The 144,179-nt window shown below is 37.2% G+C and overlaps 1 protein-coding gene across 2 annotated transcripts; it reads left to right on the top strand.

Moving 5' to 3' along the window:
* Nucleotides 1–47,842: 47,842 nt before the first annotated feature.
* LOC125869194 (uncharacterized) lies at nt 47,843–126,215 on the top strand. 2 transcript variants are annotated; one of them, XM_049549757.1, is made up of 27 exons: nt 47,843–47,986; nt 48,127–48,360; nt 50,026–50,085; nt 50,168–50,260; nt 50,890–51,118; nt 52,143–52,249; nt 57,085–57,147; nt 61,228–61,328; nt 69,865–69,959; nt 74,898–74,918; nt 74,993–75,088; nt 75,196–75,316; nt 75,418–75,597; nt 75,715–75,911; nt 92,651–92,922; nt 93,934–94,035; nt 104,636–104,812; nt 104,923–105,111; nt 110,495–110,736; nt 110,817–110,963; nt 113,860–114,073; nt 114,479–114,607; nt 114,687–114,818; nt 122,586–122,657; nt 122,733–122,912; nt 123,138–123,197; nt 125,542–126,215. In XM_049549757.1, the coding sequence occupies exons 1-27, from the start codon at nt 47,981–47,983 to the stop codon at nt 125,614–125,616; spliced, it is 3,594 nt and encodes a 1,197-aa protein (XP_049405714.1). In that variant the 5' UTR covers nt 47,843–47,980; the 3' UTR covers nt 125,617–126,215. The 2 variants fall into 2 exon arrangements, with proteins under 2 accessions (XP_049405714.1, XP_049405715.1); XM_049549758.1 differs by lacking the exon at nt 47,843–47,986 and having other exon boundaries at nt 48,121–48,360.
* Nucleotides 126,216–144,179: the final 17,964 nt, after the last annotated feature.

Genomic DNA, 144,179 nt, shown 5'->3' with positions numbered 1-144,179 from the left:
ACGGTCCGTAAGTGGACCGATGGATCGTACATGGGTTTCATCTTTTGAAGGTCCAAATTCAAGTCCCTGAACCCCACCTACGATCGACTATGATGGTCCGTAGTCAAACCTACGAACCATAAATTTGATTCGTCTGTGAGGGCTCGACAATTATTTTTAAGGGCTTTTTGGTCTTTTTTCTAATTGATTAGTCTCTAAACTATATCATTTTAATCCTAATCCTAGACCCTATATAAGTATTTTAAGTTTAAAATCTAACTAATTTAAATAATTCTTCAAACTTCCCCAAATCCCTCCAAGTTATTCCCCAATAATTCTCTCTCTAAAGCTTGAAGAAGAAAAAGGCAAGGGTTTCAAAATCAAGTCTCCAAATTCACCATTAATTGTAAGCTTTTGGCATCAAGGTATAATAGTATTCACCTATGGAGTCCTTTCCTCCGTAGGGTTCCTAAATTCTCCAATTTTACAAGTTAGAATCTCCCATTAAAATTAGGGTTTTGTTCAATCTCATGGTTCCTTCCAATTATGATCTAATTGATTGTTTTATGTCTAACATACATGAATTGAGATAATTACATGTTTTTAAGTTGAATTAGACTTTAACCCATGTATAATCCATGATTTCTAGACTTTGATCATATGATGAAGTTTTTGATTTATGAAAGATGAATTTATGAAGATATGTTTGTTTCTTTGTGAAGATGAAGTAAATGACTTAAGGTTGCTTGAGAGTAAAGCATCAATGTTGTTGTTGTTGTTAAAGGATTTTCTCACATAAAGGATTCATAAAGGCTTTCTCACGTATGTTGAATCAAGATTAAGGAGCTATTCTAATGAACTCTATCTTGGATTGGCTACTTGATGTGCCCTTCTATGGAGGATAACACAAGCGATGATTACCCATGTCTCATAATGATAAGATAAGTTAAGATTAATGACTATTCCGTGGAATTTATGCTTCACACCGAGTGGACAAATGGTGATTACCCATACCCCATAACTATGTACCACCATAGGTTTGTCTAGATAGACATTAGCTAGTGGATCCACCTAAGCTAGAATTATATGGTTCTTACCTTGGCAGGTAAGGGCATCTCTTTTCGGTGTGGATAGACATTAAATTCCATGTTATAGCTCACATGGTTTATATGTCAGTTAAAGGTAAATCTCCCACAATAATGAACTAAGGTTACTTTCTAAAAAGTATCTCGAACATGTTTTAAAGATGATTAGCTTGCATTGACCATGGTTATGACTTATGTTTTCAAACATGTTATTTTATGATTTAGCTTGGTCATTGCATGTCATACAAAGTCTTTTTTTGCATGATTTCATAACTTTGATACCATACTTGGTACATTCCATATACTAACGCATATTTTTTCCTGAATTGTTTCACTAATGTAGAGTCCAACACTCCTACTTCTCATACTTATGGCTAATGATCTCATATAGACATTGAAGATTGGTGAGTCCTCATGTTCTGAGGACCGAGACTCATCTTATTGCTTTCATGTCTTTTCTTTTCAGATGGTGTATGTGATGTATGAGTTACGTCCCAATCACTCCTTTGATGTAATAGATGGCTTTGAGACTTATGTTAGACTTCCGCTATTTTTGTCATCTTTTTGATATAAAATTATATTTTTAAACTCTTTTGGTTTTCTATTATATTGTACGATGTATGCTAAGTGGCTTGTGTAAGGCCTCTCAGGGTCTTATACGTCATGCCAGGTCTAGGGTGTATTTGGGGTCTTGACAGTATATTTAATTTAAATAGCATGAATATTAGCAATTTGATTTTAAAAATAGAGGTTTCCGAATTTTGACAAAGTTAATAATTGAGATCAAATTCAATATTTCTAAGATTTATTAGTTTTTACACATGCTTATATTACTCTAATATGTTTGAACAATATTGATATTAACTTATGACATTAAGAACACAAGTAGCATATATCAATTCTATTAATTACTTCCATCACATGATAACAATATATGATTTAATCTAGCATGCTAACACCATACTAAGGACTAATTATTATCACAAGATAAGTAGACTCGACATAAATAAAGTAATTAACACATAAGTTCCCTCCTCCTATAGAAAATCCCAAATTATTTCAATCTATATAGAGGACAGATAGAGCTTACAAATTCTTACAGAATCCAAATAATACGAAAAGAGTACAAAAATACAAGACTAAATAAGACTAGGATCTATCTGATAACCCCTCCCATGGCAGATTCTCCATGTCTTGAACCTATGTACAAAATCCTGTTAAACAAAAGGAGACAATGTAACATGATGTATAATACTAAGAATAAATAACAATATTTATTATTTTATATATAGGTAGAATAGGTACACATGCAGATTAATTCAGGCATTAAACATTCAAAACTTGAACAAATAATGAGAAACAATGAACATAACATCACAGAGAGGGAGAAAGAGAGCTAACTCAAACGTTTTCTTTAAACTTTAAAGATTATATTAAATTAAATGACACATTAATGCAAGACAGAAAATAACTTAAGAAGGAACACTAACCAATTAAGCAGAAAATTTGATCAGCAAAATAACTTGATCCAATATCCAAACAGCAAATAAAACTAAGAAAAATTTCGAAAATAGTTAGAAAAAATTCTTCTTTTCTTTTGAGAGTAGAGAGTACTTTTATGTTTTTTGAAGCGTAGAGAATATTTTTCTTGCTTGTTAAGGTGTATCCGTAATAATGAGTTAAGAACCTTATTTATATAGAGAGAAAAAGTGCACAACCGAAAAGGGAATAGAATTAATTTAAGAGCAAAGTCTGAGATTATTTCTGTAAACAGAGGAGAGCCAAATCACTAAAATTCTTTTTACCTTAACTGAATAAAGTTTTACCAAAATAAACATGTAAGAATATGCCTAGATTAAAGTAAAAGTAATCAATTAAGGGTAACAATAAATCTCTCTCTCTCTCTCTCTCTATATATATATATATAAAGGAGGAACATAGACAAGGTGATATGACACCTCTCTATGGCCTCCATTCATATTTATCTTTTTTCTCCTTTTTTTTTTGACCATTTTTCTTCATTTAATTATTTCTTTTATGTCTCACAAAGTCTTTATATTCAAGTACTCAATTTTTCACCTCCCACTATAATATATCTTCTTTATTAGATATAATGTCCATATATTCATAACTCTCACAATTTTTAACTTTTCATATTCATAACCTTTAAATATTAAATATGAAATCTTATGATATTCCTCCATTATTTTCTATATAAATTCATCTTTTTTGTTTCAGTATATTTTATCTAAAGTTATCCTTTATTTTCACCATTGTATTATATTCATGCTTTTATTTGACTTGAAAAAAGAAGAAGAAGAAGAAGAAGAAGAAGAAGAAGAAGGAGGAGGCTCTTGAATAGTGATAGGCTTGTGAATGGATATTGACAAGAGCTTAGATAATTATGTATTGATTTTTTTTCCTTCTATCTTTTTGATGATATGTGTATTGTACTATTTCTTTTTTTCTCTCTTTTTGTTCTTATATATCTCTATGATGCCTCTTGAATTTAATTTTTACACGAAGAAAACTTTTGAATAGTGATAGATTTGTGAAGTATTAAATATCAACAAGAATGATGCCTCTCTACCTTTATTTGACTTGAAAAAGAATAAGAAAGCTTTGAATATTGATAGGCTTGTGAAGTGGTATGACAAGATCTTAGACAATTATGCGTTGATTTTGTTTCTCCTTCTACTTTTAATTTTAATGACTAAAGTCGCAATAATATGTGTATTGTATTATTATTTTTCTTTCTTTAATTCTTTCTTTTTTTATGTATTTTATGATGCCTCTTAAGTATATTTTGTATACGAACTTAAAATTTAATTTGAAGCACGAGTAATTGAATTTTAGAAGTATGAGAGTTATTTGTTGTATAATTTCTATTTATATAATTTGGTCTCTTATTTTCCTCATAAAAATGTCAATAAAAAAGTAATAAAATAAAAGATATAATAATATTATACCAAACAACACGAAATAACCTTTATATATATATATATATATATATATATATATATAATTAAATTATAATTACTAATATAGATATATGCACACCGTTTAAATAAGCACAAAAGGCTGAAAGGCTTATGCTACTCTTATTTTCTTGGAAATAAATATTAACTTTTGTTCTTCAATTGACAAATTTTACAACATGTTGTTGTAATAAATCTATAAAAAGGTATATGATTCTTTTCATATTTAATTTTTTATAGTTGTTCTTTATATCGAAATAATGGTATTATAATATTTTTATTTCTTTATCCTTACTATAGTATTTTTATTATATATAATCATGAAATTGCAACTGTAACTAAAACATATTTATGAGTCTTAATATGAGGAAGAGATTAGTTTTTATTGAGCAATAAACCTCAATACTTAGCATTTAAATCAGTAACGAGTTTCTTTCATTTCTTCAATTGTTAAAAGAAATTATTAGGAAACTTCAATTTAATGAAGTTGAATCACTACTACTTTGTAGTTTGTATACAATTCTTTTACCTTTTTTGTTTTTATATGTCACGATCCAAAAATGAATGTGATGACACTCGTCTTATCTCACCAAGAGTCCAAGACAAGTCATCCTAAAATCCAACTAATACGATAAATGCGGAAGTAAAATGAGAATACAAGTTTATACTATAAAATAGAGCGAAAATTTATAATCAACTTAAATATACCCCAAAACCTGGTTGTCACGTGTACAAGCCACTAAAGTATTACCGTTGATTCAAAATAAAAACACAAGTCTCAAATGACATTGTTTCTAGAATAAAACAAGATCATAAATAGGAGTTAGAAGGTTCGTTGAGATGACAAACAACTACCTCACAAATCTCCAGAAAGCCTCGGAAAAGAAGAGCATAAAAAGTATCACGAAAATCCGGGCTCATAATCTACAAAAATGTAGAAGCAATGGGTGAGTACCAAACCACACGATACTCAGCAAATAAACTTCTAAACACAAGCTAAGAGAATAGAAAACGGGTACTCCTTACACCCCATCCGAACCTCCACAACTACAACTTGCATAAAAATCAGCCCAACATAACAGTTCACAGTTTACATAGAACACAATTCAACAACAACACTAACAATTACATATCCTCAACAACAAACTCAATATTCATAAATCACAACTTCCACAGAAAGGCACTCACAAGATCAACAACACACAAGATCAAGTTCATCAATAATAAAGATGTGCAATGCAATGAAATGAAATGTACAGTATAGTGATACATGTATGACCTAATGATACACACCCGATGTCTCTCAGTTCGGGACCCATGGGGGATATATTTGTCCATGCATATGTCGCTGCGTGCGACACTGTCACGACCCGAGCCTACCACCCGAACGTAACACGGCGTACAAGACTTCGAAGAGCCTCATACAAGCCTCATAGCATTCATAACATAAGACATAAGAAAATGGTGTGGCATTAAAACATTTTACAACTGAAGTCTTTTCATAAAACCAAAGGAAGTCTAGACATTGTCTCAATAAAACCATCTAATACTGTCGAATATCAGTAAGGGTCACAACCCTTTTTAACATAGTCTCATAAGAAAAAGTAGGAGAAACTAGAAATGAACAACTTCCGTCCTCGAACCATGAGAACTCACCAAAAGCGTGGAGAGAATCAACCAAAGCTTTACTCAAAGGGAGAAGTACACCTTAATGACCGGAACCTACACTTATAGAAAATGTATAAAATATGGGTTAGCACAAAAAGTACTAAGTATGGTAGCTATGCACAAAAATCCTTAAAGCATGTTCAAAAGGGACATTTAGTTGAAACCATTTATTTATCAAGTTTAAAAGTCATCATGCCCATTTGTGAAGAACATAAGTCAAACCATCTCATAAGCATATGATACAAGCATAATTATCATGTAAGCCATTATAACACATTAGAACCATCATATTAAGTAACTCTAAGTTATACTTGTGCAATGTAGGAATGACATCTCATAATATCATTCATACTAAGTACCACTTTGAGGCCACCATAGACATACTTACCATTCTTCATTCTCATCTTTAGTCAATACTTATAGATAAGGTTCCTTCACATTTAATAAGTCATGACAAGAAAAGTAACTCATAATAACATTTCAAGTTAAGCATTCACCTTTACATTAAGCCTTTAAGTCAACATTCTCATTAGCATCATTATGAGCACATTCATTTCATTAGACATTATGACATTAGAGAAATACTCCATAGACCTCTCAAAGCCTACTCGTGCAATGCATGAATGGCATCACATACCACCACCCACACTTCATAGAACTTCTTGAGTAACCATAGCACATAACTCACATGATGGGAATAAGCCCTAATCGACATAGACCATGTGAGCTTACCATGGAATCCGGTGTCATGTCCCACACCAAAAAGAGTTGATCTACTTGCCTAAGGTAGAACCGGTAACATTTTAGCTTAGGTGGATCCATTAGCTATAACCTATGAGGGCACATAGTTATGGGATAAGGAAGGTGTTCATAGAAACCTGGCCTAACATGGGGAGAGCTTCCACCTTACAATATCCACTCGGTGCTAAGCTTTAAATTCCCATAGAGTAGTTCATTCTCTTTTAACATTATTACACATGAGAGGAATGCCATAGTCCTATAGACCCAAGGTACATTATTACATATATGAAAGGAATGTCATTGGCCTATCTATTCATGGTACATTATTACACACATGAAAGGAATGCCAATGGCCTATCGATTCATGGTGCATTATTAGGATAACTCATTGAATCCTTATGAAAGGAATGTCATTGGCCTATCGATTCAAGATTCATCAGTACAATAGTTCATTGACTCATTTGAAAGGAATGTCATTGGCCTATCGATTCAAGACAAAGCCTTAGAATACTTCATTAGTCATTTATGAAAGGAATGCCATTGGCCTATCGATTCAAGACAAAGACTTAGAATACTTCATTAGTCATTTAAGGAATGTCATTGGCCTATCGATTCATGATTCATTATTAAATACATGAAAGGGCTACCACTATTAGGTCTACCGATTCAATGTTCATTAAGTCAAGATACTTTAGTTACACAAGAAGAGGATGCCCTATGCCTACCAATTCAAGGTATATCATTATATTCGAGAAACCTTTCACTACATGTTATCATCATTCACAAGTGTATAATTGAGAATAATCTTTCAACAATATCATAATTGCATTATAGTCATAGTCACATTACTTTCATTGAAATCATAAAGCATGTACATAGGCATCATGATTATACAACAATCTTAACAATTTGCCCTTCAAGGATCATGAATCATAATTCACCAACACACCTAGAATTACTACAATTTAGGCATGAATAATGACATAATTCAATTAATCTAAACAAAACCCATTTACATGGCCTTTCAATCAACACAACAAGATCATCATAGTCATTATTAATTCATGCATAATAATGTGTAAGGATATAGGAGAGAATGACCTTTCAATCAATACCACAATTACACCATAGTTATGAAATCTTCATTCTAAACATAAACCTTGAAGCACATGCATAATTCTCATATTCATGTACAATTCTCATAATTTACCCATCAGGAATCATCAATCACATTCAACCCACCATCTAGAATTTCTACAATAGATATGGGTAATAACACAATTAAATAAATTCCAATTAATTCATACAAGACCCATTTACATGCTTCTAAAATCAATTAACCCACATTATAATAAAAATTTAGCAATAGAGGGGATCCATGGGTTCTTGGGAGAATTTCACCAAAATTCAACCACAAATCATCAATTCAATCATAACCCAACATAATTAAACCATTGAAATCATTTTTAAAGAGAACCCATGAATTTCGAACAAATCTCTTGAAATTGGGAAAAATTGGAAGTTTAGAAATCAAGTTTTGAAGGGGCTCTTTGGGTAGAATCTACCCAAAGATGAAAACTAACATACCTTGATGATGAATCCTTGAAGAATTTGATGAAAAACCCTTGATTTCTTGCAGCCCAAGCTTCAATTTTACTCTTCTTCTTCTTGGGTTTTTAGAGAGAGAAATATTGAGAGGAAGATGAACTTTTAATTTTGTTTTGGGTCTTTGTGAAAATGATTTTTATTGGGTGTTTAATGACTAAAAATACCTTATATATTTATTTAAAACTAATATAAAATATACTCATTTTATTTGGACTTAAAAATAATATAATTACAAAATTGCCCCCTGCCCACATGGACTTGCCAAAAAAAACTAAGGCAAAGTCCAAGGGAGCTTCTAAGGGCCTTGGAGTGGTCTACCAGCCATGGACCCTCCCTTGGGCTTGTGACTTAATCTTTTTAAGGCTAAGGCAAGTCCACGAGGGTCTACACGGGCAGTGGACTTGTCCACGTGTCGTGGACCCTCACTTGAAGACACCTACTGCCCATGCGCCTAAGGCAGCCCCCACATGAGGCGCTCCACGTGCAGCGGGGTCCTCCAATTTCCTTGGACCCTCGCGTGGACTAACCTTTTGCCAAAATTTGGCTAAGGCAAAGTCTAAGACGGACTTGTACGGGCAATGGAGGCTTTTCACGGGCCTTAAAGCCTCACGTGAACTTCCCTCCTTGCATATATGACTAAGGCATTGGTTCAAGGAGGCTTCTAAGGGTAGTGAAGGCTTTCACCTTCCTTGAAGCCTCTCTTGAACAATGTCTTTTCCCTACACGGCTAAGGCAAAGTTAAAGAGTGCTTTTAAGTGTAGTGAAGCCTTTCGCCTTCCTTGAACCCTCTCTTGAACTTATACTTGGTCAAATTTTTGGACTATTTTATAACTCCAAACTATGCATAAAATTTTAAGACTCAAACGTTAGGCTCTAGTTTCACCTATTAATTTTTCGGGTGTTACAAATACGACCCTCGATATATAGTATCTGTCGTGGGGAGAACACGTCCCTCGATATATAGTATCTGTCGTAGCGTGCGACACATCTCTCGAAATATAGTATCTATCGTGGCACACGACACGTCCTTCGAAATGGTACATCATCTTTAATTCCTTACTCTTCCTCAATTCACATAACACCTATCACAACCATGTCTCAAAATCAATGCAAATGACATGCTCACACAAATAATGAGGAGATGACTATTTTCATAACAATGCACATTTCACAACCACACATTCGTGATACAACATCAACAATTAATCAATAAGTCTTTCAAACCATTCTCAACACATCATACACCAATAATTAATCACATTGTCTTTCATTACCCATTTTTCATCATTAGAATTATTCAAAATGGCCAAGTCAACCCATCACCAAGTCTCATTACTCCCCAACACATACCACAAGTAAATACATGATTCTATACGCTTAACAAGGGTTTAGAAATCCACTTGTCTTAAATAATGGAACGATCACTTCGGGACTTGAGTCTTCCCCTTTCATTGGGCTTCCAAATCAATACAATCTATTCAAATAAATAGTCACAATAAGGATTTCAAAACTAACAACATCTATACTACTATATATCTAGCTTAGACCCAAAAACTCACTCAAATTTATAATCAATTTCCTTATCTTGCTAACATGTCAACTCTCATATTTTTCAAATTTCAAGTCTAGGACTTAGTCTCAGTATCTCCAAATAACATAATTTTAATGATCCTTAGAAATCAAAATACACTCACTATTTAATTACGTATCTCAATATATCAAAACTTGAATTATAATGTGATAATTAAATGAAAATAATTAAAGTTGAAACTAACTGCTCAGCACACCAGTGGCGCACTACAAAGCTACCTGCGGAAACAACCTATTTTCAATGTTTCAATCCATATTCCTTGTCCCACTACTAATAATCCTAATCATGGTCCAATGAATAGGAGTAATCATTATCCAATGATTGGACCATGAATACTTATACACATATTTACCACCCCAAGTTCAGAACGTCAAACCGATATACCAGTTTTCAATTTTTTTATTTTTTCGCTATTTAATTTCGATTTCTTTTCTTTTACCACCAACATAGTAGTAGTAATAATAATAATATAACCAATACAAATATACACTATACCAGATTTTAGTGTGATTAGACTATTTACCTGATGAAGAAGGACGCCTTTTGTTATCGCCACACCGTAGTCTTCTTTTTCGAAATTTACTTTTGTTCCTCACTAATTTATGATTTAAAAATATTTAAAAAAAAATTACTTAAATTCAGTTTTTACACAATATCCAAGTGGTATAGCGTATTAAATAAATTATGGACTTAGCCCATTAGTCACGAACTAAAATTAATTACTTAAAATCACCCGTCAACTAAAATAATTAAATTAATTAATAAATACCCGTTAATTAAATAAATATAGTTATTGAATAGTTAAAAAATTTCAAACCAACTTCACCGAATGATCAGAAATAACTCGGGGCACACTATCGCGAGAGGTAAAACGGTAATTTTATAAAAATTTCCAAACTGACCTTCCGAGTCATTACATTATCCACTACTAAAAATCATGTTCATCCTCAAACATAAGGAAGTTATAGAAAGAATAATCATCATTACCAGAAGCCTGAAGTATGATCTTTCCGAGCGGTGTTCATCTCTCCAAGTGAGCTCTTCCGTAAAACCATTTTATCAAGATCAATTATTAAGAACTCAACTTTCTAATCAAAATTTGACAGATCTACTAATCAGGAGTGATTATCAAGCCACGGACTAACTCATGAACCCAATCTAAACTGAAATCCACTGGACATTAACATAACCATCATGACGAATCTTTTCTCACATAACCAAGATAATATTTTGAATCGATACCCACTACAACCAGAAGCGAACTTGAACCAACCACCACACACTCATAATGCATAAACCATCACAGATCTTATCAAGATTTTCTTTTCAGAACACAATCTTTTCACGATTAAAGTAATAAAAATCTGATCTTTAGACATCGGGTACTCATCAAAGTAGAATTAAACTTATCTAACTCAAAGATGAAAATGATCAAGTAAACACCAATAAGCGATACATTGCAAAATAAAAAACCTATAACAACACTCTTAGACAATTGTAAATCTTCATATATAGTAGTGGTAACACCCCGACTTTTTAAAACGTCTAAATTAACTCGTATCTTCATAGAAAGACAAGGAGGGTGGGTAATAAATTAAGAATGATGTGGTATGTCATATTTTAAGTGTTCAAGGGTTGTATCTCAAGTTTTGAAGTTAGGTAAGTGGCAAAATAAAAGTTGGTGAAAGTTATCGTAAGTTCCTTTTTAAAGATTTCTCTGAAATTTGGGTCAAATGTCTTGGAAGTTTTCTCCCAATATATGAAGAGTTAGAAGGCCTATTACCCATTAAATAGAAGGCCTACGAGTGTAGACGCACAAAACTCCATATCCAACCGACATCGGAGTAAAACGTTATGAGGGTTTTACTACGAACTATCGGGGCAGAATCCGAGTCGGGTAAAAAATGTGGTATGTTGGCTTACTCAACGTTTTAAGTCATGAAAACATTTATTTTCACTTCCAAACTAGAAAGAAAACTTAAGAGAGGGTTGCTATGGAGTTCTTGCATGATGAAGGTTAGTTTTTGACGATTTCTACCATTAAAGGTTGCCCCCGTGCCTAGAAACGTGATCTCTACAGGTGGCAATCATTTTTCCCTTCTATTAGCTGTGTTTGGAGCTGGTTTTTGAAGATATAAATTTGTAGTTATTGTCGTTTCTTCAAGGTTAAAACTTGGTTAACTAAGGTAATCATCTCGTAAAACTTTTATGATTGTTTTTATGAATTTCTATGGACATTTCGACAAGTTGGGGCAATATGACAAATCTGCCAATTTAAGACTAATTATAAACTGTTTATAGGTGCATACCAGTTGTGTATATATAGTGTTTGTGAAGCTTAGGACATAAGGAACAACTTTTGTGAAGGAACTACGGTCTTTCGAGCGTTCATTGAAAAAGTACGTTAAGGCTATTCCCTTCGTTAGACATGTTTCCTTAGAGCTTGGGAGTGATATAATAGGATAGTTAATGTTGGTGATCTTGTAGATGTAATTATGAGTGGTTGGTTGATTGAGTGGTTATAAACCCTCATTTTAGGGACTCATAATCTGTTAAGAAAGACCCTAACTTAGGAACGACTTGGATATTATTCATATATATTGTTTATGGCTAAATAGCTCGCCTTTAGCCTATTCAATTGTTTGTTGTCGCCCTTGGGGATATTATGGTTAGTTGTTGAGCTATGAACTGCCTATGGGGCTATGATGTTGTCTAATAGGACTATGTTATTTCCAAAGAGGGATAAGTGTTGCCCACGGAGATATATTGATACCAAAGAGTGTTATGTGTTGCCTACGGGGATATTTTGACACCAAAGAGAGTTATGTGTTGCCTACAGGAATATGTTGATGCAAAAGAGGGCTATGTTTAGCCCACAGAGCTATAATGTTGCTTAAGAGGGCTATATGCTGCCTACGAGGCTATATCGTTGCCAAAAAGGGAAATGTGACTTCTGACAAAGACAAGGGGATACCGATAGTGGTATGTAGATTGATTTGACACCTTCTGGGCTTATGGGGACCTAAGTAGGTGATGCTTATTGTGACCAACGACACTAACCTACGGTACAAGTGTCTACGATCGTCGATAATATAATAACTCAACTAAAGGTTGGGGTTGTGTCCCAAGGGAGTGGTTTTGAGAATTAATAGTAATATAATTTTGTTCTAATTAGTCATAACTAAAGACATTAACGAACAAAAACAATGTAAAAATAAAAGGGGAGACACAAAAGTGTCAAATATCAATTGGGGGTTTTGTCACAAGTAGTAAAGACAACAAAAATTAACAAGACAATTAAGTGTGGGAGAAAGTTCTTGGGGTGTGACCGCAATACAAGTTGAGATAAATCGTTGGATACATGCTTTTGATAGGAAATTTACAAGACAATAGTGACTAGGCTAAGCTTTAGATCGAAATAAGTTCCCTCTCGGGCAACTTACCCCGTTTCAAATGGGTTTCTCTCGGACACCCACTTGCCGCATGAAGACTAGCCTACGCCTTAACCCACTCACTCTCTCGAGCTGAGTGTTAGGATATGGGACTAGGAGTCACCCTCTCGGGCTGAACCTCATGTCGATCCACTTCTCAGGCCATCAGTCCAGTGGTCTTAGTTTCGCAACCTCCCTCTTGAGCAAGCCAAAAACACATGGGTGGTTTTGTATTTGCAACTACAAATCGATTCAATTAAACCACAACCACTAGGTGAATTCACCATTAAAATACATCTAACCTATCAGCAAGCAAGACCCAACAACAATATCAACTCATATTTGCTAAATCACACCCTAGGAATGGGGTTTTTTGCCACACATCAAGAAATAACAAAATACACCTAAAATGATACAAAAATCAAATGGGTATAAGAAATTAAAGTTTGATTTAAGAAAAGGAAGAAGAATGGAGAAGACCCACTTCCAACTTGGGGAAGATGAAATCCTTCTCTCTTCAAGTCTCCCACAAAACTCTTTCCAAACTTGAGAGAAAATATCACAAAAAGTACTATTCTATTACGGAAAGTAAAATAAATGTTCGACTCTCTAAAAATTAATAAAAAGTTTAGTATTTATAGACTTTAGAAAATAGTGCTGGCAGATCTTTCGGTGAGGTTAGTCGATGTGACTCGGTGACTCACCCTTCTTCTGTTTTATCGCAATTTCGGACTTGCCTTCAGCATCTTTACATTCTGGACCATTAGGCGGTATAGTACTGCTTTGCAGAAATATTCAGCGAAGCGTCGACTGCTCCTTTATCACCTTTTGATCCTTCTTCTTCAGGGCTTCGCGTACTGGAACAAAGGGCGGAGTGCGTCCCTACGACGAGTCGCCAAGTGTGCTTGGTGATGCTCAGGCTTCAGCTTCTTCGTTCCTTTCAGCCTTTTTGGTCCTTTTTGCGCCTAAGTATCCATGCTTCCACCAAAACTTCAAATACCTAAAACTTAAGAGTTTTCATCAGATATTGAGACAAAATAAGCATTTGAGCACACTATTTCTATCAAAATAAACCCCTAAATTAGTCCAATTTGTGGACTCATCAACACTTCCAACTTAAACTTTTGCTTATCCTCAAGCAAATTCAAGTTCAATCGTTCAAAAAGGGTGTCTCAAACAGTGCTACACAAGACTCAATCATGAATGCACACAACAAGACTCAATTTACTTATGCAAGGATCAATTGTGTACTCAAAGATTCAGGCTGTGACACACCATTACCAAAGACTCTCATGGTCACAATACTTGCTACTTGTGCAAGCTCAAGCTCAACAAAAAGTATCTAAATGCCCTCACATGAAGAATGATTTCATATTCACACGAAGAGGTTCATTAATTCTAGATCAGGAATTAGAAGCAACGCTCACACTCAAAAAGAGGAACACAATGCATGCTTTCACCCAGAGGTTTGCCCTTATTTTCCAATCAATTTTCGATTCAGCTTACTCAAGATCAAAAAGGTCTTTCTAAGGCTTGTAATGGGGCTGAGTGCAAAGGTACGGTCATTTAGGCTCAATGACTTCTTCCTTGTGAGGTGTGGTGTTCTCAAGGCATTCCCTTCTTTCCCTTTTTCAATTCTTTTTCTAGTGCTTCTAAGTCATCTTTTTATTCACCTCCATGGATTGCTTGGAAACCCGATTCCTGATGCACTTTTATTCCACAAAATCTAAATTTTTTATTTTTTTTATTTTTTTTATTTCCATTCTGTTCTGCAACACCATGGGTTAAGGGGGACTTTTCTTGCACTTCTTAACCTTTATTTTTCCTTTTCACCACACCCCAAACTTAGGTTTTTGGCCTAAGTTGGCTATTCACTAAACTATAAATTAAGAGGATTATAGGTAGTGGTTCAAGTAATGTCTAGGATTCATCAAGGTTCTTCCAAAGAAAGGTAAGGATTAAGGAGTGTTCAAAAGAGTTTCACACACTCACGGATTGGCCACAAAAGAGGTATATGTCAAATTTGGCTCACACTTTTTTAAATTGCCTAAGTTCATATCAAGGGTACACATTTCTAAATCAATCAGACTAACAGGGCAAATTCTAGGTTTATTCATGCATGGTTCAAAGCAAGCTAATCACACAAGGCATCGACACTTAAGTCAAACAAGACTCCACATTTTTGCTAGTGTGCAATGGTCATTACAAGAGAATCAATTTGATAAATGGCTAATCACAACGAGATGCAAAGAGTTCACTTATTGTCTATGCAACTTCATTTGGCCTCATCGTAGTCTTACATTCATGTTCGTTCAATTAAGAGCACTATTCAAGTCATCGGTATTGATCGAAACCGAGACTGAAACTTTTGCTAAAGAACAGCCACATTCAACTCACGAAGGGTGGCAAAAATGTGCGAAAAACTCAAAAAAAATCGGAAGAGTCAAAGTTATTTTGCAATTAACCCCAAAAGAGAGCCATAAGCTCAAGCAATCGCAAAACAGTTTTAAGAACACAAATTAAAAACAGATAACCCAAATGTACACCAAAATACAACTATCAGAAACAAGAAAAACAAGCTGGGTCTCACCCCACCACAAATAAAAGTGTTTGTCCTCAAATGCAGGTAATGACAGCACCAGAGTTGAAGAAAGATAAGACAGACAAAGAGGTAAAAATGAGTCATGTCTAGGTAGTCTCTCTATCTGTCGGGGTATTCGATGTATCTCCCTAAAGTAAAACCATGGTCCCTAGAGTATTATTGTTTTAGTCCTCATTGTTTGCCTTTGTCGTGGCCACTGCAGCAAGATTAGTTGCAATCATCTGATCTATCTCCTAAGCTGCTCCGAAGGCCCATATTGCATTAACAAAATCTCGAGCCCATGAAGGCACATTAGGGTCGATGGGAATTCTTCTCTTTGCTCTGGCTTCATTGGTATATTTCCTTTGTCTGGCTAGCTCCGCTTTCTTTTCATCGTTTTTAAACTCCCGTGCTTTTATGTGCCTGGGTGGATCATTTCTCCCTGCGACTTTTGGTCTAGCCATTCCTACAAGGACTTCAAGGATAAGTAAGATAGTAATTCAAACAGGGGTAAACGGGTGTTTCGGGGTGTGGAATTGCTCAGCCAACCTAGTCGGCGAAGCGCTTATCTTGTTAGGCTAAACGCTGAAAATGATGTACAAATAATACATGGGAGCAGACAAAGGGCGAACAAGGGATATTCCGGCTTATCACCGAGTGCATTTTTCGAATTAAACTGAACGCCAAAAGTCACAGATTAATCAATGCATAAACTATTCAGTCAATGGCGAAATAGTGATATTACGCGAACCGCTGAGCAGTTCGGCGGAATTCGTTTATCTCACCGAGCAGCTCAAGTGTTTATTTTCGACCCAGCCTTTCAAATTTCACCCCACAACCCCAGATAATGCAACTTATGCTTATATAACTCAATTTCAACGAAAACTCAAAGAAACTTCTATTCCCACCGCGCAACAGTTCAACTCAAAGCAAAGTTAAATTGTAGTCCCTCAAATCATGCAGAAAATACCATGTATTAATCGATAATATAGGCAATCCAAGTAACTCAGAGACTTAACAGAGATTTTATAATGTCAGTAATTATGCAAATGAGTAAAAATTCTGATCAAATAACTGGAGGGTTTGATTACCAACCTTTGATGCCGAATTAGATAATGCTGACTTGCTAGGCAGCAATGTGATCCTAATCCGAGCACAATTCAACACTTTAAATACGCTAAAAGGGTAAGAAATATAATTACTAAAGTGCGAGTGTGAGTTTGTGAAAAGGGAAAGGGTGAAGGAAAGTGAATGAGATGAACTTTTAAATCTGTGGCTTGTGACCGTCCAGTTTCTGCTCATTCGGCGATGTTAGTCGATATAGCTCAATCATTCGGCGAAACACCAAATATCTAATGATCTCGCCGAATATAACAAAGTTTTCAGTTCGGGTGAGCAGTGCATTGGCGGTCTTTATCGAGATCGCCAATTAAATTGGCAATACGCCGACAAAATTTATACTCCGCCGAGTTTTACAGACTCAACCTTTAAGATGTATTGCGTCAAATGGTGGGAATGATCGGGTACGCTGAACTTGTCGGCGATCCACAAAACTGAACTGTTGCTCGCCTCCATACATTTTTTCAAGCATTTTCCTTACTCAATTTGTACAAACAGCACACTATTATTTTAGCAAGATAACAAAAGGCGAGTAAATGGTTTTGGGTTTCCTCCCAAACAGCATCTTAGTTAATGTCGCGGCACGACGCAAGTTAACCTTTAGACCTCACTCTTGGGGTTAGCCATAGTATCACTAGGCAAACCCCCTTGTTGTCTCGGATTGAGATGAGACGAGATATGACCCATTTGGGTTTCTAATTGTTTGATTGAGACTGAATGAGAGGTGACAGTCTGGCTGAGGGTAGACATGTCTTCTTTCATACCTTTTAGCATTTTGTCTGACCCTTCAACTCTGTTTAGGATACGCGAGAGCATATCCTCATACCTACCACCGTCTGAATCCTTGGACTTCTGACGCTCGTGGAGAGGCACATATTTATCCTTCTCCCCATCATTCCAATTTGGATTACGGTCCCGCCATTCACGATCTCGATCCTTCCAACCTTCGTCTCTAACCCATCCTTGATTACCACACTGCCTTGCGTCATGATCTTGGCCATGTTTTGGTCTCTCTCATTATCTTTTTCAATCTTCTCCTTGGATAGCTGAAATGTGACCGGTGAGACCTGGTATTCGCGAGTGTACCACCCCATGTTAATGGTTGTTATACCATCGAGAAATTGAGTTGTTACTGCATATGCTTGTTGCATTAAGCCTCCAGGTGAGAGTCTGTCAGCTACACCTTTGTTCACCGAGTCAGGTAGACCATGGGTCGGGCATTGTAGCACCAATTTCTTAAACTGGAGCCAAGTTTTGAGAAGAGTCTCTCCATTCAGACGCTTGAAGCTTTGGATGTTATTTCGAATAGTCATCATCTTCAAGGGAGGGAAAAATCGCACATTAAATGCGGTGACCAACTCCTCCCATGAAGTGATTGAATTTCGTGGTAATTCAACTAGCCACTTCAAAGCTTGCCCCATCAATGAGAAAGGGAAAAGTCTTAATCGAACTGATTCCTGAGAGATGTTCTTGAACGAGAAAGGTCCACACACAACCATGAAGTTTCAAAGATGCTCATGTGGTTTCTCATGAGCCAGTCCACTGAAAAGCTCCTTTAGTTGCAAAAGTTGCAACACGGTGCTTGTTATGTGGGACACTGCATTTCCCTCTACTGGAGATAGACGGATAGCTCCGACACCTCCCATGAGATGTGGATCATTGATGTCTTGGACATAGTTGAAGTTACCAATGTCGTCATGATGACCCGCTTGGCTCCCATTTCTACCGTTAACACTCATGCTTTCTGAAATGTTTAAACAATCAACAGAACAAAATTAAAAATTAAATTAGTAAACTACAACTAAGAAGAACAAGAAAATCAACTAATCTAAAAATTCTCAAGCAACACCACTCCCCGGCAGTGGCGCCATTTTGATGCTTATCGTGACCAACCACACTAACCTACGGTAAGAGTGTCTACAATCGTCGATAATATAGTAACCCAACTAAAGGTTGGGGTCGTGACCCAAGGGATTGATTTTTAGAATTAATAGAAAAATAAAATTTAGTTCTAATTAGTCGTAGCTAAAGACATTAACGAACAAAAACATTGTAAATTAAAGGGGGTGACACAAAAGTGTCAAATATCAATTGGGGGTTTTGTCACAAGTAGTAAAGACAGCAAAAATTAACAAGAAAATCAAGTATGGGAGAAGGTTCTTGTGGTGTAACCGCAATACAATTTGAGATAAATCACTGGGTACATGCTTTTGATAGGAAATTTACAAGATAATAGTGACTAGGCTAAGCTTTAGATGGAAATAAGTTCCCTCTCGAGCAACTTACCCCGTTTCAAATGGGTTTCTCTCGGACACCCACTTGCCGCATGAAGACTAGCCTACGCCTTACCCCACTCACTCTCTCGAGCTGAGTGTTAGGATATGGGACTAGGGGTCACCCTCTCGGGCTGAACCTCATGTTGACCCACTTCTTAGGCCATCAGTCCAGTGGTCTTGGTTTCGCAACCTCCCTCTTGAACAAGCCGAAAACACATGGGTGATTTTGTATTTGCAACTACAAACCCATTAAATTAAACCACAACCACTAGGTGAAATCACCATTAAAATACATCTAACCTATTAGCAAGCAAGACCCAACAACAATATCAACACATATTTGCAAAATCACACCCCAAAAATGGGGGTTTTAGCCACACATAAAGAAATAAAAAAATACACCTAAAATGATACTAAATTCAAATGGGTATAAGATATTAAACCTTGATTTAAGCAAAGGAAGAAGAATGGAGAAGACCCACTTCCAACTTGGGGAAGATGAAATCTTTCTCCTTTCAAGTCTCCCACAAAACCCTCTCCAAACTTGAGAGAAAATATCCCAAAAAGTACTATTTTATTATGGAAAATAAAATAAATGTTCAACTCTCTAAAAATTAATAACAAGTTTAGTATTTATAGACTTCAAAAAATAGTGATGGCGGATCTTTTGGCGACTCGCCCTTCTTCTGTTTCATCGTCGTTTCGTGCTTGCCTTCAGCAACTTCACGCTCTGGACCGTTGGGCGGTACAGTACTGCTTTGCTGAAATATTCGGTGAAGCACCGACTGCTCTTTCATCGCCTTTTGATCCTTCTTCTTCAGGGCTTCGCGTACTGGAACAAAGGGCGGAATGTGCCCTTCGGTGAGTCGCCAAGTGTGCTTGTCGATGCTCAGGCTTCAGCTTCTTCGTTCCTTTCAGCCTTTTTGTTCCTTTTTGCGCCTAAGTGTCCATGCTTCCACCAAAACTTCAAATACCTGAAACTTAAGAGTTTTCATCAGATATTGAGACAAAATAAGCATTTGAGCACACTATTTCTATCAAAATAAACCCCTAAATGAGTCCAATTTGGGGACTCATCAACACCTCCAACTTAAACTTTTGCTTGTCCACAAGCAAACTCAAGCTCAGACGTTCAAAAAGGGTGTCTCAAACAGTGCTACACAAGACTCAATCATGAATGCACACAACAAGACTCAATTTACTTATGCAAGGATCAATTGTGTACTCAAAGATTCAGGTTGTGACACACCATTACCAAAGATTCTCATGGTCGCAATACTTGCTACTTGTGCAAGCTCAAGCTCAAGCTCAACAAAAAGTATCTAAATGCCCTCACATGAAGAATGATTTCATATTCACACGCAGAGGTTCATTAATTCAAGATCAGGAATCAGATGCAACGCTCACACTCAAAAAGAGGAATACAATGCATGCTTTCACCCATAGGTTTGCCCTTATTTTCCAATCGACTTTCGATTCGGCTTACTCAAGATCAAAAAGGTCCTTCTAAGACTTGTAATGGGGCTGAGTGCAAACGTATGGTCATTTAGGCTCAGTGACTTCTTCCTCATGAGGTGTGGTGTTCTCAAGTCATTCTCTTCTTTCCCTTTTTCAATTTTTTTCTAGTGCTTCTAAGTCATCTTTTTATTCACCTCCATAGATTGCTTGGAAACCCGATTCCTGATGCACTTTTATACCACAAAATCTAAATAAAAAAATTATTCTTCAGGCTTCATCTTCTTCGTTCTTTTCAGCCTTTTTGTNTTCAAGATCAGGAATCAGATGCAACACTCACACTCAAAAAGAGGAATACAATGCATGCTTTCACCCATAGGTTTGCCCTTATTTTCCAATCGACTTTCGATTCGGCTTACTCAAGATCAAAAAGGTCCTTCTAAGGCTTGTAATGGGGCTGAGTGCAAACGTATGGTCATTTAGGCTCAATGACTTCTTCCTCATGAGTTGTGGTGTTCTCAAGTCATTCTCTTCTTTCCCTTTTTCAATTTTTTTCTAGTGCTTCTAAGTCATCTTTTTATTCACCTCCATGGATTGCTTGGAAACCCGATTCCTGATGCACTTTTATACCACAAAATCTAAATAAAAAAATTATTCTTCAGGCTTCATCTTCTTCGTTCTTTTCAGCCTTTTTGTTCATTTTGCGCCTAAGTGTCCATTCTTCCACCAAAATTTCAAATACTTGAAACTTAAGAGTTTTCACCAGATATTGAGACAAAATAAGTATTTGAGGACATTATTTCTATCAAAATAAATCCCTAAATGAGTCCAATTTGTAGACTCAATAGTAGGTGGTGTGTTATTTGTACATGTTGAGCTTATAGGGGTTTCGTTAGGTTGATGTTTGATCATTTTTGTAGTTTTAGATTCAGTAGTGGGTTAGCATGCTTATCTAAAATTTTGATTTCCTTAAGTGATTGCTTTTGGTATATTATGATACATGCTCATTTAGTCTATAGCCTTTCACACTCTGTACATTATTGTATATTGACTCCTCATTGCCTTGGGGGCGCTGCATTCATGCATGTAGGTCCCGACACACAACCCAGTAGACCTCTTCAGCAGCAGGATTGACCTCTATCCGATTGGCTAGCCCTTTTTCTCCAGACCTGCCAGAGTTGGGAGGTTTGTTCGCTTTTATTGTATATATCTTTATGGGTAGGCTGGGACCCTGCCCCGCCAATCTTTACTACTCTTGGAGGCGTGCAAACTAGTGTGTGGGATGTATAGCTACGTTATGGACATACTAGCCTAGTTTGTTGGTTTGTTGAAGCTCGTGAGTTGTTTCATGTATTATCTTGATATATACCTGCTTTAAGTTTTGGTATAGATATCATGGTGTCTTCGACGGCCCAATCAACACTTATGTGCTAGTTGGCTATTTATTTATATGAACTCTTTGGAGTAGCTGTTTCTTTTATAGATCAGTTGGCAGGAGCCTTGCCGGCCGAGGGCTTAGTTTTAAGCTGAGATATACTTGTTTGTTTTCTTGATTGTGTGTGGCTGCCATGTACTAGTAGCAAATGGTTTAGCAGGGTTGGCTCGGGCCTGTGTTTTGGCATTAGGAGCCAGTTGCGCCCTTTGAGTTTGGGGCGTGACAAACTTGGTATTAGAGCAACATCGTATCCTAGGGAGTCTGCAAGTCATGTCTAGTAGAGTCTAGTTTACAAATGTATATTGCAGCACATTCGATAAGCAAAAAGCTACCAGACATGTTAGAATGAATATCCTTCTTTTGCTCACTTCGTGCTATAGAGCGGTGTCCTAAGGGTTGAGGTTTCTGACTTATAATTGATACTTGTATGCAGATAGAGATGGCTGACACCAGACAAGTTACCACAAGTAGAGGTAGCCCATTGTAAGACCTAGGGGGAGACATCTTCTCAGCCCCCTATTGCTTCTCCACCGCTTCAGGAGCCTCTGAGAGCTACAGGTCTTTCGGCTCCACCAGCAGTACCACCTCTAGTTCCTCTTATTCCATCTAATCAGGATTTCAAGAGTGTACTATGTATGTTAGCACAGTTAGTAGTTGCACAGCACCAACCAGTTGCGCCAGATGTTGCCGGACCTTCTGAAGGGCCCAGAAGTTTGAGAGTTTATGAATTTCTTGCCTTGAATCCTCCACAGTTTACACGTACTGATCGCAGAGATGACCCTCAGCACTATGTTGATCAGCTTCATAGGATCTTTAGAGTCATGCATGCCTCAGCAACTAAGTCAGTTGAGTTAGCAACATTTCGATTGCGCAATATTGTAGTATTGTGGTACGAGAGTTGGGAGAGATCTAGGAGAAAAGATGAATCTCTACCCACTTGGGATAGCTTTATAGAAGCTTTCATAGATCACTAATTTCCTCGAGAGATTAGGGATGGCCGGGTGGACCAGTTTTTGAACCTCTGAAAGGCAGCATGAGTGTTCGAGAGTACATGCTGAGATTTGATTCATTCGCTAGATATGCACCGGCATTGGTTGATACGATGCATGATAGGGTGCGTAGATTTGTGGGAGTGCTCGACTAAGACTATATCAATGTTTGGTCTACCGCTGTACTAAATGATAATATGGATATCTCACGAATTCAATCCTTTGCACTAGGCATAAAGGATCGCCGACATTTACAGTATATATGAGTGAGAAGGTCGATAGACAGAGAGACAAAAGAGAGCTAGGCCCGCTGGTTCATGGGGTGATTTTCAAGGTGGTCCCAGACCTCGATATTCTCTTAGGTCACCTAGACCTCCACCACAGCTGTTCCAGGGTAGTATATTTGATCGTCAGGCCCAAGTAAGGGTTCATGAGCATCAGGCTCTCAGCAGTAGAGGGGTTCAAGCCAAGCTAGGACAGCCCCGCCGCGTTGCGCTACTTATGGTAGGATGCATTTCAGGAGGTGCAGAAATGCCTCCAGATGTTGTTATTCTTGTGGACAGGAGGGGCATGGGTGGAGAAACTGCCCGACCATAGGTCAGGGTGGTATAGGTCAGTCGACCGGGTCAGTAGTAGGTTCCTCCTAATCAGCATAGTCTATAGGGCATGGACCCTAAACTTCAGCAGATAGAGGTAGAGGCGGAGGCGGAGAGGGAGCATCTAATTATGGTAGTGGACAGAACCGTACATATTCACTAGTCAGTCGACAGGACTCAGAGTCATCACCAGATGTTGTGACAAGTACATTGATTGTTTACTCCGATTGTGTTTATGCTTTGATAGATCCTGGATCTACATTGTCTTATGTTACTCCATTTATTGCGGGGAAGTTATGTACAGTATCAGAGTCATTAGATCGACCCTTTATTGTATCTACAACAGTTGGTGAGTCTATTAGTGCCAGGAGAGTCTATCGAGGTTGCATAGTAGAAATTATCGACCGTCAGACATCTGTAGACCTCGTAGAGTTAGAGATGGTCGATTTTGACGTCATTATGGGTATGGGCTGGTTAGCATCTCGTTATGCTAATGTAGAGTGTCAGACAAAGATTGTTAGATTCCACTTTCCAGGAGATGCAGTTCGGGAATGGAAAGGCGATACAACAACGCCGAAAGGTAGGTTTATTTCTTATCTTAAGGAGAGGAGGATGATTATTAAGGGTTGTATTTATCATCTTCTTCACGTTCATGATATAAATGCAGAACCACTGACTCTTCCGTCATTTCGGTAGTTAATGTGTTTCTAGATGTATTTCCAGATGAGCTCCCTAGTACCCCTCCAGAATGGGAAATTGATTGTGCTACCGATATGCTATCAGGTACACAACCCATATTTATCCCTACTTATAAAATGACTCCTGTTGAGCTAAAGAAGTTGAAGGATCAGCTGAAAGACTTGTTGGATAAAAGCTTTATTAGGCCTAGTGCTTCACCATGGGGTGCGCCAGTGTTATTCGTAAGGAAGAAAGGTGGCTCACTAAGAATGTGTATCGATTACCGATAGCTGAATAAGGTGCCTATAAAGAATAAGTATCCCCTTCTGAGGATCGATGACTTGTTTGATCAGTTACAAGGTGCTAAGTGCTTCTCAAAGATTGATTTAAGTTCAGGGTACCACCATATACAAGTTAGGGAGAAAGACGTTCCAAAGACAGCTTTAAGAACAAGATATGGACACTTTGAGTTCATGGTAATGTCTTTTGGATTAACTAATGCCCGAGCAGTATTCATGGACCTAATGAATAGTATATTCAGGTCGTATCTAGACATGTTTGTGATTGTATTTTGGTGTATTCACATTCAAAAGCTGAGCATGGAAATCATCTGCAAGCAGTCCTTCAGGTTCATCGAGACCAAGAACTTTATACAAAGTTTTCTAAGTGTGAGTTCTGGTTGGACTCTGTATCTTTCTTAGGCCATATTGTATCAGATGCAGGCATTGCAGTTGATACACAAAAGATTGAGGTTGTAAAGACTTGGCCCAGACCCATGACTCCGATTGAGGTTTGTAGTTTCTTAGGGTTAGATGGGTAATACAGAAGGTTTGTAGAGGGGTTTTCTTCACTTCCATCCCCATTAACGAAGCTGACTCAAAAAACAGCTAAGTTCTAGTGGACTGAGGCTTGCAAGCATAGTTTCCAGGAGTTGAAGGACACGTTGACATCAGCACCAATTCTAGCATTGCTAGAGGGTTCAGAAGGCTATGCGGTGTATTGTGATGCTTCTAGTATTGGGTTGGGATGTGTTCTAATGCAACACGGTAAGGTTATCACATATGTTTCAAGGCAGTTGAGAAAGCATGAGAAGAACTATCCGACCCACGATTTAGAGTTGGTTGCAGTTGTGCATGCATTAAAGATCTGGAGACATTATTTGTATAGAGTTCATGTTGACATCTTCACTGATCATAAAATCCTTCATTATATCTTTAGACAGAAGGATTTAAATTTGCGACAACGTCGATGGCTTGAGTTACTGAAAGACTACGACGTGGATATTTTATATCATCTAGGAAATGAGAATGTGGTAGTCGATGCCCTTAGTCGAAGATCTATGGGTAGTTTATCCTATTTAGGTGTTGCGAAGCGTGACCTGGAGCGAGAGTTTCATCAATTAGCTAGCTTGGGAGTCAGATTGTTAGAGGCAGAAGATAGTGGGGTAACAATTCAGGACACAACCGTATCATCTCTAGTTGTAGAAGTAAAATCACGGCAACAAGAGGATCCTAGCTTAGAGCCAAGGCTCAGGATCAACAGTTTTTAGCATTTGATATAGCAGAAGATAGAGTCCTTAGATATAGCGGTTGATTGTGTGTTTCGAATGTTACAGGGCTTCAACATCGGATTATGGAAGAGGCACATCATTCCCGTTATTCTATTCACCTGGTTCGACGAAGATGTACCATGATATTAAGGATATGTATTGGTGGCACAGAATGAAGAAGGACGTTGCTGAGTTTGTGGCACAGTGTCCTAACTGTCAACAGGTGAAGGTTAAGCCCCAAAAGCCCGTTGGGCTAGTTTAAGAGATAGTCGTTCCTTTGTGGAAGTAGGAAGCAATTAATATGGATTTTATTATAGGGTTACCTCGATCGCATCGCAAGTTTGACTCTATTTGGGTAATTGTTGATAGACTAACAAAATCAACGCACTTCTTACCAGTCATGGATACTTTTACGGCCGAAGACTATGCAGGGCTCTATATTAGAGAGATTGTTAGGCTACACAGTGTCCTAGTATCTATTATATCTGATAGAGGAGCACAATTTGCCGCCAACTTCTTAAAGTCCTTCCAGAAAGGACTGGGGACATAGGTTAATCTTAGTATAGCCTTTCACCCTCAGACAGATGGCCAGGCTGAGCGCACAATTTTGACACTCGAGGATATGCTATGGGCGAGTGCACTAGACTTCAAGGGAAGTTGGGATGACCACTTCCCTCTTATTGAGTTCGTATACAATAATAGTTATCATTCCAGCATCGGGATGGCACCTTATGAGGCTTTGTATGGGAGAAAATATAGGTCCCCCATCAGATGGTTCGAGGTAGGTGAGAGAGGGTTGATTGGACCCAACTTAGTACAGTAGACAATGGAGCAGGTTAAGCTCATTCAGGAGAGGTTGCTAACAGCTCAAAGCTGACATAAGTCATACTCAGATATGCGACAAAGGTACTTAGAGTTTTGTGTCGATGACTGGGTATTCTTAAAAGTCTCGCCTATGAAGGGTGTTATGAGATTTGGCAAAAAAGGTAAGCTTAGTCCAAGATTCATTGGGCTATACCGGATCCTTCGAAGGGTAGGACGAGTGGCTTATGAGTTAGAATTACCTTCGAGGCTAGAATATGTTCATCCAATTTCCATGTATCGACGCTACGAAAGTTTGTAGGAGACCCTTCTCGGGTTGTCCCAGTTGAGGATGTTCATATCACAGAGGAGTTGTCCTACGAGAAAACTCTAATTACCATATTAGATCGCCAGGTCCATAAATTGAGGACCAAAGAGGTGGCTTTGGTTAAAGTATTGTGGAGAAACAAGAATAGAGAAGAGGTGACCTGGGAAGCTGAGGATGGCATGAGGTCCAAATATCCTCGCTTGCTTCATACCTATGGTGATGGCATATCAGTTTATATTAGTGCAGTGAGGTTAGATACCAATCTAATTTTTTTTTATATTGTTGCTTATTATTATTGTTGTTGTCGTTGTATATTTGCTCGCACTGTTATGTTGAGTTATAGTGCTTAGCTATTTATGTCATCCTGTGAGACGCCTAGGTTAGAATTTATGTGTTTCATGTTCCTGGATAGTGACATTTACAAAGGATATTCTGCCTAAATTTTTGAAACTCCTAAGGACTTAACCGCGTGACTCGGATTTTTTCATTCGAGAACGAATGTTTCTAAAGGGGGAAGGATGTAACACCACGACTTTTCAAAACGTCTAAATTAACTTGTATCTTCGTGGAAAGACAAGGAGGGTGGGTAATAAATTAAGAATGATGTGGTATATCATATTTTAAGTTTTCAAGGGTTGTATCTCAGGTTTTGAAGTTAGGTAAGTGGCAAAATAAAAGTTGGCGAAAGTTATCGTAATTTCCTTTTTAAAGATTTCTCTGAAATTTGGGTCAAATGTCTTGGATGTTTTCTCCCAATATATAAAGAGTTCGAAGGCCTATCACCCATTAAATCGAAGGCCTACGAATCTAGTTTGCAACGCACAAAACCCCGTATCCAACCGACATCGGAGTAAAAAGTTATGAGGGTTTTACTAGGGCAGAATCCGGGTCGAATCTGGGTCGGATTAAAAATGTGGTATGTTGGCTTACTCAATGTTTTAAGCCATGAAAACATTTCTTTTCACTTCCAAACCAGAAAGAAAGCTTAAGAGATGGTTCCTATGGAGTTCTTGCATGATGAAAGTTAGTTTTTGAAGATTTCTACCATTAAAGGTTTCCCCCGTGCCTAGAAACGTGATCTCTACACGTGGCAATCATTTTTCCCTTCTATTAGCTACATTTGGAGATGGTTTTTGAAGATATAAATTTGTAGTTATTGGTGTTTCTTCAAGGTTTAAAGTTGGTTAACTAAGGTAATCATCTCAGGACTCTTTTATGATTGTTTTTATGAATTTCTACGGACGTTTCGACAAGTTGGGGCAATATGGCAAATCTACCAATTTAAGACTAATTATAAACTATTTATAGGTGCCTACCAACTATGTATATATAGTGTTTGTGAAGCTTAGGACATAAGGAACAATTTCCGTGAAGAAACTACGGTCTTTAGAGCATTCATTGGAAAGGTATGTTAAGGCTATTCCCTTCGTTCGACATGTTTCCTTAGAGCTTGGGAGTGATATAATAGGGTAGTTAATGTTGGTGATTTTGTAGATGTAATTGTGAGTGGTTGGCTGATTGAGTAGTTATAAACCCTTATTTTAAGGACTCATAATCTGTTAAGAACGACCCTAAGTTAGGAACGACTTGGAGATTATTCATATATATTGTTTATAGCTAAATTGCTCGCTTTAGCCTATTCAATTGTTTGTTGTCACCCTTGGGGCTATTGTGGTTAGTTATTGAGTTATGAACTGCCTATAGGGCTATGATGTTGTCTAATAGGACTATGTTATTTTCAAAGAGGGTTATGTGTTGCCCACGGGGCTATATTGATGTCAAAGAGTGTTATGTGTTGCCTACGGGGATATTTTGACACCAAAGAGGGCTATGTGTTGCCTACAAGGCTATGTTGATGCAAAAGAGGGTTATGTGCAGCCCACAGAGCTATGATGTTGCCTAAGAGGGCTATGTGCTGCCTACGGGGCTATGTGACTTCTTACAAAGACAAGGGGCTACCGATAGGGGTATGTAGATTGATTTGGCATCTTCTGGGCTTATGGGGCCCTAGGTATATGGTATGTTGTTTGTACCTGTCAAGCTTATGGGGGATTCGTTAGGTTGATGTTTGATCATTTTTGTATTTTTAGATTCAGTAGTGGGCTAGCATGCTTATCTAAAATTTTGATTTCCTTACGTGATTGCTTTTGGTATATTATGATACTTGCTCATTTAGTATATAGCCTTTCATGCTCTGTACAAAATTTTGTACTGACGCCCCATTGCCTTGGGGGCGCTGCATTCATGCATGTAGGTCCCGACAGACAACCCAGTAGACCTCCTCAGCAGCAGGATTGACTTCTATCTTATTGGCTAGCCCCTTTCCTCCGGAGCTGCCAGAGTTGAGAGTTGGGAGGTTTGTTAGCTTTTGTTGTATATATCTTTATGGGTAGGCTGGGGCCCTATCCCGCCAATCTTTACTACTCTTAGAAGCTTGCAGACTAGTGTGTGGGGTGTATAGCTACGTTATGGCCATACTGGCCTAGTTTGTTGGTTTGCTTAAGCTTGTGAGTTGTTTGATATATTGTCTTGATATATGCTTGTTTTCAGTTTTGGTATAGATATCATGGTGTCCTCGACGGCCCAATCAGGACTTTTTGTGCTAGTTGACTATTTATTGATATGAACTCTTGGGAGTAGCTGTTTCTTTTATAGATCAATTGACAGGGGCCTTGCCGCCAAAGGCTTAGTTTTAAGCCAAGATATACTTTTTTTTTATTGCGTGTGGCTGCCATGCACTAGTAGCAAATGGTTCAGCAGGGTCGGCCCGGGCCTGTGTTTTGGCAGTAGGAGCTAGTTGTGCCCTTGAGTTTGGGGCGTGACAGTAACTCTTATATAACTTCTCATAAGCAAAGTTGTGCGTGTAGAACTACTTGTATACTTCCACTATCCCTAACAACACTAAAATTTTCATAACTAAAATGACCAAGTCTTTGCACGGATCATACCCTATCAAGAGGACATAAGAGGATCGGTACATGATCCACCACTAGGGATTCAATCATAGAAGTAGAAGCAATGGGTGAGTACCAAACCACATGGTATTCGGTAAGTAAACTTCTAAACACAAGCTAAGGAAATAGTTAAAAAATCTCAAACCAACTTCACCGGCTGATCAGAAATGGTAATTTTATAAAAAAGATTAAAAAATGATCTTTCGGGTCATTACATTATATGTGTTCTTTTACTTGTACAACATATAGGGAGAAAAAAGAACACAACAATTGTAGAGACATTAGTGAAGGATAAACGATAGGGAAATAGTATATGCCAGACAAAAATGTAACTCAATGGTTGTTTTAGTTTCTTTTTAATTTTCATTTCATTTTTATTTTATTTAATAACAACTAGTCTACGTGCCCACACGTTGCACGGTGTGTGTGTGTGTGTATATATATTATGTTGAAATTTTTTAAGGATAATCAAACATCAAATACTTCGAATAAATTTACGTGTCTGTACTTTATTCTTTTTATGTCATTTGATTAAATAACTATGTTAATAATTTATTAATTCTAACATTCCATATAAAATATTTGATATGGATTAAGTAACATGTTGATACATTTTATATATGTTTTATTCAAAATTAAAAGATCCAAAATATTATTTATTATATTAATTTTGTGTAAAAATATAATTAAAAAATTGACATAAATGTAAAAACAATCATAATTAATACAACCACTATATTAGATTTACTCAATATTTGTATTAGATATATTAAATTTCAAATTTAATTGTATCATAAAACATATAGATGAAAATGAGAGGTTGTTGATTTGAACTTTATCCACTAAAATATATTATGTATCATTATAGTTATATCGCAAATTTCAACTTAATTTAACGTTGTTATATAATATTGTGAATAGTCTTAAATTTGTTAAATTACTTATAATTGTGATATTTTAGACAATATTATGATAAACATAATTTATCTCCTTCTATGTTTATGATAGTGATAGGTATTATCAAATTTATAATAAACATAATTTAATGTCTTCTATGTTTATGATAAGGATAGGTATTATCAGTTTATAAATTTTGGTATGACAATTTCTCATTTATCTTGTGCTAAGGTTGAAAATCTGTAAAAAAAATAAAAAAAAAATAAGAGATATGAATTAATATAATGAATAAATTTATTAAATTCTAAGAAAATATTATACAGTAAAACCTCTATAAATTAATATAGTTGGGGCCATGAAATTTTATTATTTTATAGAGATATTATTTAATTGATAAATTAATATTTATTAATTTAAAGAATAGTTTGAGATTTAATGAAGGTTAATTTTTATTATATCAAAATCTTGTATCTTATTAATTTATGTATCATATTTATTGATTACACATAAAAAAAAATATACATAAAGTACAACGAATACATCAAAATCATTATATCTTACTAATTTCAACCTTGTGATGCTGGGATAATAAGAGTTTTCAAGATGTATTATCGAACAGATTTTATCGTAGGATATTAGAAGGCTATGAAATGGGATAAATTGATCCAACAAAGATTAATGTTTTGGATGCTATCATTTTGCAATCCCTATTTGGACAACAAATGTTCAGTAAGAGACAATAGCAAATTATTTTCAACAATGTAAAATTCGTTTGGGGGATGCAATCTCAGAGAATTTGAATGAATCTACTTGTGAAAACATCATTCATGAACTTGAGGTCATGATTAATGATCTCGGTTACCACAATAAAATGGATGTCAATAACATGTTGGGTTATCGGCTGAAAGTGATACATATTTAGAGGTCCAAAGCTTAGAAGAAATTGTGGATACCATCGGAAAAAGCAATGTTGATGATGAAGTTGAAGATAATATTATACCTTTGGAACCAGTTACACGTAAGGAAACACTTATCGCATCTAGAACTCTTCACAATTTTATGGTGCAGTTCAAAAAACAACATCAGAACTCTTGGATGTAATAAGAAATGTTAGAAATGAGTTTCAACTAGATTTAAATTTTAAGAAAAAACAGAACACAATATAATCATATTTCACTAAATTGTCTTAGATATATTTGTACTTTTAAAGAATTATTATTAATTTATGATATTAATGGGACCATATATTTATATAGGGTCTTCTGGAAATATATTATCTTATTATCTTATCTAAATTGGTGATTTTTTCATTGGCCCAAGTCGGGACCGGAGGAAAATATTATTTTAGAGAGATTAATAATTTGTTGAGTATTAATTTATAGAGGTTTTATTGTAGAAACAAACCTCTAGCAATTACTTTGAAGTAATTTTGGTGTTGACTTTCTACTTCAAAGATCTTCGAAACATTAAAATCTTACCTTTTGAATTCGACAACATAAACCCGAAAGAGAAAATAGAAATTAGCACTTGAATTCAAGAATTTATTAACAAAAATAAAACATAACAACTACAGATAAAATAAAATAAAAAGGGAAATACAAAAAAGTTGATAGAACAACTTGTAAACAATGATTTTATTTATCAGTAGTGTATATATAAAGCGTTTGAATTTGACAATATAAACACGAAAGAAATATAAAGATTAGCACGTGAATTCAAAAATATTAAGCACAATAATTATATATATATATATATATATATATATTCTAGAACTCATCATTCTAGTCAAAGCATAATATGATGATAAACAACTTAATGTCTTCTGTGCTTATGATAGTGATGATAGTGATAGTATTATCAGTTTATACATTTTGCTATGACAATTTCTCATTTATCTTGTGCTAAGGTTGAGAATCTGAAGAAAAAAAAAACAAATAATGAACAAATTTATCAAATATTAAAAAAAATATTATAGAAACAAACCTCTGGCAATTACTTTGAAGTACTTTTGGTATTGCAATAATAATAATAATAATAATAATAATTATTATTATAATAATAATTATTATTGTTATTATTATTATAATTATTATTATTATTATTATTATTATTATTATTATTTTTATTTTTATCAATAAATATAGTACATGTAGATTATAGGTTGTATTATATTAAAATATAATTATTTAAAATGCAAATAAGAAAAAAGATCTGATATAAAACTTAAAACATTAAATGATAGTTAAATGATAAATTTAAAAGAAACTTCCCTACAATGCGTTTTATAAAAATAAACAATTTAAAAAATAATTTTAGTTTAAAAGTTTTTCAATTTGCTTAGAAGTAGGAGTGTTGTAATAGGAAGTTTTAAAACTCCATATTTAGTGGGATCATAATTTGTTTTTTTTTTTTCAAAATAAAGATTAAAACGTCATATTTAGTTGAATTTTTTTAAATAATAATAATTATTATTATTATTATTTAATAATAGTACTAATAATACTAATACTAATAATAATCTGATATATAACTTAAAATATTAAATAATATTTAAATGATAAATTTTCTTAAAAACTTCCATATTTGCGTTTTTTAAAAGTAAATAAGTTAAATAGTTTTAATTTAAAAGTTTTTAAATTTGCTTAGAAGTAGGAGTGTAATAGGAAGTTTTAAAACTTCCTATTTAGTTGGATAATTTTTTTTCAAAATCTTCTATATCTATATAATAGGAGAGGTGATAGCGCTTACGTGTTAGCGCCAAAATTAATCTCTACTTTTTATTTTTTAAATATCAGTTAATTAATTATTAATTGAAAATATAAAAAAATTGAAAGTAAGAAACTGTTTTTTCTTAAAAGTAAACGAATTTAGAGGAAAAAACGTATGTGGACGTGATCAGTTTTTATTAAATTTGAATTTTAAATAAATTAAAACAAAACCCCATATATATATATATATATCACGTTTTACTCCTTTTTAATAGCAACAAAATATCAATTTTTAAAAATATTTATCGTTAAAGCAGTTTAAAAATTCTCCTTTCATAATTAAAAATAATGTTTAAAATTAATGTTCCTAAATCATCTCTCAACTAAAAAAAACAATTAAAAAAACTCTACTAACTCATAAACACAACCTACACACGTTTAAAAAAAAGCCTACTCACGTTTTTTTTTAAATTATTAAAGGATTAAGATTTAAAATTTAAATTAAATAATAAACTGTTTTAGAGATAATAGTTACAGTTCTGGAAATAGTTTTAACTTCCTCACTTTTTTGTAGGAGTTTAAACTTCAAAGTTATCTATAAAGAGTTTTTCTAATCAAATATAATTTCCTTTATATCTCATATGGCATGCTAATATTCAAAATTTTCAAAATGCAGTAAAGAGATGAATAGTGAAACTCCATGAATTTTACTTGATTATGTTCCAGATGGGTAGCAAATAATTATGGTCAGTTATTTTTTATAATTATATTTGTAATTCAGGTTAGTTCTTCTATCGATTGGTAAATATTTTTCTTCCTTATCGTTTTTTTAATTTATAAATTATAAAAGTTTATAAAGTAAACCATTGTGATCAAACTTCGCATAATGTTTGAAATTAGATTTCAAAATTCATTATATCAACAAAAAATTATCACTACACACTTTCCTTAATTGTTCTATTAAATCTTCTGGCTTCATATTTCAATTTTGCAGATTTAAAGTAATTAAAAAACTTGTTTTAGAATGACTAAAGACTTATTAGAGATTCGACATATTTGATACATCTCACGTGGACTCTTATTTTCAGATATGCCATTTGACATCCATGTTGTTGTTGATATATCTGGCTCCTTCTTGGAACATTTAATTTTGCACAATTAATTTCTTTAAACTATTTTATTTCATTTCAAATTTGATTATGCTGAAAATTCCGTGTTGATAGGTTAACAAAATTCATTATATCGACAAAAAATTATCACTACATATTTTCCTTAATTGTTCTATTAAATCTTCTGACTTTATATTTCAATTTTGCAGGTTTAAAGTAACTGAAAAACTTGCTTTAGAATGACTAAAAGCTTAATAGAGATTTACACGCATATTTGGTACGATCTCACTTGAACTCTTATTTTTAGATATGTCATTTGACATCCATGTTGTTGTTGATATATCTTGCTCCTTCTTGGAACGTTTAGTTTTGCACAATTAATTCCTTTAAGTTATTTTCTTTCATTTCAACTTGATTATGTTGAAAATTCTGTGTTGATAGGTTAACAAAATTCATTATATCAACACAAAATTATCACTACATATTTTATTGAATTGTTCTATTTAATCTTCTGACTTCAGATTTCAATTATGCAGGTTTAACTTTATTAGAATTTGGATTTGCAATGAAGCTATGAGTATCGCCATCGGTTTCAGCTGCATTCGATTTTAGAAATTATTATACTATTTAATTGATAGTTTAATTATGTGTATCTTTTTTTTTTTTACACTTTTATAATTGAATTAGCAAAAATAATTTACATTCTGAAAATGAATTAACAAAAGTAAAAAAAAAGAATGAAAAAGTAAATAATTCCAACAAAAAAACATAGAGATAAGACTATTTGAATTTAAAACTAAAAACATTTTAAACTCTGTTAAAGCAAGAAATTTATAACGTATACCTATATAATTGAAGTCTTGAATCATATTTAAAATATTCACCCACTAAAAACAAAAATAAAAATAAATTAATTTTTTTAATCACAATTAGAATTTATACAAGCAATTTTAAAACTTTCGATTACATTCCAATTTTGCACAAACTCTAAAAACTAAGGAGAGAGGTGATAGCGACACGTGTCAGTGCCACAAAACGATAATTCTTATTAATTAAAATTAATTATTTGTGATTTGCAATTATATTAAATTTTTCAAATTGTTAACTAAAAATTTAAAATTTAAATTTTATTGAATAATAAATAATATTAAAAATATTGAATGATTTATAATTTTAAAAACTCTAAATTCTTTATTTAAATAAACGAGAAGCAACACAATTAAATAATTTTTATTTATTTAAAAATTTTGAATTCTTTATATATAGTGTCACATGTCAGCATACCAAAAAATTCTTGAATTTTCATTTCAAGAAACAAAATGACTAAATATTAGGAATCTGTATTTTGAAGAGGAAAGGAAAGGTCATATGTCAGCATCAAAATAGGGGCATTTTCTTTCTGATATTTATCTTCAAATAAATAACCTCATGTAGAAATCAGTCAATTTTTAAATTTTGTGCTAAAGATAATTGTTTGCAACTGTCATCGCTAGCTGAAGTAGTTTATCCATATATTACTTTACTCTTCCTAGAAATTTGCTTAAGCACACACTAGTGCATGACTAAGAAAACAAAAAATTACAACTCATTATGTTATTATCTCAAATAATTATAAAAACAAAGATGAATTTTTTTTAATTGTGAAACGTGCAATACATAAGTACAACTATTTGATTATGAACAACACACATTTTTTAAATAAATATATTTATATTAATTATGACTTAATATATAAACTTACATAAATAAAATAGTGAATAATAAATAAAAATCTCTCTTTCTATATAGATAATGACCCCTTTTTAAAAGTGCAGTTATAACTTGATGTAACAATTTATAAGTTTTGAAACGTACTAGATTACAAATATTTACACATCTTACTCTTTATTGATTGATTCTCCAATAACTTTAAAAAAAAATTATTTTGTCAACGCTATTCTTTGATGCGTATTAATTTGTTGAGTTTTAACAAATACAACACAAGGAGCATAAGTTAATTTCACAAAATCTTACAAAATTGTTCCACAAAAAAATACTCATTATTTTAGTCATATCCTTAATATAGTATATACAAAATTTTAGAGTTCTTTCATTTCATATACCAGTACATATTATTTTTCATAAAAATATTACTTCTGACCTTAAATATTATTTTTCATAAAAATATTGCTTCTGACTTTAAATAAATAATTATTATTATATATATAACAGATTTAAAATTGTATATTTTTGTCATTCAATTTTTAAAATTTAAAAGTAACTTCTTGTATTTGAACTTTGAAGTATCCCACACCTTTGCTCAAGTTCCCCACAACTATTTATTTTCCTATTGTATTTTAAAAAATTTATGATGAATTGAAAAGTATGGTATATAAATCCTAATGAAATGGAGAAATGTGTAACTGTTAAAACAAATTTATATTCAAAGAATATATTTTTATACCAAAAAGGACAATTTTATGAGAATATTTTTTTCTTTGATCTAAAACAATTAGATGACGAATTATTATATTTCTTTAAACATGATAATAGGTGGACTTTTTCTCTTAATTTGATAAGTAATGCAAATTTTATGAATACATATCTATAACTTCTCTACTTTATCCTATTAATTTAAAATAATATATTAATTATTTTTATAGAATTAGTTTAAATTTTTTAAAATCAAATCCTAAATATAATCTGTCACTATTAAATTATATGTTCTTTTCATCTCTCGAATTTTCAATTTGTATAATTATATTTGATTAAATGAAAATTATTTTATTTTGCAGGATTGAATTAGAAAGGAGTGTGCTAAAGAGGTTGCGATATGCTTGACAATAATTAAAATTTTACCTAATCGTAGAGTTATTATTTTTAATAGTAGGTTCAAATCTAATCTATGAATTTAAAATGTAATTAATTAGTATAAATATTAAGCAAGCACACAACATATATGCTATAAATCTTCGTTTCGTTTTACTTAGAAAAGGAAAAATGTTTGAATAATATTTGGTGTCTTTGAGAAACATATCTTTATATATTAGGATAATAATTTATTAGTATCAAGTGTTTATTATTTAAACAAAACATAATATATGATTACACATGTACTTATGTTACTCAAGAATAATAATATATTAATTATTTTTAAATTAAAAAATTATTATATTTTAAAATATCCGTGCAACGCGCGGGTACTTATACTAGTAAAGATTAAAACCCCATGACAAACTACCAATACAAATCTATTGTTTTTTTCAAATATAATTTTGTAATTTTTATTTTTTTTAAATACTGTTATTTTGTGGCGTTGACACGTAGGCGCTATCACCTCTCCTATATATATATATATATATATATATACTAGACATCGGAGCCTGTGCTAGCACAGGGCCAATATGTATCATTTTTTGTTTCAATTTATGTGACAAAGACAAAATTAAAGAGTTAATCAAACTTTAATATTAATTTAATATAGTTTAAATTTTTAATTATTGTTAACTATGGTAAAAAAAAATATATGTCTTTTAACATTCTAAATTGCTAATTATTGTTGTATGATTTGTAATATCTTTTACGCAATTTTGAAATAATAAAGGTTATTTCTTCTTTCTTAATTTATGTGGTACTAATAAAATTTCGAGATTCAATCAAATTTTTTTGTCTTTAAAATATTTTATTGTTAATTACTGTAAATTATTGTACTTTCTAAGTAATTTTCAAATAATATATATTATTTTACTTGTCCAATTTATGTGTCACCGATAAAATTTGAAGAGTTAATCAGATCTTTTACATATTTTTATATCTTTTGAATATTTAAGTAAATAATTATTGTGATTTATAATATTTTATACAATTATTTTAAAAAAATTAAACAACAAACAAAATGAATTCATCATAGAAAAATTATCAAAGCATCCTTGAATACATCAATAATGGGTCCCACTTTTTGTTTAAAAAAATATGCATATTGGGAGGATATTTTTGTCCAAAGTGGAAATAGAATAAGTATAAAGCATTAAAGTCTTTTAAAATTTTAAATTGTTAATTGTTATTGTATGATTTGTAATACTTTTACGCCATTTTAAAATAATAGAGGTCATTTCTTCTTTCTCAATTTATGTAGTACTAAAAAGATATTGTGAATTATGACTAAAATATATAATTATTTGGACCAAATTGATTAAAATTTTAAACCCGTAAAAAAAGAAATGTTTTAAAATGCATATTTAATCAAATAACAATTTAAAAAGGGTAATAGGTTGGCAAAAATTGGGTGTTAACACTTGTCCACATCTCTTGGGTCTTCCTACGGACCATAGACCGTAGAAACCAACTTGACCCCTTAAAATCTCACTAAGTCTGAAACACACCTAGGAGACCTATCTACGACTCGTACAATGAACGACATGCCTTTCTAGTGAACCATAAAGGATGTACTGGGACTTAGTTTTAAAAAATTGTTTTCCACTTCCTACGGTTGCCATTTACGGCCCGTATAAGCTTCTACAGTCCGTAGATGAGACTCGTAGAATCAGACTGCAGCCCAAAAGTCATTTTCTTTCTTTTCCAAAATTCGAGGTGTTACACAAAGAATATCATCGAGTGAATTATTTCATTTGGTCAGTTGCCCACAATAGAACCAAGGCATACAGATCAACAAAATTATCATTTTAACCTTAGTTGTTTAGCAAGATCACATCATCAATTTACATTGCATAATTCCTATATGAATCTCTTCACCAATCCTCATTACTCTCAGTCATACTATGGCATACGAGGTCTCGTAGAACCAGACTGCAGCCTAAAAGTCCTTTTCTTTCTTTTCCAAAATTCGAGTTGTTACACAAAGAATATCATCGAGTGAATTATTTCATTTGGCTAGTTGCCCACAATAGAACCACGTCATACAGATCAACGAAATTCTCATTTAACCTTAGTTGTTTAGCAAGATCACATCATCAATTTACAATGCATAATTCTTATATGAATCTCTTCACCAATTCTCATTACTCTCAATCATACTATGGCATACGATGTCTCGTAGAACCAGACTGCAGCCCAAAAGTCCTTTTCTTTCTTTTCCAAAATTCGAGTTGTTACACAAAGAATATCATCGAGTGAATTATTTCATTTGGCTAGTTGCCCACAATAGAACCAAGTCATACAGATCAACGAAATTCTCATTTTAACCTTAGTTGTTTAGCAAGATCACATCATCAATTTACAATGCATAATTCTTATATGAATCCCTTCACCAATTTTCATTATTCCCAATCATACTATGGCATACGAGGTTTAGAGCCTGTTTAGCATTGTTGCTAAAAACTGCTTATTTCTAGAAGTGTTTTTTTTTTTAAATAGCTTTTCTAGAAAGTGCTTTTCAAAAAAAGCAATCTGTGTTTGGCAAATTCATTTGAAAAAGTATTTTTGATAAGCAATTTGTGTTTGGCTATTTTTAAAAAAAATGCTTTTGAGAGTCAAATTACGAAAAAGGGCAAGTATCAATATGCTTTTAAGATTATTTAAACTACGAAAAGGAATTTTTTTTTTATTACCTTTTTAGGGGAGTTGAATATCTTTAATTATTATTTTTAAAAATCTAGCAAAAGTATTGTTGAAAAATATTGAGAAGAATCTTTTTGTTATTTGTTACCTAACTTTTTGGATTCAATCTTTAGCTGTTATTTTTTTTGTCATAATCCTCTAAAGTTAATATATATATATATATATAATTAAAACAAAACAATAAGTAAATTAAGAAAATATTTTTTTAATTTTTGGGAGGACTGAAATCTTTAATTATTACTTTTTTCTCTTTTTTAATCCTAAAAAGTATTATTATTACCTATTTCTAATAATACGTTAAATAATAAATAAAATATAAATAATAATATATAAACATAAATAAAATAAAAAGTTTATCATATAAAAATAAAAAATAAAATTCTCGAAGGAAACTTAACAAATCTTATGAAATATGTTAATTAATTAATAAGAGATATATTGATAAATATGTAAATATGTAAGGGATATTTTAATCTTCAAAAAAATAATTTTCTGCTTCTGCTTTTTTTAAGAAGCATAAATTTTTAGCTTCTTCCTAACAACAGAAAAATTGATTCTGCTTCTATTTAAAAGCACTCTTGAGGGTTTGCCAAACACTAGCTTTTTTTTTTTAAAAAAAAGCACTTATTGCTAAAAAAAAATGCACTTTTGGGCTCCCAACAATAATGCCTAACATGCTCTAATAATTAACTCAATAAAAAGTCAAAAAGTCCACTTGTCATGACCTAATTTCTCAGGTCATGATGACACCTACCACACCTCACCAGTAGGTAAGCCTAACCCTTATCCCAGAGCCATAAGCAACGGACTACCAAGTGAAAGACAACAACATGAAGTAAGAGCTTAGAACAAAGCAGATAAATGATAATCAACAAAAACAATGTAGGAATCATCCCAAGACCTAACATTAGTCAATAGTTGAGAATCTAATCCAAAATAGGAGTACAAGACTTTCATAAATACAAGACAAGTATAGGCTATATCTGAATACAATATGAGGACTAAGCCTAGCAAAAATAGACGGAAACTAGTAGCTCCAAACATCAGAACCTCACCCTAATCTCCAAAATTCCAAGTTGCTCTGCACGACTCCAAATCAACAACAATAACTCAACTGTAATCTATAGGGAACAGAAGTGTAGTATGAGTACCAAAATCAGTATACAGTAGACAACAAACAACTGAGCTCAAAAGTAACACAAACATAAATAACAAGTAATGAGGAAAGCATCGCACAAGTAACTAAACAATAGAAACGAACATAGATAAGGAAAAAGGAATAGAAACAGGAAACAATGGGTAAGAATCTGAGTCAAGCCAACAACCTAATCAGAAGCAACTAAGATACCAAGTCAACTACCCAGGATCAAGAGGACCCACAACCACAATTTTACAGTCCAAGACTATCAGCTAACAGTGAAACAATAACAGAGAACATAATATAGTAAAACAATAACCTAACCAAAACCCAAAAGTCCAGAAGTGAAATGACCCCAAAAATGCCCGAAAATGTGCTTCGGAAACACCTATAATTGTAATTTCCATATATCTCAAAATCCGTGCATGTTTTCAGAAATTCAACTTCATATTCTTATTCAGGGGGTCAAATTGAGTGGGAAATGGGTCTAACCCGAATTTTAGAGCAACCGTATCAAAATTCGAAAATCGCAAAAAATGCGATTTGGAGGGTCAACTTTAAAGAGGCATATCTCTTAGCACACAAGGAATTGGAAGGGACACTACCTATTAAATTAAAGCCCTTCGAGTTATCTTTCCAATGCAATTGGTTTCACCTCATTTCGAGTTAGGATGAAGGAGTTATGACCATTTTCGTAAAACCTGTTCAGGCAGAATTGCAAATTCCAGTGAGCTACGTTACTGTAGCGGGCTGGAGACGTTTTTCTTTTATAAAAGAGGATATGTCCCATACTTAGTTATATTTCTTTCTAGCTTCAAAACACTCAAAAACACTCACTAATCCCTCTCCAAAATTCCACCAAGATCTTCAACCAAATTCAAACATCTCAAGTTCTAATTCCGGATTCAAGACTCAATCTCAAGCATCAATTCTCCATTCCAATCTTCATCAAGGATTCTCCAAAGTTGAGGTATGTGGGTTGATTGTGGAAACCTTCCTTTCCACAAGTCCAACCATTTATCCTCTATTTTACTTCAAGTTTATGGGTCCTTATGATCATTTATGAACTCTTGAATTATGGAATTACTACTACACATTCTATTATGGTCTATTTTTGCATATTATCATGAAATGGAATTATTATGTGATGTTTATGGTTTTCATGCTTCCATGATCAAATTATGAAGGTTGATATATATATGTATGTTGTTGGTGGGCTGATTTATATGTATTTCGGAATTGGTTGGACTTAGTACTCTTGAAAGACATGATTTTATCTACATGAACAATAGCCCACCATGTGTTTGATAAAATGTCATTTATAGAATTCATAGGAAATGGAAGGTCCAATGTACATCCTATGAGTCGGATGATTATATAATTATTGAAATGATGATGAAAGGGATACATGTATATGATTTTCTCTATATAGTGTTGTGAGTCGACCAAGCCTAGTACGGGGGGTAGTAGGCCCGTATAACCGTATCGAGGGGTTGGTACCTTGGTTGCCTAGTACGGGGGGTAGTAGGCCCGTATAACCATATCGAGGGGTTTGTACCTTGGTCCCTAGCTCGGGGGGTGGTAGGCCCGGGTAACCACATTGAGGGGTTTGTACCTCTTTCGCCTCTCCAAGGGGGTGGTAGGCCTTGGAAATACTATATTGATGGTCACTCACCACACATGTACTACGTCCCACTAAATATGATTTTTATGTAAGCATCATTATACATATCATTTCTCTAATGTGCTATCTATCGGGTATGATTATGCATTTTTCCTATGATGTCCATCTATTGTAGCATTGCATTGCATCCCATATACTTAGTACATTCAAACGTACTAATGCATACTCTATGCCTACATGATGTCACCATGTAGGGACCGGAGCACCGCTTGACCATCCTCCTCCGCGTGGCTAATACGATTTCCTATCAAGGTTATTGGTGAGTCCTCCATTCCGGGGATGTTGCTCATGATCTTTTGCTATGTTTAAGACTTTTTCCTTTTTTTGTTATGTATTAACTATGAGGGTGAGCCCGGTAGTTTGTCTTGGCCCCCGCTAAGTACCCATGTTTAGAGGTGGTGTTGGACAAGTTGTGTATTATGCTTGAGCTTGACTCATCTATGGTATTTATGTATCACTCCCTTTTTTTTTGTGTCTTGCTCCCTTAGTCCCGATTTCCCCTTGATTATGCTTATCGCTTATGGTCATTTTAATTGCTTCCGCGACCAAGGATGTGTAATGATACGCTATGAGGCTTGTTTGGGGTTCCTTCGGGTTCCCCATTCGCCAGTCACGTCTAGGCCCTAGGCTTGGGTCGTGACAAGAAGTTACAAACAACAAACATAACCCAAATGGACCCCATAAATCGGAGGGTGAAATCAACAAACAAGTATACTGGTGATAGACAAGGCATATGAATGCAGGGTGAGCAGAACCATCAGTAACCATCCTAACCTTTAACCAGAGGTAACAATCTCAAACCGTAAGCATCAGCCTCGAATCGAAAGTAACAACCTCGAACCGTGAGCATCAGCCTCAAACCAGAAGTAATAGCCTCGCCATGAGTAACCACTAATGGGGCTGCCTATCAAGCCAATAAACTTCCCAGGGCGCCAGCAACACCAAAAGCATGCAAGAAAGGGCGTCGACGCGCCGACTAGTCAAGTAAAAACTGAGCACATCCCAAATGCCTCTAATATCTCAAGTAGAAAAAGGAGCATGTCCCTAATGCCTCGTAATCTAAAAAATTAGTAAGTCAGGTGACCCAGGTGGTACGAATCCCTTTAAAACAATTTAGAATAAAATCGAGTAAAATAGTATCTCATCATGAATGATAAATATGTCAATGCATGGTCGGGATCATACCACAAAATCTGTGAGAATAAGAAAACAATGCAATATATTCCATCACCAGCATTCAAGTAAGACACTCAAAATCAAATAATTATACAGGAACCACACTACCAAAGTGGAGAGTACTAACTTGGGATCCAACTGGTCCTTGCATACAACCTCAGGCCCAACAATATAACCAAGATCAATAAGAGTATAACATGTCTATCGCTAAATGACAAGCGAAGAAACCAAAGAAGCGGTCTCAAATCAATAAAACTGAAACCAACCCACGGTTACGACGAGCCACCAAGGTCACAAGTACCAACACCAAGAGAACAACCTAATACAAGCCCTATAAGGAGCAAATAATAACTATGAGAGCGGTAAAATATAATCTAAAGCATTTAAGATCCAACCCACTCTAAGGCAATAAAGTACCATGGGTAAACAAGATCATCTACACCACAAGTGAAGTTGCAGGCCTAAACTAAGGATCCCAATACCCACAATGAACCCAAGGCTCATATGGAATCAAGAAAAGATGGAATAATAAGGGGAAATGTAAATACCCAACAATAACAATCCAAAAATACATGAAATCTATACTAGGCATTATCTGAGAAACTAAATCAAGAAAGTAGATCGAAGTCTACCTCAAAGTCGACGAGTATTCCAAATCCATCACACATGAGCTATCCACTCCCGAAACGCCTCTAAACACTGCCAAACTATCAAATTATCAATCATGACGTCATTATAGACGTTTAGGCACTAAATTCATAATAATCGGAAATGGACCCAAAAATAAGGTCAAAACGGAAATATGTGACCCATGCCAGAAATCCTAAAATTGTCTGTCTAAAGGTCCTAATCGACTAACCGAACTTGTGTCCCGAAACAAGGCTCAATTCCATGCCCGAATAAATAGCCTAAACCACAATATGCAATAAAACACAAATTGAAAAAACCAAAAATGAGTTACCAACCCTTTTGGGGTAGAATATACCTTGAATGGAGAGCCCTCGACACCTCCCAAAAACTCCAATGCATAGCCACAATAAACATGGACCTCCATAAATTTGACTCTCCTCAATCAGAGCTCTCGAGCTCAAGAAATCGCATTTTAAAGAATGAGGGCTAAAGCTGAATTTTGGGGATTTTAATACCCAAAACTAGTCGCTAAAAGTCAATTCTGGTCGCTAAAGGCCTAAATTCTAGTTGCTAAAAGCTTGCACTAGATATCAGTATTTCAGGTGATTTGCTCAAACTCTGAATTCTCTAACCGAGTGTCCAAGATTCGTTTGGAACCTCATGAGTGCAAACAAAATATTCTACCCCATCGAATTCAACATTCTAGACTTAACGAAACCATTGAAACTTCCATTGGAGGTTGTTTCGATGGAAAGTGGGTCCCACACCCAAGTTTCGTCTTAATCTAAAAACCACAAAAAGGCTCAAAATGAGATCGGATGCTTAGGAAACCACATGAAAGGTCGTTCTAGACAAAACTCGATATTCTAGAGCTAACCGCGTTGGCATAGTTCTCATTTGAGCACGTTTACCAAGAATATTGACCAAAGCCAACCCTTGGCTTAATTTTCAAAGTGAAAACGCCTAATGACACAAACTCAAACCAGAAGTCTCGGAGCCCAAACCAACCTTTCCCCTACCCTAAAATGGCCCTTCCAGCGTTGATGAAACCGTTAAAATTGCATTCTGAGGTCGACTTCTTACAATTTTTACTGAAGTCAACTGTTAAGTTTCAAAGGCTCCAAAATACGGAAACTTGCACATAATCTAAACGAATGACCTAGCAACCGAACTGTCTATCCCAGCAAGTGATAAATGACTTGGGTCACTATAGAAAAGCTCTAAACGCTAAAAAGATTGGAAAACAAAGAAAATGACTTGGAGGGTCATTACAATATCCACTACTAAAAGGACTTTGGTTCGCGAAAGTAGAAGGATAGACACAACCTAAAGGCACAAAAGACGAGGATACTGAGTCTATATGCTCCGCTAGACCCTTAGACACCCCTTTAGATTGAACAACGTCATCACATAACTCAAGCTAAGCAGAAAATCCTCAAATTCAATTGAAAACTCTAAAACTCCTCCAAATCCATTTTGGGCTCCAACTCTAACCTAACTGAAAGCACCTGATTCATCTGAGTAGACCAGCATCACACCAAAACCACATAATAGAGCAATCATAGGACCATGGCAGGTGCAACCCAACTCCCAAATAAAAATAACTAACCTTATGGTCCACATCTAACACTTTCTAATCATCAAGAGCTTTCTATTGGTCCTTAGTCGTTCTAAACATCATCTGCACCTCCTGAATCCCCTCTACAAACCCACACAACTCAACCCTCGGAAGGAAAATAAGCTCCATAAGAACATCGAGAAAACAACCGTCAAAACAAGGAACTCAGCCCAAAATCCACCTTTGGCTCTCAAAGACCAACAAATCCAGCTGAAACACAACTTTCTGAAGCCAACTACGCCGATTCAAAGGATACCCATCCTGCGAACGGAAATTTTGCACTGAGCCTAGCTCTAAGGACCTACTCCAAGCAAATGAACTTTTGAAATATCGACACCACTAGTCCACAAGTTACTCTGCCATAAAGGATCTCAACCGACCATCCTAATCTAAGGAAAACCAGGCCATTAGGCGGCATATCAACTGGATAGTAGTGGCCCAAGGATACCAACTCGTGTCACGAACCACACAAGCTACAAAGCATGATAAAAGTCAATCACACATCCTGAACTATAACCAACTCATAGATCGCACGAATTACTTTGACCCCGTCCTGAAGATGAGCCTTCAAAGAAAATTTTCATTTTCCAACAAAGCTTAGGCCTGAAGCCACCGACGAACACCACATTTCTAACTCTAAATCATACACTGCCTTGAGAGTTATCAACACAACATCAAATAACCAATAACAAGGAACAACCAGGGATCACACCACTAGATTTTGGCTAGCCATAACCAAACTCTCGAACCCAAGAAGTTGACAAGTCCAAAAAGATCGAACGAGCAAAAACACAACTCTGCAATCGAGGAAAGACTAAGGAAAAGGGAGAAAGCAACCAAAAAGGACTACCGCAATATTGCCTTGAAACGTTAGTCTACTCGCAAGCCTGTGGACGAGCATCACAATTAACTCTTTCATAAAATGTACATAACTTTTTCTATAAAGCTCAGATTGACAATGGTATGATGCTATGAAAATTAAGATGGAAGAACTTCAATTGTGTATATAATTTACCACTACATACTTTATAATTCCAGACTGGTGTTTGTTTGAAGTTTACCCTAGTATGCACTTATACAAAAACTTAATTGGAAGAAGCTTTTATCTTAACTTTATGCTATACTTTCCTTGTGAACTTATTTTACATCAATTACACTTTCCACACTGAAATTTGACCTTTACATTTAGCACAATAAAGTTCATTAGTTTTAGATCTAATTTCATATGTGAAACGATTCAAATTATAGTCCAAAAATTTGAAGTGTTATACTATCTCCCCCCTAAAAATCATTCGTGCTTGAATAACAATAATAAACCAAAAAAGAAAAAGAAAATAGAATTTGACTTTTGGGATTTATCAATTAAAAATGGATTTTTGCAATACTCTAGATGAAAACAAAGCTTTACCTTTGTTCTAATTATTATTAATCTTTTTTTTTTAAAAAAATAAAGCATCTAAGAGGTATTTGGGTGTATTTTCCAATTAAAGAGCTTGGCGAGTGACCTTCTCCAAAGTACAAGAAAGAATTTAGAGAGTTTTCTCTTCTTCATCAAATCAACGTGCATCTTCATAATTTTTAGTGTCTGCGTCTGCTTCATTCACTTCAATCAAAACCCAGTCATGGCAGTACTGATCTCACTCTTCGATTTCACATTTCATCTTCTCCCATCCAAAGCTGATCACAAATTTTTTCATGTATGATATATATGTGCTCTTTCCAACTCTAAATTTTGCTTCTCTTTTTTCTCGTTTTGTAAATGATGCAGGATTCGTCGGGGACGACACTAATGGATCTGATAACATCAGACCCATCATCCACCTCAACTTCATCACAGTCGACGACTGCTCCACCGCCGATAATGCCTCAACAGACGCCGCCGCCGCCTTCCGCATCCACAGATCGGAAGAAGAAGGGAACATTGATGCAGATCCAAAGTGATACTATTTCTGCTGCTAAGGCTGTTCGTGCCAACATTATGCCTCAGAAGCAAAAGAAAAAGGTGAATTTTTACATATTGTTTTATGGCTCTAAATGCTATACTATTATTTCGAATCACAAAATTGTCTGTCTCTGACACTGGCTAATTTGAAATCAAGCTATGAACTTTTGTTGTCAATTTTTTACATCTTTTACTGTTGCACTTTCAGTTCAATTGGTATCCCATTACCAATCTTTAAATTCGTTTATATACATTTCTAACACAAGCCAGATGTTTGAGAAAGTGTTTGTGAGAAGGCAAAGACTTATTTGCATTATTGAGCTGGAAAATCTCGATTTGACTTCCAATGTCTAGTTAGTTGTTATTACGTGGAAAATCATATTAGATTAGTTAACTTGAACGTGGTATCAATTGAGATCAGTTAGATTCATTATACTTCTTCGGTACCCAACTTGATCAGTTGTGTCTAAACCTTAGTTCAAGATGGTCGGCCTCTGCTTGATTGGTTTGTGAATTAAGATAAGTAGTTTTTATTAGTCTGTACATTGGGTTCATTGGTATGTGTTTTTTATTTCCTACTCAGCAATTCCCACAATCTTCATAGTCACAAGCTCACAGAGAGACTGCTTAGCTCCAATTATTGAAAATATTTGGCCCTTACCGTCAATTTACTCTTGTCCATTACCAAAGAGGCCTACAGCATTTGTCAATGTGTTAGTCTGTGAATTCATTGCAACATTAACAATGTTAACTCCTGCCCACGGTTTGTGTAAAAGGGCATTTAACAGTAACAAGTTAAAGAAGAGGATAAGCATGGATTTATCACCCAACGTAATGCATACATAAGCCACCAGATAGCTTATCAAAATGGTAACGGTATCTGCAATGCCCCTTTCAGTCCATTCTTCTTCAGCATAAATTCCTGATGAAAGGGAAAGAATCACTGTGTCGGCTTGCACCAGTGGAAAGGGTTCCCAAGCGAGACCTGTCTTGGTCACAGTAGATTCATGTCCTTCTCCATCAAAGTCGATATTCACATGATAGGCTAGAATATAGGAAATAACCTCGGAAAATTGGATGCCAAGAAATCCATCAAGAGTACTACCAGGAGAAAAAGAGCTCCGGAAGCACTTGAAATATAATACAAAGAGCTTCAGAAGCACTTGAAATATAATACAAACAACAATCCCTAACATGCTCAGACTCTTCGAGGCTAGAGTTATCTACCTCGAAGGACTGATGAACAGTTTTAGAAGCTCACCCTCCACAAATGTTTCCGGTGCACTTACTCTCACCAATTTATAACCTTTATCTTTTTGATCTATAGTATAACTCTTCAGCATTATCAAATTGAGTGCAGTTATAACCTGCTTGCAACTGCACATTTGTTCAAGAGGATAATATAAATGAATATTTCTACTTTCTAGCATACTTCATCCTCGTTCATAATTTTTCTTGTAAACCTCCATTGCGCACAATGCACAATCTTATTGCGGCTATACTCATGTAATAGTTCTACCCCTTCGTTGGTGTTATAGAAGGAAAAATGTCCCTTCCAGCTTTTGGTAATTTATATTATAGGACTAGACCTAGCTAACCTAAATGGTGTATATTTTTAAGGTAATGGGACATATTGTCTTTGACCAAAAGTTGTTTGAATATCTCTGATCTTTTGTGTGCCTTTCTAGTGTACCTGATTCAATTTGCTTGGCTTTTTTTGTACAGCCAGTTTCTTATGCACAACTTGCAAGGAGCATCCACGAGCTAGCAGCCACATCTGATCAAGTACATTAGCTTTCTCACTTTGTACTTTCCTCTGGAAAATTCTTTCTTTAATTTTTCTCTTTTTGTTTGTGATTAATTGCAGAAAAGTTCTCAGAGGCAATTGGTTCATCATGTTTTCCCCAAACTGGCAGTATACAATTCTGTTGATCCTTCTCTAGCACCATCTCTTCTTATGGTATTGCTTATGACCTTTTTAATCCCATTTCTGCAATTCATTTGCTATTTCTTACCAGATAAAGAAAAACTAGAAAGAACTTTTAAGTTTGCAAAACTAGAGAATAATACCAGAAGAGGGCATACATTGAGTATTACTGACTTTTATTTACATGAAATGGTTGAATAGTCGAGCTGTGATATGTATTTAGAGCTTGAATGCTTAATGTGTCTTGAAAACTTTGACTATCTGATGTAAATGTGCATTTTGACTACTTATTTGTCTTGTTTCGTCTTTAGCATTGCCTTTGATTCAAGAAGGTATGCATAAATTTAACCCAAAAATTTGTCTGTTGTCTGTTCTTCAAAAAACAATTTGTCTGTGGTGAAGGATTTGGTAGTTGTAGGAGTTTACCACTCTGAAAATGTTCTTTTCCTTTTATTTGGAGAAGATTGTAGATTATTCTACTTTAGGAAAGAAGTGATTTATTTTTAAAAATATCTTAGAGCTTCCTTAAGCAGACTCTGGATCAGTATTCACATCTTAGAGCTTCCTTATGTATTCTTATGCTGGACAGAATGTGCTTTTATATATCTGTTAAGCTTAATGAAAAATTTACCCACTCTTCTCTTTCTTTCATTACATCACAGCTTGATCAACAGTGCGAGGATCGAACTGTTCTACGTTATGTCTATTATTACTTGGCCCGAATTCTCTCAGATAGTGGTTCGCAAGGTGTAAGCTCAGGTGGTGGGATTCCTACACCAAACTGGGATGCTTTAGCTGATATTGATGCAGTTGGAGGGGTGACAAGAGCTGATGTGGTACCTAGAATAGTAGATCGGTTAACATCAGAGGCCTTAAATGAAGATGTTGAGTGTAAAGTCTACTACTATTATTCACTTATTCTGAGTTGCAATTTCTATGTTTTATAGTTCTTCTTTCTAAAACAATCATCATATCACTATTTCTTATTTTTTTTTATGAAGTAATACAATTTAATGAATGAAGGGTGCTAAACCATCTGTAAACAGTAGTATACCAAAAAGTAGAATAACTTATAAAATGATATGGTGTTCTACAGAAGTCACCCAATATTATCTACAAATAAGAATTACGTGGTGTACAAAAAAGCGTTAAGGGATAAGATTCTGCTCATCAATTGTGCAAATCATTCTCTGCTCCTTCTAAAGCTCTCATATTTCTCTCCCTTCAAACAGTTCACATAAGTGCTAGAGGAGCCACATCCTCTCTCTTCTAACAATCTTTCCCATCAATCCAAAGGTGGAATTGATAACCACCCTATTTCTTGATGTTTGACCTACTGATTTTTAGGGCCACATAAATAGGATGCAACCACCTGAGATGTAAGAAGCAACATTTTTTCTCGATGTTTGACTTACTGATTCTTTTAGTTTGTTGCATTGCTTGAATGCAACCTTTTGAATCCTCCTCAAAATTATTTAAAGGTGAAGAGTGAATTCTTGTAAACCGAATATGCTCCCTCCAGAAATATAGTTGCTGTGCTGTCAACTTAATTGTCAAAATTTTTGCCATGCACTTCCATCCGTACATGCCATTATTTGCTTTGAGTCTTGCTGCTACTAAAGCAGATCTATACGTTATGAACCAACTCATTCTCTAAGATCTGTTGGGTTGACAGGAATTTCTCACACTTGGTGTCAACTTCTATATATCATTCTTAGGGCCATTACAAGCAGAACTTTAGTAATTAGATAAATTTTTTTCATATGGTTGTCTTTTCTCACACGTGAAGTTAACTTCTATATATCATTCTTAGGGACATTACAAGCAGAACTTTATTAATTAGATAAATTGTTTCATATGGTTGTCTTTTTGTTTAACTGGATGAAGTTGGTGATGCTCCTTTGTCCTTTTGAAGTTCATGCACGACGTCTTCAAGCACTAAAGGCTCTTACATACGCACCTTCTAGCAGCCCTGAGATATCACAGAAGTTGTATGAAATCATGTTTGGCATTCTAGATACGGTTTGTCCACAAATCTATCTATCTTATTGTCTGCTCCTTTATACATTTTCATTGAACACCCCCCCCCCCCCCCGTACAAACATCATTTTACATTTGGATTGAAAGAATCCCTTCCTTTGTATATCTAGCTTCTCCTTTTTGATGAATACTGATTGCTTCTCTTAAACAATCTATTTCATATGATTTCACATTTTCATCTTTTTCCTGATAAGCTAGTCCAATTTATTGTTCCCTGTTGTCTCTTTCCTTCTCGTAAAGGAGTAGGGGGGATGGTTCACTGTTCTGTGCTGGAAGTAATTGAGATGTTTTACATATTTAAATTAAACACATCAAAATCAGATTATACGATATTCAGCTGTATTTTTGTTATTTACCTGAAGGGATAAAGGCATGCTGCGAAATGCAATTTGAAGTAACAATATAGTTTCTGCAGGAGGCAAAGGACAGAGTTTGTCCGAAGAAAATTATTGAAAATATTCACTCACTCTAAAGAGATATTAATCATTACACAATAGTTTTTGAGTCATCAAATAGAGATGATTTCGTATAAACGACTGATTACTGTTAACTCACAGATCATTACTTCCTCTGTCTCATTTTATATGATGACATTAAACGGGACACATAGTTTAAAATGGTAATTTAACTTGTATATATGCAACATAATAAAATATTAATGTAATGGCTGAAAATAGGTCTAAGAGAGATAACATCACATCAATGTTCAAAATTTGAACAGTTCCAAAATGGGATAGGTGTCGTATAAATTGGGACGAATAGTAGTTGATCTTCTATTACGTTTTGAAGTTCAAATGCTAATTCTTATGGTAGTATTTGGGGAACTGGTGAATTGGATTTGCTAAAGGCAGGTCTTACCCATTTTTCGGTCCTAGTTTGCCAATACAATCCAGACTCTTCATAGTGAAGCTACACCAATTTTTAGCGTAAATTTCCTGCTTTCATCTACGTACACCTTTGTTTTTAGACTCAGATGTTCATGAGAATTTGGGGTTTTCCCTCTTTCGGCAAATTCTGTTGACCATAAATATTTGAATATCCTTCCCCTCAATATTCTTATCTTCTCTAGTGATGGTAATAATTTGACCTCCTGTGTCAACCAAGCACTTTGGAACTCATTACACTTTTTAATAATTCTAAGTTCCAAATGCTTTTTTTGCCCAATCATTCCTAATTTTCTATGTTTTTGACTCTATGAATATGATTTGCTTGTTGGTGAAGTATAACTGAATGCTTTTGGTCTATTCAAAAAAGAGTTGAGAGATGTTCATTATGATTTACTTTTGGTCAAAGTGAATTAGAGTCCTAATGGAGAGATACTAACAACTAAGAGGCCTTGGAAGTACATGTTACCTTCTCTAAAAAAAAACCATTGTCAACTACTTGTTACCTTATAAAAAAAACCATTGTCATTTACTTAGGCCCAGTCAGTAGTATATTGTATTTGTATCAAGGATGAGGAGGCAAGGTGTTAGTGAAGGACGCTGCCATTAAGCAAAGATGGCAAGCATACTTCCACAAACTCTTAAACGAAGTAGGGGACCGAGACATTGTGTTGGGTGATTTGGCGCACTCCGAAAGACATCGGGTATCGTAGGTGTTTTAAGGTCGAGGAGGTCAAACGTGCTATTAGTAGGTTGAACAGTGGAAGAGCAACTGGACCTGATGAGATTCCGGTGGATTTTTGGAAGAGCACAAACAAGGAAGGTATGAAGTGGTTGACTGGGTTGTTTAATGTTATTCTTAAGAAAAGAAATGCCAGACGAAGGGAGATGGGAGTACAATGGCTCCACTATACAAAAATAAGGGTGATATCCAAAATTGTAACAACTACAAGGGTATCAAATTGCTAAGCCACACTATGAAGGTTTGAGAGACAGTAGTGGAGATGAGGGTGAGGAGAGGGGTGTTCATTTCTGAGAATCAATTTGGACTTATGCTGGGACGATCGACCACTGAAGCCATCCATCTTGTGCGGAGACTGGTGGAGAAATATGGAGAAAGAAAGAGGGGTCTACATATGATGTTCATAGACCTTGAAAATTGACAAAGTCCTGAGGGATGTCCTCTGGAGGTGTTTGGAGGTTAGAGGTGTCCCGATGGCTTATATTAAGGCGATAATTATAAAGAATACGTATGAAGGAGCCAAGACTCCTGTAGAATGGTGTGAGGAGACTCAAAGCACTTTCCAGTTGAGATGGGGCAGCACCATGGATCAATTCTTAGCGCTTTCTTATTTACCTTGGTGATGGATGAGTGGACGCGGTCTATTTAGGAGGAGGTTCCATGGTGTATGTTATTTGCGGACGACATAGTACTGATTGATGAGACTCGGGACAAAGTTAATGCTAGATTGGAGGTTCGGAGACAAACTCTGGAGTCCAAAGGGTTTAAGTTGAGCAGGACCAAAACTAAATATTTGGAGTGTAAATTCAGTGTGATGGTGGATGAAGTGGACGTGTAAGTAAGGTTTGCCACTCAACATATCCTTAAGAGGGAAAATTTTCAAGTATCTTGGGTCTATAATCCAGGGTAGTGGAGACACTGACAATGATGTCACACATCGCATTAGAGCGACATGGATGAAATGGAGGCTTGCGTTTGGTGTCTTGTGTGATAAGATGGTATCACCTAAACTTGGTAAGTTCTATAGAGTGGTGGTTAGACCTTCATTGTTGTATGGAATGGAGTTGGCCAGTTAAGAACTCACATGTTGAGAAGATGCATGTTGCATAGATGCGGATGTTGAGAGGGATGTGTGGACATACTAGGAGCGATAAAATTAGGGATGCAATTATGCGAAAGAAAGTGGGAGTGATCTCTTTGGTGGACAAGATGAGGTAAGCCAGACTGAGATGGTCTAGGCATGTGAAGATGAGGTGTGCTGCTGCCCAAATGAGGAGGTGGGAGAGGTGGGTGGTAGGGGGTACGCGGAGGGGTAGAGGTAGGCCGAAAAAATATTGGGGAGAGGTGATTAGACAGGACATGGTGCAACTTTGGATTACCGAGGACATGACTCTAGATAGTGGAAGTCGTGTATTAGCAGTGTTTTGGGAACGAGAAGCGGAAAAAAGCGACAAGGGCTCGCTTCACAAAAGCGAGAAGTGAGAAGCGAAGCGCGCGCTTTTTTTGAATAAAGTGATATTTAGTATAAAAATAAAAAAATATTAAATAACTGAATAGAGGTAATATATTCTTAGATTAAAAGTAAATAAATAGTCAATAATACTCATAAGTCATAACATATAAAGCAAAAAATCAAAAAACATAATTAAATCACAAAGAATCAAACTCCTATTCTTCAACAAGAGCAGCAAAAGAATTGAAAAACACAGAGCAGTAATATTAATTGAAAAAAAAAAAAACAGGTCAGTAATAGAGATTGAAAACAGAGCAGCAAACAAAATTGGAAAAAAAAAATGTAGCAATAAAAATATAGAAAAACACCTAGCAACAACCAAAAAAAAAAAAACAGTAGCAGATCGCAGCAGCTTCGCAGAGAAGAAGAGAAGAAGAAGAAGAGAACTTACAGGCTACAGCAGTCGCAAAGAAGAAGAGAAAAAGTCACAGCTTCTTAGTCGCGTAAGTATCTTTCAGAAATTAAAAAAAAAAAAACCTTACATTTTAAAAGAAAAAACCCTAATTGGCGCTTTTTATGAAAAAGCGCGCTTTATCGCGCTTTCGCTTTTCTTGCGCTTCTCGCTTCTACAGTAGAAGCGAGCGCCTTTTCAATGTCGCCTCGTTTCAGGAACTAAAAGCGCAGGAGCCTCGCCTCGCCTCGCCTTGCGCTTTAAGCGCGCTTTTCTGCGCTTTTTACAACACTGCGTATTAGGGTAAAATACTAGTACGGGTACAATGTTGTCTTGCCTTGCGAAGGTTCCTTGTAGTTATTGCCATATGTTGTTTATTGTGTTTCGATTATCACACTATTTGCTCGTGTTTCTGTTCTTTCTTGTACACTTTACTCTGCTTTCCTTATTAATTGCCATGTTTCTTCATCTTTATCTTCTTCTTGTACTTGAGTTTGATGCACTTGAGCCGAGGGTCTATCAGAAATAGCCTCTCTACCTCTTCAAGGTAGTGGTAAGGTCTGCGTACTCTCTACCATCCCTAGACCCCACCTCATGGGATTTCACTGGGTATGTTGTTTTTGTATCACTTCCAAATAAAAATACTCTTTTTCTCAACCCTTTACCTTTCACAAAAAAACAAAAACAATTGTTTTTGCCAGATAGAGTGCATTTTATTTCGTGGTTGCGACTTATTAAGAATATTTCTATTTTCTATTATGAGTACAAATAGTACCTCTGTACCACAAGTATAAGTAATAGGTACATTTCCTGAAGAGGTCTTTCAAATATTTGAAACTATGTTAGTTAATTATGCTAGAGAGTTCATGAGTACGATTTCTTTTTGCCTCAAATAAATTCTACTCCATCCGTCTCATTCTATGTGACACTCTTTCCTCTTTAGTCAGTCCCAAAAAGAATTGACACCTTTCTATATTTAGTAACAATTTAACTTTAACTTCCCATTTTACCCTTAATGAGATGATTTATATCCACAGAAATATCTATGGCTTATTTTAGACCACAAGTTTCAAAAGTCTTTATTTCATTCTTAAACTCCATGCCCAATCAAACACCATCACATAAATTGGGACGGAGGGAGTATTTATTAGATGAACAACTGTAAATGTTTCTCTTAAGTAGCTTTCTTTTTGGATGATGTTCTTTAATAACTTTCTTTACTTAATCATTGAAAAAAAATCAGCTTACTGAACTGCAAGTTGTTTGTTTATGTCTTACAATTGTTAGGTTGCTGATACACCACAAAAACGTAAGAAGGGCATCCTTGGGACCAAAGGAGGTGATAAGGAGGTACTTTTGTCAAATCACAGATATCTTTGTCTGCAAGTTATTGTATTCTTTCATCGGGTATTGATTTACTATATTACAAACCGTGTGATGAAGGGGAATTTTCTAACACACAGAAACATAATGTTAGCTTGAGGACGTGTGAGCTTCCTCTCTTAAGATATTTCTATTGTAACCAGCTGTGCAATCTTTGTTTGATATATTATTTTCACATAATATCCAGTAAGAGTTGGTAATTTGTCTTTCATGGTCTTTTCATTAGACTTGGAATTCTAAAGTACTGATAATTGAAAAATACATCTTTACTTAGCCATATGCTAGGATATGATAGTACCGAAGTATCTAGACCAATGGATGTATCTGTAGGAGGCGGTAAAGAAATAACAATTCTATATTTCTTACAGATCACAAAAATAAAATGAAATTCTACATTGCTTTGCCTAAAAGATTAGGATCTATATATATATATATATATGAGAGAGAGAGGGGTCAAAAACACACCTAAACTATCTTTTTTTTTTTGAGTTTCATACCTAAACTATTGAGAGCGTGAGTTTCATAATAAAACTCACTTATTAGTTTGAGAAACTGATACGCTCATATTACACCTCCCTAAAGAAGCATAAGCGATCGTTATCAAGTAAAGAACCCAACTTGTAGGTTGGGGTCGATCCCACGAGGAAAAATGGTTTAAACTTTACTTTAACCAACACTTGTATTCAATTCGTCAAATTACTTCCAGAAATAGGTAATTAAAAGGGGGGATTTTGTAAAACAAATTGTAAGAATTCAGTAAACAAAAGTTAATTATGGTTGTTGTCAAGATAAGAGAATTAACTAGGGTATATGTGTTCCCCACAAGCTCATAACGCAGTAATCTTAGTAATAACAATTCTTTCCTAGTATATCACATGCAAAGTGGTAAGTTATGTATCACTAAATCCTTGGTCCGACATCTAGAGAATTTCACCCCGCACCTTGGTCCGGCTACGTGTGTATAATTTACTAACCCTTACCTATACCTCATATTAGCCATCATAATCGATGTTTGACTTAGTTATTACTTCGCACCAATCGACACTAGACTATTAGATAGTATCACACTAAATCTATGCTGATGATTCTTTTCTTGTTAATTACCTCCTTGGTTCGGCAAGTAGTAACAAGGCGAGTTCTAACGTTGGCCATCGTTAAAAAGACTTCTAAACGAAAGAATTATCAATGCATGCAAAATACTAGTCAAGAATTGCTTACTTACTATTCATACTTTGTTAATCGCTTATGGTTCCCACAACCCTAGTTGTGGATTTAGTTACCCATATTAGCAAGAACACAATTCATAGATTTAGATGAAGAAATCATGAACTTACGTAAAGGGAATAATAAACCAAGAAATTCAACTTGAATTGCAAAGCCAAAATCTTCAAAACGAACTTAGGAAATCAATTATTGCTAGGTTTGCAAATTAATCTCCAAAGTCACAAAGTAAAACTAGAATAATAATGTCTCACCCCCAAAAATGAGGTTTACATGCCCTATTTATAGAAAACAAATCCTAAGTTAAAGGGAAACAAATTAAGGAAAGTTTGTTTAGGCACGCGTCTTCATTCCACGAGACTGACTCACGGACCGTCAATGGATCCACGGTCCATGAGTCCCTTCCGTCAGCCAGGACTTAGAAAATATTTCAGCTTCCAAAAATCAGCTTCTCGGAAGCAAACGACGGAACTACAGTTTGGATCGTATATCGATCTACAGTCCGTCAATCCCCCTCCGTAGCTCCACACTTGGAATCTTCAAAAATCAGGTACTGGAACCCTCGCAGTATCAATCTACGGATCAACAGTACGGCCAGTAGATCAATCTACAGACCGTTAATGGCCACCGTGGTTCCACACTTGGTCAGATTTCCCTGATTTGCCTTCCACGCCGTGCCTGCATCTACGGTCATCACCTACGGACCGTCAATGGACCTACGGTCCGTAGATCACCTTCGTGAATACCCTTTTTCTGCATTTCTTTCAGCTGTCTTTATACTTCCGCGCCTGAACATCTTTCCTGCAAAATATGATAAAAACACATAAATACCAATACAAAAAGGCCCTAGACACACACAACTTGTAAGTGAAATGTATTAGAAATACCGTAAACTCACGGTATATCAGAAACACACCTCTCTTTTATCACACTCTCATCATGGTGTGTATAATACACTCTTTTATTTAAAAAAATTGGCACATCACACTCCACATGGACAAAACATTCCACCTTGACAAAAATTAAATAAATTATTAGTTAAAGTTAAAGATTAAAGTATTACTATCCCCCACCTCCCCACCCCAAAAAAAATTTAAAAATTATAAAATTATAAAATTAAATGTAAATATTTTTCTTACCCCACTCCACCATTTCCTCTCACCGTACTCTTCCCCACCCCTATTTTTTAGTTTTTTTTAAAAAATAATTCTTACTTCATTCCCCCCCNCCACCCCCCTAGCCCTTCAAATAATAATTTAGATATTATTTTAAAAACAGAAATTCCACCCCACCCCACATAACCCTTTGCTTCCAATTTTTTTCCTGTTTTGTATTAGATATATATATTTTTTAGAAAAGTATTTTTTTACTTGCCGCAAGACTTTTTTTAAAATAATTTTTTTTATTTCTGTTATATTCCGTACGTAAGTAGAAATTTTTTTCCTAAAAATATATACACACATCTAACACAAAACGAGAAAAATGTAAAACAAGAAAAATAAACTAGGAGCCGAGGGTTAGATGGGGTGGGGTAGATTTTTTTTTTTTTTTTTTGTAAAGTAAAATAAAAAATGTTTTTATGAAGGAGTGGGGGGGAGCGGGTGAGGTCTGAATTTGAAAAAAATATTTCATGAATGAATTTTAAGGAATAAAAGAACGGGGGGATTATGGGGTGGGGGCGTAGAAGATGGTAGAGTGGGGTGAGAATTTTTTTTTTAAGCATTTGTTTTTTTAATTTTCAATTTTTTTTGGGATAGTAATAATTTTTTCTTTAGTTTTTAACTAATATTAATAGTTTATTTAATTTTTGTCAAGGTGAAATATTATCCATGTGAATTGCCATGTGGCAAGGATTTTGCAAATAAAAGAGAGTGTATTACACACACCATTGAGTGTGTTTATCAAACTAATGAGTGATAGTTAAGGTATGAAACTTACACTCTCAATAGTTAAGGTATGAAATAAAAAAAAGGGAATAATTTATGTGTATTTTTGACACTTATCTCTCTCTCTATATATGTATAGCTTCAACTAATTGCAATTTCTCAAAAAATTTAGAATGTACTTCACAATGGTTCAACAAACACTTCATCCACAAGATCATATGCTCTGTGTTTACTTTTAATATCGTAGCTACTGCCATCTAAGTTGCTCGGACTCTTCACTTTTGGTACCGCACCCATGTCGACACGACATGGCTGTGGGTGTGGGATTCGTGTCTGATTTGGTCAACCGATTTTGGATACTTTGACCAAAATCGATGGGGAAACTCTGGACAGTGTTCATGATTTTTGTAATCTATACACAAGTTAAGGCGAAATTGAAGAAAATGGAATACCTTTTATATAAAAATTTATGTGTCACTCATTTTCCTTTAATCTCCTTCCTGAACTCTCCTCAAGTTCTCCACATAATATCTCATAATTTAGATTTATAACTCTATTTTTAGATATTTTAATTATTTTTAGGCAAATCCCCGCGCCCGTATCCATACATGGATCCATATCCCCGAATCTTAAGAATTAGATCATGAAGGATCCGACCTCTAGATCCGCACCCATATCGGACACCCGCAAACGCGTCCGAGCCACTTAGACTGCTATTACAGTTGTTCAATGTGTTTGTTATCTAAAGCTTTTAGGACAAACGTGAGGTCAATGTTGTGTTTGAAGAATGTATGCAATTATTCTCTTTTTATTGGTAGTACAGGTGTGTAAGGGCTGTTGGACAAATAGATATCGTACGGTGGTGTACCTCAAGTTTTCTCCATTATCATGGTTCTACTTGGTAGATGTGAACTTACGTTTTCTCTCCTTCATGTTTCAGTCTACGATTCGGAGTAATTTGCAATATGCTGCATTGAGTGCGTTGAGAAGACTTCCCTTGGATCCAGGGAATCCAGCTTTCCTTCATCGTGCTGTGCAAGGGTTTGTTTGCTTCCTAATGTTGGTGTCTTTTGTAATCAATTGATTAAAAAAAATGAGTTATTCTCATTTTACTGCTTATTGTGGTATACCCTATTTCAGTAGTGGTCCATTGTGATAATTAGATCCTTCTTTCCCCTTCCTGTTGGCATCTTCCTTGGGGGAATCCTAGTAGCTGTTGGTGAGGGTTCGATTCCCCACCTTGTAATCCCCTCCCCCATGTTAAAAAATAATTAAAAAAGACACATCTCCACGAATATCCATTGAAGCAAACATATCATTGTCTTCTTTGTCCACGTACCTTTTCTGCATAAGTAATCAATGCTAGTGTGACTACTAATGTGACTTTTACCATTTTGAGTGCAACTCCAGCCATGTTCTTTTGGCATTCATGGAGGATATTTTAAAGTGATCGCAATAAGCATTGCTATCATGTGTCTTCCAGGGCTTTCTCTAGTAGTAAGAGCGCTATTAATGATTGTGGGTTAGGTGCACATTACGGGTTTGAACTCTGCCGCAAACAAAAACCTAGTATTAATTGGAGAAGGGTAGAGGGGTGGGTCTATTATCCACCGAGTTTCAAACCGTGTGCCACTGGCCCTCGGGGAGTTCTCAGTCATAATTTTTTTTTTGCTATCAGGCGTTTAGGCTGCACATTTAAAGCTAAGGAGAAGAATAGGAAGTGGAACTGCACATCAAATGTGTAATATCAATACAACAATCAATAAAGGAAAATTCATAATCATATGCGTAGTGGGAAGGATTCAGTTTGAGTCGTCCAATTGTCTAGTGGAAAAAAGGCTTGCTACTGTTGAAGTTTGCGCCAGTCATTTAGGTTGCTGATTCCAATGGCTATTTGCTTGAATCTTACTTGTGAAAAAAGCTACTTGTCAGAATCTTCCTTTTGTTGCGATATTGGGAAATGAGTGCAGGTGCTTGTTACATCCCTAAAGTCCCCTGTCAGTGAAAAGGAATATGAATGACTTTATAAGCTTGGGCAAGTGGTTTTAGGCCCAAGGAAAATATTGCAAGTCCCGAATTCTTTTTTTTGAAAATGGTAACGTTGTATTATATCATAAAAGTACATGGGCTGTACTCAAACCTTATATACAAATGCACTCTAGACACTCCTACTCTATTTCTATATTGAGTCTAAAACATCAACTATAGAGGCAGTGTCATTTGAGTATAATTGATTACACCAAAAACATAACAACAAAATGCCGTTTAGTTTAACATCCTGCACACTATTTTCTATGCCTTCAAAACATCTGGAATTCCTTTCTTTCCAGATTGCCCACCATATTGAAGCAAGGATAATTCTCCATCTAGTTCTGTCTTTTGCAAGGGCACCTGCCTCCTCCCAGCTGTACAAGGCCTCAGTAACTCTCCTAAGCATAGTCCAGGATATGCCTTTAAGGCTCAAGAAAATTCTCCAGAGCTGCTGAGTGTATTTGCAGTGTAGAAATAGATGGTTTACAGTTTCTAAGGTTTCCCCACATAGGAAACACCTAGAGCATAAGGTTATCCCTCTTTTCATGACATTATCCTGAGTCAGGCAGCTTCCTTAGCTAGCAGCCAAATAAAGCATGAGACTTTGTGTGGGATTCTACACTTCCATGTTTGTTTCCAAGGCCAGATGGGACTCTGCTGGCTTGATTGATCCATCAGCCTGTAAGTTGAATGCACTTTGAACTCTCCTCTATTGTTGCCTTTCCACCAAAGCATATCCTCATATGCCTGAAGTCCAGTAAAGTGTCCAACCATGTTGAGGAATTCTGCCAACGTCATCACTTCCCAATCATTTGGTTCTCTCCTGAAGATGAAATTCCACCCTTGTGGTGTCCATAGTTCTGCAATAGTTCTTTGTTGGAACATTGCCAGATTGTAAATATCAGGGAAAAGAGTTTCCAGGTTACCTCTCTCATGCCATTCATCCTTCCAGAATTTGATCTTGTTCCCATTCCCCACTTTCATCTTGAATTTGGGTTTAACTTCCTCCCATAAGGCTCTTATGGATCTCCATAAACTGGTCCCATAAGGTGTGGTCACAATCTTAGTCATCCAACTATCTTCATTCTCATATTTGGCACCTATCACTCTTCTCCAAAGTGTTTGGTTTTCATGTGAGTATTTCCACAACCACTTCACTAAGAGTGCTTTGCCATGTAGCTCCATATTCTTTATTCCCGAGACCACCATTCTTCTTTCCAGTTGTCACTGAATTCCATTTAACTAGATGAAAGCCTCTATTCTCTTTGTTTCCTTGCCACAAGAATTTCCTTCTTATGCTGTCTAGTCTTTTAGTGATCCCTGGTGGGATGGGAAATAGAGACGGCATGTAAGTTGGGAGAGCATCCAGGACTGAGTTAATGAGGGTCAGTCTTTCCCGTCTTGACAAGTACTGAGTTTTCCATCTGGCCAACTTCTTCTCACACTTCTCTATCACACCATTCCAAATTTCTAAGGACTTGGATTTTGCTCCCAATGGCATACCCAAATATGTTGTAGGTAGAGTACCTACTTCACCCCTTAGGATTGAAGCTAACAAGTCTATGTTGTTGACCTCATTGATAGTATACATAGAACTTTTTATCCAGTTAATGTGCAACCCGGATACCCCTTCAAACAGTACCAGGATCACCCTTAAGTATTTCAGTTGGTCTTCCTCAGCTCCACAAAAAATCAGTGTATCATCTGCATACTGAAGATGTGTCACTTCCAAGCTTTCTGTATTTTCTCTAGCAACATCAAAACCTTTTACCCATCCTCTCATATTTGCTGTCTTGAGCATATTATTCAGCCCCTCCATAGTAATTAAGAACAAGAAAGGGGACTATGGATCACCCTGCCTGAGTCCTCTTTGAGTTTGAAATAACCCTGCAGGGGACCCATTAATCAGAACAAAGAAGATAACTGTAGAAATGCAGAAGCTAATCCAGTTCAACCATTTTTGTCCAAATCCCATCATCTCTAAAATCTTCAGAAGGTACTTCCAATTCACATGATCATATGCTTTTTCTGTGTCCAGCTTGCATAGAATGCCAGGTTTCTTCTGCTTAATCCTGGAATCTACAGCTTCATTAGCAATCAACATTGCATCCATAATTTGTCCCCCTTTTATAAAAGCCATTTGCTGTGAGTCTACCAGTATAACTATCACAGCTTTCAACCTTTCTGTGAGAACTTTGGAGAGTATTTTGTAAGTGCTCCCTATGAGGCTAATTGGTCTGTAATCCCTTAACTCATTGGCTCCTTTTTTCTTTGGAATGAGTGCAATGAAAGTAGCGTTGAAACTCTTCTCGAAGACTTCTTGCTCATAAAAGTTTTGAAATGTGTCCATGATGTCTTTCTTCAGTACATCCCTACACTTGATGAAGAAACCCATTGTGTACCCATCTGGACTAGGAGTCTTATTGGCTGCACATAGCTTTAGGCAATTTAGAACTTCATTCTCCTCAAATCTGCCTTGCAGGGACATTTTCTCCTCTTCAGTCAACATTGGACATTCAACATTATTATAAGGTCTCCATTGATGTGTTTCTCTATACAGGTTCTTATAATATGCTATTATCTCCCCTTCAATTCTGCTTTTCTCTTGAGTAACCTCTCCTTGTATCATGAGTTGATCTATACTGTTATATCTCCTGTGAGCATTTGTCATTTTGTGGAAGAATTTGGTTTTCTTGTCTCCCTCCTTCAACCATAGTACTCTTGATTTCTGTCTCCATGAAACTTCATCTTTCATGACTAGCTCTTCATACTCAAGTAAGACTGCAGCCTTTTTTGTTGTTTCCTCCACAGTGAGAGTTCTTTTTACCCTTTCTGTATCTAATTCTGCTAACTGCTCTAACAATCTCCTTCTTTGACTGCCCAGATTTCCACCCTCCTCTTGTTTCCATTCCTTTAGCTTAAGTTTCAGTGCTTTAAGTTTGCATGCCAAAACATAATCAGGTCTTCTTGTGTAGCTGAAGGAGCTCCACCACTCTCTAACTCTATCCACAAATCCTTCTGACTGCAGCCACCAATTTTCAAACTTGAAGTAGCTTTTATTCCTCTCCCAGCAGCCAGTAATCAAAGGTATTGGTATATGCTCTGAGCCCAGCCTTTGAAGTGGAATCTGTTTCAAATTGTTGAAGGTATCATCCCATTCTTTAGAAATCATGATTCTATCAATTCTGGAGGCTGCTTCCTGTTGGTCTCCCTTAAACCATGTGTATGCAGCATCTTCTAATTGCATGTCAACTAATTCCATGTCCTCTTGAAATCAGAAAACTCTCTCATTCCCTTAGTTCTTCTGTTGCAGTTCTTCTTCTCAGATATGTACCTAGATACATTGAAGTCCCCGCACATTGCCCAGGGTCCCTCCATCAGCCCCCTTAGTTCTTCCCGTACAACTCTCCTTTCCTTGTAACAGTTTGGAGCATACACTCCAGATATATGGCAGCTAAAATTCTGGGTTTGTGATTCAAATTTACAAGTAATGGTGTAGGAACCAATTTCCAAGACCTCCCCCATCCATGCCCTCGCATCCCACATTAGTAAGATACCTCCTCTTGTTCCACTTGCTTCTAGACAGGCATATCTAATCCCCACCTGCCTTCCCAAATCTGCTTTACCATCTCTGAGATATCCCCTTCAATTTTTGTTTCTTGGAGACAAATTATATCTGCTCTCCATCCAGACAACAAATTATGTACGACCCTTCTCTTCTCCCTATCATTTAATCCCCTAACATTCCATGATATTAGCTTAAACTTCATCATGTGTTGAAGATTGTGTTCCTCCCCTTATTCCTACTCCCAGAACTTTTAAATTTTACGTCAAAGGCTACAAGACTTTTAAGCCCTTGTGCACCGTTGATCTTGAGTTTCTTGACTTCCGTATCCTGTTCCATTCTCCTGACTTGTCTGCAACTGTCCATTTGTAGCAGAAACTCTGTTGCCTCCTCTTCATGCCCTTGGAAATCGATCCCAAAGATTTTCCACAGTTTTATCAAGTTCTGTTGTACCCATGTTGAATTCACTTTATCTACATCTTGAACCCTTTGTTGTTGTTGCACCATAATTGGTACAGGTTCCTTCACCTCCCAATTAACTATCTCTGTGTTTGAGCTCTGTATTGCTAGCCCAATCTCCCCTGACTTTGTAATATTTCCATCATCTTCCCTATCTATGGAGTTAGGTTCTTCCTCTCCCGGTATCATCAAATCTCCTCTGATTTCTTCCTCCAGCAGCTCTGTCACGGCTTTTGTGTTCATGTTCTGCTTTGCTTCGCCTGAATTGGACACATGCAAGTCTGTCATGTCACCAGCCAATATATGGTCCTTCTGGGTTTCTGTGCAGCCGAGCTTTGTCCCTTGTAAATCATTAAAGATGACATGTGCTGCAAAATCAGGGCCATTGGGCCATTTAGAATTGTTATTCTTCTTGGGCTTTCCTAATGGGCCCAGTTCAGCCCTCTCATTTAAAAAACTCACATGCCTCTCACGTGCTCCATTCCCAATTGTCTTTCCAGCTGTCGAAGTACAGCCCACGTACTTCGACGTACTAAAATCCCTAAAAGGATGGGATTTTGGCACTATGTCGCATATGTTTACGCCATCAGACCTCGGGATAAAACTATTCCTTGGGCAAAGGACCTCATCTTCCTCGGTGACTATGCCTCCACTTTCCGACCTTATTTTGAATCTGGGTTTGCTTTCTGCCCAAATTGGAAAAAAATATGTAATTCCATCACAAGCGATAGAGACCTCTCTCGGTAGGTTTCTCCCGTTGTTTTTCACCAGAATCCTTGCCCACTTCAGGTGGTTTTTTAGCTCAGTTTCTTCTTCTGTCTCAATCCAACCTCCACACAGATCCCCAATTTCTTGGAAGACCTTCCTAGACCACAAATGCAATGGAATCCCCACTACTCTAATCCAAGTTTCATGCACAGTTGAGAGGCTAGGAGTGCACCCTGTTGTTGGCCTCCACCAATCTAGATGAAATATGCTACTCTTCCACCTCCATTGGCCTTGGACGATCAATTCCGCCATGTATCTGTTGGGGAATTCGAAAAGGAACATTTCGCTGTTCAATTCATATATGTTGACTCCAAAGACCTTTTTCCAGTTTGTTGAGGACCAGCTCCTGATATCCGCCAGCGTTGGTTTCTGCTTCTTGCATGCAGTGCAGTATCCTATAAGGCATCTCTTGAGGAGATCTTCTTCCTGAATATTCACTGGCTTAGTAATCAGAATGCTTCCTTTCTTGATGTTTATCTCGGCTCTTCTTAAATTACTGCTCCCCTATTTACTTTGTTGGACAGCCTCAGCATAAGAGTATTCATCCTCCGTCACCCTTGAGAAAGAATGTTCCTTCTCTCTTTGCTGATATTTAATGAATCTCTCAATCTTTAATGCAATATCCACCCAGCCTGCATTTAATGCAAGTTCCGGTATGATTAAGCCCGACCTTCCACCACTATTTAAGGTTATCAAGCTCATAAATTTCCCATATTCATTTTGCTTCTTAGTACCAAAAAGCTTTGTCTCTCTTTCTGCTATTTTCCATCTTCTCGTCTCCTTTTTGTGCTCCTTTGAAGCCTCTCTCAGGCAGAAACATATCCATTCCATAGCTTTCTTGCTCATAACTGACCTCGTCATCAACTTTCTGCTTCTTTCAACCCATTCATACCATTCATACTTGCTGGAGTTCCATCTAGTGATGTCGAATGACTTAAACCCAGCATTAAAATAAATTCTATTCTCTTCCATCCTAGGCTAAAGTGTGTAGAAATTATCACAGTGGGTGATAATTGTTGGCTTAGAAAGAAAAGGCTAAGATTCCGGTGGTTGCTGCTGGAAAAATGGTCTTCTACTGCCCTAGAAAGTAGGACAGAGAAAGTGCATTGGTATTCGTGCCTGGGAGTAAATACTTAGCTTGTAATTTGCAGGGATTAGAACTTTTAAGTCCCGAATTCTGAATCTTATTGTGAGTATCGTATTGGGTCTTGTAGAACAAGGGCGTTAAAAATGATATGAAAATGTGCTAGGAGTGTTTGAATTAACTGATGCAAAGGGTCCCCTATAAATACGCTGCATCACTTTGCTGCATATTAATAACAGACCTTTATCAATCAAAAGAGTAGGTGTTGCAAGGGGCTAAATGCTGCATTCAAAGGTAGGCAGTGGGACAACAACAACAACAACATACCGAGTGAAATTCCATCGAGTGGGGTTTGGGAAGGGTAGAATGACCTTACCGCTACCTCATGGAGGTAGAGAGGTTGTTTCTGAAAGACGCTCGGCTCAACTGCATCAAACCTAAGCAGAAGAAGAAGCAATGAATAAAGCATAACAAAATAAGATAAGCATTGTAAGGTCTACAACAGAGAAACAATAATAACAGCAAATAGTGTGTAACCGTAACACAATAATAAACAACATATGGCATGACTAGTACTATGATGGGAACTAACAAGCCTAGGCCTTCGCAAGGCAAGGCAACACTCTATCCCTACTAACCTTCTACCCTTATACGTGACCTCCACTCTTTCCTATCTAGAGTCACGTCCTCAGTAATATGAAGTTGCGCCATGTCCTGTTTAATCACCTCTCCCAGTACTTTTTTGGTGTACCTCTACCTCTGCGTGCACTTCCAACAACCAACCTCTCACATCTCCTCACTGGGGCATCAACGCATCTTCTCTTTACATGCCCAAACCATTTGAGTCTCGCTTCCTTCATCTTGTCCGCCACAGAGCTCACTCCCACCTTCTCCCGGATTACTTCATTCTTAATCTTGTCTCTCCTAGTATGCCACACATCCATCTCAACATCCTCATCTTCGCAACATGCATCTCTGAACATGTGAGTTCTTGGCTAGACAACACTCCAGACAACAAGGACGGTCTAACCACCACTCTGCAGAACTTACATTTAAATTTAGGTGATATCTTCTTATCACACAAGACTATAGAGGCAAGCCTCCATTTCATCCATGCTGCCCCAATGAGCCACCTATAATTCCAGCATCACTTGGTGTGTATATACTCTCAACAAGGGTGTCGCTTCTTGAGGAAGAGTGGTTATTACATTACATTTCAACCTTTGACATTTCTGACAAAAGGTATAGCGAAAGGATCTGTATGTTCGGTGCTAACTAACTTGGGGAGATCTCATCTGTTTGAGGCCCAAGTGGCTTAATACATCCTGGAGGTGTCTGCTGCCAAGTGGTTTGGGGTCCAAGAGGTGAAAATCAAGCTTCTGGATCTCAAGTTTACCAGGAGCCTTCTCTTAGGCATACAAGGCCTGGGTTGTTAAATATGCCTTTATTCAGAAACTTAGCACGAGTTGCAAAGCCATTACCTGATCCCTGTTATTTACTTCGAAGAAATTCAAGAAAAATCATACGATTCTGCTCTGCAACAGCTTCTAAAATTTTACTTGTCCACAGTAACTTGGTCTTCCATTTTTAGTATAAATATATTTATGATTATGTAAATTGTTTTACATCGTCGAACAGCAAAACTTAAGACATTTTGTATGTTGATACAGAATCTCATTTGCTGATCCAGTTGCTGTGAGGCATTCTTTAGAAATTCTCTCCAATTTAGCGACAAGTGATCCGTATGCAGTTGCAATGGCATTAGGTAATTTCCTGAACAAGGTGTTTTAGCTTTTGACAATCCTTTAATTTCCTGAACAAGGTGTTTTAGCTTTTGACAATCCTTTCTTTTGCTTTAATAGTATGAAGAACTTTAATTTCTGAACTCCAAATTCTATTATTGGTAACTTACAATACTGTGCACTGCTATGCTGATTCTCATTTTATTTTAATGAACATGGACAACATATTTTACCTACATTGGAGCTCCAGGAGCATGTATGCAGAAGCACTTGCTGTCCTCCCTAAAGAAAAAGTTACTAAAAAAGAGTGGTATAAAAGAGTATAATACCACAAAAGTTCACCAAAAGGTCCGAATTAAAAATGTGGAGGATAGAGATGACTGGCAAAGGGTAAAACCTGTCAAATGAGAAAAGGTCTTAGCTAAAGTACCATAGATGCCTTGAGGACATATTCTTTATTTACTTGTTCCCAAAAGACTAAAATGGATGTCATTTTCATGTCCTGTTTCTGTTCTTATCCTCACTTAATGTAATTAATTTGTTTGTGATATTTAATTCTCCATGAGGCTTAGTGAGTCCAATCATTGAGGTTTTATTCTTTGCTTCAAGAATCATCAGAAGAGAGAGACAGAAATAAATAAACAAGCAAACTAAAGTGCCTACAAAGGTAAAGTGCTTCACCTGACTGGCTCTCAAAGGGGCCTTTCTCATCCAAGACGACTTAATCAAGAGGAATAATTTTTCTTTTTTTTTAAATTGTTAAGTTGTATTGATTAGCATTAAGGGTATGCTGGCCACCTCCAAAAGAGATCAATTGCAAGCTTCCTATCAAATCTACAATCTAATCTACATCTTCAATACAAAGTTGTTTACACCAAAAAATGTGAAGATACAATACAATTCCATTCTACTTTATGTATGGAATTGGAAAGCATCTCTTATTTCTTTCCTTTCATATTGACCACCATATATATGATATGATGGTATTAATCTCCACCATCCCTTTTGACTTTTAATTCCTCCCCTCCTAATCCAGCAACTCAAAAGATCTGATGTGTGCTCTGGCATTATCTAGCTAGTGCTTGTAATGTTGAGGAAAATGTTCTGGTGAACTTGCAATGTAAGACTTCTTGAGTAAGGCAAGCTGTCTTAATCTTTAACGTAGTAAAACATTTCACTTTGGTGGGCAAGACACTCTTCCAGAAGTACCTTCAAGGATATTGTGTTCCCCCAATCATCTCATGTAGACCACTCTTATATTCACTTTTGACTGAGAAAGCCCCATCCTTGCTGAGTTTCCACAAGACCCTGTCTGTATAATCAAGAGCAATATTATACTAGTTAACAGATGCTACATGTGTCAGCAAAGCTCAGAAGTGTCAGCTATCTCTTCCTTCACTGCCCAATTGTAAAACTGTAGAAGATCTATTTTTGGTCTGAAATGGGTTATGCCAGAGAAAATAATGCAAGCCTATGAAAGTTATTATTCCCCGAGTATTCATAAAACCTTCAAGAAAATCGGGGAAATGGCTCCAGCAGTAATTTCTTGGTGTCTGAATAGATAAAAACCAAAGATAGTTTGATGGCATCTCAAATCCAACCTACTTCGTCAAGGCTGCTTGTTTAGTTAGAGCCTGTTTGGATTGACTTATTTTAGGTTCTTTCTAGCCAAAATAAATTGTAAGAACTTTTGTGGTGTTTGGGTAAAATAAAAAGTGCTTTTAAGCCCAAAATAACAAAAATAAGCCAAAAACCATAAGTTAGAATTCCTAACTTATGCCTTGTGGACTATAATTTTTTTTTGAAATAGGTAACTTTGTATTATATCACAAAACAGTACATGGGTTGCACTGAAACCATTATATACAAATGTCTCCTTTCCACTTGTTTCAGTCTATATTGAGTCTAAAACATCAATTACTGATACAGTGTCATTGGAGTATACTTGATTGCACCAAAAACATAACAATAAAATGCAGTTTAACTTGACTTTCTGGACATCATTCTCTATGCTCTCAAAACACCTAGAATTCCTTTCTTTCCAAATAGTCCACCATATACTAGCAGGGATAATTCTCCATCTGTTTCTGTCCTTTGCATTCACCTCTGCTGCCTCCCAACTCTTCAAAGCCTCTGAGACCTTCCTGGGCATGGTCCAGGAGATGCCTTTGAGATTCAAAAAAATCCTCCATAGTTGTTGGGTATACTTGCAATGTAGGAACAGATGGTTCACTGTCTCTAATGCCTCCCCACAGAGAAAGCAACTAGAGCATTAGGTTATCCCTCTTTTCTTCAAGTTATCTTGAGTCAGAGCAGCTTCTTTGGCCAATAACCATATGAAGCATGAGATTTTATGAGGTATTTTGCTTCTCCATATTTGCTTCCATGGCCAACTGTATGCTTGTCGGTTTGTCTGATCCATCAACTTGTAGGCTGAGTTAACTTTGAATTCCCCTCTGCTATTTCCCTTCCACCACATAACATCTTCCCCTGTTTGTAGCCCATTAAAAGCTTCCACAGTGTTGAGAAATTCTGCCACTCTTGCTATTTCCCAGTCATTGAATTGTCTTCTGAAATTGAAGCTCCACCCCTGATTTGTCCATAACTCTGCTATAGTATTGTGTTGTCCCAAAACTATATTGTATATGTCAGGGAAAAGAACTTCCAGGTTTCCCATTTCATGCCACTCATCTTTCCAAAATCTTGTCTTGCTTCCATCTACAACTTTGATCCTTGCATTACTCTTAACTTCATCCCACATGTCTCTTATTGATCTCCACAAACTCACTCCATAAGGTGTAGTCACTTCTTTGGTCATCCACATATCTTCGCCTTCATATTTTGCACTTATTACCCTTTTCCTTAGCATCTGATTTTCATTGGCAAACTTCCACAACCATTTCATTTTGAGAGCTTTACTCTGTACACTGTACCTTCAAGTTCTTTATCCCCATATCCCCTACCTTCTTGTCAGTTATAACTACCTTCCACTTCACCAAATTGAAGCCTTTCCTCACCTTGTTGCCATGCCATAGGAATTTTCTCCTGATACTGTCCAATCTCTTGATGACTCTTGCTGGTATTGGGAACAAGGTCATCATGTAAGTTGGCAAGGAATCTAAGACTGAATTGATGAGAGTCAGTCTACCTCAGAAGGACAGATACTGAGTTTTCCATCTAGCCAATTTCTTTTCACACTTCTCCAGCACACCATTCCATATATTAACAGAGTTGGAGTTTCCGCCTAGAGGCATTCCCAAGTAAGTTGTTGGCAGAGTACCAATTTCCCCACTAAGGATTGCTGCTAGGCAGTTCATATTTGTGACTTCATTGACTGGATACACTAAGCTCTTCCTCCAGTTGATATGTAATCCAGACATCCCTCCAAACTCTCACCACCCTCTCTTGCAACATCAAAGCTTTTCAACGAGGCTCTGTTGTTTGCTGTTTTGATCATACTATTCAGCCCCTCCATAGTGATTAAAACAAAAATGGTGACAAAGGATCACCTTGCCTGAGACCTCTCTGAGTATTGAAAAATCCTGTAGGAGCTCCGTTCATAAGCACGGAAAACTTAACAGTTGAGATACAATACTTTATCCATCTCAACCAATTTTGTCTGAAGCCCATTCTTTCCAGTATCTTCAGTAAATACCTCCAGTTGACATGATTATAAGGGGTCGTTTGGGTGGGAACAAGTTATACTGGGATTTTTTTTTTTTTAAAAATAAGTTATTTCACCATGTATATGGTATAACTTATCCCAGCACTCTAGCAAAAATGGTGGGATAAATAATCCAATGACTACCTAATACCTCCAACCAAACATGGGATTAGATAATCCTACATTTTATCCTGGGACTATTATACCTTATACCTCACACCACACAACTCCTAAGTTATAAGCCCATCCAATCAGGCCCTTCATCATTTCGCTGGAATTATCTCACCCCTGGTAATAGTACATATCTTTTTGTGGATTTTATTAGCTCCCTGATAGTAGCGTAGACTCACCAACAGTACTTTTGTCAAAAAAAGAAGAAGATAGTAGCATAGACTCACTTGTATTGGAGCAATTTAATCCTTCCTGTTTTGTAAGTTATGCATCTTTTTGATGCTTTTTAATGAAATCCCTTTTACATGAAGAGAAAAAGATACAAGCAACTATGATTATAGCCAGTTGTTAGACATGTTGGAGGGAGCACTTTGAATTCATTGTGGTTTAAAGATATAATGCTGTATCTTGAACAAGGACGTAAAAGACAATGAGATCAGGGGAAGTGGTATTAAATAAATCTCCCAGTTGTGTTGAGTAAATAGGATGTTTGGAAGGTATGAGGGTTTCATATTTTTGGTTTTTCTCCATTGATAAGTTCGAATTCTGTCAAGGTCCTCACATTCCCTAAACATGAAAAAGAAATATATTTCTTAATAAATTTCTGAAGTGTTCCTTCATGAATGGGAGGAAAAACTTGAAAATCCTTGCTTCATCAGTTGAAAGGAAGAGAAGGAACTCATTGAATAGAATGAATGATGTGTCGTGCAAACAGACCACCGTTCAATTAGTAAGAAGTGAAATAAGATGAGGAAAGGGCCTACAAGTTGCAACGTTCTGGGCTTCTGGGATATCTTCGAACTTTCATGAGTTAATATTGATTAGTATGTGGACTCTTTAAGGATGACTGCTTTTTCTGTCTGTATTGATATTCCTTTTTGATTAATACCTCTGTATTTGTTTACTTGTGTGTTCTCACTTGACAAGTAGCATTGCTTTAATGTTTTGTTGTTGTGGTGTCTTATGCTAAGACCCATGTAAAAGGGCATCCTTATGGTAATTTTCATGAAATAAATCGAGTTTCTTGGTGGATGTCCTTATTGGTAAAAGGGGAATTTCTTGGCGTATGTATCTGATTGATGATTTGAGTTGGTTTTTTGACTATAGCTTTTTTGTCTTTTTGTAGGGAAGCTTGTGCAGCCCGGTGGTAAGTTAATTTATTATCTCTGATTTCATAGTCATTTATTATCCATTAATACTATCAGAATTTGTTTGAATCAGGGGCTCTACAAGATGTACTCCATATGCATGATGTTCTTGCTAGAGTTGCACTTGCCAGGTTGTGCCACAGTATATCCCGAGCTCGGTCATTAGATGGTATGTCTGTTTGAAATGTATTCTGAGCAAGCACGTTCCTTTTCTGTTTGGAGACTGGGAGTAGATAGTAAGACTGATTGCTGGCGAACTCTGTATTGTGTGTGCAGAAAGGCCAGACATTAAGACTCAGTTCAATTCGGTGCTGTATCAGCTACTACTTGATCCTAGTGAAAGAGTTTGTTTTGAGGCTATCCTTTGTGTGCTGGGTAAAGTTGATAATGCTGAGAGGTAGCTATATCTTCGAAACTTCTCTTACCATAATGTCAGAGATAACTGCCTAATTTGTAAGATTAAGCACGTAATTTTCTGTGGAGTTATGGACTCTGCAGGTCTGAGGAACGAGCTGCTGGATGGTACAGACTGACCAGAGAAATTCTCAAGCTTCCAGAAGCACCTTCAGCTAAAGACTCAAGTTCTGAATCAAAGGATGGAGCTCCTTCAAAGTCCTCCAAAGACAAGTCTTCAAAGACAAGGCGTCCTCAACCTTTGATCAAACTTGTGATGAGGAGGTCTTCAAGCTTTTCTTTTTGCTCTCCTGACCCCCCAAACCAAACCAAACCAAAATCTTTTATGCTCCAACTATTTTGTGATGAATTGTTCAGCTAACACCCCCATCACTTTGACAGGTTAGAGAGTTCTTTCCGCAGTTTCTCTCGGCCTGTACTTCATTCAGCTGCACGGGTGGTGCAAGAAATGGGCAAAAGTCGTGCAGCAGCTTTTGCTTTGGGCTTACAAGATATTGATGAAGGAGCTTATGTTAAAACAGTTCCAGAAAATAATGACTCATATGATCAGGATCATAATGAAACCTCTCACCCTGAAGGTACTGAAAATGAATTAGCTTTTTAGCCATAACTCATAGTCTCTCTCTCTCTCTCTTTAATGTTCATGGAAGGTTCAATTTATGATACTAAATGTTTGTAAAAGACATACCCAATGAAAGATTAAAAATTACTTGTATGTAGTGCAAATGATCTTTGTCAAGGTCTTAAACTATAGTAGACATAATCATATCACTTATGGGTTGATATATAAATTTGCATTTCGGGTCAAATGGAGAGAAAATAAGTGTGAGATCTAGAGACTTTCCGGTTTATCAGAACACCTAAAATATGTATGTAGGAATCGTCATAAATGTGAGGAGTGAGGACTGTGGGATTTAAATGAATTCCCCATAACCAGGGTGCACAACAAGGATTTGTCTTGAGCCTATACTTATTTACTCTAGTCTTAGTTGCGCAAACTCTTCATTTTTGATGCCGCACCCGTGTCGGATTCTCCAAGAATACACTACTTTTGGTGAATTCGACACGCACCCCTTGACATTTTTGAAGAGTCCAAGCAACATAAACTCTAGTTATATATGAGTTAACAAAATTATACAAGATAGAGTTCCATGGTGCATGTTATTTGCAAACGATATTTTGTTAATTGATGAAATTAGCAATGGAGTCGACTAAGAGCTTGAACTATGCAGAGCACTCTAGATGGTAAGCGTTTAGGATAAGTTGAACTATGCAAAATCATTCTAGAGAGTAAGAGTTTAAGATAAGGTAATAGATGGATGGGGGGAATCTGGATGGAGGCATTAGGTAGTAAAGGGGGTATAGTTATTATATGGGATAAAAGATCTTGGAAGGGGGAGATGGTGGAGAGTGGAAATCAGATGATCACTTGCAAGTCGAGTGGCATTAATGTAGATTTCACTTGGTTTCTTACAGCAGTATATGCTTCATGTGATAGAAATGAAAGGAATGAGTTATGGGAAGAATTAGGTGCAATGAAGAGCTTTTGTGAAGGACCTTGGGTGGTTTGTGGCGATTTCAACACTACCAGATTTCCTTCAGAAAAAACAAATTGTACCAGACTTTCAGGTTCAATGACAGACTTCTCTAGATGTACCAATGAACTAGAGCTAGTAGACCCCCCTTTATTTGGGGGATCTTACACTTGGAGAGGAGGGTCAAATCATAGAAATGCATCAAGGATTGACAGATTCATGTATTCATTTCCTTGAGACGAATTGTTTAATCAAATCAGACAGAGTTCCTTGCCTAGTCTGGGTTCTGACCATAATCCAATTTTGTTGTCATGTGGGGATGAGGTCTTCAAGAGATCATATTTCAAGTTTGAAAAATGGTGGCTGAATGTGGAGGGGTTCAAATCCAAAGTACAAGACTGGTGGAATTCTTTTAATGTGACAGGAAGAGCAGACTTTAAGTTAGCAACAAAATTGAGTCTTTTGAAAGTAAAACTCAAAGAATGGAGCAAGGAGAATAAAGGTAACTGGAGGGATAGAAAGGATCAACTTCTGGAGCAAATTGGAAGTTTGGAAATCATACAAGAGGCCAGACCTCTTACTGATGATGAGTTAATGATGAAAGCACAATGGGCCATGGAGTATGAAGAAATGGCTAGAAATGAAGAAATCCATTGGAGACAGAGATCCAGAATTCAGTGGATCAAAGAGGGTGACAAGAACACAAAGTATTTCCACAGAATGGCCACTGCGCCTAAGGGAATCAACACTAAAGATTCTTTGATGATCGATGGGGTAATGTCCTCTGATTCTATGGAGATTAAGAGGTCCATTGAGGATTTCTATCAAAATCTTTACAAAGAACCTGAAAGTTGGCGCCCAGATTTGAATATTTTTGATGTTCAAACTATTACTATGGAGGAGCAACAATGGCTTACAAGAAGGTTTGAAGAGGAAGAGGTGTTAGAAGGGATCAAAATGTGTGCAACAGACAAGGCACCTGGTCCGGATGGTTACACAATGATTTTTTTCAAACTTTCTGGGAAACTATAAAGGAGGACTTAATGTTAACCTTCCACAATTTCCACTCATCAGAAATTTGAAAAAAGTTTTAATGCTACATTTGTAGCTTTGATTCCAAAGAAGGTGGGGACAAATGATCTGAGAGATTTTAGACCAATTAGTTTGATCACAGGGGTGTACAAAATCATAGTCAAGGTTCGAGCAGAAAGATTAAAGAGGGTGATAAGCAAGCTTGTGAACAAACACCAGATGGCCTTCATTAAAGGCAGACAGATAATGGATGCCGCTTTAATTGCTAGTGAGTGTATTGACACTAGAATTAGAGGAGATGTACCGGGGGTTATGTGCAAGTTGGATATTGAGAAAGCCTATGACCATTTAAATTGGAAGTTCCTGATCAACACTCTAAGACAAATGGGGTTTGGAAATAGATGGCTCGGTTGGATAGACTTTTGTATTAAAACCACCAGGTTCTCCATCCTTGTTAATGGAGAACCCGTAGGTTTTTTTCCAGCAGAAAGAGGACTTAGACAGGGGGACCCTCTATCTCCATTCCTTTTTATTATAGCTATGGAGGGATTTGACAGTTTAATGAGAAAAGCATTGCAAAATAATTGGATCAGAGGCTTCAATATAAGAAACAGGGAAAATGAGAGTGTGGAGTTGACACATTTATTGTATGCTGATGATACAATAGTGTTTTGTGAAGCAAACCAGGAACAATTATGCTATTTAAGAGTGATTCTGGTAGTTTTTGAGGCTTGTTCTGGACTCAAGGTTAACTGGAGAAAAAGCAGTATCCTTCCTGTAAAAGAAGTTCAACAGATTCAAACACTAGCAAACATCTTGAGGTGCAAGGCAAGGTAGAGAAGCTACCAACAGTTTATCTAGGGGTAAACCATAAAGCCATTACTATTTGGGATGGAATTATTGAGAAGACTGAGAGGAAGTTGGCACTTTGGAAGTCTCAATACCTTTCATTGGGAGGCAGAGTCACTTTAATAAACTCTGTGCTAGAATCCTTACCAACTTATGTGATGTCCCTTTTCCCTATACCTGGTGAGGTGGTCAAAATTCTAGATGCTTTGAGAAGGAATTTCCTCTGGCAAGGAAATAAAATTGAGAGCAGTTTCAATTTAGTAAAATGGGCAGAAGTTCAACAAGGGAGGAATTATGGGGGTCTGGGAGTAAGGAAGCTCATGTTACATAACAAAAGTCTGCTAAGCAAGTGGCTATGGAGGTACAACCAAGAGGAGCATGCACTATGGAAAGAGGTTATACAACACAAATTCGGCCAAGAAGGGGAATGGTGTTCAGATGAAGTAACAACCACTTATGGAGTGGGAGTTTAGAGGACTATCAGAAGCTTTTGGCCGACTCTAGAAGTTAATACAAAAGTTAAAGTTGGGAGGGGGGATAAGGTTTTATTCTGGAAAGAAGACTGGATTGGTCAAGGATCTCTTCAAAGTTTGTTTCCTGGACTTTATTCTATCAGTATGCATCCGGATAGCAAAATCAGTGAGATGTGGTCTCAACAATGGTGGAGTTTGGTATTTAGAAGGTTGTTAAATGACTGGGAGATAGAAGGGGTAATTGAACTACTGAATATGATTGAAGGCTTTCCAGGCACTAATTTGGAAACAGACAGTCTATTATGGAGACAACACCCAGATGGAAGATTCTCTGTCAACAGATTGTACAAATGGGGTCTATCAGTAACTGGAGGAAGGAAAACAGGGCCATGGAGTGCTGTTTGGAAGAGTGGCTCCCACTAAAGTGTAGTGTTTTGTCTGGCTGGTAGCTAGGAGAGCCTGTTTGACGCATGAAGCATTACAGAAAAGGGGCATCAACATAGCCTCTAGATGCTTACTATGCAAAGAGGCACTGGAAACCAACAAACACTTATTTTTGCATTGCAAAGTAACAACACAAGTATGGGCTTTATTCTTCAATTTAGCTAGCCTAAACTGGTGTATGCCAGAACACACAACAGATTTATTGAGTTGTTGGATCAGAAGGGGGGGCAGCAAGAGTCAAAAGAAGTGGTGGAGGACAGTACCTGCTTGTATCTGGTGGAATGTTTGGAAGGAAAGGAATTAGAGGATTTTCGAAGGAAAAGAATGCTCAATACAAAAGATTAAATGGAAAGTAATTACTTCCTTAGGTTTTTGGTGTAAAGAACAAAATATAGAAGAAGAAATCCTATTAGTTGATTTCGTAGGTTCTTTGTAAGTATTTCTGTTTCTTTTTTCTTCTTTTTTTCTCTCTTTGTTAATACTTTTTGGAGGTGGCCAGCATAGCCCTTAATGCTGAGGAATACAAGTTACCTGTTCAAAAAAAGGAAGTAAAAGTAAGACATTACATACTCGACTAGTTTAACTACAATCAAAGAATGAATTTGAGGCGATTACACCGATTTGCGGTGATTGGTCAAGTACCAACAATATAGATATCTAGGTTCAATGTTTCAATAGAATGACATGATATGTGAATATTTAACACACTTAACTAAAACAATATGAGAAAAATGGAGGAGTATTACATGAGTATTATGCAATAGTAGCATAATTATCAAAGTAATGGGATTTTGAGATTTAAGAGTAATTTCCAAGATTGGGAGGTGACCGAGCTTCAATGGTTGCTAGATTTACTCCAAAAGCAAGGTGAGTATATTGATAGATTTGATGCTTGTTGGGAGTTGGGAACAACAATTCATTCTTAGTTAAGTCTTGTGAGAAGCCTCTGGTTAGGGCACATAGTTTTTTACACGCCTCGGTTTGAATTCCTAAGGTGTCGAGAAAGTTATGCATCTTCGTGTGGCTAGCTACTACAACAACAACATACCTAGTGAAATGGAGGGTAGAATGTACGCATACCTTACCACTACCTTGTGGAGGTAGATAGACTGTTTTCGAAAGACCCTTGACTCAAGTAAAGAAGAAGACGGTAAAGAAAATATAGTAAGTAACATGGTAATGGTCCAAAGTCTATTAGAAGGGAGCAAAGATAACAACGAAATACTGTGATAATCAATAAACAACATACTAGAACAGACTATTGAAAACATGAATACAACGTGCAATATATCAAAAACAAGAAATACAATAAAACAACTAATACAATGGCAAACACCAACCACCCTAAGCAAGACAACCCTACACTACCTACTAACCTGCTATCCTAATACGTGGCCTCGACACCTTAATCGGTAACCTGAAGCTGCGTCATATCCTGTTTTATCACATCTACCCAATAATTCTTCATCTTACCTCTGCCTCTCTTCGGTACCCTTTATAACTAACCTCTCGCACCTCCTCACTCTATGCATTTCCTCTTCACATGTCCAAACCTTCTCAGTCGCGCTTCCCTCATCTTATCCACCACAGAGGGCACTCCCACCTAAGTTGCTCGGACTCGGGTGCGGGTGTCCTATAAGTGTGTGGATCTAGAGGTCGGATCCTTAATGATCTAATTTTTAAGATTCGGGGATATGGATCCATGTATGGATACGGTAATCCCTAAATATAATAAAATTATCTAAAAATAGAGTTATTAAACCTAAATTATGAGATATTATGTGGAGAATTTGAGGCGAATCCTAGAAAGAGATTAAAGGAAAATGAGTGAGATAGCTAATGAATATAACATGTTACCAATTTTAAAAAAAGGAAAATGAGTGAGATAGTATTCCATTTTCTTCAATTTCACCTTAGCTTTTGTATTGACTATATAATCATTTAAATTGTCCATACTTTTCCCATTGATTTTGGTCAAAGTACCCAAAATCGATTGATTATATCCCACACCCACACCCACACCCACACCTATACGCATACCCATTTAAATTGACTATATAATCATTTAAATTGTCCATACTTTTCCCATTGATTTTGGTCAAAGTACCCAAAATCGATTGATTATATCCCACACCCACACCCACACCCACACCCACACCTATACGCATACCCATGTCGTGTCGACATGGGTGCGACACCAAAAGTGTTGAGTCCGAGCAACTTAGACTCCCACTATATCCTGAATATCCTCATTTCTAATCTTATTGCTCTTAATATGGCCACACATCCAACTTAACATCCTCTTCTGCACAACATCCATCTTTTGGACATGGGAGTTTTTGAGCGCCCAACACTTTGCTCCATACAACAATGTCAGTCTAACCACCACTCTATAGAACTTAGCTTTGAGTTTTGGTGGTACCTTTTTAGGAAATGAAAAGTTGACTGCATGAGCTGGTGTTCTCTTTGTAAAGAGGCGGGTAAGGATGTGGACATACTCTGTTACATTGCAAATTAGCCTCTAGGTTCAAGCAATGCTACATGTGAGTGAATGTTGGGCATCTAAGGCCAATAAATATAGTAAAAATGTGAATATTAAGCTGATTATCGGGTCATACAAGATTCTTTTGAGAGTGCTAACTGTATATTCAAGAGCACACAAAACTATGATGGCATCCAGATTTTCAAAAGATCTAGTGAGTCCTAATGAACTTAATTATAGTTGGTAAATATTGAAAGAGAATATTGTTGAATTGTGTGTCTACATTATTACATTGTGGACTTATTTATAGATACTATTCTTATTCTAAATAAGATTGTATATACTATTGCTATTCCTACTAGGATTCTAACACTCTCCCTCAGGATGGTGCATTCAAGTCATAGATACCTAGCTTTCTATAGATGTAATTAATACGAGGACCGGCGAGGGACTTTGGTGAAGAATTTGCAAGTTGATCACATGACTTCACAATTTTGTAATAATATATCCTGAGAGTATCTTTTCCTTGACAAAGTGACAATCAATCTCAATGTGCTTAGTCCTCTCATGAAATACTGGATTTGATGCGATATGAAGGGCCACTTTATTATCACACGCAAGAGGGCCACTTGATTATCACGCGCAAGTTCTATTTGATCGATTTCTCCAAATTTTAGTTCTCCCAGCAACTATTTGATCCAAACCAGCTCACAAGTTGCTATGTCCATTGCTCAATATTCTTCTTCTGCACTATCGAGCAACCACTTTGTTTCTTACTTTTCCAGGACACTAAATTGCCTCCTACTAAAACACAATATTCGGATGTAGAACGTCTATCAGAGGGCGATCCTGCCCAATCAACGTCTGTATATCCAATGATATGCTCATGGCCTTGATCCTCGAAGAGTAGTCCTTTACCTGGAGCTGGCTTTCTATATTGCAGAACGCGAACAACTGCATCGCAATGACTATCACATGGGGAAGTCATAAACTGACTTATATGTCTAGTCTAGTCAGTGTGAGATAATTTAACTTTCTAACCAACCGCATTAACCTTTCAGGATCATTGTGTCGCTCCCCTTGTCCTGACAAGAGTTTAGCATTTAGATCCAGGTTTCTTCTGCTTAATCCTAGAATCTACAGCTTCATTAGCAATCAACATTGCATCCATAATTTGTCTCCCTTTTATAAAAGCCATTTGTTGTGAGTCTACCAGTCTATCTATCACAGCGCTTTCAACCTTTCTGTGAGAACTTTGGAGAGTATTTTGTAAATGCTCCCTATGAGGCTAATTGGTCTGTAATCCCTTAACTCATTGGCTCCTTTTTTCTTTGGAATGAGTGCAATGAAAGTAGCGTTGAAACTCTTCTCGAAGACTTCTTGCTCATAAAAGTTTTGAAATGTGTCCATGATGTCTTTCTTAAGTACATCCCTACACTTGATGAAGAAACCCATTGTGTACCCATCTGGACTAGGAGTCTTATTGGCTGCACATAGCTTTAGGCAATTTAGAACTTCATTCTCCTCAAATCTGCCTTGCAGGGACATTTTCTCCTCTTCAGTCAACATTGGACATTCAACATTATTATAAGGTCTCCATTGATGTGTTTCTCTATACAGGTTCTTATAATATGCTATTATCTCCCCTTCAATTCTGCTTTTCTCTTGAGTAACCTCTCCTTGTATCATGAGTTGATCTATACTGTTATATCTCCTGTGAGCATTTGTCATTTTGTGGAAGAATTTGGTTTTCTTGTCTCCCTCCTTCAACCATAGTACTCTTGATTTCTGTCTCCATGAAACTTCATCTTTCATGACTAGCTCTTCATACTCAAGTAAGACTGCAGCCTTTTTTGTTGTTTCCTCCACAGTGAGAGTTCTTTTTACCCTTTCTGTATCTAATTCTGCTAACTGCTCTAACAATCTCCTTCTTTGACTGCCCAGATTTCCACCCTCCTCTTGTTTCCATTCCTTTAGCTTAAGTTTCAGTGCTTTAAGTTTGCATGCCAAAACATAATCAGGTCTTCTTGTGTAGCTGAAGGAGCTCCACCACTCTCTAACTCTATCCACAAATCCTTCTGACTGCAGCCACCAATTTTCAAACTTGAAGTAGCTTTTATTCCTCTCCCAGCAGCCAGTAATCAAAGGTATTGGTATATGCTCTGAGCCCAGCCTTTGAAGTGGAATCTGTTTCAAATTGTTGAAGGTATCATCCCATTCTTTAGAAATCATGATTCTATCAATTCTGGAGGCTGCTTCCTGTTGGTCTCCCTTAAACCATGTGTATGCAGCATCTTCTAATTGCATGTCAACTAATTCCATGTCCTCTTGAAATCAGAAAACTCTCTCATTCCCTTAGTTCTTCTGTTGCAGTTCTTCTTCTCAGATATGTACCTAGATACATTGAAGTCCCCGCACATTGCCCAGGGTCCCTCCATCAGCCCCCTTAGTTCTTCCCGTACAACTCTCCTTTCCTTGTAACAGTTTGGAGCATACACTCCAGATATATGGCAGCTAAAATTCTGGGTTTGTGATTCAAATTTACAAGTAATGGTGTAGGAACCAATTTCCAAGACCTCCCCCATCCATGCCCTCGCATCCCACATTAGTAAGATACCTCCTCTTGTTCCACTTGCTTCTAGACAGGCATATCTAATCCCCACCTGCCTTCCCAAATCTGCTTTACCATCTCTGAGATATCCCCTTCAATTTTTGTTTCTTGGAGACAAATTATATCTGCTCTCCATCCAGACAACAAATTATGTACGACCCTTCTCTTCTCCCTATCATTTAATCCCCTAACATTCCATGATATTAGCTTAAACTTCATCATGTGTTGAAGATTGTGTTCCTCCCCTTATTCCTACTCCCAGAACTTTTAAATTTTACGTCAAAGGCTACAAGACTTTTAAGCCCTTGTGCACCGTTGATCTTGAGTTTCTTGACTTCCGTATCCTGTTCCATTCTCCTGACTTGTCTGCAACTGTCCATTTGTAGCAGAAACTCTGTTGCCTCCTCTTCATGCCCTTGGAAATCGATCCCAAAGATTTTCCACAGTTTTATCAAGTTCTGTTGTACCCATGTTGAATTCACTTTATCTACATCTTGAACCCTTTGTTGTTGTTGCACCATAATTGGTACAGGTTCCTTCACCTCCCAATTAACTATCTCTGTGTTTGAGCTCTGTATTGCTAGCCCAATCTCCCCTGACTTTGTAATATTTCCATCATCTTCCCTATCTATGGAGTTAGGTTCTTCCTCTCCCGGTATCATCAAATCTCCTCTGATTTCTTCCTCCAGCAGCTCTGTCACGGCTTTTGTGTTCATGTTCTGCTTTGCTTCGCCTGAATTGGACACATGCAAGTCTGTCATGTCACCAGCCAATATATGGTCCTTCTGGGTTTCTGTGCAGCCGAGCTTTGTCCCTTGTAAATCATTAAAGATGACATGTGCTGCAAAATCAGGGCCATTGGGCCATTTAGAATTGTTATTCTTCTTGGGCTTTCCTAATGGGCCCAGTTCAGCCCTCTCATTTAAAAAACTCACATGCCTCTCACGTGCTCCATTCCCAATTGTCTTTCCAGCTGTCGAAGTACAGCCCACGTACTTCGACGTACTAAAATCCCTAAAAGGATGGGATTTTGGCACTATGTCGCATATGTTTACGCCATCAGACCTCGGGATAAAACTATTCCTTGGGCAAAGGACCTCATCTTCCTCGGTGACTATGCCTCCACTTTCCGACCTTATTTTGAATCTGGGTTTGCTTTCTGCCCAAATTGGAAAAAAATATGTAATTCCATCACAAGCGATAGAGACCTCTCTCGGTAGGTTTCTCCCGTTGTTTTTCACCAGAATCCTTGCCCACTTCAGGTGGTTTTTTAGCTCAGTTTCTTCTTCTGTCTCAATCCAACCTCCACACAGATCCCCAATTTCTTGGAAGACCTTCCTAGACCACAAATGCAATGGAATCCCCACTACTCTAATCCAAGTTTCATGCACAGTTGAGAGGCTAGGAGTGCACCCTGTTGTTGGCCTCCACCAATCTAGATGAAATATGCTACTCTTCCACCTCCATTGGCCTTGGACGATCAATTCCGCCATGTATCTGTTGGGGAATTCGAAAAGGAACATTTCGCTGTTCAATTCATATATGTTGACTCCAAAGACCTTTTTCCAGTTTGTTGAGGACCAGCTCCTGATATCCGCCAGCGTTGGTTTCTGCTTCTTGCATGCAGTGCAGTATCCTATAAGGCATCTCTTGAGGAGATCTTCTTCCTGAATATTCACTGGCTTAGTAATCAGAATGCTTCCTTTCTTGATGTTTATCTCGGCTCTTCTTAAATTACTGCTCCCCTATTTACTTTGTTGGACAGCCTCAGCATAAGAGTATTCATCCTCCGTCACCCTTGAGAAAGAATGTTCCTTCTCTCTTTGCTGATATTTAATGAATCTCTCAATCTTTAATGCAATATCCACCCAGCCTGCATTTAATGCAAGTTCCGGTATGATTAAGCCCGACCTTCCACCACTATTTAAGGTTATCAAGCTCATAAATTTCCCATATTCATTTTGCTTCTTAGTACCAAAAAGCTTTGTCTCTCTTTCTGCTATTTTCCATCTTCTCGTCTCCTTTTTGTGCTCCTTTGAAGCCTCTCTCAGGCAGAAACATATCCATTCCATAGCTTTCTTGCTCATAACTGACCTCGTCATCAACTTTCTGCTTCTTTCAACCCATTCATACCATTCATACTTGCTGGAGTTCCATCTAGTGATGTCGAATGACTTAAACCCAGCATTAAAATAAATTCTATTCTCTTCCATCCTAGGCTAAAGTGTGTAGAAATTATCACAGTGGGTGATAATTGTTGGCTTAGAAAGAAAAGGCTAAGATTCCGGTGGTTGCTGCTGGAAAAATGGTCTTCTACTGCCCTAGAAAGTAGGACAGAGAAAGTGCATTGGTATTCGTGCCTGGGAGTAAATACTTAGCTTGTAATTTGCAGGGATTAGAACTTTTAAGTCCCGAATTCTGAATCTTATTGTGAGTATCGTATTGGGTCTTGTAGAACAAGGGCGTTAAAAATGATATGAAAATGTGCTAGGAGTGTTTGAATTAACTGATGCAAAGGGTCCCCTATAAATACGCTGCATCACTTTGCTGCATATTAATAACAGACCTTTATCAATCAAAAGAGTAGGTGTTGCAAGGGGCTAAATGCTGCATTCAAAGGTAGGCAGTGGGACAACAACAACAACAACATACCGAGTGAAATTCCATCGAGTGGGGTTTGGGAAGGGTAGAATGACCTTACCGCTACCTCATGGAGGTAGAGAGGTTGTTTCTGAAAGACGCTCGGCTCAACTGCATCAAACCTAAGCAGAAGAAGAAGCAATGAATAAAGCATAACAAAATAAGATAAGCATTGTAAGGTCTACAACAGAGAAACAATAATAACAGCAAATAGTGTGTAACCGTAACACAATAATAAACAACATATGGCATGACTAGTACTATGATGGGAACTAACAAGCCTAGGCCTTCGCAAGGCAAGGCAACACTCTATCCCTACTAACCTTCTACCCTTATACGTGACCTCCACTCTTTCCTATCTAGAGTCACGTCCTCAGTAATATGAAGTTGCGCCATGTCCTGTTTAATCACCTCTCCCAGTACTTTTTTGGTGTACCTCTACCTCTGCGTGCACTTCCAACAACCAACCTCTCACATCTCCTCACTGGGGCATCAACGCATCTTCTCTTTACATGCCCAAACCATTTGAGTCTCGCTTCCTTCATCTTGTCCGCCACAGAGCTCACTCCCACCTTCTCCCGGATTACTTCATTCTTAATCTTGTCTCTCCTAGTATGCCACACATCCATCTCAACATCCTCATCTTCGCAACATGCATCTCTGAACATGTGAGTTCTTGGCTAGACAACACTCCAGACAACAAGGACGGTCTAACCACCACTCTGCAGAACTTACATTTAAATTTAGGTGATATCTTCTTATCACACAAGACTATAGAGGCAAGCCTCCATTTCATCCATGCTGCCCCAATGAGCCACCTATAATTCCAGCATCACTTGGTGTGTATATACTCTCAACAAGGGTGTCGCTTCTTGAGGAAGAGTGGTTATTACATTACATTTCAACCTTTGACATTTCTGACAAAAGGTATAGCGAAAGGATCTGTATGTTCGGTGCTAACCAACTTGGGGAGATCTCATCTGTTTGAGGCCCAAGTGGCTTAATACTTCCTGGAGGTGTCTGTTGCCAAGTGGTTTGGGGTCCAAGAGGTGAAAATCAAGCTTCTGGATCTCAAGTTTACGAGGAGCCTTCTCTTAGGCATACAAGGCCTGGGTTGTTAAATATGCCTTTACCTTTCAGAAACTTAGCACGAGTTGCAAAGCCATTACCTGATCCCTGTTATTTACTTCGAAGAAATTCAAGAAAAATCATACGATTCTGCTCTGTAACAGCTTCTAAAATTTTACTTGTCCATAGTAACTTGGTCTTCCATTTTTAGTATAAATATATTTATGATTATGTAAATTGTTTTACATCGTCGAACATGCTACTCTTCCACCTCCATTGGCCTGTTGTTGGCCTCCACCAATCTAGATGAAATATGCTACTCTTCCATCTCCATTGGCCTTGGATGATCAATTCCGCCATGTATCTGTTGGGGAATTCGAAAAGGAACATTTGGCTGTTCAATTCATATATGTTGACTCTTAAGACCTTTTTCCAGTTTGTTGAGGACCAGCTCCTGTTATCCGCCAGCGTTGGTTTCTGCTTCTTGCCTGTAGTGCAATATCCTATAAGGCATCTCTTGAGGAGATCTTCCTCCTGGATATTCACTGGCTTAGTAATCAGAATGCTTCCTTTCTTGGTGTTTTTCTCGGCCCTTCTTAAATTACTGCTCCCCTATTTACTTTGTTGGACAGCCTCAGCATAAGAGTATTCATCCTCCATCACCCTTGAGAAAGAATGTTCCTTCTCTCTTTGCTGACATTTAATGAATCTCTCAATCTTTAATGCAATATCCACCCAGCCTGCATTTGATGCAAGTTCCGGTATGATTAAGCCCGACCTTCCACCACTATTTAAGGTTATCAAGCTCATAAAAATTTCCCATATTCATTTTGCTTCTTAGTACCAAAAAGCTTTGTCTCTCTTTCTGCTAGTTTCCATCTTCTCGTCTCCTTTTTGTGCTCCTTTGAAGCCTCTCTCAGGCAGAAACATATCCATTCCATAGCTTTCTTGCTCATAACTGACCTCGTCATCAACTTTCTGCTTCTTTCAACCCATTCATACCATTCAGACTTGCTGGAGTTCCATCTAGTGATGTCGAATGACTTAAACCCATCATTAAAAGAAATTCTATTCTCTTCCATCCTAGGCTAAAGTGTGTAGAAATTATCACAGTGGGTGATAATTGTTGGCTTAGAAAGAAAAGGCTAGGATTCCGGTGGTTGCTGGAGGAAAAATGGTCTTCTACTGCCCTAGAAAGTAGGACAGAGAAAGTGCATTGGTATTCGTGCCTGGGAGTAAAAAAATTCAAAATTTGAGTAATGGATGCATTGGATAAACAAGACAAACTAGGCACCATCTTTTGTAGCTTGAACAAATAAGGATGTCCGAAATGTTTGTGAATTATGTCTGGAGAACCTGTAGTTGGACATGCTATTGAGGAGTTAGGAGAGGTAAGGTATTAAAGACCTTGTGATTCATATCCTACACCAATTGTTTGTCCCATACTATGGTCATGCATGACAATGGGTCCTCAAGAAATAGTATGCCACAATTTAGGGCACGAGTCAAACGACTGACAGATGCAAGATTAAAAGGAAAACTAGGGAAATAAAGAACAGAGTTTAAAGTGATAGAGGATAGGGAATTAGCTTGTCCAACTCCGTTTGCTTTGGTTTGGTTACCATTGGCTAAAGTGACAGCTGGAAGAGACTGTGAGTAAACAATATTTGACAAAAGTGATTTATCACCAAGAATATGATCGGAGGCGCCAATTTTATCAAAAAAAAAAAAATATGATCGGAGGCGCCGGAGTCCACAATGCATGATTCAAAAGTAGGAGACGGTGCAATTGAGGCTACTGGTAGAGGTATGTCCTTGCTTGATATTGAAGATACTCATTATATTCCTCTTCAGATAAATAAACCCATTTATTACCTATGGCATTAGATTGAACAACATGCACATTCTTTGGGTGGTTGACCATTCAAAGAATAACATGATTCATGAGTTTGTCCAAGCCTATCACAATAAGTATACTTAGGTCGAGAATAACATACGTCACGAGTTTGTCCAAGCCTCTTACAATAACTACACCTAAGTCGAGATCTTCCAAAGCGACCTCCCCCTTGTCGATTCTTCATGGACAGTGATGTTTGATTGTCTGTTCTCCTCATTAAGGGTTCCGACTTAATCATAGGACTGAATTGAGATCAGAAATGAACGTAAGCAAATTTTGTATTGAACTGCTAAAAAATGATTGAAAGGGGTCTTAACAGATTTTGCCGGAAAACTGACAAGGGTCGCAGGATTGACGACTGAAAAGTGGTCAAAATCTGAGAAGGAAAAAAAAATTATTAGGGTAGGGTTGGAATGATGACACGACCCTACTGGAAAAGAGAAGCACAACACTGACAGAAATAGACTGATGCAAATCAGCCCTGACAGTCACAGGAAATTGATGCACGATGACCAGTCTGATTGAGTTTCTCACCAATGGTCTGATATCATATGAGAAATACTGAAAAACAATATTATTGAATTGTGTGTTTACATTATTATATTGAGGCCCCTATTTTAGAGATACTACATTAGACTCCTTATGCAATTAGGATTCCTATTCCTATTCTAAATAGGATTGTATATACTATTCCTATTCCTACTAGGATTCTAACAACAATGATTCTAAAATCTCTAGTATTGATTTAGACTCCACTACAATATATTCTTTATGCCAGAAATGTAAAAACAAAATGCAATCAAGCTTTGAAATGAAGGGGACTAAACAGGAACAAGAGGGATCCACTGAAGAAGATCCTTATCCTTCTCCTTCCCTTTTATCAAAAGAAGGGTGAGATCTGGACAAAATCTATGGATGCAATTCTGATTGCAACTTCATGATAGAAAAAATAAAAATAAAGACCGCTTCTGGTTTGAAAAACCTCTTTTGAGTCTTTTCGATTATAATCAATGGATTCTCTACATAAAGAATAATCGATTAGAACAAGCTGTAAGAACTGAAATGTCACAGTATTTGTTTGACACATGCAATAGTGATGGAAAACAAAGAACATCTTTTACATACCTGCAAACTTTATCAACTTTTTTGGAAAATGATAAAAAGAAGGATACCCTAATTGTCACTCCAAAATATGATCCCTAATGATTAATCCTCAAAAAAAATATATGATCCCTAATGAACTTCAGTGGGTTTCTATAACAAGGAAAAGATCTTCTATAGAGAGTTAAAATTTCCCTCAAAACACATTGCATTCCTTTCTCTCCAAACTGTCCACCAGATTGCAGCTTGTTCGGGTCATACAAGATTTGACGACATTATGAATGATCAAATCCGATAGGTGAAAATAGCACAACAAAAATGAGAGTTGACAGCCTGATATGGTTCGGTCATGTGGTAGACCTCCAAATACATATGCATGTTTGTGTGGCACCATGATGATTGAATGCACTAAATGGGATAAAGTGGACTTAAATTCAAATGGAGGAAAAGTTGTGTTAGAAGACTTACAATATCTTAGAATTTGATAAAGTGTGTGACCATCTCATCGAAAAGCTTAAGCTGAGAGAGCACACTTTGATGTCTTTACCACACTCTCTCACGTGCTGGCCAGATTCTTTCACTGGCAAGACACGTGGAAATTCTTTTTGATAATAGGTGGCGGCGAATCTAGAACCTTTGCCAGCTCTGGCACGATGTTGAAATGTGATTGTCCCATCAAAAAGCTTAAGCTATCATAGAGATCACACTGTTATTTATTTAGGTATCTTCAACAGAATCCACACAATATTAGCCAAGTGTGCATTTGTTTATGAAGATGCTTGGTTTTGGTTGCATTTTCAACTCCTTTAAGTGTGCATTGGTCCTTTAATATTGGTCATTGTCCTTTTCCTTGATCTTTACTATCTTCCATTGACAAGTTCAATTATCTTTTTTATGCCTTCATTAATTAATTCTGTTTTCCGCTGTATTATTTTACTTATAGATTTTGCTTTTCTGGAGGTGATTTTCTTTGTGGATGACCTGCTGCTGTTAATTTTATTAGTCCTGTAAAGACTAGCTTTTACTTGTTGGCTTTATTTAGTCGGAATTGTCAGTATTCTCTTGTATTACGGTTGGTGTCTAGCCTCAATTCTTCTATGACCTTCGTGTTTCTCTTTGTTGGATCCAGAATTGTCACCTCACTGATTCTTCCAAATTTTTGATTTTCTTGTCCTTTTTGGTTAGGTATACGTCGAGTTTCCTCATTATCTAATACCAATGCTGCCAAGGACACAATTGCAAGTTTATTGGCCTCCTTAATGGAGGTGGTGCGGACAACTGTTGCATGTGAATGTGTTTATGTTCGCGCAATGGTAATAAAAGCACTAATATGGATGCAAAGCCCTCACGAGTCCTTTGATGAATTAGAATCCATCATCGCATCAGAACTTACAGATCCAGCTTGGCCAGCACCATTAGTGAATGATATATTGCTAACACTTCATGCTCGTTTCAAGGTACGTAAGGCCGGGGAAAAGCATATTCTTTGGATTGTTGTCTAGTTTTCTGGTAAATGGGTTAGGTGATCATTCTCTATATATCATGTTTTTAAGTTGTGTTAGTCTGTAGTTCACTATGGAGCCTTGTATGTTCTAGTTTCTTCTTGTGGTATTAGATATGTCAACATTCTTAAAAGTTTCTGGTTGTACCACCCTTCTTTTCCATCATAATGTTATTCTTTTTCACCACCATGAGAAAAGATAAAGAGTAAAGACATCTTGATGTAAGAACTAGGATGATGCTTAAGCGAATATTTGTTCTACACTGGAGTTTCGTATATTGAGGTGTTCATTGTTCTTTTATGGAAGCGTGAGATCATTTTCTCGTATAATGTGTTCCTATGCTATTGTGGATGGTAGAGAGGTGTTGTTTTTTCCAGCCATTTGTTGAGAGAGGTTTAAGTTATTCGAGTTCTACTGTAGTTAAGTAGGCCTTTATGTAAGTTATTTTAGCATGAGGTTTTCTTATGCTTACCTTATCAAGATACATTTCTTTTGATCATAATCTCGGTATATATAAAAACGTCTTGGCATCTATGTCCATGCTACCAATAAAAGAAATGAAGGTATGGGTCAATGAAAGTTTAAGCTCATACCCTTCGGGGTGGCCCAGTGGTTTGGGCTTGGGACTTCCATGTTGGAGGTCTCAAGTTCGAAACCCCTTGCCAGCGAAAGCAAGGGGTTTGCCTTCTGGGTCGAACTCGTCGCACCGGGCTTGCCTAGTGCGGGTTACCTCTCCTATGTGGTTTGCGAGCTATTGCATAGGAGCGGAGGTTTTACCCTTTGCGCACCCAAAGGATAGTAGCTGCGGGTTTCCCTTGTCATAAAAAAAAAATGAAAGTTTAAGCTCATGCATTTTCCATGCTATAGTTAATAGACGTGTAAATATTCCGTATTTTTGGTATCTTTGTTAATTATCAGTCTCCAGAGCTCACATATCCTACTTTCTTTTTGCTGTGTGATTGTTAGGCTACTCCTGATATGGCAGTAACTCTTCTAGAGATCGCCAGAATTTTTGCCACCAAAGTTCCCGGAAAGATAGATGCAGATGTGCTACAACTACTATGGAAAGTAAGCTCACTGTCATAACAAAATGTAGAGTTGATTTGTTTTCTTAATTAACGCCTTTGTTCTTTTTTCCCCAAAGTCTCATTTATTTTTTGGCGATTGTTTTGTTGGTCATGGATATGCTTATAGTTTCTTTGTAGTTATTGCTTCCAATTAGATTATACTGCTAAGCATTAAATAGTATATAACTGATGGGTCAAAGTTGTATGTAGCAGATTGCTGTTACCCTAATTACCACATTGACTGAACAAGTATTGATAACATATGAATTCTAATATGAGTACGTTTATATGTGGTGCATCTACTTTCTTGTACAAAAATGATGTGTTAATTATATTTTCTATCACAACCTAAGTCCCGTATAGTGTCAATTATCTTGGTGACCTTAAATGGGACCTTCTCTGACACATTGAATTGATACATTTTTGAAAATTCTGCATCTATAAATACTTCTACTCGTGGTTTGATGAGTATTTTATCTGGTTGCACTTGTACCATCACATGCTAGGTTAAGTAGCGAGTGAGGGTGGATTTTTGTTTTTGGTTCCTCTAATATTTCCTTTTTTTAAACAATTAAACGCTCATATGTAGAATAGTGAAATTGCCAAAGGTCTAATTATCTGATATGCACACACTTTTGTACATCTTAGAATTTTTTCTAGGGAATGGGTATTGTCTCCTTATATGGTCATTGGTGGTCCCCCACCACACGATCTAGCTTTCGGGGCTAAGTTAGGTACAAGGTTCGTTTTGTTAGCATGGTATAAAATTCAGACCTGTCCCTATTCTTGGTTTGCTCAATGCCAGTTCCTCCTGTTGTGTTATCCATGGTCCAGATGTTTTAATCCCGGGTGTGTGAAGGGGTGTTGGAATTCCTACGATCAGTGTTTAAAAGAAAAATTCCCTAAAAGCGACAAGTTCCATGGGGAGTGATGTGAAAAGCAAGAAATGAAGTGTGTTTCTTTGAAGTGAAGTGCGCAATTTATGTAGAAATTAAAAATACCAGCCACATTTTAAATCAGTACTATAATACTCTTATTTTTTTTTTGGTGAACTGGGAAGTTTGTATTCTTCAGCATTAGGATATGCTTGGCCACCTTTAAAATTCATCACAAAGCTCAAGTGGCAAAAGGTGGAGGATTTGTGGCTTAGGTCGCAGGTTCAAGCCCCACACCATGCAAAGCGAAGCCCGGTATTTAAGTGGAGAAGGGTAGAGGGGCGGGCCCATTATCCACCGAGTTTAGAAGGCTGTGATTGGTCCAAAGGGCGGGTCACGGACGGATTTCTCGGTTATCAAAAAAAAATAAAAAAATAATTCATCACAAAAACTACAAATTTCCTATCATCTACAATTTGATCTACATCGTGATATATAGTTGTTTACACCAAAAAAAGTAAAGATGTTAAATAATTTCATTTACATTGTGAATGAAATTGAATCTATCTTCGAAACATCTTATTCCTTTCACTCCACACAGACCACTCTTAGAATAAGAATAAGAATTACAATCCTATTTAGAATAGGAATTACAATAGGAATAGGAATCCTATTTAGAAAAGGAGTTTAATATAGTGTCTATAAATAAGGTCTCAATGTAATAATATAGATACACAATTTCAATAATATTTTTCTCCTTTATTTTTCACATGGTATCAGAGCAATGGTGAGAAACCTTTACAGAAATTTCGGGGGACTGTCGAATTTTAATTTTGTCATCATCAGAGCTGTGAATTTTCCGGCAGATCTGACCACGCGCCGGCGCGTGAGGTCAATTCCGACAACTTTTCGGCAGCTTCTCTTTTCCCAGTTGGATCGACTCTCCTTTTTGAGGATACCCGTTCAATTGTTTCCTGATTCCGACCATTTTGTGGCAATCAGATCTGATTTTTTCAAGATTCCGGCAATTCCAGCCACTTTTCAGGCAATTTCAGGCTGTTTCCGGCCATTTTTTCAGCATATTTTTCTTCTAGTAGGTTCACCTCGTAATTCCGACCCTACACATAATTTGTTTTGTTTTCTCTTTGATTCCTGTCCAATTTCGGTGGCAGATCTTTTTTTTTTTGGGCCTGATTTTACTATATGTCTTTCGGGATTTGATATTCTGGCCCCAAAAGTGGAAATTGAAGCCCTATGATCACTTTAGAATCATTAATGGGAATCTCAAACTATTTAGCTTGGGCTTTCTCGGTTGAGTTGTGGTGCAAGGGTCAAGGTGTCCAAGACCATTTAACTACCAAGGCTTGTGTGGTAGATGAAAAGGCAAAGGCTAGTGAGGAACATGCAAAAGTTAAAGAACAATGGGAGAAGGTTGATGCTCAACTATGTAGTCTCCTATGGCGATCTATTGATTCCAAGTTGATGCCCTTGTTTCGCCCATTCCAGACATGCTATTCAGTTTGGGAAAAGGCTCATGCTTTATACAGTAATGACATATCTCGATAATATGCTGTGATATATTGCATGACCAACTTAAAGAAACAAGAATCCGATATGTCTACATACTTGGGACAAGTAAAGGCAGTCATGGAGGAATTTGAGATGTTGATGCCAGTCACTACGAATGTAGAAAAACAAGAGCACAGACATACGTTGTTTCTAGTTCTTACTCTTGCTGGACTTCTTCTTGACCATGATTTAGTACGTGATCAAATTTTAGCTAGTCCTCCCAGTCAAAAAGTCGTTTCATCATCCACCATTGACTCCTCTGTTCTCAGATCTCTAACCATAGACAAGCGAAGATATCAACCTATGGAGAATCGAAGAGGAGGTGGTTTTGGTAGATCTCGATCCAAGTGTAGTTATTGTCATAAGCTTGGACACACTTATGACATGTCATATTTTGCATGGTCCACCACCCAGTTATGATCCTACTACTATAAAGAGATATAATGAGTCTCTTAGGAATCGTGCAAGTAAGCAAACATCTACGCAAGTAAGCAAACATCTACACAAAACGCATCTGTTGCTTAGCTTGATCGACCACCCAATACTGCTCATATTGCTCAAGCAGATGAGTTCCTTCAGCATCGAGCAAGTAAGCAAACGTCTCCACCAGTAGCCTCAGTTACTCTGCCTAATGTTCATGTTGCGGGTAATACTTTTGTTTGTGTTTCACAGTCTAATACTCTTGGCTCATGGGTCATGGACTCTGGCACTTCAAATCATATTTTTGGTAACAAATCACTTTTGTCTGATATTGTTTATTCACGATCTCTTCGAGCTATTACTTTAGCCAATGGGATCCAAACAAAACCAAAAGGGGTTGGAAAAGCCAAACCCCTCTCTTCTGTCACTTTAAGGCCTTTACTATCTTACCTCTTCAAATTCCTTCACAACATGCTCCGTTACAGATCATCCAGCCCTAATTCACAAATATTTGGGACATCCAAGTCTATCTAAGCTGCAAAAGATGGTGCCTAGTTGGTCTAGTTTATCCACATTAGATTGTGAGTCGTGTCAACTTGGGAAACACATCCGTGCTACCTTTTCCCGTAATATTGAGGGTCATTCAGAGTCTCTTTTTTCATTAGAATATTTGGGTTACTAGTAGAGTCAGTTCACCCTTAGGTTTTCCTTATTTCATTAGTTTCATTGATTATTATTCAAGATGTACTTGGATTTTCTTAATGAAAGATCGTTCTGAGTTATTTTCTATATTCAAAAGTTTCTTTGCGGAAATACAAAATCAGTTTGGTGTTTGTATTTTTTACTTTTGGTAGTTGTTAGAATATGAATAGGTTTATACAATCCTATTAGAATAGGAATAGGTTTATACAATCCTATAAGAATAGGAATAGGTTTATACAATCCTATTAGAATAGGAATAGGAATAGGAATAGAAATAGAAATAGGAATACTAAATAGTATCCTACTTGGTAAAGGATTGTATTCTAGGGTCTATAAATAGGGTCTTAATGTAATAATGTAGACACAACAACAATTCAATAATATTCTTTTCCTATATTTCTCACAGTAGTGATAATGCCTCAAAATACTAATCCTCCAATTTTTAGGAATTTATGACTCACCAAATTATTCACCAAACATCTTGTCCTCACACTCCTCAGCAGAATGGTGTAGCAGAAAGGAAGAATAGGCATCTCATTGAGACTGCTCGCACTCTCCTCACTGAATCCTATGTTCCGTTGCGTTTTTGGGGTGATGCAGTCCTTGCATCTTGTTATTTGATTAATAGAATGCCCTCATCTTTTATTCAGAATCAGGTTCCACATTCCATACTATTTCCTCACTTGCCTCTTTACTCTATCCCCCCTCGTGTCTTTGGGATCACATGCTTTGTTCATAACTTATCCCCGGGTAAAGATAAATTATCTCCTCGTGCTCTCAAATGTGTCTTTCTTGGTTACTCTCGAGTTCAAAAAGAGTGTCATTGCTAATCACCTAATCTTCGTTGATACATGATGTTTGCCGATGTCACATTCTTTGAATCTCAACCTTACTATACATTTTCTAATGTCTTTGAGGTCTTACCTGTATCGACTTTTGAGGAATCTATAGTTACTTCTACAGCTCTAGTTGAAGTGCCACCACTCCTGACTTATCATCGTCGTCCGCGCCCAACACTAGTCCCAGATGATTCATATCATGCGTTGGATCCTGCTCCTACTGAGGACTTGCTTCCTTCTAGCCAACCGATTGCACTTCAAAAGGTATACGATCCACTAGAAATGCTAACTCACATTATACTTTCTTGAGTTATCATCATTTCTCATCACCCTATTATGCCTTTGTATCATCTTTGCCCTCTATTTCCATTCCTAAGACTATAGGTGAATCACTTTCTCATTTTGGATGGAGATAGGCTATGCTTGATGAGATGTCTGCTTTACATACAAGTGGTACTTGGGAACTTGTCTCCCTTCGTGCAAGAAAATTTACTGTTGGTTGTCTGTGGGTTTATGCAGTCAAAATTGGTCCAGACGGTCAGGTTGATTGGTTTAAGGCTCGCCTTGTTGCCAAAGGGTATACTTAGATATTTGAGCTCGATTATAGTGATACGTTCGCCCCTGTGGCTAAAATAGCATCTGTCCGTCTTTTTCATTCTATGGCTGCTGTTCGTCATTGGCCTCTTCATCAGTTAGACATTAAAAATGCTTTTCTACATGGTGATCTTGTGGAAGAAGTCTATATGGAGAACCCACCTGTTTTTTTTGCTTAGGGGAGTCTAGTAGCCTTGTATGTCGATTGCATAAGTCATTCTATGGTCTGAAACAGTCTCCTCGAGCTTGGTTCAAAAAGTTTAGCACAGTAATGCAGCAGTTTGGCATGACTCGTGGTGGAGCTGATCACTCTGTGTTTTATCGACATTTTGCACCAAATCGGTGTATTTATTTGGTTGTTTACGTTGTTGATATTGTTATAACTGGCAATGATCAAGATGGTATTACTAATTTGAAGCAACATCTCTTTAAGCATTTCCAGACTAAAGACCTTGGCAAACCTAAAGTATTTTCTAGGTATTGAGGTTGCTCTGTCTAAATCAAGTATTGTTATTTCTCAACGCAAGTATGCCTTAGACATTCTTGAAGAAACAAGAATGATGGGATGTAAACCCATCGACACCCCTATGGATCCGAATGTTAAACTCCTTTTGGGACAGGGGAGCCACTCAGTAATCCTGAAAGGTATAGGCGGCTGGTTGGAAAGTTGAATTATCTCACAGTGACTAGACCTAACATCTGTTTTTCTGGGAGTGTTGTAAGTTAGTTTATGACTTCCCCTTATGATAGTCATTGGGATGCAGTTGTTCGTATTTTGTGATATATAAAATCAGCTCCTGGTAAAGGACTACTCTTTGAGGATCAAGGCCATGAGCATATCACTGGATATGGATATACAGATGCTGATTGGGCAGAATCACCCTCTGATAGACGTTCGACATCTGGATACTGTGTTTTAGTAGGAGGTAATTTGGTGTTGTGGAAGAGTAAAACACAGAGCGTGGTTGCTTGATCTAGTGCAAAATCAGAATATCGAGCAATGACTACAACAACTTGTGAGCTAGTTTGGATCAAACAGTTGTTGAGAGAGCTAAAATTTGGCGAAGTCGGTCAGATGGAACTAGTGTGTGATAATCAAGCTGCCCTTCATATTGCATCAAATCTCGTGTTTCATGAAAGGACTAAGCACATTGAAATTGACTGTCACATTGTTAGAGAAAAGATACTCTCAGGAGATATCGTTACAAAATTTGTGAAGTCAAATGATCAGCTTGCATATATCTTAACCAAGTCCCTCATCGGTCCTTGTATTAATTACATCTTTGTATTAATTACATCTGTAACAAGCTGGGTACATATGATTTGTATGCACTAGCTTGAGGGGGAGTGTTAGAATAGGAATAAGAATTACAATCCTATTTAGAATAGGAATAGGAATTACAATAGGAATAGGAATCCTATTTAGAGAAGGAGTCTAATATAGTGTCTATAAATAAGGTCTCAATGTAATAATGTAGATACACAATTTCAATAATATTTTTCTCCTTTATTTCTCACAACCACCATATACATGATGGTATCAACTTCCACCATCTCTTTTGAGTCTTGCTTCCTCCTCTTCTGCTCCAACAAATTAATAGATCATATGAAGTGACTCGAAGTGGCTCTGGAGATTTGCATCTAGTGAGTTAGCACTTTGGAAAGTAATCTAGTTGAAGTTGAAATGTTAGATCATTGGACCACCAAATGGTCATTGATACTTATGAAATCAATCTTTGGAGGTCTATTAGAACCTGTGGCCAAAGCTTAGAGAGAATTGCAGCCTAAGAACAGAAGATGGTAGGAAGGTTCTTTTCTGGGAAGGTAATTGGTTAGAACAAGCTCCCCTAAGGGATGCCTTCAATGATATTTACATCCTAAACCAACAGCAAAAGGCCATTGTGGCTGAAGTTTGGTCAAATCAGGGATGAAATTTGAGCTTTAGAAGACCTTTTAATGACTGGGAAATTTTGAGGTTAGCTGAGTTCTACAGCAAATTGGAGCAAATCAAAGGAATTTCAACTTACCAAGATAGATTGGAGCGGCAGGGCCACAATCAAGGTAGATTCAGTGTGAAAGGGGCCTACAAAAAGTTAACCCTTATGATAATCAGATTGATGACTGGCCTTGGAAGCTTATATGGAAAGTCAGAATTCCTCATAAAGTTTCCTGTTTCACTTGGCTTTTGGCTAAACAAGCTGTGTTAAATCAAGAAAATCTCATGAAAAGGGGGATCCATCTAAGCCCTAGGTGTTTCTTTTGGGAAGAAAAGGCCAAGACAGTAACCCACCTATTTATGCACTGCAGGATTACCTTTCAACTATGGGAAATTTTCCTAAGTATGAAGGGTCTGAGCTGGGTGATGCCAAGGAAAATAGATCAGACCTTGAAGATCTGGAGCAGTTATGCTAACATTTCAGACCATTAGGATAGGTGGAAAATTATACCAGCTTGCATCTGGTGGGCTGCTTGGACAGAAAGAAACCTCAGGTGCCACCAGAACAAGAGCAACAACATCCAAAAGATGAAGATGAAGTGTTTAGTTTTGTTTCATTTTTAGTGTAAACAAGAGTATATGGAAGATCTAGAATCAATTATGGATGTCTTGAGATCTTTGTAAATTTTTGTTAAAAGGGTTGAAGATCTTCTGGATACTCCACCTCAATTGTAATTAGGAAACCTGTAACTTCTTGTAGCAGGTTTCTGATTTTTTGGAAATAATATACAAGTTGTTACCTTCTCAAAAAAAAAACAAAACTGAATAGATCAGCTGTTTGCTCTGGCATGGTCCAACTTTGACTGGTGATGTTGAGAAGAAGTTCCCAGTGCTGTATTGTGAACTTGCAATGTAGGAATAGGTGACTGTTTGTTTCCCCTGTTAGATTACATAGAAAACATCTTGGTACCAGTGTTCTTCCTTTCTTCTGAAGGACTTCTTGGGTTAGGCAGGTTTTTCTGATTACTAACCAAGTGAAACTTGCACTTCTGTAGGAGTTAAACTTCTTCAAATATTCTTCCATTGATATTGAGCACTTCCAGATTCCCCATGTCTCTCTCTCTTATAGGCATTGTTAACTGTGAACTTGCCCTCCTTGTTGTGTTTCCAGATAACCCTGTCTTTGCATTTGTGTCAAGGCTAGTACCCCCCAATTTTTCAGCAATGATGCCACTCTCTCTATTTCCCAATCATTCAAAAGTCTTCTAAAGAATAAGTTCCATCCTTGTGTAGACCAACAATCACCTACCTTGGCATCAGGATTGGTGCAAATGGAGAAGTCTTGAAATGATTCACTCAAAGGGGTCTGATCAATCCAACCTTCTCTTCAAAATTTGAAACTGTTGTCGCTTCCCACTTTGAGAATCAGATTTTCTTCCATAAAGCTCCATAATGCTCTGCTTGTTCTCCATACTGTCCATCCATATGGTGTTGTAACTTTCTCTGTGCACCTAGGATTCAACTCACCATATTTTGTTGTTATCACCTCCTTCCAGAGTGCCTTATCCTCACTGATATCCACAGCCATTTCATTAAGAAACCTCTGTTTTGAACTTTTAGATTTTTGATACCCAGGCCTCCTCTTTCCTTGTTCAGCATTACAATATTCCACTTCACCATATAGTAACCTTGCCTTCTTTCCCTCTTTGCCATAGATAGCTCCTTCTAATCCTGTCCAGTTTCTCGACAACTTTTGAAGGAATTGGGAATAAGGACATAACATAAGTGGGGAGGCAGTTCAGACTTCAGTACAGAGTTAATCTGAATCACTCTACCTCCCAATGAGAGGCATTATGCTTTCCACCTTGCTGGCTTCGTTTCTGTCTTTTCCAGAATCCCATCCCAAATCTCCAGTGCTTTGTGTTTGCTCCCTAAAGGCATGCCCAAATAAGTTGTTGGCAATCCTTCAATTTTACACCCCCAAATGTTTGCCAAACCTTGAATTTGGGGTACATCTTTAACAGGAATCAAGCTACTCTTCCCCCAATTAACCTTTAGGCCTGACACTGCTTCAAAGAGGTTCAAAATCAATCTGATAAACTTCAGCTGTTCAGCTTTTGGTTCACACATGATGATGGTGTCATCTGCATATAATAAGTGGATGATTTCTTCTCCCCTTCCCGACTCAATTTACAAGGACTGAAAATCTAACTGTGTTGATGCATACTTCTACCCATTTCAGCCAGTTGTTGCCAAATCCCATTTGTCTCAGAGTGTTCAACATATAGGACCAATTTACATGGTCTTGGATGTCCAACTTGCATAATCCACCTGCATGTCCACCTTTCAATCTTGGGTCTATGCATTCACTAGCTATTAATGCAACATCCATGATCTGCCCCCCTATAATGAAAGCCATCTGATTCTTGTTGACCAGTTTTCTTACCACCTTTTTCAGTCTCTCTGCCAATAACTTGGCTATGATTTTGTATACTCCTCCTATCAAATTGATTACTCTATAGTCCTTTTAACTCTAAGGCTCCAATTTTTTGGGGATCAAAGCTATGATTGCAATAAAAATAGTTTATTTCAGCATCCAATATAATAATGCTAATATTAATCCAATCCAATGCATAGTAATTGCTAATATTAATCCAAATCATCAAAGTGAAATTTAAAGAACCGACCACTTCTTGTTTTGATCATTTAGGCTTCATTGTTGAAGAATACGCTTATCTGAAGCGCATACTTTACCTATGAAGTGATAACAATCACTTCTCATCACTAAAGTGATGGTTTTAATGGCACTACCGGCATTGGTTGAGAAAATGTATTTTTATCACTTACCTCCTTGTGTGATGTTGGGCAATCCTCATCTCATGAGCTAGCTTTTGAGGATGAGTTATGCTTAAGGTCCATTTTTGTTAACATGGTATTCAACCTAAACTTTTGTAAGCCCATTTCACAAACCCTCTTTTCTCTACCTGCTGTATTGCCCTGGTTTTCTTTCGCTCAACTTAACCCATACAGCAACTCTAGGTCCTTCTCATATCTCATCCGTTGAACGAGTCACTAACTTTGTTCCAGGATTACTAGTTGCTACTCCACTCATTGTGCCTACTTATTCTCTCTCTCTGCTCCAGGCCCTCTTCAGCCTAATTCGCCCACTCTCTCCTTCTCCAAGTGCACCCTCCCTCAATCTGTTTAGCACAATATCTCGCTACATCAGGTCCACTCATCAATCTCCTAAAAAAAGACCAAATGTGCAAAAAAAACGGTTTTTAATCTGTAGATCAGCGTGTCCATGTGTGACTAGAAAGTAGAACCTGACCTTAGGTTTTCCATATTTGTGATCATCAATGTTAGGTTTCTCGTTTTGTGATCATCAATGTATTGGTATTCTTATGTGATTGTACTCCCGGGGATGCTATTTTCATCAGCCAGTGCAGTATAATTTGCAGAATTTTTCTTCCACTGAGTTGAATGGAGCTTTGACATTGTTTGCTAATGCACATCCTCTTTTCTCTCGCATGCTACATTTAACTTGTTCTTGTTAAAAATCATACTTTTCCCAATGTTGCCCATGTCATTTTTTCAAGTTTTGCAATTTGTGCTGGTTCATGTAGCAAACCTTCATGCTAATCTATTTTGTAATGTCATTGCTAGACCTGTCTAGTTGGAGCTGGTCCAGATGGAAAACACACTGCACTGGAAGCAGTTACTATAGTTCTGGATTTGCCTCCTCCGCAACCTGGCTCAATGTCTGGACTTACCTCAGTTGACAGTGTATCTGCTTCTGACCCAAAGTCTGCTCTGGCATTGCAGAGAATGGTCCAAGCAGCAGTAAGAATTTCACCTACGAATTAATTTGTTGATAGTTGAGTTACCAGAATCTAGCAACTATCTGTCATGACTGCATTTATTTTTCTGAATGGGTTATGACATACTTGAAGGTTTGGTTCCTTGGGGAAAATGCAAATTATGCTGCCTCTGAGTATGCTTGGGAGTCAGCAACCCCTCCGGGTACAGCATTGATGATGTTAGATGCAGATAAGATGGTTGCTGCTGCCAGTTCTCGTAATCCTACTCTGGCTGGTGCTCTGACTCGGCTCCAACGGTGTGCTTTCAATGGAAGCTGGGAGGTAGAAGTTTTAAGCCCTCAAAAAGTTCTTCTTGCTTGGCAAGCTTTGATATTCCATACATGATTTATGCTTTTGGTTATTGGTTACGAGTGCTTATTAGTTGTGAATATGAAGAGTATGAGAACTATATTTCTTCCTTCTTCCCAAATTTTTTATTGAGGGCTGACTTGATCAATTCTTTGTCTAACATTGATTATTTTGTTTTTAAAAATATGGAACTGTGGATTTGAAGAATACATGGAAAGTGATCACAAACAAAAAGAAATAATTGAACTAATCGTGATAAAAAACGTATTTTTCGAGTTTCTAGATTATAACCAAGTTAAATAAAATGGAACAGTGTGTTTACGTGTTGTTACTGCCCTCACAATATTCTCTTGATAATGGTAACATGTTATATCTGTCAGTGTCCAAAGCAGGGCTTGTATCTAATATTTACAAATACAAGCCCCTGTAATTCTTACAAGGAGTCAAAAAGGTTTGTCAGTGATTCTGCATCATTTGTAAATTGTTCTTTACACCAAAAATGAAAAGGAGAAATGTGTGTACTCTTGATTTTTTGGGTTGGGCTGCTCTTGCCTTCAAAACAACTGGTTTTCCTCCAAATTGTCCACCATAGGCAAAGCTAGAGCAATCTTCCACCATTCCTTGTGACATGTTCTTCTCCTTATACTGTTCCAGATGCATATCAGGCCAAAAGTGTCCATAGGCATCACCCAACTAGTTTCAACTTAATGCTACAAAAAGTTGCCAGAGTTGGCTAGTAATAACAGTGTAGAAATAAATGGTCATTGTTTTCAGCTTTCTGCTGGTATGAAAAGCATCTAAGACTGAGCTGAAAGCCTCTTCTCTGAAGAATTTCCTCTGTGGCAAGCTTTTCTTATAAGCAATGAAAGACAGACAACTTCGGATGGCACTTTGATCTTCCAAATCTGTTTCCAGCACAAGGAGGTGCTGGACTTCCCTGTAGATGATAGATAGTAGTATGCTGCTCTGACTGAATTCTGAGTTGCTTCTTCCTTTCCATTTAATCCCGTAAAGCCTTCTAGCATGATGGGGAATTCAGTGACTTTAGTAACATCCTAGTCATTAAGAAGCCTTCAGGAAGATACTTTCAACCCTAGGAGCTCCAAGATTCTTCTATAGTAGGATAAGTTGAGACAAATAAACCAGGGAACAGGTCTCCATGACCAAGCCAGTCATCATTCCATCTCCTCCCATTTCCCATCTTGAAACCTGTGTTTGCTACAAATTCCTCCCAAAGATTCCTAACGGATTCTCAATTGCCAACTCGATATGATGTTCTGACTGGTTTGGTGCTCCAGTGTCCCAATTGCCTCATCCCTGCAGCTGGTGACCTGTCTCCATAAAGCTTACTTCTCATTGTTGTATCTCCAAAGTCAGTTCATTAAGTGGCCCTCCCAATATTAAGAACTATTTTATTTATGATCAGTGTTTTGGACGGTGAAAGGCGACAAGGGTCTGCCTTGCCACAAGGCGAGGCGAGCGGCGAGCGCCTTTTTGAAGTGCGCTGCCAGTTAATACCAAAAAATTAAAATATTAAATTGCATAGATAAATAATTAAAATCTCAATAGCAATAACATATTAGCAAATATTTCAATTCAAAAACTGAAAAGAGATAGTACATACTAAAAGTCTAGAACTTGAAGAGAAAAAAACAAAACCAAAGTCAAAACAGAGAAAACAAAAACAGAGGCAGAAGTAACTTTGAAGTCTGAAGAAGAAGGAAAAAGAATTATGAAGAAGAAAAGAAGAAAAACATATCGGTTGGACTTTGGAGTCACTGAAAAAGTTTGGCTTGTCGCCAGAGAAGTCTAGTCGAGTCGACTGGTTGGAGTCGTAGTTGCAGTCTAAGTGCAACCGTGCAAATTTGGAAAGAAAATCCTAAATCACCTTTTAGCTTTTAAAATCCTTGTGAGACGATAAGAGTTTGAGAGAGAACTCAGTTTGATTATTCCCACAAGCTATTGGGGTTTAAATACCTAAGTATACATGTCCTAAAAGGAAAGGAAATCAATACCTAATCAGTACAAATCAAGCTTGAGAAAATCTAGGAGGAAATCAAGCTACCTACTATATTTACACATTCTATAGAATACTTCTAGGGTTCTAACATTTCCCCTCAAGCTGGTGCATACAAATTATATGCACCAAGCTTGTTACATGTATAACTTGTTTTGGGACCTGCTAGAGACTTGGTGATTATGTCTGCAAATTGATCTCTTGATGGCACGAACCTTGTGACTATGTCTCATGAAAGTACCTTTTCTCTAACAAAATGACAAACAATCTCTATGTATTTGGTCCTCTCGTGAAATACTGTATTCGATGCAAGTGAAGTGCAACTTGATTGTTACACACTAGTTCCATTCCTTTAGTATCTCCAAATTTCAACTCCTTTAGTAGTTTCTTGATCCATATGAGTTCACATGTTGCCACTGCCGTTGCCTGGTATTTTGCTTCTGCACTAGATCTAGCAACCACATTTTGTTTCTTACTTTTCCAAGATACCAAATTTTCCCCAACTAGAAAACAATATCCAAAAGTAGATTGTTTGGAGACGGTGACCCTGCCCAATCTGCATCTGAATATCCAACAATTTTCTCATATCCTTGGTCCTCGTAAAGAAGTCCTTTTCCTGGAGCAAATTTTATGTATTGAAGAATGCGAATAATTGCATTCCAACGACTATCACAAGGAGAATTCAAGAACTAACTTACGACACTAACTGGGAAGGTAATATCAGGTCGAGTCACTGTGAGATAATTCAACTTTCCTACCTGCCTTCTATATCTGCCTGGATCTCTAAGAGGCTCCCCCGGACCTGGTAGGAGCTTAACATTTGAATCCATTGGAGAATCAATAGGCCTATAATCTGTCATCCTTGGCTCTTCAAGAATATCAAGTGCATACTTCCTTTGTGAAATGACAATTCCTATTTTGGATTGAGCAACCTCAATGCCCAAGAAGTACCTCAATCCTATGTCTAAAAGTGCTAGAAAAGGTGATGTTTTAATTTGGTAATTCCCTCATCATCATTGCCTGTGATAACTATGTCATCAACATACACTACCAAATACATGCACAAACCTGAAGAAGAGTGACAATAGAACACAGACTGATCAACTTCACTTTGTACCATGCCAAACTTCCCAAACCATGCTTGAGGAGACTGCTTTAGGCTATAAAATGCTCGTCGTAGTTTGCACACCATGTTACTAGACTCCCCTTGAGCAACAAAACCAGGCGGTTGCTCCATATATACCTCATCTTCGAATCTCCATGAAGAAAGACATTTTTAATATCCAACTGGTAGAAAGGCTAATGACGAACCGCAACCATGGATAAAAAGAGACAGACTGAACATTGAAGAAATCTTGGCCATAGGAGAGAAAGTATCACCATAGTCAAAACCAAAAATCTGTGTATAACCCTTGGCCACTAGTCAAGCTTTTTAGGCAATCAATCTGTCCATCGGGGCCAACCTTCACTGTATATACCCAATGACAACTAATTGTAGATTTATCAAGCTCCCAAGTGCCACTAGAGTGTAAGGTAGACATCTGTTCAATTATAACTTGTTTCCAGCCTGGATGAGAAAGAGCTTTACATGTAGTCTTAGGAATAGTGATGATACAAAGGCAGAATGGGCCGGTGACAAATGATGATAGCTTAAACAAGTATAGATAGGATGAGGGTTTCGAGTAGAGCGATTACCTTTTCGGGTGGCGATGGAAGGACTCTGTGTAGACAAGTCCTCAACAGGCTGGCGGATGGCGTGAATCATCTGGGCGCAGACAACGATGATAGGTTAACAGTGGTAGAGGTGCAGAGGAGGAGGATGGAGTCATAGGAGATAGGATAAATTATGGCGAGATCCCCAAAGGATGGAACTGGTAGAATCTCGGAAATGAGGAAATGTCTAATTTTTCGGTAGATGAGGATGTAAAGTAGGTCTGAACTTCAAAAAAAGTAACATCAGCTGACATAAAGTATCACTGGAGGTTAGGTGAGAAGCATCGGTATCCCTTATGTACCCTTGAATAACCAAGAAAGACACATTTAAGAGTACGAGGAGTAAATTTGTCTTTTCCTTGAGTGAGTATGTGGAAAAAGCATGTGCTCCCAAAGACACGTGCTGGAAGAGAGAATAAGGTTGACTTGGGAAACAAAACAGAGTGCAGAACCTGATTATGAATAGCAGAGGGAGGCATATGATTAATCAAATAGCAAGAGGTGAGCACTGCGTCCCCCCAAAATTGCAATGGAACATTTGCTTGTATGAGAAGAGCGCGTGCAGTCTCAACAACATGCCTATTTTTCTCTATGCAATCCCATTGTGTCGTGCAGTGTATGGACAGGATGTCTGATGAAGAATTCCATGGGAAGACATAAATTGGTTAAATTGAGATGATAAATATTCACGTGGTTTATCACTAAGGCTTCAGTTGTGGATGACCTGTTTGCTCTGATACCATGTGAGAAGACGAGTTTAAGAGATAACTCAACTTGATTATTCCTACAAGCTATTGGGGTTTAAATAGCTAAGTATGTATGTCTTAAAAAGGAAAGGAAATCAATACCTAATCAATGCAAATTAATATCAAATCAAGCTAGAGTAAATCTAGGAGGGAATCAAGCTACCTACTATATTTACACATTTGCTATAGAATATTCTTAGGATTCTAGCAATCCTAAATTGGTTGCCTTTTAAAAAAGAAAAGAAAATACAAAAGGCGACGCCTTTCTCACCTCTCGCCTTTGTCTCCATTGTTGCCATGGCGTCACCTTTTGAAGATCGCCTCACCACAAAACTAAAAGGCGATGAGGGGTTGCCTCGCCTCTCGCCGTTGGCGACGAGGCGATCACCTTTCACAACACTATTTATGATATTATAAATTGTGAGTTGCTCGAGTGTCTGTCTCTTTGTCAAAGATGAAAATTATCTGCCTTTGTATTTTACACCATAGGTAGTGTTCAAGAGCAAATCCATCCTAAAATTGTGTCCAATCAACTTCTCTGTTTAATTTAGAAACTGGGAATTGCTTTGTTTATAAACTCATTTATGGTGAGTACTTTGAGTTTCCTTTCCTGTTGCTGAAGATGAAAAGTTAAGCTGCCTTTGTGTTTTACACTTTTGTTGGTGTTCTGGAGCAAATCCATCCCAAAATTGTGTCAAGTCTTTGCCTCCCCTGAAAAAGTGTATACAAATATATGAGTATAGTTTAGTTAGTTCTAGTTATCAATCCAACTATAAATGCTTCATATTATTCTCAATATACAACATTGAGTGTATTATATTAAAAAAATGTAATTATTGAGTGTTCCGTGGTTTCACTTCTTTCTACTGTCAAATTTCAGGTTCGTATAATTGCTTCCCAGGCTCTTACAAGTATTGCAATTCGATCTGGTGAGCCGTATAGGTTACAGATCTATGAATTTTTACATGCCTTAGTCCAGGGTGGTGTACAGTCTCAGTTCTCAGATATGCATATTAGCAATGGAGAGGACCAGGGAGCCAGTGGCACTGGCCTTGGATCTTTAATCAGTCCTATGTTGAAGGTCCTTGATGAAATGTATTCTGCGCAGGATGAATTGATAAAGTAAGTACACTATTCTGGCTCATTTCAACACTATTGGACCATTTGTGGTCCTCATTAACACATTGTTCTTGAATATGTAGAGATATGCGCAATCATGATAATGCAAAAAAAGAATGGACGGATGAGGAACTAAAGAAATTATATGAAACTCATGAGAGGCTCTTGGATCTCGTTTGTCTGTTCTGTTATGTTCCAAGATCAAAGTATCTTCCTTTAGGGCCAACAAGGTATGCTATTCTTAAATTTCCCTCAGCATTGTACTTTGTGTATTCAATGAATTTTCTTTAGTTTTATGCAAAAGCGAGAGAGTGCCAACATCAATTCACTTGTTAGGAGTGTATTAGGCAGTGTTATCAAAGGCAATAAGCGCAAAGAACTCTAAGGTCTGTTAGGGCTTTAAGCGCAAGATGCAATTCAAGCGTGGGCTTTAATGAAGAAAAGCACAATTGAAGAAAAAAAGAATACAAATATGTATGTTTAGCGTAAGAGCCCGTTTGGATTGACTTATTTTAGGTGTTTTTAAGCTAAAATAACCTTTAAGCAGTTTTGAAGTTATTGGGTAAAGTTAAAAAGTGCTTATAAGCACTTATTTTAAAGCCAAAATAACAAAAATAAGCCAAAAGCCAAACCAAACAGGCCCTAAGACTAATGATTATAAGCATGAATATTAAATATATGGTCAAACAAATTGAAACTTTCTTTGTGATAAAGTGAAATATCAATTTGTTACGTGCCGCCTCTTTGGGATTACCACTCAGTGGCAAGGGAAATATGTCTTAGGTCCTTGATGACGACACTACAACGCTCTCTAGGCGAGGTGAAACACCCAACATGTTTGGTGCCTCGCTTCAGGGCTTAAGCGCGCCTTTGACAACACTGGCTTTAGGAGGTGGAGACGTAGGTTGAATCATCTTATTTGTCATAGGATGGAATGTTAGTTCCATATACAGATGTAAAAATGAAATAAAATTTTAAATTGGTAAAAATTATAAAATTGTGAGGATATATGAAAATAGTGTTGAAAGCAAATGTAAGAATGTAAAGAATTAATTGCAATATCTGGGCATAATAAAGTGTTTATGCGAATTAAATTAAGCTAGCGTTTGACCATGGGTTCCCAAATATTTTTGGGAAATTAGATCTGGGTGAAGTTTGGATTTGGAAGTTTCAAAATGTGTTTCGCTATAGTTTTTGGAAACATATTTCACTTTTTTAAAAAACTAGAAACATGACTTGTACCCATAAGTTCTATAAACTATCAAAAGTACTGATAAGTTTTAAAAACTATCAAAAACTATAAGTTTGGCACAAAATTATCATTTTTTATAACAAATTAGATAATACATTATCCTAAATCATAACACGATTGACTCAACTGATTTTTTTTCCCTTTTTACGCTAAAAGTTGAAGGCTAAGACCTATTTTGATTTAAAAAACTACTAATAACACAATTACTAGCTGCTACAATTCATCAAATTACAATTAGTTATGAAGATCCATCAGTGAAATAAATAAATAATTACAACGGTAGTAACTAACTATTCTTAATATAATCTTTCCACATTCTATGAACAATCTCTTCATGGAGAGCATGCATTTCCATATCACATAACTGAAAAGGGTAGATTAGTTGGGGAACCATAAAGAGATGTCTTTTTTTTTTTTTTGTAAAATATATTAGTTTGGGCTAAGTTTTAATATTTAAAAAGGAATCAATAGCTATGTTTTGGCCAAAAAACAAGTTTTTAGTAGATTCTGGGATTTGATTTTCAAAATTTACAATAAAACTAGACAAATTCTATGGCCAAACAGATTTTGCCAAAAAAGTTCCCCAAAAAGTGCTTCCAAAATCTATGGCCAAACGGGTCCTAAGTAATGAATTCTAAATTCTAGACCCACACATATGTAGGTTGACAGGCAAATACCTACAATATTTAAACTCAAGAAAATGTGTTTACAAAATGAACCATTCAGGTCGTGAAGTATGCACAGATTGGATGACCACCTACTGAAGTGTGCGATTATTTTCCTCAAGGTACCTTTGTGGCCTCCAGAGCCAGCTTCACATCTGGGGATTCCCAATTTTACTTTGTTAAAAAGTATTTCATTACGGGAGAAGATAATGTAAAGAAATATATCTTTATTAGACAACTTTGGAGCAACCTTAGTTAGTGTACACAAGATGGGTGGCCCTTTATCGTAGTGTGGGACTCTTTTCCTCATGGTAGCCTGTAGCCTCAAAGCCTGCTTTGCATCCATGGCTTCCCAATTTTACCTTGTTAAAATGTACTTCGTTGTGGTGGAAGATAACGTAAAAGAAATATATCCTTATTAGAAACTTAGCTGCCTTATGTTCTCTGACGACCACTTCGGAGACTGTAGCACTCTTGTGAAAAATAAAGCTTCTCTTAGAACTTGCAAATGTTTGGGGATGCCACTCCACAATGGTAAGACTTGATTCCTTAAAACCACTTGATAGTTCATAGTCATTCACTTGATGGGAAATGGTACATCATATCAACTGACTCTTGGCTGAAGCAGTTGGCGAAGGTACATGGAAAATGAAGTCTTAATTATAAAAAATGAAATATTTATTTATAATCCTCAATTGGTGTTAAACCCCGCTTTTATTGCATTTCACCCAATTATTTTCCATTTTTGGTGTTGCATTGTCTTTGTCAAGATCTTCAACATTGTTGTTTTTCATCTTGTTAAGAAGTCCCACATCGGAAAAGGGATGGGCAGTTGGTCTCCTTATATTGACTTGGACAATCCTCACCCTATAAGCTGCTTTTAAGGTTGAGTTAGGTCCATGATCCATCTTTACCTAGTATCAGAGGTAGGTCCATCTCTGTTTGGACTCCCGGTCCATGCTCTAGTTCGGCCTGGGTGTGAAGGTGGGTGTAAGAGTGGGTAAAAGTCCCACATTGATTGGGGAATGGATTGGTGGTCTGCTTATATGGACTTGGGCAATCCTCCCTCATGAGCTAACTTTTGGGGGTTGAGTTGGGCCCATATGTCATATTTTCACACATTTTTTACGTGCTAATATGATGGTTATTGTGCTTAGACTCTTCAAAGTTTTTTACAATGTACTGAATAAAATTCTACATATCAAACAGCGCAAAGCTAATCGATGTCTATCGCACTCGGCATAATATAAGTGCGTCAACTGGACTCAGCGATCCGGCTGTAGCAACGGGTATCTCTGACCTTATGTATGAATCTACTAACACAAAAGCTGCTGAGGCTGAATCAATTGATGATGACCTTGTGAACTTCTGGGCTGCAAATCTTGGTGATGATAGCTTGAACAATGCACCTGCAATTAACAGGGTAAGTATTTGAGTGATGTATCGAACCTATAAACTGGTCCCTTCACCTTTCTGTTCTGGCTGTCAAATTTTACAGCTTAATGAATCAAACTAAAGAAACATGCTCACAACTTTTCAGTTCTCTATGTCATATGTAGCTTAGATACTTATATAAGGTTTCATTGGACATGGAGCTGACACGACAAGTTGATAGCCAATATGTTATTTACTGTCTAGTTTCATTTAGAAATCTGTTCTCTAGATGTGTCTCAAGTATGCTTTGAATTGTATTGAATTTGTTTGGCGTAGAACTATCTTTCCATTTATCTCAAAAACATATTTATGTAACCTTATATACAGTTAAACAGATCAGAGCCCCTACAGTAGGAATCTTTTCATGCTTGCTAAAAAGTTCTTTCTTCCCTAGGTTAATGAGTTTCTTGCTGGTGCTGGTACTGATGCTCCTGATGTTGAGGAGGAGAATATTATTTCTAGACCTTCCATGAGTTATGATGATATGTGGGCAAAGACTCTCTTAGAATCTTCGGAAATGGAGGTAATATTCTTGAGTATATGTTGCTTTCGTTTACTCCAACATCGTACGAATGATAGATTTATACAATTGGTGACTGCAGGAAGATGATGGACGGTCGTCAGGGTCTTCCTCCCCAGACTCAGTAGGGTCAGTCGAGACGTCTATATCGTCCCACTTTGGTGGAATGAACTATCCGTCGTTATTCAGTTCTAAACCATCTACACAATCCAAGGTAGGTAGCTTGCATTTTAAGTCTGCTTTAAATTTAATGCGTTGAGAATGTTTATGGCATGTTTGATGGAACTCCTTATCTATACATGCTAATGTGGACAACTATTTCAATTGATCTCTTTTATTCATTCACATTTTAAGTTGTCCCATTTGAAGAAAACATTGGCCTAAAAATTTTGATATTTGATGAAGATCCATATGGTTTAATAAGATATTTGACCTAATAATATGTAATACTATACAACTATACTGATGACCGAGTGTCATCGAAAGCAAAAAGTGCAAAAAAGCTCCAAGTCTGTTGGGGGTCTAGGCGCAAATAAAGCGTGAACTTTAATGAAAAAAGGCGTAAAGGTAGAAAAGAATACAAGTATATATGTTAAGTCCAAGACTAACAATTGATAAATAATTACGATAAATGGAAATATCATTTTCTTTAATGTAGTCTCTTCAGAAGAGGATCATTGGCAAGGAAAAGTATGTCTTAAAACCTTGATGACGACACTGAAGTGTACAATAAGCAAGGCAAAACGCTCAACACGTTCTGAGCCTCACTTCAGGGCTTAAGCACACCTTTGGTAACAAGCAATGGACACCTTCATCATTATGCATAAACCAAAACCTCATTGATAAATTGTATTTGTTCAGGGCTATGTTTTTCTCACTGATTTGCTAAAGAAGGAAGGAAAGAAGAGATGTTAGGAATGAATTGCTTTATTATTCCCTCAAGCATGTTTGGATTTAAATAACTTTACAAGTAATCCTAAAAAGGAAAGAGAAATAATCCTTAAAGAACGAACATAATTCCTACTTTCAGTTACATAGTTATAAGGACTCTTAAACCTTTCCCATATATACTAGGAATGGGTTCTTGCCATATTATTTATTTCCTAATTCTTAACAATTCCCATTAGTTGGAGTGTACATATTGTATACTCCTAACTTGTCACATAGGATTGAATGATCAAAGGAGTAGGAGAATGATTAAGAGTTGCATCAACAATTGGAAGGCGAAGGTTTACTGCTTCCAAGAAACTAAAGTTGAAGGAGATATCAATGGTTTATTTAGAGATCTTTGGGCCAACATATGGGTCAATCACATCCAACTTGAAGCCAGCGGTACCAGGGGAGGAATTTTTCTAATGTGGGACAAAAGAATCTGGAATGGAGAGTATAACAGTCTAGGTTCTCACTCCATCACATGTAAATTCACAGGCAAAACATAGGATCTCACTTGGCACTTAGGGCATCTCCAACCCTACACTCTATTTTACTCTCCAAATATAGAGTTCTCTATTTTTCCAAACAACCTACTCCAACCCAATTCTCTATTATACTCTCTAAAAAAGAATCTTCTTCTCTCTCCTCAATATTATATTATTATTTCTATTTCATTTTTGTTTTCTTATTTCATAATATAAATTTTTTATTTCTTTTTCTAAATAACCATCCTATATAATTTTCATGTAATATAAAATTTTTATTTTTTTATTTTTTTATTTTTTTTATTTAATGTTAAATTATATTTTATTCTAAGTTTCTAAAGAACAACTTCGAATAATTGAAAAAAGAAATCAACAAGCACAACCGCAATCACAACCACAACTTCTCTAAATCATGCCCTAATTCCTTTTACGAATATTGTTAAATCTAGAAACGATCTACTGGATTACTAAATTATTGTTGTGCTTTTTAAAATTATTATGTTATGTATTGTATTGTATCATTGTCTTATAATTAAATTATTATGTTATGTATTGTATTTTTAAATTTAAATTTTTTATCTCATCATATTTAAATTTTGTGCAATACCCTTCGGGGTGGCCCAGTGGTTTGGGCTTGGGACTTCCATGTTGGAGGTCTCAAAGTTCGAAACCCCTTGCCAGCGAAAGCAAGGGGTTTGCCTTCTGGGTCGAGCTCGTCGCACCGGGCTTGCCTAGTGCGGGTTACCTCTCCTATGTGGTTTGCGAGCTATTGCATAGGAGCGGGGGTTTTACCTTGTGCGCACCCAAAGGGTAGCGGCTGCGGGTTTTCCTTGTCATCAAAATTTTTTTTTGTGCAATCTTCATAGTGAAAATTAATATCAACATCAAATTGTATCACAAAGTGATGAAAATTAAAAAAAATATTTAAAAAATTATTAATATGAGATGAAAGTAGTATATATAAAATAAAATATTTTGAAAAATGTTATATTACATTTAAAAAGAATTGCGAATATTAAAGATTTAATTAATAGCCTTATATGACAAATAACATGTTAATTACAAAATAATAGAAATAATAATATAATATTCAAAAAGTAAAATAGAGAGTATGAATAGTAGATCTCCAAATTTGGAGAACTACTATTCAACTCTCTATAACTGGAGAGTAAAGGGTAAAATAGAGAGTGCTTGGAGAGGACATTCTCTATTTTACTCTCCAAATATAGAGAACGGAGAGTAAAATAGAGTAGGGTTGGAGATGGTCTTAACATGTGTATATGCACCAAATGATAGATAGACTAGAGAGAAAGTCTGGGAGGAAGTTGGAGCTGCTAGAGGTCTATTCTCAAGTCCTTGGGTATTATGTGGAGATTTCAACACAATTCGATTCCCATCAGAAAAGGAGAATAACAAGAGAATTAACAAATCAATGACTGATTTCTCTGATTTCATTCAAGACATGAACTTTCTAGACTTGCAACTGACAGGTGGGAAATTTACTTGAAAAAAAAAAGTGAGAGACATGACATTGCTGCAAGCTTGGATAGATTTTTGATCTTTGATGAATGGGATGAAAGATTCAGGAATATCAAACAGTCAATTCTTGAAAGAGTGACCTCTTACCACTCACCTTTATCACTACAGGGCAGCAATTGGGAACCATCCAAATCATACTTCAAATTTGAAAATTGGTGGTTGCAAACTGAAGGGTTCAAAGAAAGAGTCAAGGAATGGCGGGACTCGTTAAACTCTGTCGGCAGACCTGACTACATTTTGTCTTACAAACTGAAATCCTTGAAAGCCAAACCTAGAGACTGGAGTAAAACGTTACAAGGAAACTTGGAGATGCTGAAGTTTGACACACTCAATCAATTATTAGAACTTGAAAAGATCCAAGATCTCAGGATTTCAACAGAGGAGGAAATAAGAAACAAAATCGCCTTAACTATGGACTTTGAGGAGATTGCAAAGGAGGAGATGGCCTGGAGATAGGGATCAAGAGCATTATGGTTGAAACATGGTGACAACAACACCAAGTTCTTTCGTAAAACAGCTAATGCACGCAGAAGATGCAACAATATTGACTTGCTAGAAATTGATGGTGAGTCCATAAGGAATCGTGTTGGTATAAAAAAGGAGATCATCTCTTTTTATCAGAACCTTTTTGCAGAGACAGAAGACAGGAGATCCCATAATAACATGAGAGTTTGTCCCACCATCCCCACAAAAGATAATCTGATGCTACAAAGTCCATTTGAAGAGCAAGAGATATGGCCAAGTGTCCAAGCGTGTGGTGAGGATAAAGCACATTGCCCAGATGGTTTCACAATGGACTTTTTCAAACATGTTGGGAAGTAGTGAACACTGAGGTCATTGCTACTATTCAAAGCTTCCATGAAAGAGACATATTTGAAAGAAGTTTCAATGGTACATATGTTGCGTTGATTCCCAAGAATGTGGGAGCTAAAGAATTGAAAGATTTCTGGCCTATTATTCTTATTATAGGCAGCATCTACAAGATTATCTCAAAGTTGTTGACAGAGAGACTCAAAAAAGTGATGCACAAGCTAGTGGATGATCAACAAATGACCTAATAAAAGGGATACAAATCATGGATGCTATTCTTATAGCCAATGAATGTGTTGACTCAAGAATCAAAAACAAAGAACCTGATATCCTTTGCAAACTAGATATACAAAAGGCTTTTGGCCACTTTAACTGGAATTTCCTACTAAGGACTATGATGAAGATGGGTTTGGGAGAAAAATGGGTCAACTGGATCTGCTGTTGCATCAGCATCATCAAGTTCTCAATCCTAGTCAATGGCTCACCCGCTGGATTCTTCTCTTCTCAGAGAGGACTAATGCAAGAAGATCCATTTTCCCCTTTTTTGTTCATCATTTCCATGGAGAGTTTATATGATATGATGAAAACTGCCCAATCAAATAGCTGGATAACAGGTTTTAGAGTAGATTCAAGGGTCGTCAATAACCTTGAAATCACTCATTTACAATACGTCGATGATACTTTAGTTTTTTGTGGAGCTGACAGAGGACAAATAAGATTTTTGAGGGTGATTTTCATTCTTTTTGAGGCTATATATGGGCTAACTGGAACAAGAGTTCCCTATATCCCGTTAATGAGGTCCCTGACATTCACAACTTGGCTAATATTCTGGGAGGAAGAGGAAGAACTGGTGTTCTGCCAACCATTTACCTTGGAATGTCCCTTGCTGCCAAATGCAATTCCAAAGATATCTGGAATGGAGTCATACAGAAGTGTGAGGAAAAGTTGACTAAGTGGAAGAGTCAATACTTATCCTTGGGTGGTAGATTAATCTTGATTAACAGTGTGTTGGATGCATTACCAACTTATATGATGTCCATTTTTCGTGTTCCAACAAACATGGTGGATAGAATAGATGCTCTTAGAAGAAACTTCTTCTGGCAAGGCAACTTTGATACCAGGAAGATACATTTGGTCAAATGGAAGTCAGTGATCACCAGCAAACAGTGTGGTGGTATGGGAATCAAGAACTTGATAACTTCGAACCATAGTCTTTTGATGAAATGGCTATGTAGGTTTGCCTCAAATGAACAATCTCTTTGGAAAAAGGTAATTAGTCAAAAGTATGAAATCGATGGGGAATGGACAATCAAGTGAGTCACTACACCTTATGGAGTTTGTCTATGGAGGTCTATCAGAAATTTGGGGGCAAAATTCATGAGTAAGTGCAGTCATCAAGTGGGTAATGGTTTGAAAACATCTTTTTGGTCAGACAACTGGTTAGGTCAACATCCACTAAAGCAACTTTTCCCGATTATCTTCAGCCTGAATAACAACAAGATGCCATGGTAGGAGAAGTCTGGGATGCTCATGGTTGGAATCTAAGCTTCAGAAGACACCTTGATGATTGGGAGATAGATAACTTGGCAGAATTCTACAACACTCTCAATCTATTCAAAGGCCCCTCTCTGAGGAAGACAATCTTACATGGCAACTGGATTAACAAGGGAGATCTTCAGTCAAGTCAGCTTACAGAGAATTCAACCATTCTAACAACCAGATTAATTGTTGGCCATGGAAACTAATTTGGAAAGTCAAAATTCATCACAAAGTGGCTTGTTTCGTTTGTCTCGTGGCCAGGAAAGCAGTCCTATCTCATGAAGGACTCAAGAAAAGGGGCTTCCACTTATGCTCTAAATGTTATATGTGCGGAGAAGAATCAGAGACAATCAACTATCTTTTTTTATACTGCAAGTTAACTGGACAACTTTGGAGGATTTTCCTTAATTTAAAAGGGATCATGTGGGTGATGCCAAGAGATACACTTGAAGTGTTGGAGTGCTGGAACAAATGTAGCACTCAATCAGAACAGAAAGAAAGATGGAAGATTATCCCTGCTTACATTTCGTGTACAGTTTGGAAAGAGAGAAATCAAAGGTGTTTTGAAGACGATCATAGCTCTATCCAGAAACTGAAGATGAAGTGCCTAGCCCTTTTTTATTTTTGGTGTAAACATGAATATATGGAAGACAGAATCTTTTATTGATGTTTAGGATCTCTGTAAGTAGGTTATAGTTTAGTACATCTTCCTATATTTCCTTGCAAGTGTGGATAGTTGAAGATTTTATGCAGCAAATAGTTATACAAAACATGTTATCTTCTCAAAAAAAGAGACATAAAAGACAACAATCAGAAATGTCACAAAATCTCCTGCTATTAGGTGGTGCCCTTTGTGTCAAGGATCATGCACTAGGGTGTATGTGCAACTCGTTTAGAACATGAGCTGGCACAAAAGCAAGAAAACAAATATATTCAGTTTTGGAGTCACAAAGGGATTTTGTAAGAATATGATCATCTGAGTTGACGATACCTGTCATAATGCATCACGATTCAATCATTTGTCGAGCAAAATGACAATCTACTTCTTTAAGCATTGTTCTTTCATAAAACCTGGATTCAAAACAATGTGTATTGCAACTTGCTTGTCATCCGCAAAATTCCCCCCTCCCCCACATACAAAAGATAAAGTTGTTACCACTTGGCTTATCTTCTATTAAGCTTGACATGCCAAATAGTAAAATCTTCCTAAGAAAATGAGAGCCTACTGGCTTATAATTTGGTGAAGTTTGATGTCTGTCAACATTCTACTGTAATATATTTCCTTTTCTTTTCAACTGCTTTTATGTGGTCATCTCTTGGGAAATATGGATAGAATGTTGTGTGAACCAGTAATCATGACTAGTGTACAAATTGTTTGTGTATAAATGTAGTTAAAATGTTCTACATAGAAACACAGAAGTTGCTTGTGGTCGTCAGCCTTCTTCTGGATCACCGTAGAATGTTAACTTGCTGAGACTACACAACTATGGTCTCTCACTCATGATTTGAAATGAGGAGGGCTGGGTATGGATGTGATGCCTCTTGATTCACTTTCTGTTTTTGTTTGTAAATTCATCTTCAAGTGAAAGAAAGGTTACATTAATTAGAAGGGAAGAGTGAATAGGATTGCTAAATACTAGTTGAAGAGCAATAATCTTAAAAAGCCATGGCAAGAGAATGTTCTCTCTGGAGCACTCACAAACTCAGAAGTACTCCAGCACCTGGAGTTGAACACCTGTAGACCATGAAACACTTGGAGCCACATGTTACTGCCGAGTGTAATTCAGCTGTAACAAGGAGACTTAAAAAATAGCACCTGAAAAAGATTATGCAACATCACATGAAGTTGACTAACCTAATAGGTCTTAAGAATGAAGACCCGATGATGATGCTCAATTTGCACTGTTCACGGTATTTGAGGACCCATTCTCTGGTGACAATAAACTATTCAAGATCTGAAAAATTGAATTTTTGCTCTTAGTTTACCACAAGACAGCGTCTGGAATCCAACCAACCCTGATGGTATACATCGCAAGGCATGCTATTTTAGTACTTAAGACTTGACTTTGCTTTATCTAAGGGGGACAGATCTACTTCTCCCAGCCATTTATTCATTCTAAAAGAGTAATATTGGGTGAAGATAACAGATTATTTTGTGTTTCATCACGTAATGGGGTCCATAGGAAATGCGATTAAATGATATTACTGAATTCTGATGTTTTTTCTCTTATAACTAAACGGACAGTTCTGTAAGGATCAGTGAACCTGATTAACACATTCGAGTATACATGATTAGTGAACTTTCTTACACTTTGTGCATGTTATGAAATGAGGGAATCATACTATAGTAGTGGTGAAAAGTTTGGATCATAACAAAGTCCTATTTATTTGATTAGATAAATTTGCTTATATCCGACTGTAGTCCCAAGTAATACATACACTAGGAACAGAGTCTACTATGAAGTTGGGATTGACTTTTTAACTTATTTTTGGTAAAATGGGTACAAGTCATATTTTCTCCTTATACATTAAAAAGATAAAAAGAAAAAAAATTCTCTGATACTCCAAAATTGCATTGCTTCTAGTTTTGAGCAGCGACTCCGTCGTATTTCATTTTGGGTTCCTTTCTTTTCTGCATGCGTTAGTTTGTAAAGGGTCATTGTTGCCTATGATAGGGGAAATCTAGTGGGAGCCGATATAATAATAATTCCTACAGTGGCTCCTCATATGATGGCCTGGGCTCCCCGGTAAGTCCTCCTTGTCAATCAATTTCATGTCTTCTGTCATGTGAGACGCAAGTCTTTTATTAAAGGAATTTGCAGATAAGAGAAGAGCCTCCTCCATATTCATCACCTATTAGAGAAAGATATGAGTCATTTGAGAATCCCTTGGCTGGGTCTGATTCTCACAGTTTTGGATCCCATGAAGAGGAACGAGTTTCTTCTAGCAACCCACAGTCTGGTACAGCACTTTATGACTTCACAGCTGGTGGAGATGATGAGGTAGATGTTCTCCCCTGATAGACTGGTTAATAATCTAATTATCCTTTCTGGTGGTATGTGTAGCGAGCATGAAGACACCACATGTTGCTTTTCTTGCTACCTATAAAATTGTACCCATTAACATGTATTCTGATGTTGAACTATGTCCAAATTCTACTTCTCTGCATCTTGGTTCGTTTGGTTCACTGGAGATGCAAATTAAGTTTCGGATTTTCTGATTTGCAGCTAAATCTGACAGCAGGGGAAGAGTTGGAAATTGAGTATGAAGTAGATGGCTGGTTCTACGTAAGTAATTCCTATTGGATATTGTAGAGTCACTCTTCTTTGCAAATCATGCATCTAATGTGATTAAGCTTACTTGTGTCATCATAGTATTCATCGCATATGCACATAATTCACTTTCTTTATGAGGAAGATACATTGGACCAGATCTCTTCATTGCATTGATCTAGATCCTCCTTTTCCAAATGGCAATCATACTCCATTCTTGCTAAATAAAAGTATCTTTTGCGAAGTATCTGTAATTCCAGTTTAGGAAGATTAAGGGCTACTTAGTACTTCTGTCACATTTTACTTCGTGTGATAATCCTCATGTAAGAAAGTTTAAATTTCTTAAGTAAGAATATTAACTGCTCCGATATGGATGCGGTTGCGGGTATCGATATAGGTGTGGATCTGGAGGTCGTATTCGTAATCACTTTAATTTTGGGATCTGGGAGTATGGAGCTGAGTGCGGATATGGGTGTTAGAATACGGCAAATAAATATATAAGAATAATATGTGACAGTTATTTAAGATTGTTGAACAGCAACTTATTTGTATATTACCAAGGTGATTTAAATCCATTTTTGTTAATTAAAGTTAAATGAAAAAATGTCTATTGCGTAGTATAAATTGCTATGCGTATAGTATTTTGATAGTAACATAATATATAATATACTTTGAACAGAGAGAAGTATATATCTTGTTAGAAATTTGGTTAGAATCTATCATTATCTATTTATGCTTCTTGAGCTTTGTTATAGTAGCTAGAATATTTGTGCATCTTTAATAACTAGAGAGCACAAAGTATTTGTGGTAAAAATTACTCCCTCCGTTTAAAAAAGAATGACCTCCTTTCCTTTTTAGTCTGTTTAAAAAAGAATGACCTCTTTCTTTTTTTGGTAACATTTTAATTCCAACTTTCCACGTGGTATGTTTAAGATCACAAGATCAAAGGACAATTTTGTACATTTAACATAACTTTAATTTAGGACCACAAGATTCAAAAGTCTTCTTTATTGTCTTAAACTCCGTGCCAAGTCAAACCAGGCCACTCTTTTTGAGACGGAGGGAGTAATTTTTATGTGAGTTCACCTAAGATTTTATAATACTAAAGTGTTCTCGTACTTTATGTGAGTATTTATGTATCATAAACCAAGAATCAAACCAAATACCCAATCAACCTATACTTCTTGACCGTAGCTTTAGTCAAAGCACACCGGTTAGGTTGACCAAGGTGGGGATCCCACACCCACACCCTAATCGCATTGGATAGACATGGATGTGGCGTAGATTTTTGAAGGATCCGATTCAACAGTCACATTTATCGAATGTTTTTTTCCAATCTCTCGTACGCTTTTGTTTTTAGTGTTGTATGTTAAATCCAAAGATATATGAACATACAGAAGTATATTATTGTTTGATATGAGTGTATATGCATATTTAACTTAGTTACTGCATTAATCTTCTTATGATCAGTCGAGTTATATTATTGTGTTACATATATTAATTATGTCGCCCTTTGGTCGGAATGCTCTAAATAGATATGTTTAACTATGACTCTCCCAGAACTTATGCTTGTATATTACATATCTAAAGGTAAAGGAAATGGTTTAGGTTATGGTGAGTTTGTTAATAAGAATCAGATCTACAGATTTAAATTACAAGGTTCCATGTCCTCTCCATTCATCCCTCTATTTTCAATCAAAAGATAATAGTATAGGTGGATGGTCTGAGTCCCAATTAAGAATCCTTCTTCTCTCTCCTGCTATTTGCTACTCTCTCCATTTCATTTTGTTTGGCACCCTCTCCTTTTTTGTCTATCCCTAAAAGATTGGCACTTTTCTTTATTTATAGCTAGTTCAATTTCACATGTCCAACTTGCCGTTCACAGGACTGTTGTAGGCACCACTGGGTGTGAAGCAAATTGTTTGATATGGGTGTATATGCATATTTAACTCATGTGTCAAAAGTCTTCCTCTCTTTCTTCCTTTCGAGTCGAACAATGCCAAATAAAGGTTGGAAGGAGGGAGTGACAAGTTTTTCGAAAAAATTGTGGAGAATTCACTGATTTACTGATACTTCTGAACCACAGTTGACAGTTCTTTCTTAAGCGTTTCACTGGGTAAGTTCAAAGAGACTATCTGACAGCTTGTATGTGACATATACATGTGCTAGGGAAGATCCCTTGAGAAGATTATCTGATACTGAAAATCATATTCTTGCTGGGTTAATTGCAAAGTTGACTGTACTCTTTCGCTACAATTCCCTTTATTTTGTCCTCTTTGCCTTCTAGGGAAGAAGGAACCATGTAGAAAGTGGTCTCTGATAATTATTTGGTGACATTGATGGTGCTAACTTGTTTCAGGTCAAGAAAAAACGCCCTGGAAGAGATGGGAAAATGGCCGGCCTTGTCCCTGTACTCTATGTCAGTCAATCTTGAAAGCACAGCATTTATTACCAGTTAGTAAAATCTTGGTTTGCACAAATTGTTGAAGCAACTACGGCATGTAGAGTTTTCTTATCAATGCACTGCTCAATGGGTTCCGCTGTAATCATCTGAGTTAAATGGACATGACTTGGGGAATATGCTCATGTATTTATCCGAGAAGCTTCTGTTTCTCCGACGTTGTTGTAGCTGATGATCCAATGGATATGACTTTATACTTGGTCGGCATGTCATTTGTAGCTAAGGTCTACAGCTTCTAAGTGTGTACCATAATCCATACGTGATGTATTTGCTGTTTGTGCTCAGGAACCATCTCACATCTAGCAAGAACAATTTTTTGATAGTAGTATTCTTTTAGGGGGGTGTAAGTATCATGAATTCTTTCCCGTTTGGCTTCTTGTTATAACAAGTGGAAGCATGGTTTGTCTCATGTGTTCATTCTTGCCAATGGTCCTGGTTATTCAATTCTGTCTCATCTCTATGCAAAAAGTTTGAACGTAATGATTAGGAATTCTTGGTTTTTTGGGACATGCAAATGCTGTGATGTGTTTTTGATCCTCTTAATAGACAAACACAAATTTTGATTCCCTTGAGATGTATGTATCCTATTTTATATATTCAGTTGTGGACACAACTTTGTTATGCATTCAGACTTGTCAAATGAGTTGCAACATTTTAAACTTGTCTTTTTATACGGTTGTATGCAGCTCAATAAACTATATTCTCTCTTTCATACAATGAAGATACATAAAAAGAATTGGATGACACAAAACTTAGATGTAGCTCCCTTCTTTTTTGTCAAATCAAAATACCTAACAAGCATAAGCATTAGCTCTCCCGTTTGGCATCCCCTCCTTGCGGTTAAGGTAACGTTTATGTATGTGTACATGACACCATATAAACAAGCAAAACTTACTGAACTGAAGGAATTATTCTTATGAACTCCATCTTCTAAGTATTGTATATAAAAATTCCTGCCTATTTTGAACCCTATTTTTCTAAGAACCACAGTGAGCTATTTGAATAATTTGATCAGTTTTTTATGGCTTGATTGGCAACATTTTGTTGATTTTTTTCTCTATATATATGTTCATAATTCTTTTGGTTATCCCATATATCTAAGTTAATATTAAACCGCTCCATAGTTAATGGTTCATAACAAATATCTAAGATATATTGTAGATTGCAAGTTTTAATATTTTTTAATTACTTTCTTAAATTTCAACTTATTATCATATTACTCTATATATAACTATATTATAGAAGCGAATGTTGAGGAGCTTAGGGTCAGCTGGTCAATTGACCGGTTTGCCCTTCTCCTCAACTTCTTTTATTTATATTTCGTATTTTATCTGTTTTAATTTATTTTTATTTTTATATTTTCTTTTTTATATATTATGTATTTAAAAAAATAGTGCTAAAAATTAACTTAAATTATTATAAATTTGATTACCTCCCGAAATTTCACATGTACTGCATAATTTGGACGGAGAGAGTACCATATATTATTTGAAAATCACATTAAGAGTTCTATAAATCACAATAATTAACAACTTAAAATACTTAAAAATCATAACTATATTATAGAATCGAATGTTAAGGAGCTTAGGGTCAGTCGGTCAATTGACCGATTTGCCCTTCTCCTCAACTTCTTCTATTTATATTTCGTATTTTATTTTTTTTTATTTATTTTTATTTGCGAATATTGAGGACATTAGGGTCAGCCGGTCAATTGACCGGTTTGCCTTTCTCCTCAACCTCTTCTATTTATATTTTGTATTTTTCCGTTTTAATTTATTTTTATTTTTATATTTTCTTTTTTTATATATATTATGTATTTATAAAAATAGTGTTGCTATTAGTTAGTGTACATCAAAACTGAAATTGTAAAAAGAAAAGACCTGACCCATGTGACCCACCGAAAGCTTCATTTAAAGATATCCTTCTGAACAGGGAAAGAGATCTGAATGAATCATACCTCCAAAGTGAGGACACAAACATGTCCGAAGAGGAACATGACATGTGGCAAATTATCCTATCGGAGGAAGACAAGCAGAGGATCTACAGTCCATGGAAGTATGCTGTCATAGTTAAGCTATTTGGGAAAATATCTCACCTAGGTACCTCAAAAACAAACTGACAGATCTTTGGAAACCAACAGAGTCCCTCACGCTGATAGATCTCGGCTGGGACTTTCACATTGCAAAGTTCAATTGACAAGAAAATATGAGCAAAGCACTACATGAGGGCCCATGGTTCGTCATAGGAAACTTTCTATCAGTCAGGAGATGGGAACCAAATTTCACCCCAAAGGAATCAATGGAATACCATACAACTATTTGGGCAAGACTACCACAGGTACCAACATAATTCTATGATAAAATTATCTTAGAAAAAATTGGGAAAAAACTGGGTAAGCTTCTGAAAACCGACTCCTGCACTTCGAAAACTTTACGAGGTCGCTATGCAAGAATCTGCGTCCAGGTCTCGCTAGGTCAGCCGCTACAAAATGAAATCATGATAGGAACGCACACCCAATAAGTGGTATATGAAGGGGAAGGGATTTTGTGCACACACTATGGTAAAATTGGACATGTACTTAACAACCGCCCCCACCCAAAGTAACCTACCACCAAATAACACCACCACCTCAACTAAAGAATCTGGAACTCGAGAGGAAGCATGGAACATAGTCTCCTTCCCAAAAAGGAAGAAGAAACCCAGCCACCCCCCTCCACCCACCCATGGAGCAGAAGCAGGGAAAGGTCCGCAAATACCTGCCCCGGCCCCGGTAAACATCACGTCGACATCTCCAGGTAAGTCCCCTAACCTAAATAGCTTTAGCATCTAATTTCACATATCAGGACACTACTTCCAGTTCAAGTGCCAACGATCGTGAGTAGTAATATAACCCAACTAGTGAGTTGGGATCAAGTCCCAAGGGAGCGGTTTGTACTCATGAATCAATAGTAAAGCATAAACATGCTCAAATCAATCATAGCTAAAAATATTTACAAAGAAAAACATGATAAATTAAAGGTTGACACAAGTGTGAAATATCAATTGGGGGGGGGGGGTTGTAGTCAACTAGCAACTAAAAATAGCAAATAATATGAAAATACGAGTATGGAGACGGGATTCTTGGGATGTGATAGGATTATGGGCTAAGATAAACAACCGGGTAATTGCAATTAATAGTAAATCGCTACAAATTAGTGAATAAGCTAGACTTTAGTGGGGGTAAACTTTCTCTCGAACAGTTTACCCCGAATCAAATTGGTTTCTCTCGAACACCAATAAGCCGCAATAAAGCACAACCTTTGCTTTAGTCCATTCACTCTCTCGAGCTGAATGTGTGGAAAAGGGTTTAGGGTTCACTCTCTCAAGCTGAACCCATGACAACCCATTACCCACTGACCATCGATTCAATAATTTTGGTTTTAAAACCTCTCTCTTGAGCAACCTAAAAATACGAAGATAGGATTGTATTTGCAACTACAACCCATTAATTTCAACCACAACTATCGAACGAAATCACTTTTAAACAACAAATAAACTATCAATTAGCAATACCCAACAGTTAATCCAACCCATAATCACATAATCATACCCCAAGAATTGGGGTTTTAGCTAGACGTAGTAAAAAGATAAAAATCGATACCGAAATGTGTTTCCATCAATTGGGTAGGATTAATATTGTCTTTACAAACATCTAAGGTGAAGAATCTTCAATACCGACTTCCAATTTCTCAGAAATGGAAATCTTCAAATCTAAGGAAAAATGTCTTTCAAACTCAGTTCTAAGTTCTAAACTTCAAAAGCTACTGAATGTTCAATTAGATACTAAGCTAAAAATTTAAACAAGTATTTATAGTTGTCAAAAAGTGTGTTGCGAAGGTTCAGTCGACACAGTTAGTCGAGATCGCCGATCCACTCGACAATTGATGTTTGCGTAATCAAGACACAACTTCCAATTCAAGTGTCTACGATCGTACAATAGTAAAGTAACCCAACCAAGGATTAGGGTCGAGTCCAAAGGAGTGGTTTTGAGAATTAATAGAAAAATAAAATTTAGTCCTAACTAGTCATAGCTAAAAACATTATCGAATAAGAATATGTTAAATCTAAGGGGTGACACAAGAGTGCCAATTATCAATGGGGGTTTGTGACAAGTAAGCAAACACATCAAAAATAAGGAGAGATACGAATAAGGAGACGGGATTCTTGGGATGTGATAGGAATACGGGCTAGACTAGACTATTGGGTACATGCTTTTGATAGTAAATCTGTTGAGTATTTGTGACTAGGCTAGACTATAGTGGGGGTAAATTCTCTCTCGAGAAACTTACCCCGAATCAAATGGGTTCCTCTCGGACACCCACTTGCTGCATGAAGAACAAGCTCCACATTAGCCCACTCACTCTCTCGAGCTGAGTGTGTGGGAGAAGGACTAGGGTTCACTCTCTCGAGCTGAACCTCATGTCGACCCACTCCCACCGGCCATCAATTTAGTAGTCTTAGTTTTACGACCTCTTTCTTGAGCAAGCCAAAAACACAAAGGTGAAATCGTATTTGCAACTACAATTTCATCAAGTTCCACCACAACTACTAAACGAAATCACATCTAAACAATAAATAAACCATCAACAAGCAAGACCCAACATATAATCTAACCCATATTCACAAAATCACACCCCAAGAATTGGGGTTTTAGCTATACATGTAAAAGAGATATAAATTTATACCAATATGAGTTTGCATTCAAATGGGTATGGAGATTTAAGTCTCAAAACAAGCAAAGAGTGAAGAATCCACAAGACCCAAGTCCAAATTCTTGGAGTTGAGACCCTTTGAATCTTCAAGTTCTTCAAAACCCTCTCCAAACTTAGCACTCAAAATTCTATGTTAAAAATTCTATATTAAAAATCTCCTATTAAGCTACAACTCTCAACGATTATTTATAGTTTTCAAAAATCTGTGCTACAACGGATCATTCGACGTCGTTAGTCAAAATCGCTGATCAACTCGGCGATCCGCCCTTTGGTAGGTTTCATCATCGTCTTGCTCTATCCTTCAGCATCGTCGTGTTTTGGATCATTAGGCGACATAGTACTGCTTCACGGAACTGCTCGGCGACACGCCGACTGCTCCTTTTCACTGCCGATTTGATCCTTTCTTTCAGGGCTCAACACACTGAAACAAAAGGCGAGGTGAGATCATTTGGCGAAATGCCAAATGGCTTGGGCGATCTGTAGATCTTCATTTCTTCATTCTTTCAGCTACTTTTGTTCCTTTTTGCTAAGTAGTGTCTATGCTTTCCCTCAAACTCCAAATACCTAAAACTTAAGGGTTTTCATCAGATATTGAGATAAAATATGCATTTGAGGACACTAATTCTATAAAAATAGCGATCCCCCCTTTGGTCATTTGTATCACTTTTTTGCTTTTGCCCTCAGCATCCTTGAGGTCCTATAACTTTGGGCGATAAGGCACTGCATTGCGAAACTGTTCGGTGATTCACCTACTGCTCCTTTCTATGGCCGACTTGATTTTCTCCTTTAGGGATTGGCACACTGGAACATTAGGCGAGACCAAGGCATTCGGCGACTCACCCAATGGTTTAGGCAATCCTCAAGCCTTCTTTTTTTCGTTCTTTCAGCTGCATTGTTCCTTTTTGCTCAATAGTGTCCATGCTTTGTCCCTAAGTCCAAATACCTTAAATTCAAGGGTTTACATCAGTTATTGAGACAAAATATGCATTCGAGGACACTAAATCTATTAAAATAAAGCCCTAAATGAGTCCAAATCGTGGACTCATCAACACCCCAACTTAAGCTTTTACTTGTCCTCAAATAAACTCAAGTTCAACAGTTCAAAAAAGATGTCTCAAACAGTGCGACACAAGACTCAATCATGAATGCACACAAGAAAACTCAACTTACTCATGCAAGGATCAATTGTGCACTCAAAGACTCAAGTTGTGCCTCACCATTATCAAAGAATCTCAAGCTCACATTACTTGCTTTAAATGCAAGTTCAAGCTCAACAAAAGTGATCAAATGCCCTCACACAAAGAATGATTTCATATTCACACACAATGGTTCATAATATAAAGCTCTAGAATCAAATGCAATGCTCACACTCACAAAGATGAATGCAATGTATGATTTCACCCATAGGTTTACCCGTATTTTCCAACCAACATTTGTTTCAGCTCACTCAAGATCAAAAAGGTCTTTTCAAGGCTTGTAAAGGGGCTGAGTCCAAAAGTATGGTCATTTAGGCTCAATGGCTATAGTCCTCATGAGATGTGGTGTGAACAACACTTCCTTTCCTTTTCTTCATCATTTTTCATTCGTGCTCACAAGTCATCCCATTATTCACTTTCCATGGATTGTTGGAAACCCCATTTCTTTTTGTATTTCACAACTTTATTTCACAACTTTTTCATTCTTTTTCTTTTTCATTCTTTTCTTCTTTTTCTCTCTCTTTTTTTTTTATATGGAGGGGTTCCTTTTTTCTCAAAACATGGGTAAAAGGGGACTTTCTTACACTCCTTGATTTACCTTATCTTTTCACCACACCCCCAACTTAGGCTTTTGGCCTAAGTTTCCTATTCAAACAAACCACAAATCATGAGGATTATGGGTATTGGATCAAAAAAGGTTATGTTTTCATCAAGTTTCTTCCAAGAAAAGGGTAAGGTTCAAGGGGTGTTCAAAAGGAGTTCACACACTCACAAGGTAGGCCACAAAAAGAGGTATAATGCCAAATTGTTTCCCACTCTTTAAAGTTGTTGAAGATCATATCAAGAGAATACATCACTTAGTCAACCAAACCAACGGGGCAAATTCTAGGTGTTATCACACATGGTTCACGGTAAGCTTATCACATAAGGCATTGACACCAAAGTCAAACAAGACTCCACACTTTCGCTAGTGTACAATGTTCATCACAAGAGACTCAATTCGATACTTGGCAAGTCACAACGAGATGCAAATAGTTCACATATTGGCTATGCAACTTCTTTTGGCCTCATCGTAGCCGTACATTCATTTTTGTTTGATTATAAGCACTATTCAAGTCATCGGTATTGATCAAAGCCGATACTCAAATTTGCAAAAGAACAGCCACATTCAACACAAACAAGAGGTGGCAAATTTTTTTTGGAAGAGTCAAAAATCATTTGCAATTATAAACATGGAGCTACAAGCTCAAACCTTCCACAAAAAAGCAGTGTAAAACACAAATTCATCTCAAAACCCAAATAGATAAACAAAACATCAATATTCGCAACAAGTCACACAAAAGATAGGCCTCACCCCACCACAAATAAAGGCATTTGTCCTCAAATGCAAATAAAATTATCCAAAATTCAAAATAAAAGTAAGACAGAGAGGGAGGTAAAAAGGGGATCCTAGCTACGTAGTTGCTCCATCTATCTGGGCATCAGTGCCTGGTGCATCAGTCTTGACTTGGGCATCAGTGCTCGGAGTCACCTCAGAAGAAACAGCAGTACTAGACCCACTAGGAGTTGCCATAGAAGTCTCGGTCAGTGATGTCTGGATCACCGACTGCATGATCGTCTCCTCAAGATTTGGAAAGTCTCCATATATGCTCTCCTCGTGTATCCCTATCTGCTCCTCGTCGGTCTCAACATCCGACTCATCTACTGCTGCCTCATCCCTGTGTCCATCTCCGGTGGTAGCTGGAGGAATCTCTAACATCTCAGGAACGTCTAAATCATCTGAAGCCTCCAATAATGAAGTGAAGTCGATAGACTTCAGATAGTCTACGTCCTTCCTCAAGTCTGCTACCTTGGCTTTCAAAGCCATAACCTCGGAGGTCTCCCCCTGCCTGCTCTCACAAGCTGTGACCCTCCTGGTGAGTCTGTCAATACAAGTCTGAAGGGGGATCAAGGCGGCTAAAATGACAACCTCAATCATCAAGGGGACATCTCTCTCAAGTCTGGTAGACCTCATGTTAGCTGAATGGGCCAGATGCCCCATCTTCAGGATCATCGCCTGAGTAATATTGATTTGCTGGAAGGAAGAGGATGTGCTTGGAGCATGTGAAGAAGAGGTAGGGGCAGAAGTACCTAAAGGCCGGAGGCTGAGCAGGCAAAGGTGCCTCTGCAGATATCGAGTCAACATCCATCTCTAGGGATGTGTCCACCGGAGCTGCCCTCTTCCTGTCAGCCTTCTCTCTAGTATATTCGGACTCAATGTGCCGAATGTCAGTGGAGGAAGATGGGGTAACCTCAAAATCTCTAGCATTATCTCGGGGTACCCAGCACATCGGCATAACTCAGTGATCAGGACCGGGAATGGCAAGGAGATCTGCCTCTGCTTGGCCCTCATCGCTATCTCCTGCTTAATAAGACGTCCTAGGTCGATGATCCTCTGGGATATGATAGCTCCAAGGCATGCTGCTTTAGGATGGCGCAAAATAGACTCGTTCTGGGATGACATTATGGTGCTACTAATGAAGCCAAACCAAAAATGAGCAGCAATGCTCGAGTCCCTCTTCTGTATGGGAACTCTTGCCTCTATCCACCTCGGGGTGGTATCAAAAATCAAAGGTGCCAGCCACCCCTTCAAGTCATATATGGACTGAGCAACATGTAATCCATCATAAGGGTGCGTAGAATACAGAGCTTTACCAAGTACAATGTTAATATACTCACTGCTGCACCCAATTTCCTTACCCCTGACCATGACTGACTTCACCGATCTGAACTCGCTGGCCTTCTTCTTACTCTTCGGCACCAACTCCCCATAGGCTGTATAGAACTCTCGGACCCATAAAGGAATGAAAGGGCCTCGAGGTTTGGTCAAACCTATAGTAGCTGAGGGTGTCCCGCACATTGGAGTACTTGCCCTCCAGACCCTCCTTGAGGATGGTTCGCAAACCATCACCTTTCAATCTGCTAAGAAGCCTCGGCAGAGGGACAACTGGTGGCATGGGAGCCATAAGAGGTGCTTATGTTAGCACTAACTTTGCTGGTGTGGGAGCTGGAGGGGATCTGGCTGAAGTAGGGTGAGATCTAGCCCTGATCTCGTTCTGTCGGGACTGCAGAGGTTGCTCATCCTCAGGCTCAGATAAATCAGCTCGGGAGCCAGTGGTCATCCTGTTAGAAATGTGCCTCTTGCCCTTGACTTTATCACCCGGTGGAGGCTTATGCCTTCCTTTCTTTGAAGGATTTGAACCTCCTTCATTTATCATGATACCCTGCGTTCTTTTCTGGGGTGGCATGTCTATATTTGTTCTTACCATATCTTAGTTGCCGAATAATAAAGACTGAAAATCTAGGCGGCAATGTAATCCACTCCAAACACAACTCCGATAACTAAATTACTCTTAAAAATGCAAAAATATAGAAGATACTAAACGGGTGTGAGTTTGGCAAGTTTGAAAGTGACGAATTTGAAAAGTTTAAACCATTGGCCTTTTAACAAACCGTCAAGTTCTCGCCCATTTGGCGATGTTAGTCGTGCTCTCCGACCCACTCGGTATCACGCCGAGTGATCACTTACCTCACCAAGTTTTATAGGACCTCCGGTTAAATTGGGGGTCCCAACGACGGACTAGATCGCGATCACCGATCAGGTTGGCGATTCACCAATAATTTCCTAGGCTCGCTGAGTTTTACAGACTCTACTTTAAACTTGTCTTGAGTCCAACGGCGGTCTAGGTCGGGGTCGCCGACCTATTTAGCGATTCGCCGACTGGACCTTTAGCTCTCCAATCTGCACTTTTCAAACACTTTCCACACTTTAACCTACACAATCAACATACCATTATTTCTAAAAAAACAAAGCGATAAATTCTTGGGTTGCCTCCCAAGAAGCGCCTTATTTAACGTCGTGGCACGAAGTAAGTCAACACTTAAACCTCATTTTTTGGGGTTGATCCTAGTGTCACTAGGTAACCCAACTTGTTCATTTGGGTGAAGATGAGGTAATACATGACCCATGAGGGTTTCAATTTGCTGGATAGATCTGGAGTGAGAGCCAATCATCTGATTTAGCACTTCAACATTTTCCCTCTTCTCCTCTAGCACTCTATCTTGCTCATTGAGTTTTTGGAGAATGATTAATAGCGTATCCTCAGCACGTCTACTCTCATTTTCCTTAGAATTTCTCCGCTCATGAGGAGGTATGTATTTATCGTTTCTTTTGCATTGGACCTCAACCTCTAATATTTTCTTGGCCAAATCGTCCAACAAAGTTAATAGTGGGACCAGAGAGTGGTCCTCTTCCCTTTCTTGATTAGTCTCAGTCATTTGGCCACCGTTGTTCTCAACTATGCTTCAAGTCTCTGCTCACAACAACAATACACAAGCCAAAACTAAAAATTAAGTAAGTAGAACTATAACTAACAAGAACAAAATTTAACTTAACTAAAAATTCTAAAGTAACACCACTCCCCGGCAGCGGCGCCATTTTTGATTTCATGTATCAGGACACTACTTCCAGTTCAAGTGCCAATGATCGTGAGTAGTAATATAACCCAACTAAAGAGTTGGGGTCGAGTCCCAAGGGAGCGGTTCATACTCAACAATCAATAGTAAAGCATAAACATGCTCAAATCAATCATTAGCTAAAAATATTTACGAAGAAAAACATGATAAATTAAAGGTTGACACAAGTGTCAAATATCAAGGAGGGGTGGTTTGTAGTCAACTAGCAACTAAAAACAACAAATAATACGAAAATAAGAGTATGGAGACGGGATTCTTGGGATGTGATAGGATTATGGGCTAAGGTAAACAACCGGGTAATTGCAATTAATAGTAAACCGCTACAAATTAGTGAATAAGCTAGACTTTAGTGGGGGTAAACTTTCTCTTGAATAGTTTACCCCGAATCAAATTGGTTTTTCTCGAACACCAATAAGCCGCAAAGAAGCACAACCTTCGCTGTAGTCCATTCACCCTCTTGAGCTGAATGTGTGGAAAAAGGTTTAGGGTTCACTCTCTAGAGCTGAGCCCATGACAACCCAATACCCACTGACCATCGATTCAACAATTTTGGTTTTAAAACCTCTCTCTCGAGCAAGCCAAAAACACGAAGATAGGATTGTATTTGCAACTACAACCCAGTAATTTCAACCTCAACTACCGAACGAAATCAATTTTAAACATCAAATAAACTATCAATTATCAATACCCAGCAGTTAATTCAACTAATCACATAATCACACCCCAAGAATTGAGGTTTTAGCTAGACATAGTAAAAAGATAGAAATCGATACCGAAATGTGGTTCCATCAACTGGGTACGATTGATATTGTCTTTACAAACGTCTAAGGTGAAGAATCTTCAATACCCACTTCAAATTTCTCAGAAATGGAAATTTTCAAAGCGAAGGAAAAATGTCTCTCAAATTTGTTCTAAGTTCTAAACTTCAAAAACTACTGAATGTTCAATTAGATACTAAGCTAAAAATTTAAACAAGTTTTTATAGTTGTCAAAAAGTGTGTTGCGAAGGTTTAGTCGGTGTAGTCAATCGAGATCGCCGATCCACTTGGCGATCCACCCTTTGGTCATTTGTATCGCATTTTTGCTTTTTCCTTTAGCATCCTTGAGGTCCTGTAACTTTGGGCGATAAGGCACTGCATCGCGGAACTGTTCGGTGAGTCGCTGACTACACCTTTCTATCGCCGACTTGATTTTCTACTTCAGGGCTTGGTACACTGAAAAATTTGGCGAGACTAAGGTATTCGGCAACTCGCGCAATGGTTTAGGCGATCCTCATGCTTTTTTTTCTTCGTTCTTTTAGCTGCCTTGTTCCTTTTTGCTCAATAGTGTCCGTGGTTTCTCCCTAAGTCCAAATACCTTAAATTCAAGGGTTTACATCTGTTATTGAGACAAAATATGCATTCAAGGACACTAAATCTATTAAAATAAAGCCCTAAATGAGTCCAAAATGTGGACTCATCAGCATCCTGCAACGCCAGCCCAACGAGGACAACAACTCTGGTAAGTTTAAACTCCTTACATTAAACACCCAAAAAGAAAAGGGTAAAGTTGTAATTAATTGCATCCCCAAATTCTAAATTAATCCCCTTAACGAAAAACCCGTTAATACTCCCCCCCAACTACCCTCTCTTTAATGGTGACAAGTCCAAAAGAACTGAATAGATCTCTTCTAACACTTCCACCAGGAGCACAGAAGCCACAAAAATAATATCCACCTCAACGCGGAAAAAGGAATAAATGAGAATGGCCCCACTGGGGGTCATCTTTATTGCACCCCTCCGGAGGATACTCTTATGGAGTGTGCCACCAGCGACACCAAGCCAACCACCTGCAACCCCTATCTCTTAGCGGGTAATCATCACACTACTTCTGTTGAAGTGATGGCTGGTGTCAACTCAATCAAATCCTCCATCCCCTTCACCGCTATGTTAGATAGAGAAGACCTTCTCACTAACACTTTCAACCAAAACAATCACCCCTGCATTTCCAAAAATGGAAACTCCAACACCTCTCCCTTCAGCTTGATATCCAAACCAACGGCGCCAAACCATACTCCGACATCGTGGCTAGAAATGACTATGCAGGGGAAGTCCATATCCTTCTCTTTCACCATTGGGGACAAACTACTCACACTGATTGTCTAGGACCCCTCTTACCTAACACATCTAGTCAAAGAGGGACTGTATTATGCGATAGAAAACATGGGGAACATGGTATGGACGCAATCTCTGCTCCAAACTCAACTCTTGGAACTCCAGGGACCAATACCCCTGAGCTCCATGAACCTCTTTATGTCTCAAACACTCCAAAGCCTACCCTTCTTCCCAACAACCCCTCTAACAATGGAGACCATGAACCTCCAATTCGTGCCATGGTCGCCACCAAAACAACAGGCGATGAATGGAGAGAATGAGAAGAAAAGAAAGGAGAGGGAAGAAGAATTGTGGGCTAAGGAGGAGCAACAAAGAGATTGAACTCCTCCTAGCCTCCTTTGGAAAGTAAAAAACTCAGGTCGTTGTATTGGAAAATCTAATTATGAGAGAATTAAAGAGTTGTCAAGCGAATGCATGATATCGTACTGCCCTAGAAGGGTAACCAATCTCTCACTGAAATTAAGGAGCGAGAAGGAAAACACCCTACCGACATTTGCAATGAAAGTGCAACAAGAACTGAAAGAACTTCCTCAAGTGTTGAAGGGGAAGATCCCAGTGAACAGCCCACCTTCAAAGGAAAACCTGATGAACTTCATAATCTAGAATGTTAGAGGTGCAAGTAGCTCTAACTTTAGGTGTCAGTGTGAAGCTATGGTCAAAATACACAAGCCAACAATGTTGGTTCTGCTTGAAACAAGAATGGGAGAGTAAAGCGACTAACAAAAGTTTTAAAGTTCGACTCTTAGATCCAATCTGCAGCAACTGGGTTATCGGGTGGTATCATCATCATGTGGAAAAAAGACCTCCTGAAGCTAAGTGACATCTCTATGACCTCTCAAAGCATTCATGTCATGGTCCAGGTATTTCCTGAAACTGAACCTTGGTTTCTTTCTGCTATCTATGTTAGTAATGACCCTGCTACTAGGACTAACCTCGGGACTGAGTTAACTAATATCTCTAGGAGCATGAAGGGTGACTGGGTTATTGGGGGTGATTTTAGTGAGATCCTCAAAGCAAGTGAAAAGCTGGGAGGTAGGGGCATTAATGTGTCTAGGGTAAATGCTTTCCAAAAGTGTTTAGATCATTGCAACATGGTAGACTTAGGTTATAAAGGTCGCAAATACACCTGGACCAATACGAGGTATAAAGATAGGACTAACCTTATCCTAGAGAGGCTAGAAAAATGTTCGGCCAATATCTCCTAGATCATGGGATTCCCCATGTGTCCGTCACCCATATCCCTAGAACTAAGTCTTACCACTGCCTCCTCCACGTAAGGTTAGATAATACTCTTAACTCTGGCCTTGACAATCCCTTTAGGCTGGAGCCCATGTGGTGTGGGCACCCCACATTTCGGAATTTGGTTAAAAGTTGTTTTGACTCACCCCTTGACCTCTCCAACTCCATTAACTCCTTCCAAAAAGAGGTTTTGGAATGGAACAAAAATACTTTTGGTAATATCTTTCAGAAAATTAGGAAAATACTAGCTAGGCTAAATGGAATCCAAAAGTCTGCAGCCTATCCTTACAACCATTTCCTCTGGAACCTAGAAGCTGAGCTCTTAAAAGAGTATGAAGTAATCCTCAAAGTGGAAGAGGATTTCTGGAAAACAAAGCCCTAAATTGATTAGCTAAGCCAGGGAGATGCTAATACCAAGTTCTTCCACGCAACCACCATTACAGAAGGAGAAAGAATAGGATCACCAACTTGAAAGATGAGCAAGGGAACTCCCTCACTGACCATAATCAGATAACCACCCACATTCTGTCTTACTTCACTAAGATCTTCACTACCAGTAAAGATTACTCCATCAGAGATAGTGGGACTCAGGACAACCAATCCCCCTCCCCCTTCTCCTCAATGAACTCAATTCCCCTCTTAGGGACTCTGAATCATCCAAGCCCTTAACTCTTTTAAACCTTTCAAAGCTCCTAGCCCTGATGGGATCCACCATCTGTTTTACCAAAGATTTTGGAAGGAGGTAGGAGTGAAGACCACTGCCTATAGGTCTTTGCAACTAGTAGCATGCCTAGTAATATAAATACCACCCTGCTGTGTCTCATTCCTAAATGCTCCAATGCCACTAACATTAGGAACTTCAGAACTATTGGACTCTACAACACCACCTATAAGCTGATAACCAAAATCATTGTCAATAGGATCAAACCCATCCTCTCCAAAATCATTGGCCCTAACCAAGCAAGCTTTCTCTCCAAAAGAAGAGCTGCTGACAATGCCATCATTGTTCAGGAATTCATTTCCCATTTCAACAAAATAAAAGGGAAAAATGCCAATATGATCCTATCTTGAGAAAGCCTTTGAGCTGGAATGGTCCTTCGTCAGGGAATCACTCATATTATTCAAGTTTCCCCCCAAACTTACCAATCTCATTATGTCCCCTTACCTTTTCATTCTTTGCATGGAAAGACTGTCAAGAGATATTAACCACGAAGTTAACATTAGAACCTAGTACCCCCATCAACATCACCAACTATGGGCCCCTTATTTCCTATCTTTTCTTTGCTGATGATCTTACCCTTTGTGCTAGGGCCAATGCCCAGAACTGTAACACTATCCTCTAGACTCTAAATAGTTTTTGCTTAAAGTCTGGCAAAACATCAATCAAAATAAATCCAAAGTAGTCTTTTCTACCAACTGCACCAGCCAAAACTCCTCCCCGTGCTCTACCTTGCTTAACATTCAATCCAAGAACTCCCTTCGCAAATACCCAGGCTTTCCAATCTTCCACAAAAAGCCTATCCACAATGACTTCTAGTTCATCATTGAATCTATGAACTCCAAACATGCAGGATGGAAAACTAACTTTATGAACATGACTGGTAGAACTATCCTTGCATAATCTTCCTTAAGCAACATTCCCTCTCACATAATGCAGTACATTCAGATTCCTGCCAAGACCAACAAGATCATCAACAAGATCCAAAGGAAGTTTATCTGGGGAACTAGTGCGAAAAGAAGAAAATGCACCTAGTGAACTGGAACACCATCACCCTCCCGAAGTCTGATGGGGGTTTAGGTTTGCATAAGCGTGGAATTAGAAATAAAGCTTTGCATGCTAGCCTGGCCTAGAGACTAATAAAAAATCCCAACACTCTGTGGGGTCAGATCTTAACCAACAAATACTCCCAACATGCAACTGACTGGAGGAAAACCCCCATCTCCTAAACTTGGAAATGCATCATCGAAGGTGATGAGTCAGAAAATTCAGGGTAATATTTTAATAGAAATTGTGTCCTAAAATGCTTATTTAATCTTAATATCTGATGAAAACCCATAAGTTTCAAGTATTTGAAGTTTTGAGGAGATGATGGACACTACGTCGCAAAATGGAACGAAAAGGCTGAAAATAACGAATAAATGAAGGCCTGAGGATCTCCGAGTCCACTTGGTGAGTCTCCAAAGGGTCTTACTTCGCCTTTTGTTCCAGTGTGCTGAGCCCTGAAGAAAAGGATCAAGTCGGCGGAAAGAGGGAGTAGTCGGCGCATCGCCGAGCTGTTCCGCGAGCAGTACCATGCCGCCCAATAACCCAGAGCACGACGATGCTGAAGGCTGGTACAAGACGATAATGAATTATAGCAAAGGGAGAATCGCCGACTTGATCGGTGATTCTGACTAATGAAGCCGAATGATTCGCTGCAGCACAAATTTGTGATAACTATAAATACTAGTTAGAGTTTTAGTTTTAGTGTGGAACAATTATTATTATTTTCACTTAGACAATAATACTTTTTTGATATTGTTGCTCTAAGTTTGAGAGGGTTTTGAAGACTTGAAGAAGAAAAGGGTTTCATCTCCAAGGATTTGGACTTGGTCTCTTGGATTTTTCATTTTTGGCCTGTAACAAGACATAAATCTTCATACCCATTTGAATGCAAGCTCATTTATGTATACATTTTTATCTTTTGATGTGTGGCTAAAAACCCCAATTCTTGGGGTGTGATTTAGTGAATATGGGTTAAGATAATTGTTGGATCATGCTTGCTGATAGTTTAATTGTAGTTTAATTGTGATTTCGTTTAGTGGTTGTGGATCAATTTGTATTTGTACATACAAGTTTATTTATGTGTTTTCGGCTTGCTCGAGAGAGAGGTCGTAGAACTAAGACCACTAGATTGATGACCAGTGTGAGTGGGTCGACATGAGGTTCAACTCGAGAGAATGAACGCTAGTCCCATGTCCACACACTCATCTCGAGAGAGTGAGTGAGTTAAGGCATAGGTTGATCTTCATGTGATAAGTGGGTCTCCGAGAGGAACACATTTGAAACGGCGTAAGTTGCTCGAGATAGAGCTTATCCCCCTTAAAGCTTAGCCTAGTCATAATTACTATATGAATCTTCTATCGAAAGCATATACCCAATAATCTAGCTTAACCCGTATTCCCGTCACATCCCAAGGATCCCCTCTCACTACTTAGAAACGCTTGTTTATTTTGTTGTTTTTACTTATTACTGACAAAACACCTCATTGTTAATTGACACTTTTGTGTCCTTTAATTTACAATGTTTTTACTCGTTAATGTTTTTAGCTATGACTAGTTAGAACGAACTTTTATTTTTCTATAAATTCTCAAAACCACTCTCTTGGGACGATCCCAACCCTTGGTTGGTTTACTAAACTATTGTATAATCGTAGACACTTGTATCGAAAGTTGTATCTTGATACGCAAACATCAAAATGGCGCTGCTGACGGGGAGTGGTGTTATTTGAGAATTGTTAGATTAGTAGAATTTTTGTTCTTCTTAGTTGTAGTCTACTTACTTGACTCTTAGTTTTGTCTAGCTTGTTTGTGTGTTGAGATAGGATAATGAGTATACATGATGGAGATGGTGAACCAATGGAGCATTTCCCATTAGAAGTGATGAGGTTCAAAGATCGCAACCTGACCTTCTAGTATATAGAAGAAGAACTTTTTCATGAGTTGTGCCTGAGGTTTAAAACACTATTGACACAATGCCCAACTCATGAGATCCTCGATCTAGTTCTACTGGAATGCTTCTATAAGAGTCTAAATCCCGGCAACAGAGGATTAATCGATTGACTTATCCCAGTTGGTATTGAGAGATACTCCTATGAGACCGTAGCAAAATTCCTTGACCTCTTGGCTAAAACCAACAAGGATACGGAGAAGGACCAGCAATTGATCATTTTGCTGGGTCAGATGGATAACTTGACCCAAAAGGTCGAGGAACTAGAGTTGATATCCAAAGATAAGAGCAAATGCATACTACCTACAGAGAAGGGAAAATATATGGACATTGAAAATACACGTATCAAGGATATGCTATTAACCATTCTCCAAAAGCTAAATGAGCAAGATAGAGTGTTAGAGGAGATTAGAGAAAATGTAGAAGTGCTAAATCAAATGAGCGGTTCTCACACTAGATTTATCCAACTAAATTGAAAATCTCTTAGGTCATGTGATGCCTCATCACCATAAGGCATGAAGCAGGGGGTTTCCAAATGATGCTTTGGCTAACCCCAAAAGTGAAGTTTAGGTGTTAACCAGCGTCGCGCCACAATGTTAACTAAGGCGCTATTTGGGAGGCAACCCAAAACCCTTAACTTCTTTAATTATGTTATTTTTGAAATATAGATGTTTTGATTTTGTAGGATTGGGCATGAAAAATTTGTGAAAAGTACATGATGAATTACACAAGTTCAATTGGGGAATCGCCGACCCTGACAAATACTGCCGTTTGGATCCTTACTTTGACTGAGGGTCTTGTAAAACTCGGCGAGGTATATAAACAATCAGCAGATCGTGAAGTAGCGGATCAAATTCAACTAATGTCGTCGAATGGGTGAGATCTGGATGGTTTTTATAAAGCCACGTGTTTTGACTTTCAACCTTTTTCATATTCTCTCATTCTCGATTTTCTCAAAATCACACCTACTTAG

This window comes from Solanum stenotomum, chromosome 6 (assembly GCF_019186545.1).
Source record: "Solanum stenotomum isolate F172 chromosome 6, ASM1918654v1, whole genome shotgun sequence".
Lineage (NCBI taxonomy): Eukaryota > Viridiplantae > Streptophyta > Magnoliopsida > Solanales > Solanaceae > Solanum > Solanum stenotomum.
The sequence above is the reverse complement of the archived record's forward strand: the minus strand, read 5'-3'. Positions and strand labels throughout refer to the sequence as shown.

Bases quoted from the DNA above. Each gene is read 5' to 3' on its own strand.
- LOC125869194 (XM_049549757.1), top strand. The intron at 75,089-75,195 runs GTATGTCTGTTT...TTGTGTGTGCAG, and splicing joins CCGAGCTCGGTCATTAGATG to AAAGGCCAGACATTAAGACT. The intron at 114,608-114,686 runs GTAATATTCTTG...TGGTGACTGCAG, and splicing joins TAGAATCTTCGGAAATGGAG to GAAGATGATGGACGGTCGTC.